The sequence below is a fragment of the Drosophila tropicalis genome, unplaced genomic scaffold (assembly GCF_018151085.1).
Source record: "Drosophila tropicalis isolate 14030-0801.00 unplaced genomic scaffold, ASM1815108v1 contig_830, whole genome shotgun sequence".
In the NCBI taxonomy this organism is placed as follows: Eukaryota; Metazoa; Arthropoda; class Insecta; order Diptera; family Drosophilidae; genus Drosophila; species Drosophila tropicalis.
The window spans coordinates 1,081,513-1,200,621 of NW_027173322.1; the positions used below are offsets into that span (position 1 = coordinate 1,081,513).

Below are 119,109 nucleotides of genomic sequence, written 5' to 3' on the forward strand. Positions count from 1 at the left end.
GAGATTCAAAAAGGTTGGTTTTGAAAACAGTGCAAATGCTGATCAAGCCGGAAAATGCTTTGAAAACGAGTTAGCGACCTTATGTAAGAGTGGCAACACTGTGGACTCGGAACCCATCCAAACAACTCAGGACTCATTTTTCGACTTTTTGGATCATCAAGCTAGTGGTAGGCGTGGAAACGCGCGATCATTATTGTACAGAGACGCGACGCCATTATTGTAAAGAGGCAGTATTTGGAAAGAGCCATAGTGCCGCAAGAAATGGATCCGTTGTTATGGATACAGGTAAAAAATTAGTTAATTAAATTAACTATGGATAGAAAAAATTCATCTGTTTTACATAAAATTTTCTTCAGACATTAATGATGAAATATTTTTGCGTTCCTGCAACATCTGTGGAGTCGGAACGTATTTTTAGCAAGGCAGGGCAAATTGTCTCTGACCGCAGAACATGGTTGAAGGAGGAAAACGTCAATATTTTATTATTCTTAAACCAAAATCTATGGATAAACTCTTCCAAAAAATTATAGTAATAGGTAATACAATTTTGGACATTTCTTATATCTTACAACATCGAATTAAACCATTTTTTAAATACTTTATTATAGTTAGCTTTGCCTTGTGCACTATCGAGGCACTATCGATGGTACTATCGTCCACTATCGATGGTGATGAAAAAACTATCGTCGACTATCGATGGTGCCGACTATCGATGGTTTCCTACCTCTATTGCCTGTTGGGCATAAACAACATGAGAGTCAGATGGGGATAACAAGGCAGTTACAAACGTTATCTGATGTCATGGAATACTTGGAGGAAAGATATTGTTCGCTAAGTACCATGAAAAAGGAGGAGTAAATACCGATACATACTGTTTAAAATTTTACGGTGTACGAAGATAACTGTCAGATTTGCAAAATTTCCGGGCGTAAAGTCCATAAATGCTATAAGTTTAAAGCTTTGACAACTATGAAAAGTTATACAACGGCCAATAAAGTAAAACTTTGCACAAGATGCTTAAAGCATTCAAGCGATAAAGCATGCGCGGATATGGTCTGTTCCTTGTGCAGTAAGTTACTGCATTAACAGGAGAGAGTTAATACTTGTGTAACAGCTCAACCAATGTTTTTGGCCACAGCTCTAATACAAAAAATTTAAATGGGGGATATAAAACTCTAAGAGCACTTATTCAATAGTGATTCACAGAGCACTATTTTGAGGCCGCTCAAGTATTAAAATAACATAAAATTAAGCAATATACAGAAACAAGTGGCGTATCCTGAGTAAAATACAAATAGTCAAGGTATAAGGAAAAAGTTGAAATAAAGAAGCGAAAACCTGGAAAACAGATCTTAAGGTTGAGGTGATCTTGTTGCCACACTTAATGAAAACTCTTCCAATAGAAACGGTTTGCGTGAAAATATCGAAATGGTAATCCTACGTACTAGCTGATCCTACCTTTTTTAAACCTGGTAAGGTAAATATAATAACGGGGGTAAACGTATATACCCAAATCTTAAAAGAGGGAATTACAAGGATTAAAGGCCTACTAGGCCAAAATACTAATTTGGGTGGGTCGTCTCAGGATGCACCAAATCAAAAGGAAATAAGTCTATAGTGGCAACAACAATAGGTTGTAAATAGTTTCGGGAGATAAAAAAGGTTACAAAACAAAAAAAAAAAAAAACAGAGGGACGGGGCTAACTTCGACCTCGCCGAATTTTCTATAACCTTGCTAGATTTTTTTGTAAATTTTTTTTCGCCTATAGCCGTCAAAACGGAAAAATGTTTTATCTAAAAAATCTAATTTTTGCGATAGGACAGCATACAATGTTAGCATGCCAAATAATAAAGTTATTAACAAAAGTCACCGTTACCACTATCGAGGTATCGAATATTTACGTTTCTGCGCCACCATCAATATTTTTTATCCACTATCGATAGTAAACTGAAAATATATCGCAATGCGTTTTTTTACATCACATGTTCTTGTTTACTAAAATTTGGGTAAGTGGAATTTGTTAAAATAAATAGTAATCCTTTGTTATTGAGTGAATCTTTCATTGCTATTGGAATGGACAACTTTCTGATTGACAGTAATTTTATTTCATTTTATTGTTAGAACCGAAATTTAATATAGACATGCATATGTATAGATGGCGGCATCTGCAATGTGGAAGATAAAAATATGGTATTTTCTGCATTCCTGCAACATCATTTGATTTAAAAGGGTGTTTAGAAAAGCTGTACAGAAAGTTAGCGATCGCTGAATTTCCTTAATATTAAAAAGTGTTGATATGCTTGCGTTTTTACAACATAATAAATGGATCTTCCAGTAACTTTTTAGTAAACCATGTATGTTATTTTTACCAAAGTATTATAATTTTTGTTACTTTTGAAAAAACTCTTTTCAATGAACAATATAGTATGGTATTTTTACTAAAGTACTATAATTTTTGTTACTCTTCATATATATGTACATTTGAATTCAAATGATAGTATATATATATTGAATTTTTTATTCTAAACACCGAAAATATCGAATGGGCCCACTATCGATAGTTTGCCAGCTCTATTCTGAGGTAAGTAAGAGGTACGTAATGAAATACATGTTAATTACTTTTATATTAAATAATTGTTTACTTTGGCAATTCGGCCACAGAACAGAAAACTCATGAAAGAAATGTATGAAACATTTGAAAAAATGTTACATCATACATACATATGTACATAGGCATGTGCGTATATGTTAGAAAAAGATTCTGGTATCCTCAATTGAACAGTATTTTAAAAATTGAGTACAGCAGGGTACAGGGTACCTCACCGCAATCGATGAAACCAACGCTAAAGCAAACATCGTTTCACAGAAATGTCATTTGACAAACTGAAAATCTCTCTTATCTTCCTCCAACATTTGAATAATATTGCGAAGCTAATAAAATAAGTATGGAGTAAAGTAAGTACTGTTAAAATAAACTTCGATTATTTTATAAAAACGCCTTTGAAAAATTAAGCAGTGGTCGTTTTTTTCTCAAAACGCCACTACCAAACTGCTGTAAAGTTTTCAGAAGGAGAAGAATAAACAGTTGCAAACATTTTTTTTTACGGGTTAATGACACAGAGAAGTTACGATTTGCGCGCTATATAAGTTGAAAATTATTATTTTAGGTGCGGCGTCGGCCACTTGACATCCTGCCCTTGTTGTCCTTTGGGTTGTTTGTGTGGCTGATCGTAATTCTAGTCATACGCTTGGTTAGTTGTTTATTGTACAGTTGTAATATATTTTGTTTGATGCATCTGAGTTGATGAGGCCTCTTCAGATGAACATGATGTTAAATCTTAAACATTCTGCAATGAGCCGGCAAATGCGACGTTTTGGACTTGTTGGAGGAGAACTCCTGAATTTAAACTCATTAATTTAATTATTCTGAAATATAATTCATTGCGTTAAATAGCTAAACTAGCGATATATCGCAAGCTCAACGAGAATTTAATCTTGCATCACTGTTGGCTCTCTTCTTGCGTGTCCCTTTACTTGTTAACTTAGATTTACTCTCTCTCGTAGCACATAGCTTTAAAAATTTACTGTACCATGAAAACTCGAATGCGACGAACGCAAATAAATGTACAAACGGAATAACGTCGACTTATTTTTTTCATTCATTCCTTCATTTATTCACTAATTTTAATATATACATTTGATATGTGTGAGTATAATTCTAAGGGTTAAGAGTTCATGCTACATTGGCATTTTTTAAATTAAATATATAATAGTTTGCTTAACGATAATACATATATTATGAGATAAGTTGGGGAGAAAATTTAATTAAAAAACCCCTTGAATATACATTTAGATAAAACTTACGACTAAAACTAGAAATTATGCTAGGATATTTATATGAGGATACATTGAATACAAACATCTATGTATTTTCAAAATTATTGAGGAGACGTTCGAGTCTCACCGCCACTAGTTCAACGGTTGATCTATGGTGCAGTTCGCTTGTGGAAAAATGCCAGGGCAGATCATGAATCATTTTAAGTAATTTGTTTTGAGTGACTTGAAGCTTTTTAACATGACAGTTCGCGATTTCATTTTGTGCCTGACTTGACGGACATGTTCATTAAAGGCTAATTTCTTGTCTAAGATAACTCCAAGGTACTTAACATGTTGTTCCCACTTTACATCCACTTGGTTTAAACTTATACATATAAGTTCCTGTTAGGTAGATTGCTTTGCGTTTTCTTGTGAAGAATATTGCCCGAGTTTTTTCGCTATTTACTTGTATTTTCCATTTGTGAAAATATGAGACAAGTGTATCAAATGCTTGACTAAGGTTTGTTGTAATTTCGGAACCCAGGCTACCAGCAGATAACATAGCAGTGTCATCTGCAAAGATTGATGCAGTGCAGCCGATTGGAATCGGAATGTCTGAAGTGAATAAGTTATATAGGATCGGTGAGAGGCAAGAGCCTTGTGGACATCCAGCACCTATATAGATTTCCTGAGACATAGACTTGCCTATATGCACTTTAAATAAACGATCTCTTAAAAAGCTTTGAATTAGCTTAATTAACTCTGGAGGAGTTGACATCGCATTTAGCTTGAACAACGGACCATCGTGCCAGACTAAATCAAAAGCTGCCTTTATGTCCAGCAGAATCATGTCAGAGGACTTGGCTCTTTAAAAGTTTGATCTGACAATATTATTGATTTTAACAAGGGGCTGAATCGTGTTGTGATCCTGACGGAAACCAAATTGCACTGGAGGTAATATTTTATTGTCCTCAATAAATAAATTCAATTTGCTCTTGATAACTTTTTCTACGACTTTACTAGTTGACGACAACAGACTAATTGGACGATAGGAAGAAAGGTTATTTGTCAGCGTATGGTTGACCTAAAAAGTTTCTGCTAATACATTTTTTTCAGCTGGGGTAGCGTACATCATTGTATTGTTTTTAAGAATGGGAATATCGACCCGCTTTTTCTTCAGCACTTTTGAAAGATTCCACCAGGGTCTAACGAGAAGAGGAGATTATTCCAAGATTCGTTTCTGAATTTGGCAATCTCTTTATTTATTTCCTTACTTAGCCATTCGTAGAGGGCAAAATCGTCTATGCTTCTATTCACCAGCCACTTGCGGCGATGGCTATTTCTGCGTTTAATGAGCTGTTGGATACTGCGAGGTAAGGCTTTTGTTGTATTCCCTATTTGTTTTTGCGGAATGCTGGCGATCTTAGCCGTGTGAATGGCATTATTAAAAAAAGCTACAGAGTTATCTAAGTCCTCAGTGTTATTTATAGCTATCCTTTTTGTGCTAGTCAGTAGTAATGAAACGATTTTGGCAAATTTGCTCCAGTTTGCTTTTTTCATGTCGAAAACAAACGGCTGAGAATTGCGGACATTACTGGAAAATGGGGTTTTGACAGGTAGATGATCAGAACCAAGATCGTTCATGACAATTGTTTTGTTAATACTTGCGGGACAATTTGTAAGAAAAAAATCTAGGGTTGATGCCTGACTTCTTCTACTGGCAGGAATGTGTGTATGCTCAGCCGGGAAAGAGATACTGACGTTGTATGTGGTTAAAATGTCTTGAAGTAAATTTCCCCAAGCATGTGCCCTACAATCGCCACCTAATAGAAAATCCCCGTTTCTGTTTATTAAGAATCTCAAGTCGGTCGAAAAATGTTGCTTGTTCACTGAGTTTAACCTCCCACCTGGAAAATAGCAGCAATATACTGCAGTATGACGTCTTGTGTTATCCTGAATGCTAATTCCAATTGTCTCTATACATTTAGTATTTGGAACTGGGAGTAGACTATCGTGAATACTTTTCTGAACTTTATAGTTAATTGCTACGCCTCCACCTTTGGAATTTTCTCTATCATATCTGTAAACATAAAAGTTTCTACGCTTAATTGTAATGTTGCTGTTTAGCCAGGTTTCGGTAACTAGGCAGATATCGATACTGTTTCGGATTAAGAAGTTAAAGAGAGTACAATTTCTAAGGTTTTTAATAAGATCAAGTGTTAGTTCCTCTAACGTAAAGAGATCCTGGTTACTCGTTGCCAAAGGGTCTACGGGTTTTACCCATGTGGGATTTGAGGGTTTTTCCGAGTGCAGTGGTGGATACTGCTCCAAGTTTGAGGTCATCTGTAGGGTGGGTGCTTTAATGGGATTTGCGACGGAACGTAATGGTCTCTGGCCTCTGTAGCCGATGTAATTTATCCGCGCTGGACAGTTTGGGAAGTTAGATTTGTGTGCACCGCTGCAGTTAGCACACTTAACGAAAGATGTCTCCTTGCAATCGGCGGTATTATGATTGCCAGCGCACGTCAAACAGTAGGATTTAACGTTGCAATTCATTGAACCGTGACCAAACATCTGGCACTTGTAGCATTGTGTTATTTTATTTGAGCGGCGTTTTTGATATTCCCACCTTACTCGTATGTGGTTTATGATTGATGGTTTTTTTGACAAAGAAAACCACATACATTGTCATGTTGCTGTTGTCTATTCTTTTCCTTTGTACCAGTTTCACATCAGTACATTGCAAACCTAGATTAACCAGGTCATTTTTGACTACTGCAGGGTCTAATCTATCCAGTCCAAACAGAAGAGCTTTGTAGGGCTTTTCATCTTTGTTGGCGTAGGAAAAAAATTCATGCTTTCCCTTTAGCAAGGTGCAAGCTGCTTCGTAGTCTTTTAAGTCAGCACAATGAAGTTTAACACCAATTGATATTTTGTTAATCGAATATTTTGTACAGTTTATTGACTTGCAAATGTTATGAATTTCATCAACCGGGCACTTTAGCACCGTTAACGGAGGAACGTATTTTTTTTTTTTTTTTGTCACAATTTCTTCTATGCCATCGTCACTTTCATCAGCAAGGGCTGAATTATCTAGCGTTTGCAGTGGCGAAAAGTAATTGGAAAAAGGTTCGTTGACCTAGGTCGGTCTTCAATTTCTTTTGCACTCGCGACATCGCGGTGCCGTTTACAGTTGCAATTGTTCTTTTAATTTGGCTTTTGTTTCGGGTCGCTGTTTGTTTTGACTTTTGATGCTGCGAATTGGAATGCGTACACCTCAAGCCCACTATCGCGACTGATAACGTCGACTTATCTTTTCGGGAAAATTGTGAAACTATAGGCAAGGGAAGTTATGAGGCATCGAATCTCCTAACGAGAAGCATTTTAGTAACTAGCCGAGAAACAACATTTTGGTGACCGTGACAGGACAAAAACTTGCTGTTAAATGCAACTAAGTTGGACTCATCGTTTCATAATTTCTTAAGCCACCACAAGTCTCCAAAAAGAGATTGCAAGAGGCAATCAATCATCAAATACCCGTTTAGACATCTAGGAAGAAAAGTCGACATCATAAACCACGTTTAAACTCTCCACATACTGCAGTAAAGTCATTGGAATGAAACCACAAGTATTCAATCAAACAATTACTGTACTCGCACATGTACAATAATATAAAACCAAACAGTTATATTTTCGTCGTTTGTCACTCTTCACACAAGATGCCGATTCACTAGATTGCAGATTTCAAATACTTGAATCTCATTATGGGCAAATTACTCATATTCAGACACAAATTGAAAATTTGCACGTAATTGATAAAGAGCGCAGTAATTTGGATGAAATGTACATAAAGGTCAAGCAACCAGAAGAACTATTTTTGCAGAAGCCCATCGATAATGCGTCCGCTATACGCGGATCACTTCTTACACTAGGATCAACTGAGGAAATAATGAATAACATCATGTTTCACATACTTCTTGCGAAGTTTGATTCTCAGACCAAAGGCGTCTACTACGAAAAGTAAAGCTTCGACAAGCTTTCAACGTGGGAGGAATTCTGGCAGTTCCTAGAAAGTCATCAGACAGGTCAACTCGGCCAGCGCAATAGTTCACTAGAAGGAACCTCTCCTATGCCGATCAGCTCATCACACGTTATTGCATCAATTCGCCTCCACCCCGATGAAAAACCTATCATCATCGGTTCAATCTGTCAATCCAATAGCTAATTCACAAAGCACTTCGTTATTAACAAACACTGATAAAAAAAAAATGCTTCCTACAGCATGGATTCACATAATGGATAAGGCTGTCCAATTACATACTGTACGGGCACTTTTAGATTCATGTTCTGAACTTAATTTTATTACAGAAGAAACTGCCAAGCGGCTAAAACTGGATAGGACTCGCGTGTCAAGTGGCCGACGCCGCACCTAAAATAATAATTTTCAACTTATATAGCGCGCAAATCGTAACTTCTCTGTGTCATAAACCCGTAAAAAAAATATTTGCAACTGTTTATTCTTCTCCTTCTGGAAACTTTCCAGCAGTTTGGTAGTGGCGTTTTGAGAAAAAACGACCACTGCTTAATTTTTCAAAGGCGTTTTTATAAAATAATCGAAGTTTATTTTAACAGTACTTACTTTACTCCATACTTATTTTATTAGCTTCGCAATATTATTCAAATGTTGGAGGAAGATAAGAGAGATTTTCAGTTTGTCAAATGACATTTCTGTGAAACGATGTTTGCTTTAGCGTTGGTTTCATCGATTGCGGTGAGGTACCCTGTACCCTGCTGTACTCAATTTTTAAAATACTGTTCGATTGAGGATACCAGAATCTTTTTTCTAACATACATATATGTACGCACATGCCTATGTACATATGTATGTATGATGTAACATTTTTTCAAATGTTTCATACATTTCTTTCATGAGTTTTCTGTTCTGTGGCCGAATTGCCAAAGTAAACAATTATTTAATATAAAAGTAATTAACATGTATTTCATTACGTACCTCTTACTTACCTCAGAATAGAGCTGGCAAGCTATCGATAGTGGGCCCATTCGATATTTTCGGTGTTTAGAATAAAAAATTCGATATATTGATACTATCATTTGAATTCAAATGTATATATGAAGAGTAACAAAAATTATAGTACTTTAGTAAAAATACCATACTATATTGTTCATTGAAAAGAGTTTTTTCAAAAGTAACAAAAATTATAATACTTTGGTAAAAATAACATACATGGTTTACTAAAAAGTTACTGGAAGATCCATTTATTATGTTGTAAAAACGCAAGCATATCAACACTTTTTAATATTAAGGAAATTCAGCGATCGCTAACTTTCTGTACAGCTTTTCTAAACACCCTTTTAAATCAAATGATGTTGCAGGAATGCAGAAAATACCATATTTTTATCTTCCACATTGCAGATGCCGCCATCTATACATATGCATGTCTATATTAAATTTCGGTTCTAACAATAAAATGAAATAAAATTACTGTCAATCAGAAAGTTGTCCATTCCAATAGCAATGAAAGATTCACTCAATAACAAAGGATTACTATTTATTTTAACAAATTCCACTTACCCAAATTTTAGTAAACAAGAACATGTGATGTAAAAAAACGCATTGCGATATATTTTCAGTTTACTATCGATAGTGGATAAAAAATATTGATGGTGGCGCAGAAACGTAAATATTCGATACCTCGAACGTGCTATCAATAGTTTGCCAGCTCTACCTCAAAAAGTATTTTTAATAATAAAAAAGATGATTTTGTCTCGACAATTTTTGAGTGGTTTAAAATGTAATGTCAGAGCAATATTAAAGTTACAATCTTGGAGGTCGTGTCGGTCTCATTTTACATATTTCAGAACTCGTGGTGAGTTTGCATTGAACCGACAGTTTAAGAAATATAACTACACATACATATGTACATACTTATACAAAATACATTTGTATACACGTACATATTTAAATCTTTATGTACCTACATACATATGTACATACATAAGTACATTTAAACATCCATACAAATGGTAAATTTTACTTTTTAATTGCCTTCATTGCATGTTAATCCTAATGCGTTGATATTTACATACATCTGTATGTACCTAAGTATGTATGTATGTATAAACAATGTTATTTATAATAAAGATAGTTTCGTTAACATTCATATTTCAGAACCCGGAAATGGCAATTTAAAAAAAATGAACATGTTCAACGCTATCAATAATGCAATGGATTTGGCTCTTCAAGAAGATAAGACGGCACTTTTATTTGGTGAAGATGTGGGATTTGGTGGAGTCTTTCGGTAAATTATTTACTTACATTATTGCCTCTTACAGCCATCCAAGAAATTTTATTTTATTTGTTCAGTTGATTACGTAACCCAACATCGCGCTTATCACAAACACTTTTCATAGAACATATGTATATGTACATGCACATGTGTAAAATCTCCCAAGTGAGCCACCTGAAAACCTAATTATAAAAAGTCTTTTATACCAATCTTTGATTCATAACGCATCGAACACAATTAAAAGATCGTATTAAGTTTCAACAACCCTTTACAACTGAAGTTCTTTTTACTTGTCCGTCCTATCGTAGAGTATGGATCTTGCATTTGGTCACCTCAATATGAGTCGCACCGGACTAGACTTGAATCTGTTCAGAAGCTGTTCTAGCTATTTGCTCTTCGTGGCTTAAGCTGGGATCGCAATGTCAATGTGTCTTCTAGTAGTCTTCTTTTGATTAACCTTCCTTCCTTAACTAACCGTAGAATTATTGACTCGCCCGAGTTGTTAGTTTAGGTAAATCTGTCGGTACCATGTAGACGGAGTAGACATCATATTATTTTCATCATATTTTATTTAACCCTTAGTCGTTATTCTTCTAACTATGCCATGCATGAACCGTTATTATTATTATTATTAAGTATAGGATATACGATGTATGTAGTTGTAAATTATCAACCGAATATACAAGCCCTGGCAACTAAGGCCTTCGGCTTAGACGAAAACTACATCCATACACTATCCTAGGATTCGAACCCGGATCCTTGTTGTTCAGTTGCCCAAATGACCGGGCCATTTAGACAACTCATCTACCGAGGACTGCAAACGTTAAAAAATATAGTAGTTTCTTCAATTTAAATTTTTTAACGTTAGATTAGATTAGATTGATTGTCTGTTATTGTTTCATACGTTTATGTTATCTTCAATTTGCATTTTTCCTATGTTTTCCTTATTAATTCAAATTTTTGTCTTCCTCTCAACAGTTGTTCTGTTAATTTGCGTGACAAGTATGGAAATGATCGAGTATTTAATACGCCTCTGTGTGAGCAAGGAATTGCTGGGTTTGTATACAACCTTACAAATTAAAATTTTAAATAAATAACACTGCACTATATTTATTACAAAACAAAAACAATTTTTTCCTCGCTAAAATAATTAGGTGCTTCCAATCGTACAATGAGTGCAATTTAGTCGCTAAGTTGAATTTTAAGGGAATATCAAAAATATTATTTTGTTTTTCTCAGTATTTTTATTTCAGATGTTTTCAGTTTTGTGTACTGCCAAACGTTGTTCTAAAATATAATAACTTGAACAGGCTTAAGTTTTGCTAAAAAATAAATAAAACGATAGTCCTAAAAAGTGTCTGCTGAAGATAAAAACGAGACAGCCAATGTTTGTGCCAATTGGGTTACGAAAGATTGCCAATCATTTTCTGCACTAAAATGTACTTTTCATACCCTTGCAGAGGGTATTATAAAATTGGTCAGATGTTTGTAACGCACAGAAGGAGGCGTTTCCGACCCAATAAAGTATATATATTCTTGATCAGCATGAGAAGCTGAGTCGATATAGCCATGTCCGTCTGTGCAAATCAACTTCACGTCGCCATCTTAAGAGCTATCGAGATGAAACTTGTTATTTGAGCTCCTTATAGCTCGGAGCAGATAAAGTATGAAAATTGTCAGGATCGGACATCATATCATACAGCCGTAGATGAAACATTTTCATAAAAATTGGAGTATCCCCATGAAATTGACTACGATGATAGTATTGGATATGAAAACTCAGATTCGAAAATTTCAATCCGATCGGATAAAAAGAGCACAAGTTACAATCAATATAAATCGGTTCAATCGCTGCCGGCAGCGCTGCTTGCTGCCTACTACGTCATCATCAAAACAAAAGAGTACATGCATACACACACACAGACGCAACGCTACATGAACTGTATGTGTATGCGTGCGTTGCTTAGGGAAAGATGTAAAAGGAAGAAAAAATTGTAGTAAAAAGAGTAATAATGTTTTGTTTGTGTGTTAATGAATTGAGTTGCAAAAAAATAAATCTCAAAAAGTAAAAATATTATTGCTAACGACCGCAAGGGTATAAAAACTTCGGCATAGCCGAGGTTAGCTTCTTTGATATTTTCTATTCAATTAAATTACTTTTATGAACTAATGGTTTAATTTAATTAAAAGGTGCCGAACTAATGAAAATGGTAAAATTTTTTGTAAAGATTGGAGCGTGTTACGGTAGATGACCTTCTTTCGGATCCTATAACTGTTTCGAGAAGCGAAGTCAGCAAACGATAAAAAAAGAGTTGCGTGAGGTGATTTCTTAAATTTTTCGCAGCGGAGGAGCATCAGCTACAATTGATATGTGAACTGACAATTATATATTTACTACATGGGATGAAATCAATGGATTTCGAAAATTCACAATATTTTTAAGAAACTGAATAGCGTCTTTAAAGTTTGTTACCAATAGAGGCTCAAATAGCCACTATTTATCAAACGTGATGGCAAAATCACTTTCGGCAACCGCAGAGCTAGCATTATAGGATATTATTAGAATGTTGGCAGAAAAAGAAGAAAGCCGCCGACTTCTCAATATTAATTAAAGTAAAGTTAAAACTTTAGTTGAATTTGTGCTAAGTGGTTAGCGGGGGGACAGAACTCCCGCAAAATGATGGACACGCACAATGTCACTTGGTTTTTTTATTACACTTCAGTGGGAAACTAAACTAGCCTAAATCTAAGAGCGAGAACTAAGCCCCGCTTGGAAAGTAGTTTGTGTAGTTCTCTCTGTGAGGATAGCATTTTCGGGAAAGCTCGCCTCCCTTAGTCCTTAACCTTTGTGTTGCCTGTTGAGCATACACATGCTCACCCTTCCAGGAGTGCTAATGGCGCGCTCCGGACAAGGTTCAGCTAAAGACTATGCCACCCACAATCCTCTCATATGTGGTGCCCAGGGGCGAATGAAATGCCAGGACAGATTCTGATGGCTATAGTTTGATAAGATTTTCTGCTGGACAGACCTTAAGAAATCTTTTTTGAGAACTCTAGACGCGCCTTCGAAGGTTTTGCCATTGTCGGACTGCTAAGGACACCCTCGCTTTTATAAAAACCGAACGAATGATGCCAAGAAAATCTCAGTACTTAAGCCCGAAATTGCTTCATAGTGAGTGGCTTTCAAAGGGACCTGCGAAATCTATCGCGGTGGTCGTAAAGGACGTGAGAAACTTGTCGACGAAACCCTTGCGGTTCCCGTAGCCATGCCATCACAAATCATTGTGTACCAGTTCTTGCGCACTCAGGCCCCGACTAAAAAGGTCTGCCAGGTTGTCCTCTGAACGGACATGATTCCATCGTGCGCTACTTTTAGCGCAAAATATTTTGGTTACTCGATTAGAGACAAACGTCGTCCATGACCAGACGACGCACAGTAGGAAATTGCAAAAATCATAGCTTTTAAACCCATTCAAGGTCAAACGTTTATATAACGTTTTTTAATTTTTTAATCAGATTTTAAACATAATTTAAGTTACTTTTGCTAATTATGGCTGATTAAGTCGATATTTTCCAAATCCTTTTATAATAGCAAGTGTCTTAGCGAAGTAATAAGTTGATCAGAAGAGGCTGCCGGCATTATAAAAGGTTTTTATTGTATTGGTGCATCCATTGCCATTTGTAGTACATGTTTTTATATTCCTGTGCTATTTCTATATATTACAATATATTATAATATTTCCTCTAAAATTTGAATGAAAACTGTTTCTTTTTAATTAGATTTTAAACACACTTTTAGGTTAATTTTTAAAAATATACCAGTTTTCCTTGAAATTTATAACATTCAAGATAACAGCCAACCTTTTTATAATGGGCCTAGTTGTACACGAGTTTGCGCCCAAAAGGCGCTCCCGTCCGTTGCCTGTCCACCTTCCTAATTTATCTTCTGCTTCAAAAAACTAAAAACGTCTAGTCTTTGCATTCATTATCAAAATGTAAGAGGACTTCTTTACCAAGCTCTCGAACCTGTTCTGTGATAGCCAAACCTTTTCGGCTGACATATTAGCTTTCTCTGAAACTTTGCTTAACTCCTCTGTTTTGGATAATTAAATTCTTTCTAATAACTTTATTTCTTATAGGCTTGATCGTCTTGGCCGTCGTGGCGGTGGAGTACTAATTGCTGTCAACTCGAATGAGTTTATTTGCGTCGAAGTTACATGTTCTAACTTTAGCCTATATATCTCTTGTTCATATATTCTTCCAGCTTCTGGTATCATGATCTACGTGCACCTTGCTGATGCTTTACGAACTATTTTTAGTTTAAAGATCGTGATTTTCTTATAGTTTTAGGTGATTTTAACTTGCCTAATATTTCTTGGCTTGTTGATGATAATCTATCTTTCTTAATTCCTTCATCTCAACATGTTTTTCTTGATAGCCTACTTGAATGTCCACTATGTCAGTTGAATTCTTTCCTTAACTCTTCTAAAAGAATCCTTGATCTTGTTTTTGTCTCTGTTCCCACTGTTAGTGCTGTATCACAAACACAGCCACTAGTGAAACCTGAAGATCCTTAACACCCTACCATTGAAGTTACTATTTCTTACAAATCCCTTACTAATTCATTTAATAACATCTCAAATTCTCGTCGTAGATGTTTTCGTGAAACAAATTTCAATCTTCTTAACAGCCTTATTTTCTCTTTTGATTGGTCATTTCTATTTGAGTGCTGCGATATAGATTGTGCAGTGAAGTTTTTCTGCTCTGCTCTTAATTCTCTAATTGATAAATGCGTTCCTTATGTGAATGTCTCTACCGTCTCCATCGCGCCGGTCGGGTCACACGTAGGCTCTCTAATCTCCGTAACACTAAATCGAGATATTTTAAAAGATTAAAAAAAACTGGTTCGCGACTTGACTATGCAAATTATTGTATAGCTAAATCTCAATTTTGTCTTTTAAATACTCAATGCTACAAAAATTATCTCATTCGCTGTAAGGTTGAATTTTATAAGAACCCCAAAAGATTTTACAACTTTGTCAATTCTAAAAGACGCTCTAATGTACTATCTTCCACCTTCAGACTTAATGACCAGACTGCTAATAATGATTCGGATATTGCAGATCTGTTTGCTAAATTCTTTCAGTCGACTTATTCTACTACTGTTTCGAATCCCACTCCCAATCCCTTCTCAATTCCACATTTAAATTGTATGTTTTTTCCTAGTATTACTGAAGACTGTATTATCTCTAGCTTGTCATCTATGACGTCTTCCTTCGTTCCCGGACCTGATAATATACATAGTTGCATCCTTAAAATGTGTTCGATTCCCCTATCTAAACCTTTATCTGGGTTATTCTTTATATCGAGTGAGACTTGTAGCTTTCCTGATATTTGGAAGGAAATTAAATTATTATTCCGCTTTTTAAAAAGGGTAGCGAATCGGATGTTTCTAACTACCGTGGCATTGCCAAACTTTTGGCAATCAAAACCTTCAACACCTATCCAGATCCACTATTTCTCTTTGTCAGCATGGCTTCATGAAAGGTCGTTCGTCGCTTACCAACCTTTTAGAATTGACTACCCTTGTACACCATGGCTTCCGTAAAAAGTGTCAAAGTGATGTTATTTATATTGACTTTAGTAAGGCTTTCGATACGGCTTTCTATGCTTCTCGCGAAACATCATGGGGTTTTTCCCAAAACTATTGGCTTGGTTAAAGTCGTATCTTATTGGCAGAACCCAAAAGGTGTCTTTTCGTTTCTCGATATCTAAAACTGTTCGAGTTACGTCAGGTGTACCCCAAGGCAGTCATCTGGGCCCACTATTATTTACATTGTTTATAAATGATTTGCCTTTGGCCTTGGCTCATTCACGCGTGCTCATGTTTGCGGATGACGCCAAGATTTGTTATTCCTATAATGATCCTTCTTTCCAACAGTACTTGCAATTTTGAAAATTTGCTATAGATAGTTGATTTTCTTCAAAATAATTTTCAATGGTTACATCAATATCTAATAAACTCGACATTTCGGGACTATAGTTGCTATTTTCCAAATCCTTTCGTGATCGCACGTGTCTCAGTGATGCAATAAGTGGGTCCGAAGAAGCTGCTAGCATGTTAAAAAGATCTTCATTTTGTCTAACACGAGAAGTTTTTAATGTATTAGTATATCTGAACCCTTTGTAGTCCTTGTTTTTACATTCATGTGCTTCTTCGGATAACTCTCCAATTGGTAAACACTGAAGTTCTATTAAATCCTTTCCGGGAGCCAAAATCCTATGTACCGTTGGGGTAAGTTTTTTTTGCGGATACAATTAAGTCAAAAGTTGAGCAGTCCTTGAAGTATATTCGGAAAATTTTTCACCATTTACCATTTCCTTGCAATTTATAACATTCAAGATAACAGCCTTAATGATCTCTTGACTAACACCTGTTATAAAAGATGTCATTTCATTTTCATTTTCAAAAAATCTCCTTGAAGTATTTCCATCATTCGTGTTTCCGTATCCGTACTTTGGGCAGTCAACTTTCAGTCCCAGCTTCCGAGAGAATTCAGCTTGTATAATCTCCTTCCTGCTCTGAATATCCTCACGAGATGTTTTATCCGTTTTTGTTTCTCCTGGCCGAGGAAGTGTGTAAGCTAGCTTCAAAATAAAATCCATACACTTTATTCTGCAATGCAACGAAGAAATTCCATATTCGTAGCAGTTCTCCTCACTCGTTGAATCGTCTAAGTCCTGAAAAACTTTTTGAGTTTTTTTGCCAATTGGACACCTTAACGTTGAGGAAGTGTTTGTAATTTCTTTTAACACTTTTCCATCAATCATTGTCAGGAAAAAATCAAACTTAACCGTAAATGCTTTCCACTCTTGGTTTGGAAAACAGCAGGTTTCAGTTGGTTTATTTGATTTTTTATGTCGCCAACAGTTGATTAGATTAATTCCGAGGACTCCTTTGCATATTTGAATAACAAAGGCCGACAATAGTGGGTCGATGACGGTCGAAGATTTCTCCAATGTTCAGAACTTTCACTTCTCAGGCGCAAAGGAACTACAGAAGCCATGAACTGGTACTGCTTCCTTCTTGGCAAATCCAATGTTTTTGTATCCGGGAAGAACATCGACGTAATGACTTTTTAAGGAACTCCTTAAAATTAGGTACTTCTCCTTCGTCAATCCCAGGTATCCCAGCAAAAATCGGTATTACCCTTCTTGTATTAATTAGGTAAAAAACGTACTTAACTTAATATTTACATCCAATTAGGTAAACGGAAATAAAAACGACCAACCAAGTAGGACAAATTTTTCATCAACTTAAATAACATTTACCTGCCTTGTCAGTTTTTCCAAATCAGGTAATTAGCAATCTAACGTTGTAGAAAGTCATATATGTATATATTAAAGTGTACCTATTATTTTCATCAAGCACGAAATTCTGAAATTTCATATTTTTTGTTGTAACTTTTGAAATTCTTTTCCAAATTATGGTAAACAATACACAAATGTTCAATAAACAAATGTGCATTTAAATTTTGGTGATTAAGGTAAAAGAAAAAAGTTGTGCTAATTTAAAGTCAAAATAAATTAATTTTAAGGGGTACCTATTATTTGGGCGCCTCTAGCACACACGAATCTCACCCGATTTCCAAAATTTGCATATATCATATATCATTTTTGCCAAACGCGATCATGAAAGAACTGAATTTTGCAACGCTATCCGAGCAGAGGCCCAAATGTGCGACGGTAGACGGAGCATGGTTCCGCATAACTCAAGGCGGGCAATGAAACCGTTGTGAAATTTTATGGAATATAAATTTATTTACGGATATGTGTAGATATGTTATGAGTGGCCTTTTTTATATGAAAGGGTGGTTCACTTGCCTTTTCTTAAATTTTTAATTAATTTGTGTTAAAAATTATTCTTTTTTTTAGAATCACATTTTACTTAGCGCACACACTTTTATTTCTATGGACATATGAAGCTTGATTTGCACTGGATTTATTTCTTTGTAAAATAAATTATTCTCACATTCATACACTCTGACTGCATTACTTAGATTTTTTCGAGACTTATTTGGAAATTGCGAGGATAAAAATCTTGAAGTAGGCTTACAAATATGGCGCCTGATATAATGGAGACATATATGTGTATGAATAGTTGGCCAAAATTTCTCCCTTTTTGAAGAGGAAATAAAGAGAGAATAAATACATGAATTATGCGCGAAAGTCGTTTCTTGATTTTGAAAATCAAGGAAAGCAAATTATATGTATGTGCGAATTTAATCTCCTTCTTTCATTCATTTCATTGGGGAACTAACTCTAGCTTAAACATAAGAGCGAAAACTAAGCCCCGCTTGAAAGTAGTGTTTTTATACCCTTGCAGAGGGTATTATAAAATTGGTCAGATGTTTGTAACGCACAGAAGGAGACGTTTCCGACCCCATAAAGTATATATATTCTTGATCAGCATGAGAAGCTAAGTCGATATAGCCATGTCCGTCTGTCCGTCTGTCCGTCGGTGCGTACGCGTTTTACTCAGCCATCTTAAGAGCTATCGGGATGAAATTTTTTTTGGGAGCTTTTTTTTACCCGGGTGAGATAAAGTATGAAAATCTTTGGGATCGGACTACTATATCATATAGCTCTGGAACAAAAATTTTTGCAAAAATTGGAGTATCCCCATGAAATTTACCAATATAATAGAATTTGATATAAAATCTCAGATCCCAAAATTTGACCCTGATCGGATAAATAGAACACAAGTTACAGTCTATATAAATCGGCTCAATCGCTGCCGGCAGCTCTGCTTGCTGCCTACTACGTCATCATCAAATCAACAGAGCACATGCATACTCACACAGACGCAACGCTACATAAACTGTATGTGTATGCGTGCGTTGCTTTGCTTAGGGAATGAGGGAAGAAGAAGAACAAATTGTACATAGTATGAAGAGTAAAATTGTTTTGTTTGTATATTAATGAATTGAGTTGCAGAAAACAAATTTTGAACATGTGAAATTATTATTGTCAAGGACTGCAAGGGTATATAAACTTCGGCATAGCCGAATTTAACTTCTTTGATATTTTTTTTATTGTATAGGCGTAAAAGCATTGAAAGCCGAAAAGCGTGGGACTTGGTATTGACCTTGGTTAGGGGTCACCTCATTGCACTGAAACCTACCTTAGATCCGTATCCCATCGCGGAACCAACGCTGAAGTTATTACTTTACGAGGGGGAGATGGCATGAAAGCCTCATCTAGATACTCATCTAGAGTTTGAATTCTGGTTGCGCGGAAGTTCAGCGCGACGCAAGGACTGTATGATTACTGCAGCTAGGTGGCTAACTGCGAGTCAATTGTTTTGCGAGCTAAGTAATATATCCTTCAAGTCATGGACTATTAATGGCCTCCCAATGCCTTGACTCACCCATTCCCGCACATTAGGTATAAGGCGGTTTGTCTAGCGTCCGCTGGGAAAATGGCGCCGGCGGTCCTGCCATGTGTGAAAGAACACCTCTCTTTTTTTGAGCTGCTGTAGTGTTGCTTCAGGCCTCTAAAGCAACGATATCGAGTGGCGCCATTCCCGATAAAGCTAAGGCAGTATCTTCGGATACGGTTCGAAACGCACGTAATGCACAGGCTCTATATTGCGATATGCAGGAGCGGCTGTATGATTGGTTCGACATCGCTAGGAGGACGGATCGTACCACAGTGGTGATGAGCCATCTGCTGTTTTGTCGGGGGCCACCGTGGTTGCACATTAACCTTGCTATGGCTGAGGTTGCCCTTGCTACTTTGTCGGCTACATGCAGAGGATGGTGCTTATATGTTAGCCCATGGTTGACCATTACCCCGAGATGTTTAATTTCCGGCTTGGAGTGGATGACGCAACCTGCAACATTAATGCAGCCTCAACACGATTCCTACTGCTAATTAGTAGGGCCTCTGTTTTGTGTGCGGCCAGAGTCAGAGAATTCCTTTGCATCCAGGAAACAATTGAGAGCACGGCGTCGTTGGTCCTGGCCTCTGCTTCTCCCAGCTCTTTTGCCACTGTGACCACTGCTATGTCGTCGAATTCGATGATTTGAGTCCTTGGTGGCATGTCCAGACGAAGCACTGCGTCATAGATGACGTTCCATGACGTTATATTCCTGTTGCCCTCTGTCGGTTTCGTACATAAGTATCCGGTCTTCGAAATATTTACGAATCATTGCACCCAGGTATTCTGGTTCAGCCAAGCGCTGCAGTGACTCGATTATGCAAATCCAGCTCGCTGAGTTGAATGCGTTTCGGACATCAAGAGTGGTGATAAGGCAGTATTCTTTGTCTCCTCCTTTGGTATTTCGGTGGCATTGAGTATTGCGTCGACCGTACTACACTTCTTTCGGAAGCCAATTTGGTGCTCCGAAAATCCATTCCGAGTGTCGATGAAGGCTTCTAGTCTGTTGCAAATAATCGATTAGAAAACCTTTCCCAGCACATCTATCATGCAGAGTGGCCTTTACGCTGAAGGGTCGTCCGTTTTTCCTCCTTTTAGTACCAGCCTCTGTCTTTTCCATCTTGCTGGAAAGACTCCTTGGCACAAGCAGGAGTTGAACACATCGGCCAGATTCGAGGGCTGCTTCAGTGCGATAAGCTTAATGGCACCAGCAGGAAATCCATCCGGGCGAGGCGCTCCGTTGCCTTTAAAGCGTTTGGCAGCCAGCACGATTTCTTCATCGGTAATATAGCCGGGAATAGAAATCTGTTGTTGGGCTCTTACAACTGAAGGCTGCAATATTGGCCGCTCTGGGAATAGCGTTTTTACTTTATTTGTGAGTAGCGCTCCGTCTGTGGGGGATGGGCGTTTGGCAAGTTTGCCATTGCCAACTTGTAAGCCGTTCCGAAGGGTTGGTCATCGGCATCCGCGCAGAGCTTCTTCCAACAGTCAGCCTGGCTCTCCTTTATGGCTCTTTTTAACAATGCACGCCGCTAGTTTAGAATAGTAAGGTATATCCCTGATTTCAAATGTGACCTTTTCAGTGATGAGCTTGACCCGTCTTTCGTCTGCAAGCGCTTGCTGTAACGCCTTGTTTCGGGATAGCGTTCCGCCGTCATCATGTTTCTTCAATTCCAGGAGAAGTTCTCCTGCTGCTGTTCGACGCACTCCGCATACTCCTTCCTTGTGTGTGAGCATGGCAGGGTCAGTCTGGTGAGATAAAACCTCTATTCATCTTGGAAAGTAGAGTGGGGAGTTGTTTCTGTTAGGAGAGCAGTTGGCATGTTTGGACAGCGGTGCGAGGAGAAAGTTTTTTTTTTTTAAATTTTCATCCAAAAATATTGAAAATTGAGTGAAATATAGGCAATCTCCTCGAAAAAATAGTGGTTTGCGGTGAACAACATAAATGGTCACAGAATCATCGGAAATGAAAAAATCAAATTGCGTTAGTTAAAGAATAAAATTCCCCAGATAACGCTGTAGAGTTTTTCGCACAAAAAAAAACGAGTTATTTGTTGTTGTAAAAATAATAAACATTTAACAAAAAAAGTTTAATTTTTTATACCCTCCAGTATGCAAGCGAATGAGCGAGATTTAGTGAAAGAATTTTGTGCATCCTTAATTATGTCTAACTCGTATACAAATCACCCATCAACACCTTAAACGCCATCATCAACTTCTATATTTTCTTTTAACACAAAAATTTGTACGGATTTAATCTCAGGCCAAGCAAGGTTATTCTCATTAGCTGGAAATATTATAACAGAGAGGAGTAAAGAACTTGCAACTGGCTAAACTAAACTGTCGACGGTTTATTTTTTATGCATTCAATTGATTGGCTATAACCTCTAATGTTAATATATATATAAATGATTTCTATATATAACTATGTATATAATAAATCGGATATCATATACCCATACAGAGACAGACGAGACAAAAAATTGCCATACTGACAGAACACATATACACTCTCTCACACACACACACACACAAATTTGTAATAAATGTTTGGTTATTTACAACAAACAACAACAGCAACAAAAAAAAAAAAATTAAAGTGTAATATTATGTTTATTATTTAGTTTATTTTTAAATTTAAATACAAATTTACTTATATTTTTTTATTATTATTATGATTATTATTATGTATGTATGTACTATTTTCTTGTTTTACTTAATTAAATTTGTAAAATGCCTAAACAAAAAAAAAAAAAAAAAAAAAAAAATTATAAAAACAAAAAGGAAAATTTTTAAAATTTGTATTTACTTATATAAAATGTGATGAAAACACAAAGTTCTTATAGAATTTAAACATGAAATTATAGTATTTTGAGTTCTGTTTAAATCTGTTATAATATTCTGCCACAAATATCTTAATGAGATGTTCACGGCGAGAGCTTCACATATCGAGCTTTACTTACATACGCTATATAGCGTATATACAAAAATAACTTGTTTTAAATCAATTCGTTATTTCTCAAGTACAATTTTCTTGACTGTACTTTTCCCGAAGGCGTACAGTTGAATTCTGCTAGTGATGTAAATTTTATATGGAACATCGATGTCAATGTCCATCGATGTTTTCAAAATCAAACATCGATGTCGGATTTAAACTTTCCCATGTGATTATAAAATAAATATTTAATGGTATTTTAGGTCGTTTACTTATGCTTTCATATCGTTATTATGGAAAACAAACACATAATATCTACATATGTATGTATTCTGAAGTTGGGCCAGATGATGATGTTGGTCTTTATTATTGTCGTTTGGTTTGAATAATGATTTAATTTTTATAAGAACCTTATTACTTGCTCAAGGATCTTTAAAATATAATTTCTTAAACCTTGTATCGAGCAACGTGGCCCTCACCAGAATCGATACCTAAAACAATGAATATAAAATATATATTTAAAGAATAATATATAATATATATATAGTATATATAATATTAAAAAATACCTGTTCTATTGAATCCATGTGCCTTTTTATTTCGAGAAGCAAGAACTCCTTCATGTTTTTTTATATCGAGAAGCAAGAACTCCTTCATGTTTTTTGCCTCGACTAAGTTATCATTTAATTTTTGCAATTTTACTTTAAAAATGTTGATTATTGGAATCACCCTACTGGTAGTGCAATATGTGTCCCCGCTTAGTATTTTTGTAGCTTCATCAAAGGATCTCATTATTGTAAGCACAATTGTAGAAAATGTTCAGGTCGTGACGTGGGACAACTCCAAAAAAGTTCGCGAGTCGAACATATACCCCGAGCCCTCTAACCAAACAATTAAACGCCGGTTTTGTGTTGTATTGCGCTATATTCAGTTGCACAATTTGTGGGCATATCGATCGGTTAGATCGGTTGGCTGAAATCTTTATTTCAATGTTAATTCAAATTTCTCACATGTTTCTATTTTATCTTACATTTGTGTTTTTCTCTCCTTTTCACGTCTTTCCTGCTTGCCTAATTTTCTGTGACTGGCGCGCCGTCATAGCGGGCCGCCGCTCTGTCATAAGTGCAAGCAAAGACAAAATAAATTCTAACTGTTCTTCTTCGAATGAGAGAAAATAAAAACCAGGGGCGCGTTGGGTAAGCCTTTCTACTGGCGCGGGGCGGCAATTAAGCCTGCACCGCAACATTCCCCACCCCGTAATTCACCAGCGTCTTCGTGCGGTGGATTACTCTCCAAATTCAGTACGGCCAGCTTCACTGTTGGTCGCGTCACAAGTCCATCTGCGCTTCGCACCTGTCCGTCTTTCCCACGATGAACGTCGATCACTCTTCCCTTTGGCCACGTATTACGTTTAGCGGCATCGTCTACAATTATCACCACGTCACCTACTGCTACCGGCTCGAGCTGTGGTTGGAACCATTTCGTGCGCCTTGTGATTGTACGTAGATATTCTCTTAGCCACCTCTTCCAGAAACGGTCGGCAATTTGGCTGGCAACACGATACCCTTTTGCGAGTTGCGGCCCAGACTGTTGCAGTGAACCGCTCTCACGTAGGCCACTAGAACTGCCTTTTAGAAAATGGTTCGGCGTTAATGCTTCCGATTCGGCGCTTTCTAAAGGCACATACCTCAGAGGCCTTGAATTCAAAATTTGCTCTACGTCAGCAAACGCTCCTCTTAACACTCTTCAATACGCAAAGAAATGAGTCGGTTGACAGTGATGTAGCAATTTCTAGGTGTACCGCTCGGGTCGTAAGGCATGTGAATAACACACCCCATCTCTTCTCGTGCCTGCGGCCCACTGCGACTTCAAATGGGCCGAAGCAGTCCACTCCAGTAAAAGTGAATGGTTGTGTGTGCGGCGATAACCTCTCCTTTGGTAAATCGCCCATCTTTGGTGGCACTGGTCGGGCCACTCGTATACGGCACGCTACACAGGCGTTCGCGACTTTTCTCACTAAAGCGCGTAAGCCGGTTATCCAGTACCGCTGTCGTACCTCGTTAACGATAATTTCATTGTGCAAATGGTAATTCTTCCTGTGATAGTACTCCACAATCAGAAACGTTACTCTATGCTTTTGCGGTAGTATAATGGGTCGCTTAGTGTCCATATCTACTCCTTCAATTCTGTCGATTCGTCCTTTGATACGTAGCACTCCTAACTCGTCCAGGTAAGGAGTGCACTTAAACAGCTTACTTTTCCTATTTGTTATGCCATGTCCTTGGTTTAGGCATCTGATCTCTTCTGGAAACTCCTCTTCTTGGCATGCACGAATAAAAACTGCATCGGTTTCCACATCGCGGTTTATAGCCAAAATGTTCATCAGTTGTTCTCCGCAAGGCCTCTTACATATGCCTTGCAAAAAGTTTAGAACTCGCTTTTGTACCGCCCGTAGCTTTTCCAACGTTCCGAATCGTTCCGGATCAGGTGTGATGCAAGCCAAACTAGAGTTCCCTTTAACTTTCTCCTCGTGGTGCAAGATACTTTCACTCGTCTTGCTCGGGCTCTGCTCCATGCTAGGCCATTGTGTCTCTTGTTCATACAAGAATCTCGGGCCAACAAACCACCTTGAATTCCCGGTCATGTCTGGCATCTTTGTCCATTTCGTGCCATCGTCTGCAACGTTATGCTGGGTGGGCACCCATCGCCAAGATAGCACGTCAGAGTCTTCCAGAATGTCTCCAACTCGCAATGCCACAAATTGATTGTATTTGCGGGCATCTGATCTAATCCAGCATAAAACGTCCTTAGAATCCGTCCAGAAAATACGCTGACATACTGTTACTGAGAGTTCAGGTTCGATGAATTTCGTCAGCCGTAAACCTAAAACAGCAGCCATCAGTTCCATCCGTGGTATTGAGACTGGCTTCAAGGGGGCCACTCGTGTCTTAGACGCTACCAGGGAACAGTGGACTATTCCATCCACTTCTGCTCGCAGGTACACAAGCGCTGCATAAGCGTTGATGATGGCGTCCACAAACGTGTGAAGTTGTACTCGTCTTGCACAACAAACCTTCGGCATGCACCTTGAACTCCTCACTTCGTTGATTTTGGGTAACAGCTTCACCCAAATTTTCCAGTCTGCTTGGTCCTCTTCCTGAAGAGACTCATCCCAATCCGTTCCTGCTCGCCAGATATTCTGCAAAATAATTTTAGCACGAACAGTGAAAAAGCCAAGCAATCCAAGTGGGTCAAAAATTGACATAACCACACTTAACACAGTTCTTTTGGTCGGATAGTCTTTCGATGCTCTTTCAAGCAAATCCGGCTTGACTACATACGTAAGTTGATCTGTCACGGGCAGCCACCACATGCCTAAAACCTTATCTTGCGTTTTTTCAAGGAATCCCACCTCCCTAGGCACGTCTCCTTCTTGGTTCTTGAGCGCTCTCACTACGCTCGCAGAATTCGAGGTCCAGCGCCTCATGTTGAATCCACCCTCCAAGTGAATTCTCTGCACTTCCATGGCCAACTCCGTCATCTCGTCTTCGGTGTTTGTCGACTCGAGCCAGTCGTCGACAAACGTGTTTCTACAAATGGCCGCAACAGCTCTTGGAGATTCTTTTCTGAACCACACTGCGTTGCGATTCTTTATGTAATTAGCTAAGGCCGGCGAGCAGGAAGCACCGAATGTCATAACCTGCATCACGTACGTTTCTGCCGCTTTAGCCGAATTTCCACTGCGCCATAGAAACTTCTGAGCCGTCTGGTCCTCTGGGCGCACTCTTACTTGGTGAAACATCTCACTTATGTCACCAGCCACTGCTACTGGTCGCTCCCGAAAACGTATTAACACGCCAACTAGAGATGCCAGTATATCCGGACCCTTTAGCAAGACGTCGTTCAATGACGTGCCGTTGACTTTCGCAGCTGCATCCCAGACCAGCCTCGTCTTGTTCTTGTTTGGGTTAGTGACTGTAAATATAGGAAGAAACCATGAACTTTTACCCTTATTTAGCTCACTTTCTGTTAATCTCCGGATGTATCCCTTTTCTTCATAGCTTTGCATAATGTCCAACATAAAGCTTTTAAGATCGATGTCCTTGGCCATTTTCGCTTCTAAACACTGAAGACGCCTCATGGCCATCGAGTATGAATCCGGTAGATCTACTCTGTCGAACCTCCATAACAGTCCAGTTTGCCAACGTTTGTCAATCGGGCAATAACTTGTGGTCGCCTCCATAATCTGCAACGCGCGCTCGTCGTCTTTCGATCTTAATGGCTTACTTGGCACACGTGTTCCCAAGGACTCCATAGCAAAGTATTCTTTCATTGACGCATCCAAAGCCCGCATGCTGCTCGCTTCATTGCACTCACATATGTGCAATATGTGTGAGGACGCTGGAGCGGCGTCGCTGTGCCGGCCATACACAGACCAGCCCAATCTACAGCGCGCCGCGACCACGTCGTCTCCTTCGGACTCCCGTATCTCCAAAGGCACACAAACTTTCAAATTATCCAGACCAATAATTAAGCTTGCTTTTACGTTACAGTAACTTAAATTTGGTAAATACTGTAGATGCTTTATCGATGTTACCAGTTCGTCGGTAACTGTTTGCGTAGGCAAGTCTAGCTTACGTACCGTGCGCAAACTCTTGAGTTCAAATTGCGTCGCACCTTGACACATCGACGACACTCCGACACTCACATACTTGGACGCGCTTTCCGTTTGAGTGACTTGACTGGTCCACTTTAAGCACAGTTCTTCGGCCGGGCCATCTAGTCCTAACTCGTCTGCCAGAGTTTCTTCAATCAAAGAGCAAGCGGCTCCCTCGTCCAGTAAGGCATATGTCGCTAAATTTCGCTTCCTTCCGTATAACATGATTGGCATATATCTGAATAAAGCCTTGCTTGTTATATCTCCATGGAATAAGATTGGTGGATGAACTGGTTTATCATCCTCATTCGTCTGCCACTGCGATTTGCTTTCCTTGTAGTCCGCTGTCTCGTGGATCAACGAGTGGTGTATCTGCCTGCACCCATCGACACCACAACTTCTTTTACTTTTGCAATTCCGTATCACGTGCTGATCAAAACAACAATAGCAGAGCCTCTTTTGCCGCACGAACTCCTTTCTCTGCTTTATGCTCATTTCTCGAAAGAGGCGACAGTCTGCTACGTTATGACTCCCTGCACATTTGGGGCACAACCGGATGCGTACTTCTTGTGTTTTCGATTCCTGACTAGATCCACTTTGCAATTCGTTGTGCAGAAAAATTCGCCCTTTGGTTCTCTTTGCTCCATCCTTAGCTGGAACTGTATACGGCGTAACCATTGAGGCACACATTGCAATGCCAAACAGCCAATTGTCAAAGATAGACAAGTTAGCCACACATCCAATTAGAGTCATTCGGTGTCTTCCCCAATCGAGTTTCAAGTCTCCCGGCAACTTCTCGACGAGCTCGCCTAGTAAAGCTGGATCGTGCAGATACTCTTTAAGCCCAATTGCGACCAGTGTCGCTCAATAGTTCTGCACTGCCAAGGCTAGCTGAATAACCGAATCCAAATTATTTGAGCGTGCCGCTGGTTCTTCTCTTAGTTTCGATTGCATACGGCACCGTCTCTGGACACATTAGCTTTCTCCGAACGGCATCCCAAGCCGCTCCTTTTAAGCACTTTTGGAGCCGAATAAGATTCTCTTCGTTACTAATTCCACATCTTTCAGTAGATTGTTCGTAGTGGCTTATAAACAACAACCACTCTTCTGGCTTACCGGAAAACACGGGTAAGTCTTTGTTCAGTACTTGGCGGGCCGCTATCTGTTCCGATGACAATAGAGTTTTCTTGTGTCCTAAATCCGTAGAGTGCACTCCAGGGCTTAACGTCAAGTGTCCGGTAGCCGGCAGTTGGATTCCAGGTCCATGCTGCATTCCACCCGCGTTACTTTGTCCTTGGGTCCACAATCCGTTATGAAGATTAGCTGTATTGGCCAGAAAAGGTAGACTCACTCCATGAATAGTCGATTGCGCCAACGCAGGTACGGACCACGGAGCTAGATCAATTTTACTGGGCCGTTTAATTGCCGTACCGTTTCCTGCGTGACTCTCGAACATTCCATTAAGAATCGTTTGTTGCACTGACAAACCGTCGCCTCTGGATGGCGTTGACATCGTTGGTGTATCAGTTTCTCTGTCGCTTGAGACCGCTCCATTCTCAGTCGCCTCAGCGCCGTCTTCCTGACTCTCAGCGCTAGGTTGAACTGGTACTCTATCACTGTTGCTCATTGCATATGTTGCGTAACAATGAGGTTATGTTTGCCTGTTTGCACGTGGTTCACTATCTCCGTCTCTTTTCCTCTCTCAGCGAGCCGGCATGTAATCGTCTGCCGCGGTCGCTCTCACGAAGGAAGCTTCTGGAAGATTCCACATTCACTATCTCCCTCTCTCTTCCTCTCTCAGCGAGCCGGCATGTAATCGTCTGCCGCGGTCGCTCTCACGAAGGAAGCTTCTGGAAGATTCCACGTTCACTATCTCCCTCTCTCTTCCTCTCTCAGCGAGCCGGCATGTAATCGTCTGCCGCGGTCGCTCTCACGAAGGAAGCTTCTGGAAGATTCCACTCCAATCCACGTGGTTCAGAGATATTCAGACTCTGCTAATATCTCTGGAGCCAAAGAAATAAATATTTCAGGATGTAGAAAATGTTCAGGTCGTGACGTGGGACAGCTCCAAAAAAAAGTTCGCGAGTCGAACATATACCCCGAGCCCTCTAACCAAACAATTAAACGCCGGTTTTGTGTTGTATTGCGCTATATTCAGTTGCACAATTTGTGGGCATATCGATCGGTTAGATCGGTTGGCTGAAATCTTTATTTCAATGTTAATTCAAATTTCTCACATGTTTCTATTTTATCTTACATTTGTGTTTTTCTCTCCTTTTCACGTCTTTCCTGCTTGCTAAATTTTCTGTGACTGGCGCGCCGTCATAGCGGGCCGCCGCTCTGTCATAAGTGCAAGCAAAGACAAAATAAATTCTAACTGTTCTTCTTCGAATGAGAGAGAATAAAAACCAGGGGCTCGTTGGGTAAGCCTTTCTACTGGCGCGGGGCGGCAATTAAGCCTGCACCGCAACAACAATGAAGGGGAATCTTATACCACAACTAAAAACCCGATCTTCATTCGTTGAATTGAAAATGAACTGATTTTATTTAAAAACGGGTTGTGCATATAAATGAACTCTTAGACTCTAGGAGGCGACAATTGTTCTTAAAATATCTTATTCTAATGACCCACGTTTTTCGAGGGTTGCAAAATTGTTTATATTTTATGCTCAGCGTCGGCTAGCCGATGCGCGCCGTTGTTATAATCTTAAGTGTTTTCCACAGAGTGTGGATGGATGTTTTATTTATTTATTTATTTTATTTACGTCAACTAACACAGCAGTCGACGAAAAAGCTTAAGCTAAAGACAGATAGTAATTAAATGAAGAAGGTAGCTTAGCTTTATACACAATTGAACATCCCCGACCTGTTTTATTTGCACAAGGTGCCAGCTATGCCCCTATTCACAGCCAATGTGGTCAGGGATGAGTTGCAGCCAATCCAAGTGCAAAATATTTTCATTGGTTTCGCTGTAGATGATTAAAAAGTATAGTGCGAAGAGAAGTGACAGAAAGATGAGGAGAGATAAGGTGAGAAAGGTTGTTAAAAGATTGGCAAAGAACACGAAAAGGTTCGTGAAGAGAGTAGTTAGTCAGACATCTACTAAGGTGAATAGGAAAAAAGTTTCTGGTCCGACGTGAGGGAACACAAAAATATAGCGTATCTAGTAAATTGGTAGAAATGACTTGGCCGTTGACTAGTTTATGGAGAAAGAGAATGCCAAAAACAAGCCTACGGTTATAAAGTGAAGGAAGATTAATAAGAAGAAGTCTGTCAGAATAAGAAGGTAGGCGAAGACCCGGGTCCCAATTTAGACCGCGTAGTGCAAACTTAAGGAATTGCTTCTGTACCGATTCAATACTACGCTGGTGAACATCATATTGCGGGTTCCACACTGGCGAGCAATATTCTAGAGTAGGGCGAACTAACGAAGTGTATAAAACCTTTGTTACATAGGGCCATGCTGACAAGGAGAAATAGTGGTATTGGATAGATGTCTAAGGGAAGACGTAGAGTTAGAAACATCCGATTTGCTACCCTTTTTAAAAAGCGGAATAATAAAAGACTCCTTCCAAATATCAGGAAAGCTACAAGTCTCACTCGATATAAAGAATAACCGAGATAAAGGCTTAGATAGGAAATCGAACACATTTTAAGGATGCAACTAGGTATATTATCAGGCCCGGGAACGAAGGAAGATTTCATAGATGACAAGCTAGAGATAATACAGTCTTCAGTAATACTGGAAAAAAACATACAATTTTACATGTGGGTTTGAAAAGGGATAGGGTCTGGGATCCGAAACAGTAGTAGAATATGTCGACTGAAAAAATTTAGCAAACAGATCTGCAATATCTGAATCATTATTAGCAGTCTGGTCGTTAAGTCTGAAGGTGGAAGGTAGTACATTAGAGCGTCTTTTGGAATTGACAAAGTTGTGAAATCTTTTGGGGTTCTTATGAAATTCAACCTTACAGCGAACGAGATAATTGTTGTAGCATTGAGTATTTAAAAGACAAAATTGAGATTTGGCTATACAATAATTTGCATAGTCAAGTCGCGAACCAGTTTTTTTAAATCTTTTAAAATATCTCGATTTAATGTTACGAAGATTAGAAAGCCTACGTATGAACCAGACTGGCAAGCTGGAGACGGTAGAGAAATTCACATAAGGAACGCATTTATCAATTAGAGAATTAAGAGCAGAGTAGAAAAACTTCACTGCACAATCTATATCACAGCACTCAAATAGAAACGACCAATCAAAAGAGAAAATAAGGCTGTTAAGAAGATTGATATTTGTTGTACGAAAACATCTACGACGAGAATTTGAGATGTTATTCAATAAATTAGTGACGGAATTGTAAGAAATAGTAACTTCAATGGTAGGGTGATAAGGTTCTTCAGGTTTCACTAGTGGCTGTGTTTGCGATACAGCACTAACAGTGGGATCAGAGACAAAAACAAGATCAAGGATTTTTTTAGAAGAGTTAAGGAAAGAATTCAACTGATATAGTGGACATTCAAGTAGGCTATCAAGAAAAACATGTTGAGATGAAGGAATTAAGAAAGATAGATTATCATCAACAAGCCAAGAAATATTAGGCAAGTTAAAATCACCTAAAACTATAAGAAAATCATGATCTTTAAGACGACCAAAAATAGTTCGTAAAGCATCAGCATGGTGCACGTAGATCATGATATTAAAAGCTGGAGGAATATATGAACAAGAGATATATAGGCTAAAGTTAGAACATGTAACTTCGACGCAAATAAACTCAACACCTAAGGGGAGATCAATCGGCACCACACTTGAAGACAGATTCGAGTTGACAGCAATGAGTTCTCCACCGCCACGACGACCAACACGATCAAGTCTTTAAGAAATAAAGTTATTAGAAAGAATTTGATCATCCAAAACAGTTAAGCCAAGTTTCAGAAAAAGCTAATATGTCAGCCGAAAAGGTTTGGCTATCACAGAACAGGTTCGAGAGCTTGGTAAGAAGTCCTCTTACATTTTGATAATGAATGCAAAGACTAGACGTTATTAGTTTTTTGAAGCAGAAGATAAATTAGGAAGGTGAACAGGCAACGGACGAGAGCGCTTATTGGGCGCAAACTCGTGTACAACTAGGCCCTCTAGCCAAAAATTAGGGTCAACCATAGCTGACAAGTACTCATTTGGTACTGTAATTTTAAAAGACGAGATTTCGCGAGGCCTAGAAAACTTAAACTTTTGAATTAAAACCTTAGCAGGTCAAATATTACCAACGTAAGCTGCCACAGACGACTCAGAAGTATCTGGAGCAAACCTAGAGATAAATAATTGTTTGCGATGAGGCACTACCGTTAGTGGAGGCGGAGGAGCATTGGGATCCGCAAGTGATTGAGAGCCGGCATGATCCTGTGATTGATCAGTGTTTCCGTGAGGGATACCAGGGCTTGTAATGGGTACTACTTGAAAAGAAGAGCATAAAGAGGGACAAAAAGATGTTGTAGGCGAAAGTTAAATGGGAGAGGAAGTAATAGAGAGAGCTGGCGACTGCTTACGAGGCAACTCAATGGTACATTTCTTGTGCAATTTCTCAGAAGGTGGAACAAACTTGAATTGCGACAATAATTGAACGCTAGATTCACACTCGTTTGACAGCTGTTTGGCCAGTTTGTTTAAAAAAAGAAACTTTAAACGAAGATTCCTATACATACGGCTAAAATCAAGCTGCTGGCTGGCACAAGATGGGCAAGTCCAGCGCATTAAGCCAAGCTCAGGCTTAGACACAGACAAACCAGAAAATTTGTCGTAGTCGCGGCCATTGAGGCCAGCACATTTTAAGTGAATAAGATTATCGCAGAGCCAACAAGATATTGCTCTATACTGATCATCAAAACGATCAGAATATTTGCAATTAGGTAGACAACAAGCCATTGAAAAGCCGAAAGAAAGCCAAAAAAAAATTATATATATATAAGAATACTAGAAAACCCGGCAAACGTTGTTTTGCCATATACATAATTTTCTAGTAATTTCTAGAATATAAAAATAACAAAAGGCAAACATTATTTTTAAATTATTATAATTTATCCCTTAATACAATATCAATCTCTTAATGCTACAGCGTGAACAATATTTTTTGTTATTCCATCTTTAGCTAACACAAACAAACTGGATGGTTTACCCACTCGAGGGCATGCCACGTATAATTGTCCGTGTGAAAAACATGTTCTCAAATCTAATCCACAAACAGACATCGTGTGACCTTGGGATTTGTTGATAGTCATTGCAAATGCCAATCTAATCGGAAACTGAATACGTTTGAATTAAATTGACATGTCACGATGTCATTTGAAAGCATGAATTGAATCTTCAAATTGACTTCAGGAACACGTTAGAATCTGGATCCGTGCCGATAAGTATGCCGTTCAATGGTTCCGATGGTGTTTCAATTTCAGGTAGATGCACTTTTCCTGACGCGCAACACATCCCAGTTGGCTCATTTTTGAATTTCAGAGCATGACAATGCGGACATTCCTTTTCCATAGCACCAATTACTACTTTTGAATGAGCATGGAAAAGTTGGAAAACTGATTGGTGTATAACGTGTATTATTTTCTTGATCAATAATTAGCGCAGCGAGTTCGGTCGCACTCGAGTTGTAACAACGACTGAACTCGAGACGCACAATTCTTGTGCGCGCCTTCCACCAAACCACACTCGGCGACAGCGACAGAACGCTGGCGCCCCGCTAAAACGGTTCTTCTTAAACCACAATTGCGCCGCCATAATGATGAAATTACTATTATTGTGAAATACCCGAAAACACAAACACACACTCTCACACTCACGCACCGACATACATATATGTATTTTGCTCATAACATGAGAACACTGAAGTTGTAGTTGCACTTTTCCTGACGCGCAACACATCCCAGTTGGCTCATTTTTGAATTTCAGAGCATGACAATGCAAACATTCCTTTTCCATAGCACCAATTACTACTTTTGAATGAGCATAATATTCAATATCGGGCTCATACTGAAATGCTAGTCGAAGAAATGAATGTGATGTAAATGCTCGAAGTACATGTTGATGTTGGTCAATCCCTCTACGTCTGTTGGCTACGAATCTGCGCGCTTCTCTTCGTTCCAATGGTCTTTGTTGGTTTCGCTCATCTCGTACCTCTTGTAATTGTGATGCACATAACTGCGCCATTCTTACACGGACATCTGCATTACTTTGTTGCCTTTCTGCATCTGATCTTATTGCTCTTCTATATTGCATGCCTCTAGATCTGTTTGTTTGACGACTCAAATTAGCCCCCCTGCGTGTTCGTGGCATTGTTGTAATAAATCAAGTTGGAAAACTGATTGGTGTATAACGTGTATTATTTTCTTGATCAATAATTAGCGCAGCGAGTTCGGTCGCACTCGAGTTGTAACAACGACTGAACTCGAGACGCACAATTCTTGTGCGCGCCTTCCACCGAACCACACTCGGCAACAGCGACAGAACGCTGGCGCCCCGCTAAAACGGTTCTTCTTAAACCACTAATGCGCCGCCATAATGATGAAATTACTATTATTGTGAAATACCCGAAAACACAAACACACACTCTCACACTCACGCACCGACATACATATATATATTTTGCTCATAACATGAGAACACTGAAAGCTGAGTGAAAAATTGTGAGAGGACAACGCATGCGACAGAAGCCGATTTTTGCATTCTTCTTTCTGTCGCATCCGCAAACGTTTCTTGCTTGTATGCAAGTATTAGTGTGTTAAACAAATAAACACTTATTAAAATTATTTAATTATTTATTATTTGGGTAAAAAAAAATATATATATATATATGTTGGCCGATTCTCAGTCCTACAGGATCTGCATAAAAAATTTCGTGAGAATCGGTCGAGCCGTTTCGGAGTAGTTTGGTAACAAACACCACACTCGAGAATTTTATATACATATATAGAAGATATAGAAAAATTAAATTCACAGCACAAAGATAATTATTGATAAAAAATCAATAATTACAAATAAAACAAAGAGACAGCTAGAGTGCACAGCACAACAGAGAGTGCAAGAACAGTTATAAGCCGAGCTTTGAAAGGCGGCCTTACAAAAGTGATTACGCGGGAGAGAAGCTGAGCACACGCACAAAGCAGAGTGAACAACAAAGCCACTAGCACTGATGGTATAATGGGGGCGATGAGGGGAGCAACTGCAGAAGCAATGATGAAAGAAAAAAAATAAAAAGAATATGTAAATGCACCAAACACTAATCACGAAAAACAAAAAACTGTTTAAACTGATTAATTTGGCGAATTATGGAAATAAAACACAAGGGAGTCAAGCGAACAACACCAGCGAAAGCGTAAACAAACTAAGCACAATTAAAAATTGAGAAAAAACAATAAATATTAATAAAAACTCAGGAGCTCTGCAAAAACACGACCGTCACGTCAGAGAGCAGAAAGCTTTTTTTTTGATGTTTGGGTTAAAGCAATAATTGTCATATGAATCTTTATGACTTATTTTTGTTTTATGTTTTTGTTTCGTTTTGTATTTTTTTTTTGATGAACACGATGTTTATTCTTAAAAAACAATGTTCACCATAATATTTTAGTTGTGTAGTGCATATTAACATAAGTAAATAAACATTAAACTATCAATGTTATGTATAACATCGATGCGTCGGTCAGCATCGATATTAGCAAATACATCGGCACTGCAGAAGCAATGACGAAAGAAAAAAATAAAAAAAATATGTAAATGCACCAAACACTAATCCCGAAAAAGAAAAAACTGTTTAAACTGATTAATTTGGCGACTTATGGAAATAAAACACTAAGGAGTCAAGCGAACAACACCAGCGAAAGCGTAAACAAACTAAGCACAATTAAAAATTTGAAAAAACAATAAATATTAAAAAAAAACTCAGGAGCTATGCAAAAACACGACCGTCACGTCAGAGAGCAGAAAGCTTTTTTTTGATGTTTGGTTTAAATAATAATTGTCATATGAATCTTTATGACTTATTTTTGCATATTAACATATGTAAATAAACATTAAACTATCAATGTTGTGTATTACATCGATGCGTCGGTCAGCATCGATATTAGCAAATACATCGGCACAAAAATCATCGATGCTCGATGTATGTATGTATGTAATTCAAAGCAACTAATACTGTTTACTCGAGTCAGATCGCCGAACTTTAAACGGAACTTGTTTAATCAAGCTACTTGACACTAGACAACACATAATATCGAGCATGTTCCATCTGATGATTTGAATTGGTTTGGTTATATCTTCAGCAAGAGTGTTTGATCATGCTTAATCATACTTGTTACAGTCCTCAGCTGTATAGTTTTTCAAAAACCACCAAGTTCTATCTTTAGCAGCCTTTGCTAAAGATCTCTAGAATTGTAATATCCATACCATGTCTTCAACTTCAAAACTAAAAAAGTGAAAAAATATTAACGAAGCCTTCTTTTAAAAATTAGTGTAAGAGTTTCGTCCTTAACAAACTAAGTTCATTACAATTTATACATTGTATATTATGCCATATAGACGAAGCTGTATTTTTTGCAACGCAAGGATTACCTGACGAAATAGTGACGGACAGTACCAAATTTGGTTGGTTGGTAAATACACTTTGGACTTTGTTATCTGAAATTGCGAAGCTTTATAATCAACTTGGCATGTATGGGCATGTACAGTTCTGCTCAAAATTCTCTTTCAAGCAAGTTGGATAACTTCGTTGCCATGGGATAAACGTCTACCAGATAAATTATGTATGTGCACGCTGGCACGTAGTACGAGACGAGCATTTCCTACCTGAGACCTGTCGCATTCCTCATTATATTTCAATACCAAATACGGATATCGAATCGCATGGGTTTGCGGATGCTTCGGACAATCTTATGGGGCGTGGTGTACAGCCGTGTGAAACTCGGTGACAGTGACCAGGCGACGCTTATTGCCTCCCAAACACGAATAGCAACACTGAAACCAATATCGATCCCGTGACTAGAACTGAACTAGAACTGTTGGCAACATGTGCGGTCAGAAGAAAATCCTGCATCTTTAGAAGAATGCTACCATCAAAACTTGTGGCTCCACATCATCTATGGTGGAGAGAAGCTTGTGGCTGTCAAATCTCAATTCAACAAGGTCAGCAGTCGAACACCAATGTTGGCAGTCAATGGACAACAACGTTACACTGGAGAAACAAATTTCGGATTGAAGTCGATTTGTTAATTATTTATGTCGCATTCCAGATGCCATACCTCAAGATCAGTCAAGAACTAGACACATCAAAGCAATAGAAATTCCACATGCCCATAGTCAACTAGTTCAATATATTCAACGTATGTTCTTTGACAAAGAATATGAAGCTCTCACCAAAGGATGTCTTCTTTCGCTTGAATCAAAGCTTATTCGATTAACACCGTTTTTGGATGAAATTGAAGTTACGCGAGTTGAAGAACACATTTACATATCTTTCATCGATTATTATAATGCAAAAGTTACTACTGTTATAAAGCCATCCAGAGAAGCTTGTGGCTGTCAAATCTCAATTCAACAAGGTCAGCAGTCGAACACCAATGTTGGCAGTCAATTGACAACAACGTTACACTGGAGAAACAAATTTCGGATTGAAGTCGATTTGTTAATTATTTATGTCGCATTCCAGATGCCATACCTCAAGATCAGTCAAGAACTAGACACATCAAAGCAATAGAAATTCCACATGCCCATAGTCAACTAGTTCAATATATTCAACGTATGTTCTTTGACAAAGAATATGAAGCTCTCACCAAAGGATGTCTTCTTTCGCTTGAATCAAAGCTTATTCGATTAACACCGTTTTTGGATGAAATTGAAGTTACGCGAGTTGAAGAACACATTTACATATCTTTCATCGATTATTATAATGCAAAAGTTACTACTGTTATAAAGCCATCCAGAGAAGATAGCGAATTTTGTCGCACAACACGGCATAAACTGACATTTCGTACCTCCTTATTAGCCGCATTTTGGCGGACTTTGGGAATCTTGCGTAAGATTAATCAACTTACACCCTCGACAAGTCGTCGGTGCTCATGTACTAACTCAATTCTAGACAATTGAGTACTTTGTACTCTGTACTCTGGGTCCCGACTCATCAACACACAAATCCATGTTCTTGTAAACATATTTGCATCTATTCGTTATAAAAACAAACTAACATATATGTAAACGTAAATTTAAAAATATGAAAGAATAAAAAGAAATCTGACTGTTTTGTGATTGTATTGATCAGACGTTTCATCTGTTGCGGTAGAATATACACCCACACCCACACCATTCAGCTCCCGATGGTAACTGACGCAGCTGGTTGAGAAATAAATCTACTTATGTTTACGCTAAGTATATACAAATTTATAAACAAACACATATTAGCATATTTGCTAAATGAAACGGAATCAATTGGTAATTCGTTAACAAAGCAAACAAAAAAAAATTAAAAAAAAAAAAATCAAAGAAGCTAACTTTGGCAATAATATTTTTACTTTTTGAAATTTCTTTCTTTGCAATTCAATTCATCAATACACAAACAAAACATTATTACTCTTTTACTACAATTTTTTCTTCTCCTTCCATCTTTCCCTAAGCAACGCACGCCACGCATACACATACAGTTCATGTAGCGTTGCGTCTGTGTGTGCGTGGCGTGTGTATTGATGAATTGAGTACATACACATACAGTTCATGTAGCGTTGCGTCTGTGTGTGTGTATGCATGTACTCTTTTGTTTTGATGATGACGTAGTAGGCAGCGGTTGAACCCATTTATATTGACTGTAACTTGTTTTCTATTTATCCGATCAGATTAAAATTTTGGATTCTGAGTTTTTATATCCAATACTATCATCGTAGTAAATTTCATGGGGATACACAAATTTTCATGAAAATGTTTCTTCTAGAGCTATATGATATAGTGGCCCGATCCTGACAATTTTCATACTGTATCTGCTCCGGGATATAAGTAGCTGAAATACCAAGTTTCATCTCGATAGCTCTTAAGATAGCGGCGTGAAGTTGATTTGCACAGACGGACGGACGGACGGACAGACGGACATGGCTAATTAGTGTGTTGCGATTGGGTTCGATAATCCTTTTCTTTCTAGATTATGAAGACGAATCTGCACGCAACAAAAAAAAAAATACATATTTATAGAAAAATATTCCAAATTCATCCAAAAGGCGAACACCAAATTAGAATGTAGCTACAAGGAACAGCAACGTACGTGCCTCATAGCAGTTGCAAGCCCAGTGTCATTGGGAGCTGTTCTAGTACAGATTTATGACAATCAGCATCGCCTTTCGGAATATGATTAGTATCTTAGGATAGCCCTCAGAGGCTAGGTTCGACACAACAATATTTATTTTGTGCCTCCGTGAAAAAATAACTTGTAATATTTGTAATTTAATTCTGCACTCGTGTTTTATTTGGTTGTTATTTGGACTTGGACTTAATTAGCTTTTCTTTTGGAGTCTTGGCCTTCGGCCACCCTTTGTTTGTGTTGCTGGTCACTCGATGAACGTATTGTCTGCTGTCTTGCCCTTGGTATGTTTATACTTCTTTGCTCAATTACGAGGAGTACTCCTGCAATTGCTTCTGAGTTTCTTCAAGGACAAATCCTGAACGGCGATTGCGTTTAAATACACATTCTGAATTGATCAGATAACCGCGCTCACCGGTCACAGGGATACCTCCTGTAACCGTTAATGTGTATTAATAGATCCACCTTAGTGTTTGGTGTCCTTCAGGATATATTTATCCTGAAATTGTGGCAGTACGATATCTCCTTTTGCCTCTTAAATGTCTAAGGATTAGACCTTGAGCAGCGTTGATCCTCTTTTGGTGCGATTGTAAGATACGGCACTGCAAGTCTAAGGTTACTAGCAAAGTTCGAAGTTCCTGTTCGAAGGACTTGTTGTACTTGATTAATATCTCAGGGGACTCATAAGGCCTCTAAAAACTTGTTGGTGCAATACGGCTATACAGGGGGTAATATTCCATCGGCCTGTTGCTATACGTGGTGAAAGTCCCGTGAAATCGTTGGCTCAGCTGCATCCACTTTTTATACCCTTGCAAATAGGGTATATTTATTTTGGTCAGAAATGTGCAACGCATAGAAGGAAGCATTTCCGACCATATAAAGTAAATATATTCTTGATCAGCACGACGAAAAAAGTTCAAAAATAGCCATGTCCATCCATCCGTCTAGATCAGCGCAAAACTCCTCCAAGACCGTAAGAGCTATAGGGCATACATTTTGTGACAGTGACTTTTTTCAATAACTTCGTTATTTTTTGAGCTATTGCCGAGAAATAATACTGGTTAGTTTATTACACCGATAACCGACTTTGCCAAATTTGATCAAGATCGGATGACCATATCATATAGCTCCCATAAGAACGACTGGCGGAAGACAGTTACTTTGAGTAATGAGTAATGAGTGTGTGTCACAGATGCACATCCTTCGGTGCTTGCCCGAATAATCGTGCCATTTGGTTCAACCGATGAAACATTCATATGTACACGAACTCGCTGTTGAGTTTATTTATTGTCAATGTGCAAACCGATCTTTTGGGCGGATGTTTATTCGGCTCAACTTTGACTTGAATCATGTACTAAAGATTATATATCTTCAAATTGAATGACAACGGCTATAAGAAACTTAACAAATTAATGAAATAAAATAAAAAAATATTCTCGCCTTATGTCGGGATTTTCTCTAGAATAGCCCGCTCAATAGTGACGAGATGACAAAATTAATCTAATTATGCTCATTTCAACCTACAATCGGAAGCATTCTAAAAAACAAAACAGTGAAAACAAAAACATAACGGTAATGCATTTGAACGAGTTGGGTGGCTTCGACAGCATGATCCGATTTTCATTTAACGCTGATTTTCGTTCAGTGAGTGAAATCATGCAAAAAATCAATGTTGATTATGATGATGTAATTATGAATGTTTGATCGGTTGAGCCGAAAGACACGATTATTCAGCTAATTTTGTTTTATTTTTTTTTAAATCATGCCAAGTCGATCTCTGGTCCACATTTCTCTGGGAGTATGCTTGTACGCATACATTTGACGAATTCGCTTGTGGTTGCGTGCGGTTCGATCGAACATGTTATGCCAGATCGTAAGTTGCGTGTTTTAATTGCAGCAATAATGTTGCCAACGGTCAGGTACCGCAACATGTTTCCGTCGGTTTTTTATGACTTCGTTTATTGCCACATTAATTGGTAGGTTCCTCACATCATAAGTAAGTGCGGTGGAGGAATTCTACTACTACCTATCAGGACTGGAACATTAAACATCTTCTGAAATCCAATTTCAAACCAACTTCGAAAAACATCATCAGTCCTACCGATTTCAAGTTAGTTACATAGCAGAAAACAAAAGCGAAAGCTTTCGACTTACTAAGACCTTTGCCAAGCAACGACTATGTACTCGAGTTTATCAACTACTTACACATGGAATTTAAATTTATTAAAACCATCTCGTCAAAGTTGCTGATCGAACAAAAGGAGGACATGCTTTTGGGAATACCACGAATGCTGAGAACCGATGACGGTCGGCAATTCGTAACTCTCGAACTTCAAAATTTTTGTCGGAATAACGGTATACCCAGATAACGAAACCACCATATTGGCCACAGGCGAATGGCGAAGCAATGGTAAAACGCTTTTAAATCGCTAACCCCAGGAGCAGCTCCTTCGTAATTGATGTTTAGGCATGTTAAGGTTTTATTATATTATATTATAAAGTTAAGTATATATATTCTTGAACCGCATGAGAAGCTGAGTCGATAAAGCCATGTCCGCCTGGGCCTCCGTCTGTCCGTCTGTGCAAAGCAACTTCACGCAGTCAATATAAAACTGCTTAAATGCTGCCAACAGAGCTGCCAGGAGCGTACTACGTTGTAGTAGGTTCGAAGATATATATTAAGAGACACCAATAGTTCCTTTTGGTTTGAGCTCAGTTTATTGAATAATTCTTAATTCTATTACAATTGTTCTCTATAGCTAAAACCGCGTAGCTGCGCTTATGTATAAACATATTTATATATAAATGTATGAATGTATAAATGTATAAATGTATAATGTTTACATAAGAGCATGTATGTACATATATATGTCGCCGCAGCGAGAGAGTGAGGATGTATCATATTGCATATTGGGCCTGAGTGGCCGCGCGTGTTATACCTATTTTCCGACGCAGCAATTGTCCAGCACCATGCACTCATGGGTGGTTATGTTGCTTAAGAGGCCAATGTACTTGAATGTTGCGCACATAAATATTGTTACTAATTGATACAATATATTTGTATACATTGCAATGTTGTTATTCTAGAACATGCTACAACCCCCCTCTTTTATGTATTATTGGTAAAAAATTTTTTTTTTTTTTTTTTTTTTTTTCAGTTTCAATTTGAATGTTTGATTTTCTGTTTGATGATATATATTTTGTATATGTGTATAGTGTCATTAAATGCAGATAAAAATTTTGTTTTGTTTTATTATTATTTTGTTCATATATATTAATTGATAAACATTTTTAACCTATCTCTATGCACTAATTGTTTCTTATTCTTTGTATCCTTAATTAAAATGTTATCCCTATCTCTTATTTCTTCTATAATGTATGGGCCTAAATACTTAGGTTCTAACTTATGACCCATATCATTACGTAATAAAACTTTACCTCCTATTTCTAATTCGATATCTTTTACCTTTCTATCATATATTTCCTTATTCTTTGCCCTTTGCTGTTCTAACATAATTCTGGCTCTTTTATAAGCCTGTTCTAATCTAAATTTTAATTCCTTAGCAGAATCTTCTATGTTATATAGTGGATTTATATTATCAACACTATTAAAATGTTTGGGTAAGTTCGCAGTTTTACTAAATACCAACTCATGGACAATAATTATGTGCCATAGAGGGTGTTGTATTAAAACAATATGCGAAGTACCGTATCCATACATCCCAGTCAGTTTTGTCAACTGAAATGTATGATCGTAAATATTCATTGAGTGTTCGGTGGCTTCGCTCCACAGTGCCTACAGTTTGGTGATGATGTGCAGTTGAAGTTATCTTTTTAATTTGCAAGTTTTTGCATAAATCTTCAATTATTGAATTTCTATATTCTGTTCCCATGTCCGAAATGAACGTCTTCATTGGACCGTACTGCAGAATGAAATCTTCAAAGATAGCTTTCGCTACTGTTTTTGCACTTTTGTCTTTTATTGGTATTATTACAAGGTATTTAGTTAGATCGCAGATTAAGGTTACTGCGTATTCATTTCCTTGTTCTGATTTTGGGAGTGGACCGATCGTATCCACAATTACCCTGTCGAAAGCCAGTTGCGGCGTTTCAGTTATGATTAATGGAGTTTTTGTGTGCTTTGTTATTTTTGCTTGTTGACACTTATTACATTTTTTTATATATTGAGATATATCTCGTGTCATATTCCTCCAATAGTAATGCCTTTTTATTTTGGCCATAGTTCTTAATATTCCAGTATGACCTCCCAGACCCAGTATGATGACCTTGGGGTCATCGTGGAACGTCAACAGTATTGCTTCTTTTTCTTTATCTTTATTTGATAATAGGGTCACCGGCTTGAGTAGCGCTACTCTTAATGATTGTAAAATTTTATTGCCCATATTTTTAAAAAATTCTATTGAGATAGTTTCAAAGATCTTTTCGCTCGGTGCCACTTTGACTTGACTTATGTTGAGTATACCGGCTTCCTTTTCGAGCCTTTGAAAAAATTGACCTAAGTCGAGAATTCCATTGGTATACATATCGCAAATGTCAATTCTTGCTATAACTTTCTTGCCATGTTTGAACGTGGTTAAAGAATCGGTTATTCGCAAGGTCACTACTTTTTGTACTTCGTCGTTTACAATGACGTCATACACATTGGGCTTAGAAGCATTAAGAGATAGCTTTTGCAACCCTTTTATATTATTTTCTTTTTCTTTTCCTCCGCAGGAATTTGACTGTTTACTTTGATATCTGGTAGTGACTCTCAGAATTTTGTGACTGGTTAGTATATTTTGTAAGTCCTGTATAGTTATTCTCGATAGCGCGTCGGCTACGAAATTATCTTTTCCCTTTTGATATTCTACTGTAAAATTATATTCCTCTAATTCAAGTCGCAATCTGGTTAGCTTGGAACTTGGGTTTGTCATTGAAAACAAATAAGTTAATGCTCTGTGATCTGCTTTAACAGTAAAATGTCTACCATAGATGTATGGTCTGAAATGCGTGATTGCCCAGTGAATTGCAGCTAACTCTTGTTCAGTTGTACTCTTATTACTCTCACCTTTGGTGAAAGATCTAGAAGCGTATGCTACTGGAAGCTGTAGTCCATTTTTGTTTTGCGTGAGGACTGCTCCACATGCATATTTACTTGCGTCTGTGATTATGCAAAATTCTTTGCTAAAATCTGGGTACTGTAACAGAGTTGGGTTCATTAATGCTGATTTTAAATGCTCGAACGCATTTTGACAATCACTACTCCATTCGAATTTAATATTTTTCTTACATAATCTTGTTATGTGACGAGAATATTCGGCGAAATTTTGTATAAATCTTCGATAATAATTGCAAAATGCAATAAATCTTCTAGCACTGTCCGCATCATGTGGGACTGGATAATTTTGAATGACATCATACTTTGTGTCATCAGGCAAGATTCCTTCATCTGTGCATTTATGTCCCAAAAAAGTGACTTCATGCATGTTGCGGTGCAGGCTTAATTGCCGCCCCGCGCCAGTAGAAAGGCTTACCCAACGCGCCCCTGGGTTTTATTCTCTCTCATTCGAAGAAGAACAGTTAGAATTTACTTTGTCTTTGCTTGCACTTATGACAGAGCGGCTGCCCGCTATGACGGCGCGCCAGTCACAGAAAATTAGGCAAGCAGGAAAGACGTGAAAAGGAGAGAAAAACACAAATGTAAGATAAAATAGAAACATGTGAGAAATTTGAATTAACATTGAAATAAAGATTTCAGCCAACCGATCTAAACGATCGATATGCCCACAAATTGTGCAACTGAATATAGCGCAATACAACACAAAACCGGCGTTTAATTGTTTGGTTAGAGGGCCCGGGGTATATGTTCGACTCGCGAACTTTTTTTGGAGCTGTCCCACGTCACGACCTGAACATTTTCTACATCCTGAAATATTTATTTCTTTGGCTCCAGAGATATTAGCAGAGTCTGAATATCTCTGAACCACGTGGATTGGAGTGGAATCTTCCAGAAGCTTCCTTCGTGAGAGCGACCGCGGCAGACGATTACATGCCGGCTCGCTGAGAGAGGAAGAGAGAGGGAGATAGTGAACGTGGAATCTTCCAGAAGCTTCCTTCGTGAGAGCGACCGCGGCAGACGATTACATGCCGGCTCGCTGAGAGAGGAAGAGAGAGGGAGATAGTGAACGTGGAATCTTCCAGAAGCTTCCTTCGTGAGAGCGACCGCGGCAGACGATTACATGCCGGCTCGCTGAGAGAGGAAAAGAGACGGAGATAGTGAACCACGTGCAAACAGGCAAACATAACCTCATTGTTACGCAACATATGCAATGAGCAACAGTGATAGAGTACCAGTTCAACCTAGCGCTGAGAGTCAGGAAGACGGCGCTGAGGCGACTGAGAATGGAGCGGTCTCAAGCGACAGAGAAACTGATACACCAACGATGTCAACGCCATCCAGAGGCGACGGTTTGTCAGTGCAACAAACGATTCTTAATGGAATGTTCGAGAGTCACGCAGGAAACGGTACGGCAATTAAACGGCCCAGTAAAATTGATCTAGCTCCGTGGTCCGTACCTGCGTTGGCGCAATCGACTATTCAAGGAGTGAGTCTACCTTTTCTGGCCAATACAGCTAATCTTCATAACGGATTGTGGACCCAAGGACAAAGTAACGCGGGTGGAATGCAGCATGGACCTGGAATCCAACTGCCGGCTACCGGACACTGGACGTTAAGCCCTGGAGTGCACTCTACGGATTTAGGACACAAGAAAACTCTATTGTCATCGGAACAGATAGCGGCCCGCCAAGTACTGAACAAAGACTTACCCGTGTTTTCCGGTAAGCCAGAAGAGTGGTTGTTGTTTATAAGCCACTACGAACAATCTACTGAAAGATGTGGAATTAGTAACGAAGAGAATCTTATTCGGCTCCAAAAGTGCTTAAAAGGAGCGGCTTGGAGTAAAGAGTATCTGCAAAATCCAGCTTTACTAGGCGAGCTCGTCGAGAAGTTGCCGGGAGACTTGAAACTCGATTGGGGAAGACACCGAATGACTCTAATTGGATGTGTGGCTAACTTGTCTATCTTTGACAATTGGCTGTTTGGCATTGCAATGTGTGCCTCAATGGTTACGCCGTATACAGTTCCAGCTAAGGATGGAGCAAAGAGAACCAAAGGGCGAATTTTTCTGCACAACGAATTGCAAAGTGGATCTAGTCAGGAATCGAAAACACAAGAAGTACGCATCCGGTTGTGCCCCAAATGTGCAGGGAGTCATAACGTAGCAGACTGTCGCCTCTTTCGAGAAATGAGCATAAAGCAGAGAAAGGAGTTCGTGCGGCAAAAGAGGCTCTGCTATTGTTGTTTTGATCAGCACGTGATTCGGAATTGCAAAAGTAAAAGAAGTTGTGGTGTCGATGGGTGCAGGCAGATACACCACTCGTTGATCCACGAGACAGCGGACTACAAGGAAAGCAAATCGCAGTGGCAGACGAATGAGGATGATAAACCAGTTCATCCACCAATCTTATTCCATGGAGATATAACAAGCAAGGCTTTATTCAGATATATGCCAATCATGTTATACGGAAGGAAGCGAAATTTAGCGACATATGCCTTACTGGACGAGGGAGCCGCTTGCTCTTTGATTGAAGAAACTCTGGCAGACGAGTTAGGACTAGATGGCCCGGCCGAAGAACTGTGCTAAAAGTGGACCAGTCAAGTCACTCAAACGGAAAGCGCGTCCAAGTATGTGAGTGTCGGAGTGTCGTCGATGTGTCAAGGTGAGACGCAATTTGAACTCAAGAGTTTGCGCACGGTACGTAAGCTAGACTTGCCTACGCAAACAGTTACCGACGAACTGGTAACATCGAGAAAGCATCTACAGTATTTACCAAATTTAAGTTACTGTAACGTAAAAGCAAGCTTAATTATTGGTCTGGATAATTTGAAAGTCTGTGTGCCTTTGGAGATACGAGAGTCCGAAGGAGACGACGTGGTCGCGGCGCGCTGTAGACTGGGCTGGTCTGTGTATGGCCGGCACAGCGACGCCGCTCCAGCGTCCTCACACATATTGCACATATGTGAGTGCAATGAAGCGAGCAGCATGCGCGCTTTGGATGCGTCAATGAAAGAATACTTTGCTATGGAGTCCTCGGGAACACGTGTGCCAAGTAAGCCATTAAGATCGAAAGACGACGAGCGCGCGATGCAGATTATGGCGGCGACCACAAGTTATTGCCCGATTGACAAACGTTGGCAAACTGGACTGTTATGGAGGTTCGACATAGTAGATCTACCGGATTCATACTCAATGGCCATGAGGCGTCTTCAGTGTTTAGAAGCGAAAATGGCAAAGGACATCGATCTTAGAAGCTTTATGTTGGATACTATGCAAAGCTATGAAGAAAAGGGATACATCCAGAGATTAACGGAAAGTGAGCTAAATAAGGGTAAAAGTTCATGGTTTCTTCCTATATTTACAGTCACTAACCTCAACAAGAACAAGACGAGGCTGGTCTGGGATGCAGCTGCGAAAGTCAACGGCACGTCATTAAACGACGTCTTGCTAAAGGGCCCGGATATACTGGCATCTCTAGTTGGCGTGTTAATACGTTTTCGGGAGCGACCAGTAGCAGTGGCTGGTGACATAAGTGAGATGTTTCACCAAGTAAGAGTGCGCCCAGAGGACCAGACGGCTCAGAAGTTTCTATGGCGCAGTGGAAATTCGGCTAAAGCGGCAGAAACGTACGTGATGCAGGTTATGACATTCGGTGCTTCCTGCTCGCCGGCCTTAGCTAATTACATAAAGAATCGCAACGCAGTGTGGTTCAGAAAAGAATCTCCAAGAGCTGTTGCGGCCATTTGTAGAAACACGTTTGTCGACGACTGGCTCGAGTCGACAAACACCGAAGACGAGATGACGGAGTTGGCCATGGAAGTGCAGAGAATTCACTTGGAGGGTGGATTCAACATGAGGCGCTGGACCTCGAATTCTGCGAGCGTAGTGAGAGCGCTCAAGAACCAAGAAGGAGACGTGCCTAGGGAGGTGGGATTCCTTGAAAAAACGCAAGATAAGGTTTTAGGCATGTGGTGGCTGCCCGTGACAGATCAACTTACGTATGTAGTCAAGCCGGATTTGCTTGAAAGAGCATCGAAAGACTATCCGACCAAAAGAACTGTGTTAAGTGTGGTTATGTCAATTTTTGACCCACTTGGATTGCTTGGCTTTTTCACTGTTCGTGCTAACATTATTTTGCAGAATATCTGGCGAGCAGGAACGGATTGGGATGAGTCTCTTCAGGAAGAGGACCAAGCAGACTGGAAAATTTGGGTGAAGCTGTTACCCAAAATCAACGAAGTGAGGAGTTCAAGGTGCATGCCGAAGGTTTGTTGTGCAAGACGAGTACAACTTCACACGTTTGTGGACGCCATCATCAACGCTTATGCAGCGCTTGTGTACCTGCGAGCAGAAGTGGATGGAATAGTCCACTGTTCCCTGGTAGCGTCTAAGACACGAGTGGCCCCCTTGAAGCCAGTCTCAATACCACGGATGGAACTGATGGCTGCTGTTTTAGGTTTACGGCTGACGAAATTCATCGAACCTGAACTCTCAGTAACAGTATGTCAGCGTATTTTCTGGACGGATTCTAAGGACGTTTTATGCTGGATTAGATCAGATGCCCGCAAATACAATCAATTTGTGGCATTGCGAGTTGGAGACATTCTGGAAGACTCTGACGTGCTATCTTGGCGATGGGTGCCCACCCAGCATAACGTTGCAGACGATGGCACGAAATGGACAAAGATGCCAGACATGACCGGGAATTCAAGGTGGTTTGTTGGCCCGAGATTCTTGTATGAACAAGAGACACAATGGCCTAGCATGGAGCAGAGCCCGAGCAAGACGAGTGAAAGTATCTTGCACCACGAGGAGAAAGTTAAAGGGAACTCTAGTTTGGCTTGCATCACACCTGATCCGGAACGATTCGGAACGTTGGAAAAGCTACGGGCGGTACAAAAGCGAGTTCTAAACTTTTTGCAAGGCATATGTAAGAGGCCTTGCGGAGAACAACTGATGAACATTTTGGCTATAAGCCGCGATGTGGAAACCGATACAGTTTTTATTCGTGCATGCCAAGAAGATGAGTTTGCAAAAGAGATCAGATGCTTAAACCAAGGACATATCATAACAAATAGGAAAAGTAAGCTATATAAGTGCACTCCTTACCTGGACGAGTTAGGAGTGCTACGTATCAAAGGACGAATCGACAGAATTGAAGGCGTAGATATGGACACTAAACGACCCATTATACTACCGCAAAAGCATAGAGTAACGTTTCTGATTGTGGAGTACTATCACAGGAAGAATTACTATTTGCACAATAAAATTGTCGTTAACGAGGTACGACAGCGGTACTGGATAACCGGCTTACGCGCTTTAGTGAGAAAAGTCGCGAACGCCTGTGTAGCGTGCCGTAGACGAGTGGCCCGACCAGTGCCACCAAAGATGGGCGATTTACCAAAGGAGAGGTTATCGCCGCACACACAACCATTCACCTTTACTGGAGTGGACTGCTTCGGCCCATTTGAAGTCGCAGTGGGCCGCAGGCACGAGAAGAGATGGTGCGTGTTATTCACATGCCTTACGACCCGAGCGGTACACCTAGAAATCGCTACATCACTGTCAACCGACTCATTTCTCTGCGTATTGAAGGCGTTTGTAGCCAGAAGAGGGGTGCCGCGTACCATACTATCGGACAATGGTACAAATTTTAGAGGAGCCAGCCGCGTATTGAAGGAGCACATAGAACGGATATCAACTTCAGCTGTGGAACAGCAGTATCCAACGTTGGAGTTCAAGTTTAACCCTCCCAGTTCACCGCACATGGGCGGCGTTTGGGAGCTACTGGTACGTTCTACTAAATCTATACTTTCAGAAATACTGCCAAAGGCCGGCCTGAAGGAAGAGGTGTTAAGAGGAGCGTTTGCTGACGTAGAGCAAATTTTGAATTCAAGGCCTCTGACGTATGTGCCTTTAGAAAGCGCCGAATCGGAAGCATTAACGCCGAACCATTTTCTAAAAGGCAGTTCTAGTGGCTTACGTGAGAGCGGTTCACTAGAACAGTCTGGGCCGCAACTCGCAAAAGGGTATCGTGTTGCCAGCCAAATTGCCGACCGTTTCTGGAAGAGGTGGCTAAGAGAATATCTACGTACAATCACAAGGCGCACGAAATGGTTCCAACCACAGCTCAATCCGGTAGCAGTAGGTGACGTGGTGATAATTGTAGACGATGCCGCTAAACGTAATACGTGGCCAAAGGGAAGAGTGATCGACGTTCATCGTGGGAAAGACGGACAGGTGCGAAGCGCAGATGGACTTGTGACGCGACCAACAGTGAAGCTGGCCGTACTGAATTTGGAGAGTAATCCACCGCACGAAAACGCTGGTGAATTACGGGGTGGGGAATGTTGCGGTGCAGGCCTTATTGCCGCCCCGCGCCAGTAGAAAGGCTTACCCAACGCGCCCCTGGGTTTTATTCTCTCTCATTCGAAGAAGAACAGTTAGAATTTACTTTGTCTTTGCTTGCACTTATGACAGAGCGGCGGCCCGCTATGACGGCGCGCCAGTCACAGAAAATTAGGCAAGCAGGAAAGACGTGAAAAGGAGAGAAAAACACAAATGTAAGATAAAATAGAAACATGTGAGAAATTTGAATTAACATTGAAATAAAGATTTCAGCCAACCGATCTAAACGATCGATATGCCCACAAATTGTGCAACTGAATATAGCGCAATACAACACAAAACCGGCGTTTAATTGTTTGGTTAGAGGGCTCGGGGTATATGTTCGACTCGCGAACTTTTTTTGGAGCTGTCCCACGTCACGACCTGAACATTTTCTACAATGCATAAAGAATGAACATTTTCAGGATGTAACTTTAGGTTGTGTTGCCTACACTTCTCAAAGACATCTGTTAGATTATTGAGCATATGTTTTTCGGAACAACCTATGACTATTAAGTCATCCATGTGAAGCGTGAAGCGATATGAGCCATTACATGTGGAAAAGGATGTTATGTCTTTGACTTTTCTGACTTTTCTGAATTTTCTTCGAGTTCAATTTGATGAAAACCTGACATTAGGCATGAAAAATCCTTTGCTCTACCTAGTTGATCTAAAATGTCATCAATTCTAGGTAACGGAAATTTATCGGACAACAATTTTTTATTAATTTGACGATAGTCAATTACTAATCGCCATTTTTTATTTTCGGAATTTGGTAATGATTTTTTCGGTACTAATAAAAGTGGGCTATTGTAAGGTGATACAGAGGGCTCGACTATTTCGTCTTTTATAAGTTTTTGGACTTGTTTTTGGATTTCGTCTTTCTGACTATGAGGATTTCTATAATTTTTGGTATATATTGGTTCATCGTCCACCAGTCTTAATTTTTGTTTATAAAAGTTATTTGTTGTTATTGGTTCGGTTTCTAGTCCGAATACATCACTATATTTCTTGCACAACTTCGTAAGTTGGCTGTGAAACTGTGGGGGAAAATTTTTTGATAACGTAGTTAGTACTGCGTTTTCACGCTGTTCTTTATTTGTTTCTATTATTTCGTAGCCGGAAAGCGGTTCATGTTTCAAACTTGATATGTTTACTATTTGGTCTATGTTTGTAGTGTTTAGTAATCGTATGACTGCGTTTTGGGGGTTAGTTATGGTATTTGCTAAATAAATACACTGTCTTCTTGTGAACTTATTTCGATTTTTCGGACAACTTGGGATCTTGCTGGTAATACTATTGAATCGTTACCAGAACTGTACGATATTGGTACATATATTGGATATTTTAGGTTGTTTGGTCTAATTATTAACCAGTCTTCGGACGGATTGAAATCTAATTGACAGTTGTATTTCCTTATGAAATCGATTCCTAGTATTCCATCACATGGAATAGCGAATTGGTTATTTACGACGTGAAAGTCGTGTGGGATTATATATTTTGAAAATTGGATTTTAACAGAAGTAAACCCTATGGATTTAGTTACTTCTTGACTGATTCAATGTATGTTTATAATTTTATTGGTTTGAATATTTTGAAGATTATCGGAATTTCCTTTTACAATAGATATTTCCGCTCCTGTGTCTATTAAGAATACTAACTTTTTTCCCGTTGCCACATTCGTGAAGGTAACAAACGTATTTTGATTTAGACTGATGGCGTGAATCTTATTACTCTTTACTGCTGAGTATCTAAAGGTGCCTGGGAGTTTCCCGAAGCATTCTGTGCTATCATAACATTATTATTGGTATAACCGTTTTGTCGGTTATTTCCTCGGTTACCTCTATTATTCTTGTTGTAACCTCTGTTGTTATTATTCCTGTTTTGCTGGGAATTTTGGCCGTTATTGTTATTATTATAGTTATTATAATAACCACGACCATTGCCTCTACCGCGATAATTATATTTGTTATTATAATTACCACGGTTTCTTTGAGCATAATAGATGGCCTTATTTTGGAAGCTATCTGTGGATCCCGACTCTACTGAAAGAGTGGTAAATCTAGTGATTGCTTCTTTAGCTGATTGAAAGTGTCCTGATTCCATTAATAATTGGACTCTTGGACTTTTGGTGTGACCTACCATGGCATTTACTGCCACTTTGGTAGTATATTTTACTGCTTCCTCACTTGGAAGACCATCGGACATATATGCGCTTTTAAGGGCGTCAGTCAACTCAGTAATTTCGTTTGTGTATGAAACACAGTTATTGGGATTTCTCTGCAGATTTTTAATTTTTGCAGTTAAAAGGTCTACTGAGTCACCCTTGAAGATTGTTGATAGTCTCTGTATTACTTCATCAATCGTTTTTTCTGAGCTTAGGCTGCTAGCCGCTTGACCTTTTAATTTTGATTTTATTAGTTGGATGGCTACCGCTTCATGCGGTTCTTTTATGGTGTAAAGAACGCGAAGCGCTCCGATGAAACCTGGTAGATTTTTAACATCACCATCGAAGTATGGTATCAGCTTGGTGGCTGTATTTATGAATTCTACCCTCGTTTGTGTCATTGTGCTCTCTTTTGGAATGGCTCGTTTTTTATGACTTATTATTGATTGATCAGAGCTCACTGATAGTTCCTCTTGACCTGTTTCTTCATCAGCCATTGGTTTTGTTACTTCTTCCAGCGATATTGAACTTTCCAAATCAATTGTTTGTTTATATTCAATATTGAATCTTTTCAATACGGACTTTGCCTTTTGTTTGCATTCATCATAGTATGCATCTGCGGCTGTATTTCGTCCCGCACTTAGTTTACTGTAGTGTTCTTTTAACACTGCTCTGATTTTTTTAAACTCTCTATTATTATTTTCGAGTGTTTTTCTATTGTACTTTGGGATGTTTCCCTATTCTGCGAGAGGCATTTACAAAATTTATTTAATTCTTGTGCATGTATTCTAGCTTCTCTTATTATATCATCCCAAGTTATCATATTTTGTTAATAGAAAAAATTTACACTCTCTTTTTTTTTTTTTTTAACTCCGTGAGAGATCGATTGTCTCTATGGGTTCTTCAAAGAGTTTATGTACCCAGGTGGGTAAAATTCTATTTTTTTGCTTTAGGCGATTATATGCTTCTACTATGGATCTTGCAATCAAGTGGGCTATCCTTGATTTGAATTTTCTGTTATTTACAATCCAGTCCTTAATTTCCTTATATTTTGGATTTGTTTCACCTCTGTTGAAGAGGAAATCTAAGAATGGAACATATTTGTTCAAATATTTAAGTTCTACTCGATCCATTTGTATATTATATCTAGGCCATTTGCTCTACTCTTATGTTTTTCTTGATTTTTGCTTTATTCTTGCAACAACTTATTATTGTTGAGCTTCATCCATCAGGTAGAAGCAAAATGTGCTTGTGGCATTTGTGTAACAGCACACATATGGTACTGTGAGGATGAAACTCATCTGTACCCAAGTGCAACCTCTTACTGGGAATTCTTCTCCTGTTATATCTAGGTAAGCTGACCTAATCTGTATTAAACAAATCGAGCGTTGGGGAGAACTACTTTGCTCGCTTCTAAAAACCTCAATTAAGTGGGAAACTATTCTGGGATGCCTATCTACTATCTTCCTAAAATAATCCTCTATTTTACTCATCTTAATCAATTGATATATATTTTATTCAGCTTAAATATTTTTTTTTTTGAAATTGATATATATATTTGTAATTGATAATAATTTTTTTTTTTTAATGCAGATCTTATCTTATCTTAGATCTTATCAAGATCATTAGCATGGCTTAAGGCTCTTTTTGTTACACATTTATTGTGTAATTTATATGCTTTGTATAACACATATGCGCTCATTATTACCACAATTATTAATAAAAGTGCATTTGTTGGTTTCAAATCTACATTTGATGACTCTATTTTGTTAATTACATTTGCAGTGAAGTCCACTGTTTTAGTATCTATTAACCCATATTGGGTGTATCAAATGTATCATCAAACTTGCTTATTTTGTTATCAAACATTCCATTTAAAGAAAAGGTTTGGAATAAATATTTATTTCATTTGTTTTTAATAATTTTTTTTTTTTGGATGTAGTTTAGTAGAGTAGTAATTTAATAAAAAATTTTTTTTTTAGCTGAATGCTCTTCCTTTTTTTTTTTTACATATATCCCTGCCTATTTTTCGTATGGTTTTCAGGCCACACTCTAATTGGACAGCTTTTAATGCCGCACAATTGTACATTGATTATTTTAATTCTATTAAAAAAAAATGTGCATCGCAGTACACTCAAAAAAAAATGTTCGACGCAGCGCATAATTTGTTCATTTATATTTTTGTTGTTTTCGGCTAGCCTCCCAGCAAGCATTTTTGAAGTTAACAGAGCATAATTGAGTCTTTTATGAGTCGCGCGACGATTGAAAATAGTCATATATGCGCTCATTTTCTGATCATAAATGACCCATTCGTCGGGAGAAAATGGTACCCTAGCCGCGACTCATCTTGATGAGTCGCTTATGACTCTTCATTTAATCATAAAAGAGTCTTCCACGAGTCATCTTTTAATCATAAAAGAGTCTTCCACGAGTCATAATTTAATCATTTCTGACTCATATTCGAATACAATTTTCAATAATTTGCAACAAAAATAATTTTCTGTTTAATATAATTTTTATTTACTTAACATATGTTATCTTAAAAAATAACAACAAAAAAAGTAAATAGATATTCAAAACAAAACATAGATATTCAAAAAAAAAAAAAAAAAAGTAATATAAATTCACTACTCTAAACGCCTACGCTTCGCCAGCCTGTCATTGGCATGGACAAAATGCTTTTGTAGCACCGTATTCAACTCTTTGTCCGTGCATTTATATTTTTCATTAGTAATATCTAAAAGAAAAAATATTAATTAGTAAAAAATATTTTAAATATTTTCCAAAATAATACATACTTTTTATTACGGATACAATGTAGCACCTTTCTGCTGAGGGTTTAACTTTCGTCCCCTTCCAGCTGTATTCGGAAGCTACCTTGTCCGAAAAAACTTTTCTGATCGCAGATCTAATAAATTGTGTGGGCCCATCTCCTCCAACTTTCGATATTAGATGTTTCTAAACATATTATTTAAAAAGAATAGAAAAAAATTAAAATAAAATAAAATTTTAATATCTGTTTCTGTAGTACTTACGAACTGTCTAAGTTGACTCTCATTTTTTTGCACTTCCTCGTCAAATGCTGCTACTTCACTAATAGCACTGAGGGGAAGTTTTGGGATGTCCGAAAATAGGACATCAGAATCAAAATCTGAGTTGTTTTTTCTGTTTTCCATTTTAACAGAGACAACCTCCTCCGTCAACTTTAAGAGTCCCCGTTTATTTGACTCTTTCAAAGCAGTTATTTCTGCTTTCAAATCGTAATTTAAGAGTTTTATCTCAGAAACCTCAGACCTCAACTGTTTAATTTCTTTTACCAAGTCTTGTAAAAGATTTTGGAGGTTTCCGGTCTCTGGTATCCTCAAGTTTGTCACTAAAAATGATGTGTTTATTAGAAATAATATTGGCAATTTTTTAATAAAAATATATTACTTACATGTTGTTAAATTATTACTTGGAATATAATTCAATTCCGATGAAGTTATGTCATTGAAGGACATGGTGAAGTTGCGGTATGAAAAAATAGCTTCCGTCTAAGGAATCTCGCAAACATATTATTTTATTATTTATTTGACTTAAGCAAAATTCAATTGTATTATTGAAGGTTCGTAAGTCAGTTGCACAATATATATTAAAATCGCTTGATATTATTGGTTCCACGAAAAGTGGTGTCAATCCATGTATTTCAGCCCCGACAAAAACTGGAAGATTCTCATTTTTCTTTATTTCTATTATTTTAAATATTTTATTATTTACCAAACAAAAGTTGTTGGGCTCTTCCAAAGATATGAAGACACCTCTCAAAGAAATACTTGATATTTTATCATTTATTTAATTCTTGCCCTAATTCCTTTCCCAAATGGTAACTCTTCTCAATGTGCCTTTTATAGATTTGAACTGCAACACTTCCTCCTTTTCGGACTTTCCTCTTGATTTGCTGCAGATAGTTTTCAAATTTAAATGCACTTATCCCATCTAAGGCTCCAAAAAGTTTGGCATCTTCGTTGATGTGCAACAAGGCATGAAAATTGCATGTTAAAAAATACAAGTCATACAACTCTGGTGTGTCAACAACAAATGATCCTAATAATTGAGCAGCAACAGAATTGTTTGACTTGCAGTCATGTATGTCCAAAAGTATCCTCATGGCCAACGATAATTTTAAAAAATGGCAATATCTGTTCCGACTCAAATTCTTTTTCAACACGACAGGCCCAGTGTATAATAAAAATTGCCTCAGCTCTGTTGCCTTCCATCTGTCTATGTCTTTTAAGCTTCGAGGTTTCCTTTTAAATTCTCTCGGTATATTATTTTTATTAAAAGCTAATTCCTCGGAAATTGTTGTTATTTTCGTTGACACTAAGGAAAACTCGAATCCTTTTTTGTGAACCCAGCTTTTCAATAAAGTCCGCATTACCCCTAAGCAAACAACGTGCATGTAATCTAGGCAGCACTGGGACACTATATCAATGTTCAGCATTTCTATTGGTGAAGATTGCTTGACATGGTGTTCCGGCTGCGCACGATTTCTAAAGGATTCATTGCTTCTCAACTCTGTAGTATCACTACCTGGTGGAAAAACTAGGCGATGTTTGACCATTTGTCCCTTCTGAGTGCACCGCCCACAAGAAAAGTAGCCACTATGTCCCTTAGTGCCCAACACAAATGACTTCGCAGGCGTATCCATAGCAATACAGCGAATAATGATTTGAAAGCACCTGTTGCCAAAAAGAAAACCTTCGCGTAGAAGAATTTGAAGTTCAGCGATGAACTCTTCAAGAAAGTTAACGGCGCAATGTGGCTTTGAGTTCCCTTCATAAACGCCAACAAGCCCAACATAAGTTGTGCAACTTACACTTGTCAAAATTGGCCAAACTTGCGTGTTGCTGCTTTTAAATAATGGAAGTCCATCAATGCCAAAGTCTAAAATCAAATTTGGCAACTTCCAATCATTAGCGGTTAAGAAGTCCGACAAACATCTTTTAAGTCCATAATGGACATAGGTGCCGTCTCCAACTTTTCTTTCCACCACAGAGGAAGGCGTCTGCAAAACTGTTCTCGCATCTTTCGGAACTGAAATATCCCAGTTTCGCAATAATGACAACAGCGCATTGACTGCAATGAAACTTATGTTGAACTCAGTGGCCCATTTAGCTAGTCCCTCACAAAGATCAACTTCACTTTTCTTACTACTGGCAAAAGACCGACTGTCACTGTCGCAAGACCCACTGTCATTGTCGCTTGAACTTTCAGCACTCTTATGATTATAATCAAAACTTTCGTTTGCCAAAAGATCATTTAATTTATTTTTCTCTATTATTTTCTTTTCAGGAAATAATAGTTTATAAGCCTCTCTTTTGGCCACGCGACGCAATTGTTTCACTGACATAATCACCTTTTTATTTGTTATAATTGATATATTGTTTGCACTTTGTACTTCCACTTCAACTGCACTTTCACGATCGAATGACAAATTTTTCACATTTCGGCATGTGCTGAAGAAAAAGTGCCGTTTAACTTAGATCTAAGCTTAGAAAAGAATCGCTTTTGGATCAGCCAAGCAAGCAGAATATGAGTGCATAGTAAGAAAGCAAAACCAAGCAATGATCATATTTTAATCACCTGCATGCTCATTTGGCGATTGCTTTGCATTTCGTTTTAAAACAAATTTGTATTTGAAACCAATCATACTTTGGGCATTTGGAAGGGTCATTTATGAGTCTTCTTTCGATCGCCAAGGAGATTAGTCGTCTTTTAATCGTCAAGGGGACTCAAAAAAGACTCATCAAGACGATTTCTGTTAAAACAGTCTTCCAAATGCTTGTAGGGCTCTAGCATCAGCTGGTCGTCGCCGGTTGGCACGCTGATGCTCCATCGATGGCGTAAAAAGCGGCCTGCTTTTCACGCTTGTAGTCTCAGCTGCTGATGTCCGGGGCCTCTGAGCTCAGGCGGTTCCGGTGCCGGTCATCGCACCAGATTTGTTGATTCTTTGTTTTATTTTTCTTTTCACTTCCTTCGCTTGGGGACTGGCTTTTCCTTTGGAGTCCCGTAGCAATGTCTGCATGTATACTCGCAGTATGCTGAGTATAATGGGCCCTCGCAGTCGTTTGGGCAGACCTTCTTTAATTTCGGTAGTTCCTTCACAGTTTGTGGACTTATTTTTACTTTTGCTTTTGCCACGTTTTGAATCGTAGAGTATGGGATTCTGTTGTTGTGGTTTTATTTTCTCATTCTTCTAATTGGGTTTTTATAAACTCTACCTCGGCGTGTAATTCCACCGAGGTATTCCAATTAGTCTGTGGGCTATTTAGTAGCCTCAATATCTGCGCCTTTCTGGCTTTTAACTTTTTGACCACACCAGATTTTTTTCCCATCACTCTACTTACTGTGATTGTAGTATGTTATTTTCCTTCCTTTATTCCTCCATTGTAGTTGAATTTTCCTTTTGTAATTTGGTCTGCTCACTCCTTTTGGTCACGCCTATTGTTTGGTGACCACTGTCACGGTCGCCATGTAGTAGGTTCGAAGATATATATTAAGAGACACCAATAGTTCCTTTTGGTTTGAGCTCAGTTTATTGAATAATTCTTAATTCTATTACAATTGTTCTCTATAGCTAAAACCGATTAGCTGCGCTTATGTATAAACATCTATATATATAAAATTCTCGAGTGTGGTGTTTGTTACCAAACTACTCCGAAACGGCTCGACCGATTCTCACGAAATTTTTTATGCAGATCGTGTAGGACTGAGAATCGGCCAACATCTATTTTTTATACCCAAATAATAAATAATTTAATAATTTTAATAAATGTTTATTTGTTTAACACACTAATACTTGCATACAAGCAAGAAACGTTTGCGGATGCGACAGAAAAAAGAATGCAAAAGTCGGCTTCTGTCGCATGCGTTGTCCTCTCACAATTTTTCACTCAGCTTTCAGGGTTCTCATGTTATGAGCAAAATACATATATGTATGTCGGTGCGTGAGTGTGAGAGTGTGTGTTTGTGTTTTCGGGTATTTCACAATAATAGTAATTTCATCATTATGGCGGCGCATTAGTGGTTTAAGAAGAACCGTTTTAGCGGGGCGCCAGCGTTCTGTCGCTGTCGCCGAGTATGGTTCGGTGAAAGGCGCGCACAAGAATTGTGCGTCTCGAGTTCAGTCGTTGTTACAACTCGAGTGCGACCGAACTCGCTGCGCTAATTATTGATCAAGAAAATAATACACGTTATACACCAATCAGTTTTCCAACTTGATTAATTACAACAATGCCACGAACACGCAGGGGGGGCTAATTTGAGTCGTCAAACAAACAGATCTAGAGGCATGCAAGATAGAAGAGCAATAAGATCAGATGCAGAAAGGCAACAAAGTAATGCAGATGTCCGTGTAAGAATGGCGCAGTTATGTGCATCACAATTACAAGAGGTACGAGATGAGCGAAACCAACAAAGACCATTGGAACGAAGAGAAGCGCGCAGATTCGTAGCCAACAGACGTAGAGGGATTGACCAACATCAACAAGTACTTCGAGCATTTACATCACATTCATTTCTTCGACTAGCATTTCAGTATGAGCCCGATATTGAATATTATGCTCATTCAAAAGTAGTAATTGGTGCTATGGAAAAGGAATGTCCGCATTTACATGCTCTGAAATTCAAAAATGAGCCAACTGGGATGTGTTGCGCGTCAGGAAAAGTGCAACTACCTGAAATTGAAACACCATCGGAACCATTGAACGGCATACTTATCGGCACGGATCCAGATTCTAACGTGTTCCTGAAGTCAATTAGAAGATTCAATTCATGCTTTCAAATGACAACGTGACATGTCAATTTAATTCAAACGTATTCAGTTTCCGATTAGATTGGCATTTGCAATGACTATCAACAAATCCCAAGGTCACACGATGTCTGTTTGTGGATTAGATTTGAGAACATGTTTTTCACACGGACAATTATACGTGGCATGCCCTCGAGTGGGTAAACCATCCAGTTTGTTTGTGTTAGCTAAAGATGGAATAACAAAAAATATTGTTCACGCTGTAGCATTAAGAGATTGATATTGTACTAAGGGATAAATTATAATAATTTAAAAATAATGTTTGCCTTTTGTTATTTTTATATTCTAGAAATTACTAGAAAATTATTTATATGGCAAAACAACGTTTGCCGGGTTTTCTAGTATTTATATATAAATGTATGAATGTATAAATGTATAATGTGAGGATGTATCATATTGCATATTGGGCCTGAGTGGCCGCGCGTGTTATATTTGCCGACGCAGCAATTGTCCAGCACCATGCACTCATGGGTGGTTATGTTGCTTAAGAGGCCAATGTACTTGAATGTTGCGCACATAAATATTGTTACTAATCGATACAATATATTTGTATACATTGCAATGTTGTTATTCTAGAACATGCTACAACGTATCAACAGAACACACGCATTCACACACAGTCGTAACGCTACATAAACTGCAGCATGCACCATAGGGAAGAAGAACAACAAGAAATGGAAATGATATTTGGTAGATTTTGTCTGTGCTTTTATGAATTGAGTTATAGAAAAAGTGTTCGGAGCATTTGAAAATATTATGGACAAGGGTATGTAAACTGTGATACAGCCGAAGTTAGCTTCTTTGATATTTTATTTCTTAAATTTAGTAACAAGTCGGCCCAGTCATAAAATGAAACATCAGTTTTTTTAATAATTATTATGTTTATGTAAACATTGACTAGTTTGTATCGATGCTTTTTCGTCCTTCGGAATATTCTCAATCTTTTTAGGCGAGGTTCGGCACAACAACATTTATCTTGTGCCTCGGTGAAATCAGAACTCGATTGTTATAATGTTTAAATGTGTATTAATGTTTTTTGCGGGTACTTTTCGGTTTGGTTGAATATATACATATGTATGTACATATATGTTTTCTCAAATGGTTCGATTGTTGATTACACTGGGTGCGTGACTATTTGTTTTATTTTTAAGACTTGCTGATGCTTGCGGAGTTCATACGGTTACTCGTAAGCCCTTATAACTCGATATCTTGCGTCTGTGTCTTGTGCTAGTAACTTGCTAGGCCACAAATGTTCTTAAGATTACTCGTAAGGAATTAGGAAACTTGTTGCTTCACTTGTTGTTCACCGCTTCTGGTCTGATGCTGTCCTTATATAGGCATCCTGGGGACTCTAGAACAAGGGCCCGGCACAAAGAGAGCGCTAGAAAAATGTAGTTGTATGTGTGCACTTGCTTGTGTGCGTGTGTTGCTTTACACTGCGCAAAATGAAAGTTGACAAAATTTTCCTCAAATCAAGAAAACGAGTACAGCATATAATCTGATGCAAGAGAAAGATAGAAAAAACAAAGCAGCGATCAATTTTTTCGTGTGTGTTCTCTCAACAAAGCGACATAGATCTGCTTGCGTCGAAATGCTGAGGGAAACTAAATCCACCCTCATGCTCTTGATTTTTTTGTGTGAGGACTTCGGCAGCCGTTCGGTTACACGCAAATGAGGTGCCGAACGTGTTCGTCCCCCGGGGGATATGAGTGCCGGGCTCTGCTATAGAATCACTTAGTGTATTACCGATATACAGCCGGTAACACTCTCACCCACGCATTAAAGCCCTTGGCACAGCCGCATCCACTTACTCGTCTGCCGTGCGCCCATTGTACCGCCTCTGGCCTTGACCGCAAAATGTGCCCTTTTTTCGACATTTCGCATCACTTTGCCCAATGTTTCTGCCGATACATATATATATTTTTTTTTTTTAACGTTTAAGTATATTTGTTGAATCTACTTTTAAATTAGAGCCTAACAACAAGTTTGAGATATTTTTCTTAATCTAGTACTTAAGATAAATCCTGGGGATATTGCTAATCACTTATTATTGGGTTGGTCTGTCATTTCTTTTAAGACGAGTTCTATTATTAGTTCGCGTAAGGAAATTGGCAAGAACATTAGGTGTGCATCCAGTTTCGCAGAATACTTCAGTTGTTGACTACATATTTCTGATTTTACGCTAGGTATATTAAGATCATTTTGAATGTTGTCGTTCCGTATGTACCACGGAGCCCCCGTGATTGATCTTAAAATCTTCGACTGCGCCCTTTGTATAATGTCGACATTGCTGGTACTTGCATTTCTCCATAGTACGGCACCGTAAGTCCAGATGGGTTTCAGTACGGAGTTGTATAGGTGGACTTTGTACTCCAGACGTAGAGGAACCCGAGCATTGATGATCCAATGTAAGCTACTCGCGTTCAGTTTAAGCTGTGACTTTTTTGCTTCGATGTGCTTGCGCCAAGTTATTCTTCTGTCTAGGTGGATGCCAAGTTAAGTGAGGAATTGGTACGCTGTTTAGCATTAGAGCTGGACAGTTTCTTTTGTTAAGCGTAAAGGTAACATGTTTGCATTTCTGCTCGTTGACCTGGATACGCCAGGTTGCTAGCCATTCCTCTACCACCTTGAGGTGTTCCTCTAATTTTGCAGAGGCTTGTATTGGGCATTTGGATCTGCTGAGGATTGTCGTGTCAACGGCAAAAGTGGACGTTGTAAGTCCTAAACTCGTTGGTAAGTCTGCAGTGTACAGCAGGTAGAGCAATGGGCCGAGTACACTGCCATGCGGTACACCAGCTTTGATTTCAAAGTCAGCCGAGACGGAGCCATTACATCTTACAGCCAATTTCCTATTGTAAATGTAAGATTCCATTAGTTTGTGGGTGTACTGTGGGAGCTTTTGCCGGATTTTGAACATCAGACCCTCCAGCCAAACTCTATCGAAAGCCTGGGCAACGTCGAGAAATACAGCCGAACGGTATTCTTTTAGTTCAAATGCTGTATTTCGGATGTTATGCGATTGACTTGTTCAATTGTCCCATGTTTTTTGCGGAAGCCAAACTGGTGTGAAGATATTGTTTTCTCCGATGCCAAAAATGAGTTTAGTCGCTGTGTTTTGTCCTTTCCCACTTTAGGAATCATGATGATAGTGGACCTTTTCCATGCTCTTGGGAAGTAGCCAATTCTTATTATAGCGTTGAACAGTTTGCGGATGTATTGTATGGCGATGATAGGGAGCTGTAGGATCATTTTCGGTGTGATTAGGTCATGGCCAGGGACTTTGTTCGGCTTTATGTGGTTTTTAATAGCTGCAGTCATCTCATCCGATTGGAGTTCCGAGTACTCACTATCCGTTAATGTGCTCGAAGGGGGAAGTCGAAATGACTTTGATGTTGGATTTGGCTGGAAAACCATTTTAAGAAGTGTGGCAAATACGGATGCTCTGTAGGAGCGCTTAAAGTTGGATGGGCTTTCCACAGAGGATGTTTAGTGCTGGTTGGACTGAGCTTTTCTATGTATTTCCTTTGAGCCCAGCTTTCCTCTTGTCTTAACTCCTTGGAGAGGTTGCAATTGGCATGCCTTAGGCGAAGTTTTGCTGCTGGTGATCGAGTATTCTGTCATTCTCTTCTTAGACGTCGTGTTTCAGTTACTAATTGTTCAATCCACCAATTCGTAGGCCTGTCAACGGGTTTAGTGTAAGTAGAGACATGTGGAGTAGACACTCTTGCTGCAGCTCCCATCATCGACTCAAGTGCAGAGACGCACATGTCAATGTCCTCTGCAGCATCCAGTTTCGGCGAACAGTCAATGTGGGCACTCATGTACATTTTAAATTTAAGCCGATTTGTTTTGTTGTTTGTAAGCCTATATGGGCGATCAAGTACTTGATTTTGCGGAATCCTCTTGGTTATTATGAAATCAGTCAGGTCAGGCCCTTTCTTTGTGGGCCAATAAGTAGGCCTACCCGGTAAGACGCAATCCACCTTATTGAGTGGGTTGAGTATTGTGTTGTACAACTGCTTGCCTTTAGGATTCAGGCGACACCCCCGAGTGCGTATGTTTGGCGCTATAGTCCCCTTCTGCAATGAAGCAATCTCCGAGTGTGTTAAAGAAATCGGTAAATTCCTTTTCAGAGATTGAGAAGCGTGGTGGACAGTACAGGGCAACCAATGTAGTGTTGGACGGTTATAGCAGTTGCTTGTAGGTGCTGCGTTTTAAATCTGTTGAGGAACGAGTGTTTACGGTTTTTGATTAGGATACCACTCCCGATATGAGGTATATTTTGGAATTTGAAAATGTTTTGATTCAGTGAGATCATTAGGGACACTAAACCATTTGGAGTTTGCTGGCCAAGTTTTATATGGTGGAGTGACGGGGTCTCTTTCGCGGGCTCCAGGGCATCCTCTGTAGTTGGCCGTGTGGTTCCCTCCAAAGTTATTGCATAGTCTTAGTGCTACTTTGTTATTGTCCTTGGTGCAAATGCCATCTTTGTGATGTTCGCCGCAGCCAACACATACTGAACTAAGATTGCAATTGTTAGACGTGTGGTTGTATTCCTGGCAGTTTTTACACTGCGGTGGTTGGTATCTCTTATGGGGCTGCTCTACGGTGATTCTTCTGTGCAATAGGAGCTGAAGATTGTAGATTGGGTGCACTCCATTTGGCTTCGACCGCTTTGCATCTGGTTGGAGCTCGGTTTTAAAAAGCGGCTGTGCGACCTTGTTCCTGTTGATGATGTTGACAACAGACTTAACCGCAAAGTTTTTTTCGGCCAATGCATCTGCTATTTCTTGAGTTGGGACCGATGGCTCAATCCCCTTCAACACAACCTGGAGCCCTTTACTGCTTTTTAGTTGGTAGGTATAGAAGTTGATGTTAGCATTACGGGTGTACTTTTCGATGATGCGGAAATTGTCCTCTGTTTGGGTTTGACATTTAATTTCTTTAATGTTACTCCTATTGAGAGGGCTTACAACAAAGTTATTTGCCCCTACTGTTTCTACTAGCTTCGAAATCAGTGTGCTGCAGTTGGCTCCAGGGATGTATAAAGGGGGTGGTTTAGCCTAACTTTATCTACAGCGCCAGCTTGATCGTCTTGCTGATCGGCAAGAATTTTAAAACGATTCCCGCTTAGGAGTGCTACTCGTTCATTTGGTTTTGTTATTTTCGGCGTATTGCCACTTTTTTTCTTTTGCGGGCTTAGCTTGCGCTTATTTATTTTAATATATTTATCTATTCCAGTTCGGACAGAAGGCGTTGGGTTTATTCTTGTGGCTGACTCTGGGCGACTTGTCGTTGATGGCTTAAGGCAGGTCAATACTTCGGTAGACGTTGGAGTAGTTGCTGTCAACGAGCTGACGGTGCTGGTCGGTGATATCGATATTGATGGAGAAGCACACTGCTGTCTCCACGGTAAATTGCTGTTGATTGCTGAGTGGCTTGCACTTTCTGAGTTATTGCTTACGGTAGCATTCAGTGGGGTCGGTGACACCACCGAAAAGTACGCATTGTTGCGTTGGACCGAGAGTCGACGCTCACGTTGTTGTTGTACAATTAGTTCTTGTAGCTGTTGCTGGTGGGAATCGAGAGAGCTTGGGCGCGAATTGGTGGACATGGCTTCTCCAAAACTTACGCACTTTGTTGTTGCAACTTAGTATTTATTGCTATTAGAACAAACTAATAGCAATATGATTGTAGATAGGCGTCTCTGAGGCGTCTGAGAGCGCCACAAACGCGATCTTTTTTATTTTTACACTAAATTTTGCCGAGTGCATTAAAAAACACGTCTGCACACGACGGCGGTTGAATTGACTTCGGCCGATATGGCAGCAATTTCTTGTCGGATATTTTTTTTCAGTACAGCCAGGGTCCTTGGTTCACCAGTGTATACCTTGGATTTTAAATATCCCCATAAAAAAAGTTAGGGGGCATCAAATCAGGTGATCTCGGTGGCCTGTCATAATCGCCGTTTTTCGATATTAATCTTCCGGGGAACATTTTGCGCAACAAATTGGTCGTGGCATGCGCTGTATGGCATGTAGCGCCGTCCTGTCGGAAACATTTTTCAATCAACAAGAATTATGCGTCGGAGAGTGGTACGAGCGATGGCTATTTCTTGCGAACAATGGCGACCTGATGTCGATGGAGTCTCTGCAACACTGGCTCCAATGGCATCAATATTCTCGTCGGAACGTATTGGTCGTTGTATGGAGAGATGACTGGCATTACCAACACTACCAGACGATATAAATTTGGCATATAATCGACGTACAGTGTTGTCTCCAGGCGATGTTTTAACTTTAATTTTATTTTTCCACGCACGTTTAGTTAAAACAATTGAGAAGTTATTTTGAATGTACAGCTGAACAATGTCAGCACCTTGTTAAGGTGTGTATTGCTCCATGGTTAAAATTGTACTGAAATAACGCTTCCAACGCGGTATGACATTTGTTAATCTGACATCTCTGTCAAAAGTTATGGGGTTGCCAGATGCTTCCACTGTAAAAGGCCCACCCTGTATATATTTATATACTGCTTTATTTCTCTAGTTAGGGCCAAATTAGTTAACTTCATTTTCCATATAATACGTCATCAACATATTCGCCTCATAGTCAACAATTATCATTTGTTTCGCTCATATGTAGGGCTTCCCCAATGCTTAGCCCCCCTTCCTTCGATATTCGACATTATTATTGAATATTATGTCAGTGAGGGACAAACGCAGACTGAATGAATGTCAATGATATTTCACTGTGAATCGTGCTTTCGCCGTCCTCAGCCGCATTTGATTTCGGTATCCAATACAAGACTGTTGCAAGACCGCACCTAACCCAGATGAGACCATCTGGTGATAAGATCGAAGAGTTTTCAAAGTCAAAGTCGTAACAATACTTCCTAAGAAGCTTATATTACTGTTAATTTTTAGAATGCTTTTAACTGGTATTCGTTTCTCGACTGATAAGCGTTACTTTACCGTTTTCACCCTTTAAGAAACTTGTTAGAGTTTTGCTATGGTAGCAAAATCCCAAAAAGAAAGCATCTATATTAGCTTGCCAATCAAAAAAGGTCTCTGGGGCTTTATAATTTATAATTGTTTTTATTATGTCATATAAAGAGGCAAACTGTAAGCCCAAGATATTCCACACTACTTTTCAAAAATGTGTGAGACAGATTATGATGATACTATCTAATGAGCCAGTGCACTTAATTAAAATTAAATCAAAGAACAAGCTAACAAAAGCAGATAACAATTAATTAAAGAAAAGCTTTGCCTTATACGCAACTGAACTTCCCCTACCCGGTGAAGGTGTTTTATTTGGACAAATTGCCAGCTATGCCACGATTCACAGCCAATGTGGTCAGGGATGAGTTGCAGCCAATCCAAGTCCAGAATATTTTCATTGGTTTCGCTGTAGATGATTAAAAAGTATAGCGCGAAGAAAAGTAACAGAAAGATGAGGAGAGATAAGGTGAGAAAGGTTGTTAAAAGATTGGCAAAGAACATGAAAAGTTTCGTGAAGAGAGTAGTTAGTCAGACATCTACTAAGGTGAATAGGTGAGGGTCCGACGTGAGGGAACACAAAAACATAGCGTATCTAGTAAATTGGTAGAAATGACTTCACCGTTGACTAGTTTATGGAGAAAGAGAATGCCAAAATCGAGCCTACGGTGGTAAAGTGAAGGAAGAATAATAAGAAGAAGTCTGTCAGGATAAGAAGGTAGGCGAAGACCGGGGTCCCAATTTAGACCGCGTAGCGCAAACTTAAGGAATTGTTTCTGAGCCGGTTCAATACTACGCTGGTGAACATCATATCGAGGGTTTCACACTGGCGAGAATATTCTAGAGTAGGGCGAACTAACGAAGTGTATAAAACCTTTGTTACATAGGGATCATCAAATTCTTTGGCCCAACGTTTAATGAAGCCGAGAAGGCTGCTTGCTTTATTGACAATTGAAGAAATGTGAAAATTAAATGAAAGCTTTGGGTCAAACCTAACTCCTAAATCTTTGAATGATGGTACACAATCTAACAGAACAGACTTGATAGAGTAATGTGCTAGGAGACAAACGATAGAATGTCATTGTTGAGTTTGGCGCTAAGGTTCGATGTTTTAGCGGGCCCACAAGAAACACTTCACTTTTCACGTGATACTTCATTTATTTCTTCCACGTGTTTTCTTATGCTAATGGTAGGCTAAGTGGGTGTGTGTATGGTGAGCGAGCGAGTCGGTAGTTGAGCCGCTATAAATTAATCGCCCTTACTCGCGGTTGTAACCAAACTGTTCTGTCCGCCGCTTAGTAACAAGCATAGAACCTAACATGTAAGCTTAAAGCGCAAGATGCAACGGTTAATTTCCCAGCACGTAGGCTGGCGCTTAAGTATAAGTATGAAAATGAAAGAGAATGAGTGATATGGGTTAACCCATTGGTGGCTGCGTCGGGTCTGCTGGGCAGTCAGTGGATTTCGGCGGCAACATTCCCCCCCCAGTAAAGCTGCTCTATTCATGGGGTTGCTTTGCTCCATTACAGCCGACGTCTAATACAGCTACTTTAGCCACGGGCCGTTGAAGAGTCCCATTGGCGGTTCTGATGATCACTCGACGCACCTGGTTGTCTTTGGCCAAGATTGTTTGCTCGACTATACCTTTGGGCCATCTATTTCGGGGCAGAGTCTCGTCCAATATTACAACGACGTCTCCAGCTGCTATTGGTGGTCTCTTCGTAAACCATTTTCCTCGCCTGGCTAAATCTGGAACGTATTCGTGTACCCATCGTCGCCAGAATTGATCGGCGAATTCTTGAACAGCTTGCCACATGTGCTGTACGGTGTGTGTGGTTTTGAAGACTGGTTTATAGCCGCTTGCTGATCCTAGTAGTAGATGGTTAGGGGTGATAGCCTCGTCGTCTTTGCTGTCCAGAGAGACAAAAGTAAGGGGTCTGGAGTTTAGGATAAATTCCACTTCCCATAGTGCACTTTGTAGGCCCTCACTGGTGAATTTTCTCGCTGGGCAGATTGCGTAGAGTACAGTCTTGACGGAACGAACAAGTCGCTCCCATGCTCCCCCCATATGAGGAGCGGCTGGTGGATTAAATTTCCATTTGATGTCATCGAACGCCGGTTGCACGGCGTTGAAGTTGATCGTCTGCGCTTTGTCACAGATAATCTTTTCGGCAGCTTTGAAGTTAGTGCCATTGTCGCTGTAAATTTCTCTTGGGGTCCCGCGCCGATTGATGAAGTTTCGGATGCACATTATGCACGATGCAGTGTCCAGAGAGCACGCCAGTTCTATATGCACCGCCCGTATGGTTAGGCAGGTGAAAATAACTCCCCATCTTTTTTCGCTTCGCCGTCCTAAAGCGACCAAGAAGGGCCCGAAGTAGTCGATACCGACGTAAGTGAAGGGACGTTGGTAGGCAGCCAGCCTGGCAATGGGCAAGGGAGCCATTTGCGGTGGATCAGGCATGGCGCTCTCATTTTTACAGCGTTGGCAAGACTTCCGCATGCCTTTGTATAAGACTCGTAGGCGTGGTATGTAAAACATGCCGCGAATCCTGTTAATACACGTCTCATGGGATGTGTGGTGCATTTCCTGATGATACCAGTTCACTATGAGCCGAGTAATGTGGTGCCCATATGGGAGCAGTATTTGGTTTTGTCCGTTTAGGTTTTCTGCTCGCCCTCGGGTACGTAGGAGCTGGTTTTTGTCTAGGAAGATATTCAAACATATGAGTTTAGAATTTGTTTTTAAAGGTTTACCTCTCGTTAAGTTGCGAATTTCTGGGTTGAATTCAGATGACTGCGCATGCCGCAGTAGGAGTGTGCGTGCCTGCTGAATCATCTCGTAAGACACCTCTGTAGGTGGCGATGCCTTTGTTTGTTTTGCTTTCAGTTTCTCAATATAGAGAATAAAACGCGCTAAAGCTCGATATAGCCTGCGCCAGTCGGAAAAATATTCCGCGTTAAGTATTAGCTCCATCGGCGCATTGTCGATGAAGAGTATGTTGTGCCTGACTTCAGCATTGTTTGGTGGCCCCAAATCATCGCATTTTGGCCACTCGTGTTGATCCTGCAGCAAATAGTCTGGACCGTGTAGCCAAGTTTCATGTTTATTGGCGTTGTGTGTTTTAGTAGCAAGATCTGCAGGGTTAAGGTTGGTTGGAACCCAGTTCCATTGGCTAACGTTTGTGAATTCCAGTATTTCGCCAACGCGGTGCATGACGAATTGCTGAAACTTTCGTGGATCCATACGAAGCCATTTGAGAACAGTCTTTGAGTCGGACCAATAACAACTCGAATTAATTGACAAACTTGGATTGCGTTGGATTCGGTTACTCAGCTTTGCTCCGATCACTGCGGCCTGCAGTTCCATCCTTGGTATAGATAGTGGACTCAACGGTGCCACTTTCGCCTTGGAGGCCACGTAGCTGAGTTAGGTTCTTTTCCCCTGGCGTATCCGAAGGTAGCAGACTGCTGCGTATGCCAATTCGCTGGCGTCAACGAACGTGTGTAACTGGACATCATGGACTTGATCGCTGCTGTCGAAGTAACATCTCGGGATGGTCAATCCGGCGATTGTTGTAAGGATCCGTTTCCATCGTATCCATTTGGGTAACAATGCGTCGGGCAAACCAGTGTCCCAGCCAATGCCGCTTCTCCAGACTTCTTGCAGTAGGATTTTGAGCTCTATTGTAAAGCATGAGATGAAGCCGAGTGGGTCGTACATTGACATAAGTACTTGCAAGAGCTCGCGTTTGGTTGGTGTTTTGTCGCTGTCCAAAACGTTGCGCTTCAACCTGGCGAACTTGCAGATGAATGTGAATACGTCGGAGTTCGGCACCCAGTATAAGCCGAGTACCTTTTCCGTGGCGGTAATTTCGACAGCTTCGGGGAGCAGCGAATCGCTCTTTAGTATTCGAAGGACCTCCTTTGAGTTCGAAGACCAGTTGCGTATGTGGAAACCACCTGCTGCATGGATATCTCTGACTTGAGTTGCGATGTTTCCGACTTCCACGTAGTCGTCGCCACTGTATATAAAATCATCCACGTAGTGGTAGTCCTTCACGGCTTGTGCTGCTTGAGGGTACTGTTGGCAGAATCGATCTGCATTTTTGTCGCGAATAAATTGTGCAATGCAGGGTGCGCAATTGATTCCGAAAGTAAGCGCTTCCATAACATAGACGTTAGGCTCTTGCCTCTCGGATTTGCTGTCGAACCACAGAAACCTTTGCGCCTGGGTGTCTTCTGGTTTCACTCGGATCTGGTGGAACATCTCGGCAATATCGCCACATATCGCCACTCGTCCTACTCGGAATGAGAGCAAGAGGTCAAACAGGGAGTTGAGGAGATCTGGGCCACTCCAGATGTAGTCATTCAGGGCCTTGCCGCCAGATTGGGCGGCTGCGTCCCACACAAGCCGGACCTTCTCTGGTTTATTTGGATTTTTAGTTATGAAGGTTGGTAGATACCATGTCCGTCTGTTTGGTGCAGCTATTTCCTCCGGCGTCAGCATGCGAGCATAGCCCTTTTCGACGAGGTTCTCGATTTGTTTGGTGATTTGCTCCTTCAACTGTGGTTGTCGGGAAAATTGCTTTTGTAGGCATTTAAGCCGTTTTACGTGCGTTTGCATAGCTATCAGGTAATGAAACTTCAGGGTCTTTCCACATTAGGCCGACCTCGTACCTGCCATTCTTAAGGGAGGTAGTAGATTCAAGTCTGGTTAAAGCTTGAGTTTCTTCTGGTGATGATAGCGGTTTTGCTGTGGTAGCGTCTAATGAGAACGCTTGTTTGATGATCTCATGTAGCTTAGCGTCTGCGTCCCTGCATCCACACATGTGAACGCTCACATTAGCTCTAGTAGCCCTTGATCGCGTGGAGCTTTGTAGTGCCCATCCCAGTCGCGTCTTTGACGCTATTGGTTGGTGCCATGCCCCCTCTTTGATTTTAAGGGGTACGGCGAGGTTCCAGTTATTTGTGCCGATTAGGACGCTTGGGCGTGCGTTGGTGTATGATGCTATCGGTAGTCCCGCTAGGTGGGGGGAATTCTTTGGCGAGAGCCCTTATGTCGATAGACTGTACAGGTAGATCCAGGGTATCTACATTGTGAACCTCTTCCAAGTAGAATTGATTGCCATTATGTGGATTGGCAACCGTAAGCGTGACACGTTCCGATGCATTTTCTTCGCGTGTTGTATCGTTGGTCCATTTTAGGCACAGTGGATCTGGAACGCCTTTTAAGCCGAGCTGCTTAAAGACCTTGTTGTCGATGAGCGTTAGTGCCGATCCCTCATCTAGAAATGCAAAAGTGTTAGTGACTTTCGTTTTATTGATGATTTGTATTGGAATGACACGGAAATATGTTGAGCCAGACTCTCTGGATCGCTGGGTGTGCTTGCCCTCCGGCGTATGCACGTTGGTGACCATAGCTGGCCTGTTTGGGCTGCTGGATTTCGCAGCCTCTGGTATTGGCTGCATCTCGTGGATCAATGGGTGATGTTTGCTTCGGCAGCCTCGTATGCCGCAAACCTTCTCACGTTGGCACTTTTGGTGATGACGGTTTAGGCATTGTTGGCAGAGCTTGTGATTTTTCAGAAAAGAAATCTTTTGTTGATGTGGCGTGGCTTTGAACGATGGGCAGCTGTGTATTTTGTGCCCAGGTTCGTTACATACGACGCACGTAATTTCCTTGACCTGCTCTTCAGGTGCCTCTGTGTGATGATTTAGGCTTCCGCTCTTCTTATGGTAAAGCGGTGATGTTACCTGGCTTGCTGCTTCAGCTATGTCGTAGATCCATTTGCTAAAAGATTCCATTGATGGTATCTTAGTGTCTTTGGGAAACATTGCCCACTGCAGCTTCAGTTGTGTGGGGAGTTTCTCTAGTAGCTCTTGTACGAGCATTGGGTTCTGCATGTAACCTGTGAGTCCACATGCTTCCATCGTTGAGTAGATGTTTCGTACACACAGTGCGTATTCGATAAGTGGTTCAAGCTTATCTTTTATTGCGGGTAGTTGCCGCGTTTTTTCCAGTAAGTTGTGCAAAATATGCTCTGGCCGACCGAAACACATACGTAATGTTTGTATGATTTCAGGGACCATTGCGGGTAAAAGGAATTTGGATTGAACTAACTCACGTGCTTTTCCCTTTAGGCTAGCTTGCAGCCGCATAAGATTTTCTGCATTCGTATACCCAGCGATTTCCGTACTTGTCTGAAAACTACTGTAGAATAGAGGCCAGTTCTGAGGATTGCCATCAAATGTTGGAAGCTCTTTCGGTATCGCTTGACGGGCTGCAAGTTGTGCCGCGCTTGGCATTGCTGTGTTTAGGTCTACGTCCATTCGCACTTTATTTTCTGGATAGTACGATGCAGCCCTGTTTTGAGTATTCGTAAAATTCCAGGGTGCCATCGGCGTAGCACTTAGGTGCGGTTGTTCGCGTGTCGTAGCACGCGTGTTGTTTGAGGTTAGGAACGGCAGCTGCGGTGCCTCGTGATCGTAATGCCACGTGTCACGCACAGCTGAGTGTGTGACCATCGCTTTTTGTTTGGCAGAAGTAAAAATAGGAACAGCTGTCCTAGCTGTGTCCTGGAATATTTTTGGAGGGCATAGTCCAAAGTCCCGATCCAGTTCTTGTAGCGGCCCCGTTGGTTTTGCTGGTGACGAAGTAGCCTGAGGTTCGCCTGCTCGTGTGGTATTTCCGAGGTTCTGCAATGCGTTGCTCAATATGGTTGTGATGACTTCCGTTGACACGTTGACGCAGTCGCAGTTCCAGCTGTTCTCAGATTTCTCGTCTATTACTCCAGCGCAGTCGAAATGATACCAGGAACAGCATCGATTGCATTGCACCATGCGGTCACTGTCTTCCTGCATGCATTTCTTGCAATGATATATCCCACTTGATAAGTCTTTTGTTGCCATGGTTTACCAATGAGTTTATACTTTTAAGCGACGTTGATTAGTTACGTGACCTATGTAGGTCGTAAACGGTTGACCGTTGAGGTTATGTATGTATCACAATTTAGTGATTGGTTATGCAATCATCGAGGTTAACCTCTATATGATTTACTTGTAGAACCGTGGGTTGACCCGTCGAGTTGAGTTAAATAATTAACTTTTTCGGTTCCTTTAGTGGTTTACCACTGTTAGATTAATATATAGAATTAATCTGTAGAATTAACTTATGGAATTAATTCATGGCCTATAGTTTATAGAATTAATTCCTGGCATAATTTATAGAATTACTTATAGAATTAATTCCTGGCGTAATTTATAGAATTGTTGAGTTTGGCGCTAAGGTTCGATGTTTTAGCGGGCCCACAAGAAACACTTCACTTTTCACGTGATACTTTATTTATTTCTTCCACGTGTTTTCTTATGCTAATGGTAGGCTAAGTGGGTGTGTGTATGGTGAGCGAGCGAGTCGGTAGTTGAGCCGCTATAAATTAATCGCCCTTACTCGCGGTTGTAACCAAACTGTTCTGTCCGCCGCTTAGTAACAAGCATAGAACCTAACATGTAAGCTTAAAGCGCAAGATGCAACGGTTAATTTCCCAGCACGTAGGCTGGCGCTTAAGTATAAGTATGAAAATGAAAGAGAATGAGTGATATGGGTTAACCCATTGGTGGCTGCGTCGGGTCTGCTGGGCAGTCAGTGGATTTCGGCGGCAACAGTCATAAAAGAACACTTTGAGGCATTAAGATGTAATTTATTAACGTGGCACCAATCACAGAACGCATCGAGATCTGATTGCAGGTATTGTTTGAAAGAAGGATCATTATAGGAATTACAAATCTTGACGTCATCCGCAAACATGAACACGCATGAATGATCCAAGACCAAGGGCAAATCATTAATAAACAGGGTAAATAACAGTGGGCCCAGATGACTGCCTTGGGGTACACCTGACGTAACTCGAACAGTTTTAGATATCGAGGAACGAAAAGACACCTTTTGGGTTCTGCCAATAAGATACGACTTTAACCAAGCAATAGTTTTGGGGAAAAACCCATGATGTTAAGTTTCGTAAGACAATTGAATGATCAACCGTATCGAAAGCCTTACTAAAGTCGGTATAAATAACATCTGTATTGCGGAAAGTTTTTCAATGCCACGGTAGTTAGAAATATCCTATTTATTGCCCTTTTTATAAAGCAAAATAATAATAAACCCCCCTAGTAATACTAGGAAAAAACACTATTTAAATGTGCGATTGAGATGGGATATAATGTGGGTTGTGAAGCAGTAGTAGAATAAGTCAACTGAAAGAATTTAGCGAACAGATCTGTAATACCTTTAAGACAGAAGGTGGAACGTACTATGTTAGAGCGTCGCTTAGAATTAACAAAGTTGTAAAATCTTTTAGGGTCCTTATAAAATTCATAAAATAAAAATTACCAATCAAAAGAGAAAATAAGGCTGTTAAGAAGATTGAAATTTGTTTTACGAAAACATCTAAGACGAGAATTTGAGATATTATTAATTGAATTAGAAACGGAATTGTAAGAAATAATAACTTCAATGGTTGGGTGATAAGGAACTTCAGGCTTTACTAGGGGCTTTGGGATCCGAGACAAAAACAAGATCAACGATTCTTTGAGAACAGTTAAGTAAAGAATTCAACTGGTATAGCGGACATTCAAGTAGCCTAACAAGAAAAACATGTTGAGACGAAGGAATTAAGAAAAAGAGTATAATCAACCAGCCATGAAATATATTTAAAAATAGTTTGCAGAGCATCAGCATGGTGCATGTAGGTCATGATATCAGAATCCGGAGGAAAATATGAACAAGAAATATATAAGCTAAAGTTAAAAAATCCAACTTCGACGCAAATAAACGGACCTAAGGCAAGTCAGTCGGCACAACATTTGAACACAGATTCCAATTGACAGCAATGATTACTCCACCGCCACGGCGACCAACGCGATCAAGCTTAAATAATTATTAGAAAGCCTATAAGAAATAAAGTTATTGGAAAGAATTTCGATTTTCTGATCAGGTAAATTTTTTGAAGTAAATAATGAAAAAAAAAACTTTCACTCGTTGCAGAGGAAGGACGTGTTTTTTTTGCGCTTATCAATTTTTATTTTTTTTCTCGCGATTAAATACTTTTACAAATTTCTTAAATTCATTATCGGTTTAATTAATAATAATTTCAACATCTGAATTTTATTTTCATTTCGCGAATTCTTGCTGTCGCTTTTGTTTAAATTTAAATAAAATCAAAACTTACAACAATACTTGCATTAGCGGTGTTGTTGTTTTGCTTATCTCTTTTGCGTTTGTGTCTTTACCGTTTTAACTAACTCTCGCGCTCTTGCGTACAAATTGTTGTTGCATGTGTTCAATTTGACGCGCTCTCCCGCTCTTTCCTATTCTTGATTGATTTGCGCTCTCGTCTTTTGCCTACCTGCGACTCTGTGATACGTGTTTTTGTTTTTGTGCTTTCATCTCTTTTTATTCTTTAGTTGTGAAGGCTTACTCTGCACATTAACCCTTGTGTCAGAACTGGTCAGTATATTGTTATACACAGAATTTTTACCCTTAGAATTTTTATTTTTTATTTTTTGTATTTCCTTTTTTAATTAAATTAAACTTTTTAATAAAATGGTTGTCTGCTCAAAAAATAATTGCATAGTTGCCACTAATGCGGTTGACTCCCATGATTATATTCTGTGTTGGTTGTGTGACAATGCGGTTCACGTTAAGTGTGCAGGTTACACAGGCAGAATCAAGGAGTCTATTGCTAAAGGTGATGGCTTAAAATATGGATGTGATGCTTGCCGAGAGGTCGAGAATGAGATGCGCTCTTTCATGAGGCGGACTAGAGATAGTTTTGACACTTTAAGAGCAGGTTTTAATAAACTCCAAGCGGAGTTTACTGCGGTGGAGACTCAGTTCAGAAGTTTATCGCTTATGAATGAGTCTCCGAAACGTAAAAGGACCAGTCCTTGGGGTGTTTCTGTATCTGTAGATCCGCCAGCGTCTCTTATCGTCCCCGACCGGTCTCATGCACCGTCCACTCCTAATGTTCAGCAATTGATTTCGTTTAAGAGCCCGGTTGTGAATGCTATTAGTAAGGAATTACCGGTATCACCTGGGAATGATCTCTTAAAAACGATGCCTATTGTAGTGTCTGATGTGTCCGGGCAATTACCCATTCCAATGGAAATTGCCGATAGTTCTAAAAGTATCGAGGGCCCCGTAAACAAGTTGACTGCTGCAGTGGGTGACTTGTCCAACGTTACTGCTGCGGCTGACGCTTCGGGACCGCGGCCTCTCGTTGGCATACCACCAAAGAAACATATATTTGTTTCTAGGCTAGACCCTGTTGTCACATCTGATGATGTAATAGCCTTGTTAACGTCAAGAATGTCTCGACCACGCGTTACTTTAACGCCCGAAAGTTTTACCGATACAAAAATAGAACATTCAGCACGAATTGATTTTAAACTTATTTATTACAAACTGAGTATAGAATAATTATGATGGTGTTTCTTAGATACAACAAATTATAAAGTTTATCCATATATATTAAGCCCTAAGGCTCCTAGCCTCGAGCTTCGTTTCGTGCCAATTATCGGATGTTTATTTTAACGTATCGTTCCTGTGCAATTTTCTTCTATACTGACGCCTCGTCTCACTTCTTAGAGCTGGTTTCTGCCTCGATAAGTCAGGGTTGCATTCAGGTCGATACATACTAAGTCTAAAGGGAAAACGATCAGGGCTACCTAAATCCAGGGCATTGGCAGTAACGTACCGCCTCCACAACATCCCGCCTACCGTAAAACTACTCGGGAGTTTTACCCAAAACGTCTAATACAGCAAGCTTAGACACTGGTCGTTTTAAAATTCCGGCATTTGTTTGTACTTCAGCAACTCGTATTAGCCCATCTCTTGCTGGAATAACTTTCACGATGATTCCCCTTTTCCAGCTTGCCCTTGGTTGGTTTTCGTCACATATTATGACTAAGTCTCCCATCTTGATGGGTCGAATCGGTGCGAACCACTTTGTTCGCTTTGTCAGAGTTGGTAGATATTCCCTTATCCATCGTTTCCAAAACGTATTTTTTAATTGTTGTCAAATCCTATATTGTTTTTGATGACAAAAGTTGTCTTCCTCTCCAGGGGTTTGTGTCGAATTGGTTGTGCCAAGCAAGAAATGATTAGGTGTTAATGGACCTGGATCGTCTTTATCCACTGGAATGTGTGTAAGTGGTCTGCTATTTATGATATTTTCCGCTTCGATAAGCAAACTTCTAAGTGTTTCAACCTGGGGCGCCTTGTCTTGCAATGTTATTACCAAAACCTTTTTAACTGACTGAACTAGGCGTTCCCAACATCCTTCTGAACTTGGGTTTGCTGGACAATTGAACTTCCATTCTATGCCTTTATTTGCCATCTCTTCAGCGATGTAGTTCCAGTCAAATAGGTCTTTGACTTCCCTTATTAGACGATCAGCTCCAACAAAATTTGTTCCCATATCCGACCGTATTCTGATTGGTATACCACGCCTGTTTACGAAGTTTCGAATACATAAAATACATGCGTCTGTAGACAAATCCGCTGCTAATTCCAAGTGTATAGCTCGTATGGTAAGGCACGTAAATAGAGCCACCCATCGTTTTTCATGTCGACGGCCGATCGTTACAGTAACTGGCCCAAAATAGTCAAGTCCTACATAGGAAAACGGTCTTTGGTAAGGAGTGACACGATCGGTCGGTAACTGACCCATCAGAGTCGCTTGCGGTTGAATTTTTCTATTTTTACAAAACTGGCAAACTGTTTTTGCCCTTTTTACAGCAGCTCGCAAGCATATTATCCAAAATTTTTGACGAATCTCAGTGATAATGAGTTCATCGTTTTGATGGTGGAATCTCTCGTGATACGATGTTACTATTAAATTAGTTAGTTTGTGTTTTTTGGGTAATATGATAGGTTGACGAGCACTTTGCGATAGTGCTGTTGCATAGTCAAGCCTACCATTGACCACTAAGATCCCGTCGGCATTCATCGTAGGAGTTAAAGAGAAGATGCTACTTTCATTTGATACGCATGAATTTGCTTGTAAATCAGCTAGTTCCTTATGATAGATTTCCTTTTGCATGATTTTTACTAATGTATTTTCTGCATCTTGCAATTCCCGCGAAGAAAGTGCTGTTACATCATTATCACATTGACGTTTCAATATCCATTGTTTAAATCTCAATATCCATCCCATTGTTCGCTTCAGTTTCAAATACTTAGAAAATCTGTTTAGGTCAATAATATTTTCAACAGAAGTTGTTAAATATACCCGTTTTACTTCAGGGGAATCGTTTTCAACGTAGATCTTTTCCTGTACTGGCCAGCTAGATTCATCCTTCAATAAAAATTCGGGGCCTCTTGTCCAAATATTACCTGGCTCGTACTTAATTTTTACCTTTGTTCTCGTGGCTTTATCGGCAGCATTTAAATGTGTTGGAACCCATCGCCAATCATTTTCGTTTGTTGTTTCCAGTATTTCATTTATACGGTGAGCCACAAATTGTTTATATTTCCGATGATCTGATTGAATCCAAGCTATGACAGTCTTTGAATCCGACCATAATGTATATTTCTGTACGTTAACAGAATGACTTTCCAGTATCAGAGTCTTAAGTCGGGTACCTAAAACCGCTGCCTGAAGCTCTAATCGGGGAACAGATAAAGTCTTTATTGGTGCGCGTCTAGTTTTTCCCGCGACGAAAATTGTTTCGATAAGTCCATCAAGTATTATTCTCCAATAACCAACGGCAGCAAAGGCTTGTTCACTAGCATCTACAAAAATATGCAATTCTATGTTAGCTTGAGATGACATAAAATTTCGAGAGTAACATCTGTTTAATCTAAAACTCTTTACATTTTCGATTTGTAAGACCCAATTTTTGAAACGAATAAATAATTCTTCTGGGATCAAATCATTCCAGTGAATGCCTGACCTCGAGACATCCTGAATCAATATTTTTTCATGAATCGTCAGGTCGGCTAACATCCCTAATGGATCATAGATAGACATGACCAAGCTTAGAAGCTGCCTCTTTGTTGGACAATTTTCAGCTTTAAGTATGCTTTGTTCCACGCGATTCATTTTTAAGTCAAAAGTAAATTGGTCTATGTCGTTGTACCAATACATGCCCAATACCTTATCGACAGCCTTCTTATCCATACTTACTGGTAACTTATAAGTTTTATTTTTCTCTTCTTTATTCAATTTGTTTTGTACCCACTTCGAGTTTGAAACAAAGCCTCTTAGTTCAAAGTGAGCTAATTCATGCACCCTTTTTACTTCAGAGCTTATGTCGTATGCCTTTTGCTCAGATACAAAGCTTGCTACAAAGTCATCAACGTAATGATTATTTTGTATTGCATCAATTACTTCCTTTGAACTCGTACTGTTTTGCGCGTTTATATTTTTTACATATTGAGCACAACACGGAGAACAAGTGGCTCCGAATATCATGACCGTCATCTTATAAGTATCGACTTCTCTTGTTGTGTCACCGTGTCTCCATAAAAACCGTAAGCAATCCTGATCTTCCTGTCGAACTCGCACCTGCAAGAACATTTCCTTGATATCTGCACAAACTGCCACTGCTCCTTGTCGAAATTGGAATAAAATTTGAGTCAATGGCGGATTTTCATCGGGTCCTTTTAATAATCTTGAATTCAATGAAACTTCTTCGATTGAGGCTGCTGCGTCGAATACTAGACGTAGCTTTCCTGGTTTGTTCACGTTGTAAACGGCGAAATGAGGTAGATACCATGTCTTAGAACTGGTTACACAAGTTTGAAGTTTTGTCATTTTGACGGCATATCCTTTCTTCACAAAGTCCATAATGGCTTCATCGTAGGTCTTTACGCTATTTGAGCGAATAATTTTATGCTCTATTAATTGGAGTCTTTTCAAAGCCATACTGTAACTGTCGGGAAGATTTAATGTTTCTTTTGACCATAACAATCCGGTTTCATATTCTCCTTCTAATTTTACAGTTGTGTTTTGAAGTATCTCTTTAGCTCGAATTATGTCAGCGGACTCTACAGACTTAAAATACGGCCGTACTCCAAAATTCTCAGTTGTGAAATAATCTGCCATCAAATCGTGCATTTCCCTGTTCATTTGGTCCTCCAAAGAATTCGCATGAAATACTGATGTCACTAACGGGCTTGTATTAGAAAGGTCTGCTCTTGATCCAAAAATCACCCATCCCAAAGGTGTTTTTGATGCCACTAGTCTTGGACCGATATCAACGCTTCGGGTAGTCTTGACCAGGTGGGTATTATCTATGCCGATCAGTATTGTTGGTTTGGCATCTGTGTAACTTGCTATTGGGAGGTTCGCAACTCGAATATACTCTTCCGCTAATGTTTGATGATCCATTGATTGTAGAGGTAATTCCAGATCAGGGATTGTAGTGCCTTTTAACTGTAACCAATTTTTATTTCCATTAATACCTCTTATTTTTAGATGACATACTGTCGTATTCAAGTTAATGGCATGATTCTTAATCCAATTTAATGTTAACCGATCCATGTTTTCTTTTACCCCTAGCTTTTTAGCTAAATTCTCATTAATTAACGTTACGTTGGAACCCTCGTCCAAAAACGCGAACGTTTTAACTAATGTATTCTGCGGGCCCATTAATTCGACTGGCAGGACTTTAACTAACAACCTTTTCATGCTAGATTTGACTGTATGTGTCGCTGCTTCTGCTTTATCTTCTTCTACCGTCTGTCTATTAGGGTTGTGCAACGATTTGTGATGTGAACTCCTGCAGCCACTGATGTTACATCTTCGTTTGAACTTACAGGATATCATATTGTGGTTGCGTTTTAGACAGCTGAAACAAACCCCTAATTTCTTGACCATGTTCCACTTTTACATATACATCGCATTCAGACAAAGAGTGGTCACCATTACATTCGGTGCAAACTTTTGTATATTTCTTATCCTTCTTTTGATATTCGCCAGTATTTGTTTGCATTACCAGTTTTGGATTGTGACGACAATCACCTTTTGAAGTGGGCCTGTTCGAAGTTGTCATTAATGTTACCTTCGCAATCGTTCTTGCTATACTATTTAACCAATTACTAAAATCCATCAAATTGGCGTATGGATATATTTGAGATGAAAACTCTTGCCACTGCATGCGTTTTGACATTGGCATTTTTAAAAATAAATGATTGAACTGAGTATAGAATAATTATGATGGTGTTTCTTAGATACAACAAATTATAAAGTTTATCCATATATATTAAGCCCTAAGGCTCCTAGCCTCGAGCCTCGTTTCGTGCCAATTATCGGATGTTTATTTTAACGTATCGTTCCTGTGCAATTTTCTTCTATACTGACGCCTCGTCTCACTTCTTAGAGCTGGTTTCTGCCTCGATAAGTCAGGGTTGCATTCAGGTCGATACATACTAAGTCTAAAGGGAAAACGATCAGGGCTACCTAAATTCAGGGCATTGGCAGTAACGTACCGCCTCCACAACAAGCCTATATTCGGAAGAAAGTTAACGTCTCGAATATTGCGGTGGAGAAGTTAAAATTTTTTTATTCTCGGGACATTTCGTCCTTTAAAATTAGTGTTTCTACCAATATCTTCGACACTATATGTCGAGAAGATTTTTGGCCAAAACATATAATAGTTAAGGAATATACTGTAAAAAGAAAAATCGGAAACCGATTCGTTTGCCAACAACAACTAACACTATTCCTGCCACATCAGCATCTGCTGGTGTGTCAAAAAACTAGCTTCGTCCCTTAACCTGGGTTACCAGAACGTTAGAGGACTGAAATCTAAACTTTCTAATCTCTATGTAGATAGTCTTTCTTTTGAACATAACATTCTAGCTTTTACAGAGACGTGGCTAAAACCTGATATTGCATCGGTTTTTTCCTCAAACTTTTCTATATTCAGACGTGACCGGATTTCTCGCATAGGTGGTGGCGTTCTGATAGCTGTTGATGCTGCTTTATCATCTGAAATGATTCAATTTTCTAGTACCCAGGAGATTGAGTTTGTCGGTGTTAAAGTAAATTTTAAATCTTTTAATGCTTTCATTACTTGTTCCTATATTCCACCATTGTCAGACATGGTGGTATATTTAAATCATTTAGAGCCAATTCAGTTTGTCTCCTCCTTAGTTTCCAGTCAAGACTTGCTCATAGTTGTAGGTGATTTTAATTTACCCGCTTTAGCATGGTCAGATGAATCTACCACGTTGCTGCCCTCTTTGTCACATGACTTCATTGATGGCCTTCTAGGCTTATCTTTATTCCAAGTCAATCCTGTCTTAAATTCTAATGGAAAATCGTTAGATCTTATTTTTGTATTGGATTCTTCTTATTGTGAGGTTTCTAGGATCGAACCATTTGTTCTTCCAGAAGACAAATTTCATCCTACACTAAATTTAAAAATTGATTTGTCCTTGCTTTCACCATTACTTGGTTCAAATGAGTTACCTCTAACTAGGTGCTTTCGTAAGACTGACTTTGCCAGCCTTAATGAAAACATTGCTACTCCGATTGGTCTTATCTGTACAATTGTAGAGATATGAACTCAGCTGTTCGCTTTTTCTATGATACTCTGAATTCACTCTTTGATATTTGTGTGCCTCTTGGTAGGCTGGAGCCGCTAACAAACCTCCCTGGTTCTCTCGTGAGTTATCCAATTTGAAAAATGTGAAGACACGATATTATAAGAAGTTTCAAAAAACACTTCGTTCATCAGATTATGCTCTGTATACAGTTGCTCGTTCAAAGTTCATGATGCTTAATACACAATGCTATAAGAATTATCTTCAGCGGTGTAAGCTTCAGTTTTCTTCTGACCCTAAACAATTTTATAATTTTGTTAATTCTAAACGTAACACCTCTGTGCACCCATGTTTTTTGTCATTTCAAAATAAAAAAGCGAGCACTGATCAGGCAATTGCCGATATGTTTGCGAGTTTTTTCAAAACAACCTATTCCTCAGCGGAATATCGAGCAAGTCCGTATCCTTATCATTTAGAGAAGGCTAATTGCATTTTCAATCCAGTGATTGATGAAAGTTCTCTTCTTAGCGAAATTAAACTAGTTAAACCTAATTATTCTCCGGGGCCAGATGGTCTTCCTGGATGCGTACTCAGGTTCTGTGCAAACGCATTATGTAAATCCATTTTAAAATTGTTTCTATTGTCTGTCGAATCTTCTTCTTTTCCATCTATTTGGAAGGAGTCGTATATCATTCATCTGCATAAAAATGGCAATAAGTCCGAAGCCTCTAACTATAGGGGTATCTCAAAATTGTCCGCTATTCCGAAAGCTTTTGAGAAAATTATAACTTCTCAAATGCAACATTTTTGCAGTTCTATTATTTCGCCATCCCAACATGGGTTTGTTAAAAGATCTCAACCACTAACCTTTTAGAATTTACATCAATAATTATCAAGGGGTTCAAAAATGGTAAGCAAACTGATGTAATATATACTGACTTTAGCAAAGCCTTTGATTCCGTTAATCATACCCTATTACTTTCTAAGCTGAGCGACATTGGGTTTCCACCGCTTTTCCTTTCTTGGGTTCGAGAATATTTAACAAATAGAAAACAGAAGGTACTTTTTAAGTCTTCTTTTTCCGCTTCCATTCCTGTGACTTCTGGTGTACCTCAAGGTAGTCATCTTGGCCCTCTGCTCTTCACACTATTTATTAACGATCTTCCATCAGTCATTGTTCATTCGCGCGTGCTTATGTATGCTGACGATGTCAAACTTTGTCTTACTCATAAAGATACAGATTCATTTAGTCGGCTACAAGCTGATCTTAAAAACTTTCAATACTGGTGCCAGTTTAATCTACTAAATCTTAACACTACCAAATGTAAGATAACGACTTTTTTCCGTAACTCTCCTCAACTGGTCACTTATTTTCTAAACAATAGCCCTTTAGAACGTCTAAATAATATGAATGATTTGGGCGTACTTATGGACCATAAGTTAAATTTTAACACCCATATTTCCACCACGGTCGCAAAGGCCATGAGTGTCCTGGGTTTCATTAAAAGATTTTCAAAAGAATTTGATGACCCCTATACAACTAAAGTTCTTTTTACTTCGCTTGTCCGTCCTATTTTAGAGTATGGATCTTGCATTTGGTCACCTCAATATGAGTCGCACCAGATTAGACTTGAATCCGTTCAAAAGCAGTTCTTGCTATTTGCTCTTCGTGGCTTAAGCTGGGATCGCAATGTCAATTTGCCTTTGTATTCTAGTAGACTTCTCTTGATTAACCTTCCATCCCTAACTAACCGTAGAATTATGCTTGGTGTCATTTTTATGCACAAGCTCCTAATTGGTGATATCGACTCGCCTGAGTTATTAGCTCAGGTGAATCTGTCGGTACCATGTAGACGGAGTAGACATCCTTTGATACCTTTATCCCTTAGTCGTTGTTCTTCTAACTATGCTATGCATGAACCTTTTAGGGTCCTCTGCTCTGATTACAACCTTCTATTCCCTGTAATCGGCTCAGAGTTTTCTATTAATATGCTTAAAACATCTATCCTATCCCATTTAGTTAATAGATAGCTGTAGTATTATTTGTTTGTCTGTTTTTTCTATTGTGTATTTGTCCACGCGATTCTTGCCGTGCGTTATACGGGTGCACCCCTCGGTCGGTCGGATAGGAGGTGGGCAGTTATCTGCTTGGGCTCGCGCGTAACAGGCTATGTCCTGGTGTCGTAGGGGCCACTTGAACGTACTGCGCATAGTATCGTCAACGTTCGCTAAAGAAGAATAATTACTAGTTTTTAACAGAAAAATTTTGTTTTTCTCTATTTTCTGTAAATCTTGGTGTAGCCTCTCTTCTTGCTCGTCGTTGGTTTCGCCGAAGTTGTTAGGGAGATTCAGGTGGGAATGTGGGAATCCACGAAAATGGATTTTTAGCGACATTTGAACTCCCATTTTTCGGTAATTCTTCAAAAGTCCTCCCATGATGTGCCTGTATGCAGCTGATTCTGTAGCCGATAAACGTTTTGTGAAATTTTTGTCGTCGATCAATTTTCTTATATCTGGTCCAACAAAAACAATCAATCCCTTGATCTTCGCATATTAAGTTTTGGGAAGCAGCTTAATGAAATACTGGAGAGCTGGCTCATCTCGCTTGAGCGCCTTAACAAAGTTTTTGATGATTTGGGTTGACTAGAGGTGGGGCAGACGTGGAGTAAACTGATGACGAGCGGGCCAAACTTTTTGGTAAAAAAATTTTTTTCATTATATAAATATCAAATGATTCTCGTCAATCAAAAATTTACTGTCACTGCTTTTTATTATTATAGAATCTGAACTTTCTAGAGTGCATTTTGATAACCTAATTTTCGATAACAAACCAAAGCAACAATTTTGTTCGTTCCTTGTTCTGATTTATTTCATTTGTTTTTGTTTCAAATCCCATTTCGGAATTGATAATTTATCGGTAGGCACTAATTAAGAATTTTTGTTATGTATTTATATATTTTATTAATCGCAAACCACAGTTTAGTTGTTTGGCTGACATTGTCGGCCAGCCTAGTTTTCCCTATGGCCAAAAGTGCTGATTTTGTATGATCATGTTCAATGCTTAATATAATTGTCCTACGCTCTTATTTATAATAACAAATGCGTTTATGTATTATTAAAAAATTTTGTTCACAATCTTTTTCCAATCATATTTCAGTATCTCGCTTAACGAAGCACCCTAGCGCCACCACCAGCCAACGGCCAACTCCGTCCTTATGTAAAAACGTTTATGTTCATAACTTGGCTATTTCAGTCCGATTTTGATCAAATTTGGTATTTTTCTGAATATTAGTAATTAGTAGTATTAGAAATAGTCGGTTAAGTTATGCCAATAAACGTTTGTTGAAAGGGCGTCATAAGGGCGAAGATGGTCAATGTCTGGTGGCGGCGCTAGGGTGCTTCTGGGCTTGTAAGAGTAAATTTTAAACATACACTGAAGAGGATTTCAGCACCGCAAACTAAAACACGATCTTCATCTCTTGGATTTAAAATATGAACTGATTTTATTAACAAACGTCTTGTGTATATAAATGAATTCTTAGACTCTAAGAGGCGACAATTGTTCTTAAAAATGTGTATTCTAATGTTTATATTCATGCACAGCGTTGGCGACTTGATATTGCGCCGTTGTTATAATCTTAAGTGCTTTTCCACAGAGTGTGGAAGCATGTTTTGTTTGGTTTTTGAGCCATACTTGATATATGAATCTGTATGACCAATTTTTGTTTTATGTTTTGTATATTTCGTTGGTCCATCTGGTTTGGTGAAGCCATTTCAGATGAACACGATGTTTATTCTTAAACATACACACATAAATCCTCTTTAAATTCTCTTTAAGTTTTCATTTTCTAAGACCATCCAAATGACCTCTGGAGTACCTCAGGGTAGTCATTTGGGTTCATTGCTATTCACTCTTTTTATAAATGATCTTCCATTGGTAGTGAAACATTCTCGTGTGCTTATGTACACGGATTATGTTAATCTTTACCTCAGTTTTAAAGACATATCGTCTTCTTGTCTGCTTCAATCGGATCTTAATGATCTTCAGAGTTGGTGTGAAACCAACCTATAAAACCTTAACGGCTCTAAGTGTAAAGTTATGTCTTTTTATAGATGCACTCCATACTTAGCAACTTATTATCTTATCGACACTCCCTTAGAGCGGTAAGATATTATTAACGACTTAGGTGTTCTTATGGACCATAAATTAACTTTTAATCCTCATATTTCTGCTACTCTCTCGTAATTTAACTGCCGCCGTGTACAGACGTGTTTTTTAATGCACTCCGCAAAAATTGAGTGTAAAAAAAAGACCGCGTTTGCAAAAATTTGTGTAAGGCTCTCAGTCGCCCCAGAGACGCCTAGTTACAATCATATTGCTATTAGATTGCTCTAATAGCAATAAATACTAAGTTGCAACAACAAAGTGCGTAATTTTTACATAAGCCATGTCCACCAATTCGGGCCCAAGCTCTCTCGATCCCCAACTTTGTTGTTGTAACAGCTACAAGAACTAATTGTACAACAACAACGTGAGCGTCGACTCTCGGTCCAACGCAACAACGCGTACTTTTCGGTGGTGTCGCCGACCCCACTGAATGCTAACGTAAGCAATAACACCGAAAGTGCCAGCCACTCAGCAATCAAAAGCAACTTACCGTGGAGAGAGCAGTGTGCTTCTCCATCAATAACGATAACTGGGTCACCGATTGCACCGACCAGCACCGTCAGCTCGTTGACAGCAACTACTGCAGCGTCTGCCGAAGTATTGACCTGCCTCAAGCCGTCAACGACAAGTCGCCCTGAGTCAGCCACAATAGTAAACCCAACGACTTCTGTCCAAACTGGAATGGATAGATATATTAAAATAACTAAGCGGAAGCTAAGCCCGCAAAAGAAAAAAAGTGGCAACACGCCGAAAATAACCAAACCAAATGAACGAGTAGCACCCCTTAGCGGGAATCGTTTTAAAATTCTTGCCGATCAGCAAGATGATCAAGCCGGCGCTGTAGATAAAGTTAAATCGGCTAGACCACCCCCCTTATACATCCGTGGAGCCAACTGCAGCGCCCTGATTTCGAAGCTAGTAGAAACAGTAGGGGCAAATAACTTTGTTGTAACCCCTCTCAATAGGGGTAACATTAAAGAAATTAAATGTCAAACCCAAACTGAGGACAATTTCCGCATCATTGAAAAGTACCTCCGTAATGCTAACATCAACTTCTATACCTACCAACTAAAAAGCAGTAAAGGGCTCCAGGTTGTGTTGAAGGGGATTGAGCCATCGGTCCCTACTCAAGAAATAGCAGACGCGTTGGTCGAAAAAGGGTTTGCGGTCAAATCCGTTGTCAACATCATCAACAGGAACAAAGTCGCACAGCCGCTCTTTAAAATCGAGCTCCAACCAGATGCAAAGCGGTCGAAGCCAAATGAAGTGCACCCAATCTACAACCTACAGCTCCTATTGCACAGAAGAATCACCGTAGAGGAGCCCCATAAGAGACACCAACCACCGCACTTGACTTGATTGATTTCGCAGTAACCAAGAGGATTCCACGTAATCGGATCACTGCGGATACACTGCTAGATTTAAATTCCGATCACTCTCCAGTATTATTCACACTATTAACAAGACCTCAAGTACTTGATCGCCCATATAGGCTTACAAACAACAAAACAAATTGGCTTAAATTTAAAATGTACATGAGTGCCCACATTGACTGTTCGCCGAAACTGGATGCTGCAGAGGACATTGATATGTGCGTCTCTGCACTTGAGTCTATGATGGCAGCTGCAGCAAAAGTATCTACTCCACCTGCCTCTTCTTACACTAAACCTGTTGACAGGCCTACGAACCGGCGGATAGAACAATTAGTAACGGAAAAACGACGTCTAAGAAGAGAATGGCAGATTACTCGCTCACCAGCAGCAAAACTTCGCCTAAGGCATGCTAATCGCAACCTCTCCAAGGCGTTAAGGCTCAAAGAAAATACATAGAAAAGCTCAGCCCAACCAGCACTAAACATCCTCTGTGGAAAGCCCACCCAACTTTAAGCGCTCCTGCAGAGACAATTTCACCGATAAGGAGTCCAACCGGTGGATGGGCCCGCAGTGACGAAGAGAGGACATCCGTATTTGCCACACATCTTAAAATGGTTTTCCAGCCAAATCCAACATCAAACTCATCTGTACTTCCCCCCTTCGAGCACACTAACGGATAGTGAGTACTCGGAACTCCAATCGGACGAGATCACTGCAGTTATTAAAAACCACATAAAGCCAAAAAAAGCCCCTGGCCATGACCTAATCACACCGAAAATGATCCTGGAACTCCCTATCATTGCCATACAATACATCTGCAAACTGTTCAACGCTATAATAAGAATTGGCTACTTCCCAAGAACATGGAAAAGGTCCACTATCATCATGATTCCTAAAGTGGGAAAGGACAAAACCCAGCCATCATCCTATAGGCCAATTAGTTTGCTGCCATGTCTTTCGAAGCTTTTTGAAAAGGTCCTGCAGATCCGACTAAACTCATTTCTGGCATCGGAGAACACAATCCCTTCACACCAGTTCGGCTTCCGCGAAAAACATGGTACAATTGAACAAGTCAATCGCATAACATCCGAAATACGAACAGCATTCGAACTAAAAGAATACTGTGCGGCTGTCTTTCTCGACGTTGCCCAGGCTTTCGATAGAGTTTGGCTGGAGGGTCTGATGTTCAAAATCCGGCAAAAACTGCCACAGTACACCCACAAACTCATGGAATCTTACCTTTACAATAGGCAATTCGCTGTAAGATGTAATGGCTCCGTCTCTGCTGATTTTGAAATCAAAGCTGGTGTACCGCAAGGCAGTGTACTCGGCCCATTGCTCTACCTACTGTACACTGCAGACTTACCAACGAGTTTAGGACTTACAACGTCCACTTTTGCCGATGACACGGCAATCCTCAGCAGATCCAAATGCCCAATACAAGCCTCTGCAAAATTAGAGGAACACCTCAAGGTGGTAGAGGAATGGCTAGCAACCTGGCGTATCCGGGTCAACGAGCAGAAATGCAAACATGTTACATTTACGCTTAACAGAAGAAACTGTCCAGCTCTAATGCTAAACAACGTACCAGTTCCTCAAGCCGAGGATGTCACTTACCTTGGCATCCACCTAGACAGAAGACTAACTTGGCGCAAGCACATCGAGGCAAAAAAGTCACAGCTTAAACTGAAAGCAAGTAGCCTACATTGGATCATCAATGCTCGGTCCCCTCTACGTCTGGAATATAAAGTCCTCCTATACAACTCCGTACTGAAACCCATCTGGACTTACGGAGCCGTACTATGGGGGAAGGCAAGTACCAGCAATGTCGATATTATACAAAGAGCGCAGTCAAAAATTTTAAGATCAATCACGGGGGCCCCGTGGTACATACGGAACGACAACATTCAAAATGATTTAAATATACCTAGCGTAAAATCTGAAATAGGTAGTCAGCAACTAAAGTATTCTGCGAAACTGGATGCACACCCAAATGTTCTTGCCAATTCCCTTACGCGAACTAATAATAGAACTCGTCTTAAAAGAAATGACAGACCAACCCAATAACAAGTGATTCGGGCCGCCTGCAATATCCCCAGGATTTATATTAAGTACTAGATTAAGAAAAATATCTCAAACTTGTTGTTAGGCTCTAATTTAAGAGTAGATTCAACAAATATATATTAAACGTTAAAAAAAAAAAAAAAAAATATTTCTGCTACAGTTAGTAAAGCTATGAATGTTCTTGGGTTTGTGAAACGATAGTCAAAAGAGTTTGACGATCCGTACACAACCAAAATTCCGTATACTTCTTTAATCCGTCCTATCTTAGAGTACGGATCTTGCATATGGTCACCTCAGTATGAGACGCACCAAAGTACAATTGAATCTGTTCAAAAGCAATTTCTGCTTTTTGTTCTTCGCGGTCTAATTTGGGATCGCAATGTCAATTTGCCATTATACTCCAGTAGGCTTCTTTTAATCAATATATCTTCTTTAATTAATCGTAGAGTAATGCTTGGTGCTATCTTTATTCATAAACTTTTAATAGGTGAAATAGACTCTCGTGAGCTATTGAACCAGTTAAACCTATCTGTACCCCGTAGACCTACTAGAAATTTTATTCCTCTATCCTTAAAACACTGTAGTTCTAACTATTCTTTGCATGAACCTTTTCGAGTCCTATGTTCTGATTACAATCTTCTGTTTCCCGTAATCAGATGAGATGTCTCTCTTTCCTTGTGAAAACTTCTATTTTAGCACATTTAGCTCGTAATTAGCTGTAGTTAATCATATTTTTAATTGTTTGTCCGTTTTATTTCTATTTGTCCACGCGATCGTGCCGTCCGATATGCGGCTGCGCCCCAGGGTCGGTCTGGCGGGAGGTGGTCAGCGCTCTGCTTGGGCTCGCACTAAACAGGCCATGTCCTGGTGTCGTTGAACTGGCCACTTGAACGTACTTCGTATTGTACGCGAGTTATGCCATTAGCAACACTTCCCATAACAGCCGACCCAAGAGGTCTACACTCCACATTAATGTAAACATAAACAATACCATTCCATTAAACATAGAGTGTCACAAGATAAGTGACAGTTTCCCTAAACATAGAGTGTCACAAGATAAGTGACAGTTTCCCTAAACATAGAGTGTCACAAGAAAAGTGACCAGAAGAAAACATTATAAACACTTAGATGTAAGCCAAACCAGAATATGATTTGATTCAATAAAGCAGTCTTGATTTAACACTCAACCAGAACAGACTCAATCTTGATTGGCGCAGTCGGTACTCGAGTTCACAGCTAAAATATTGTGGAAACTTTGAACGCAATCAAAGATAACGAAACAATATAATACTGTGGAAAACAAAACATTTAGTGACAAAATAAAATATATATATTGTGGAAACTTTGGAGAAAATCTAAGCCAACGAAACAATATAATATTATAAAAACATTTTGTGACAAATAACGAAACAATATAATATTGTAAAAACACTTTGTGCAAACAAACAGAATTATTGTGGAAACTTAAAAAAAAAAAAAAAAAAAAAAAGTTAACGAAACAATAAAACATACACCATTAAAATGGCACAAATTAACGAAATACAACAATGCATTCAAATGCTAACATCAATAATAATATCCAATCAAGAGATGCATTCTAATCCAACAACAAGGGAGAGAAACAGCATCGAGAAGGAAACAAGGTACTTGCCGGTGTTCACTGGACAGGAGGGAACGTTACATGGTTTCATTTCGGCAGTCAACCAAATCATGGAGGAGTATGATGATAACGACTAGGTCTTCACTGTTATATTCAACACCAAAATTCAAGGTCAGGCTAGAACTATGCTTAATATTAACCCCCCTACATCTTGGGCTGATTGCAAAACTCGTCTTCGACGTCATTATCGCCCAAGAACGGATCAAATGGGTCTAACCAGAAAATCTTGTGGTCCAATGCCCATTGCCTTAATGAATAAAACAACATTAACAGATATAAGAATTGAACTTGCAAATTATATTGGTCTGAATTATGGAAATTTAAATAAAAAACTATTATTAGCCAAAAATGACAATGACCATAGTACATATAACAAACAGACAACTAATAAAAATACAAACCAAAATACTGAACAGAGTCAAAAGGTAAAACAGTCTCAAAATCCCAATAGACAACAGAGTCAAAATACGAGACAGTATTAAAATGACAACAGAGTCAGAACATAAGACAAAATCAAAATTATCAGCAACCACCAGCAGAAGCAATGAGTGTAGATAATACAAATGAGGAAGTAGTAAACAGCACAGATAATCAAGAGTTTTTTACCAACTAGCCTTGGATGAAAAAAAATTTTTATAAAAGGAACAATAGAGGAAGATACTTATATTATTTTAGTAGATACAGGATCAACCATAAGCATTTTAAACACAATTAATGTACATAATTCCAAATACAAAATAATTGAAAAATATTCAAAAACCATACATACGATAAAGGGAAAAATAGAAAGTGACAGTTACTTAGTGAAAACAAAAGTGCCAAGGGAGTTTAAATATATAAATTATGCAAGAACAAAATGGGTGGCTATGCCCCTGGAAAAATCATATGATTTTCTATTGGGCATGGACTTCATTCAAAGGAATTTTGCAAATATTGATTTTCAAAACAAAATTATTAAACTTAACAATGGGGTCGAAATTCCATTCCTTTCCAAACAATCAGGAAATCTTTGCGTAATGGAAGTAAGTGAAATTGATGATCTTAAGTTAAAAGAACTCAATACTGAGGAAGAACAAATAATAAGAAATCTTTCAAAAAGTACGAAAAGTTATGTTTCAAAGAAGGGGATCACTTAACCAATACTAACACTATAGTTCATAGCATAAAAACTACTACAGACCAACCTATTAATTCAAAACTCTATCGGGTCTCCCCAAAATATGAAGAAGAAATAAAGAAACAAATAATTTATATGGAAAACAATGGAATTATAAGAAAAATCAAAAGCAAATATAGTTCTCCAATATGTGTCACACCTAAAAAAAGAGATAGCTCTGGAATTCAAAAGTATCGTATTTGTGTAGACTATATGCGTTTAAACCAAGTAACCGTTCCAGATAAGTACCCAATACCTATCATGGACGCTGTATTAGACAAACTCGGTAAAGCCCAATATTTTACTACATTAGATTTAGCAAAAGGCTATCACCAAATTTTAATGGCAGAAGAAGATATAGAGAAAACAGCATTCATTTCACCAATGGGTTTATATGAATATGTTAGAATGCCTTTTGGGTTAAAAAATGCCCCAGCCACATTTCAACGTTTAATGAATGAAATACTGAGGGATTATATAAACAAAAGTTGTGTTGTATACATGGACGATATTTTGATATTTTCAACAACACTTGAGGAACATAAGATTGCTTTAGAAAACATTTTCAAAATACTTAGAAATCATAACTTAAAAATTCAACCAGACAAATGTTCCTTCATGAAACAATATACTGAATATTTAGGACACATTCTCACAAAGCAAGGGATTAAACCCAATCCACATAAAATAGAAGCAATAAAAGCAATGCAGCTACCTAAAACAGAAAAGCAATTGAAAGGATTTCTTGGTATGACAGGATTTTACAGAAAATTTATTAAGGACTATTCCAAAATAGCTTACCCAATGATCAGATATTTACAAAAAGGCACACAAATTAATACAAATGACCCACAGTTTATAGATGCCTTTGAAAACCTTAAAACACTTATAAGCTCACATCCAATCTTAAAATATCCAGAGTTTGATAAACCATTTACCATTACAACAGATGCCAGTGACTTCGCAATAGGTGCAGTATTGTCTCAACAAGGGCAACCAGTTGCATTCGTTTCAAGAACTCTAAATAAACAAAAAAAACTACAGTACAATTGATAAAGAATTTTTATCCATTATATGTACATGCAGTAAACTATTTTAGACACTATTTGATAGGTAATAAATTCCAAATTATAACAGATCATGCTCCGATAAAATATCTAAACTCTAAATACAAAGGGAAAGAAATGAACAGCTGAACTAATAAACAAGGACAAATGAGTCAAACTTTAAACTATCAGATACACAGCATTCAGCAGAGGAAGGAGGATTTACAAATTTCTATATAAAAGACGATATTGTAAACAAATATAAAACTCAGATAATAGTAACACTTATACAACAACGGACAATATTAATATTTAGCATGGTAGAAAAATAATAGAAGTAAGCCCAGCAGAAACAGAAATTGAAATCGAAATCAAAATGCAAAATAATATAAATAAAGGAACAGTAGGAATTTTTTCAGAAGTTCCAGACTCAGAATATTATAAGATACAATGTATCTTAACGAACATTTTTTCACACTGTAATAATATAAAATTTTTTAAATGTACTAAGAGAGCTGAGGAAATTTCAAGCGAGGAAGAGTTACACAAACAAATAGCTATTTACCACACCAAAGATTCATTACATAGCGGAATAAATGAAGCTTTTAATTCGTTAAAGAACAAAATATATTTTCCAAAGCTAAGAGACCATATTCAGTTGATAATTTCAAATTGTAAAAAATGTAAGGAAATTAAATATGACAGAAAACCAATCAAACCTAAGTTTCAATTCACAGAAACACCGGATGTTAAAAATCAAATTATACATTTAGACATATTTCATATAAAACACAAATCGTTTGTTAATATAACAGATAGAAACTGGAAAACTAAAATGGAAATTATGATTGAAATAAAATAATAATGGATAATGAATTTCGATCAGAACAGATAAAACAATACTTAAACCAAGAACAAATAGAAATCCATTATACAAAGCCAAATTCACATACAGGAAATGCAGACATAGAAAGCCTACATTCTACTCTCATTGAAATAATAGCAGGAATAGATGATGATTTATCAATTTCATCCAAAATGCAATTAGCAATAACAGCTTATAATAACCGTTATCACTCTACAATAAAATGTACACCAAATTATGCAAAAAACATAGAAGATGAGGAAAAACTAAAAAACACTATTATCAAGCACAAAGAAAAAATTTTAAGCAAACAAAATAATACAAGAGAAGATTATGAGGAGGAAAGACACGAAGGACCAATTAAAAACTATAAACGAGTTAGGCATAAGGATGAACCTTATTTTAGAATTACAACATTAAATAATATTCATCCATGTAATATAAAAAAGACCGTCAAAGCAGGAAAAATTAATTTCTAACAAAATACAGATTGACATCCTTGAAACAAAAATTTTTTTTTCTCTTATCCTCAGATTTTCATAATTTTTTACGTTATAATGTGTGTTCAAGGCAGATTACAAATTGAACCAATTCAATCAAATGCAGGATATGCACCTATACAAACTTATTCCACGGAAATAGTTAATGAAACAGTAATTATACTACACATTATTAATATCGACCCTTTAAGTAATATAATAAATCAAATGGAGACAAACATTAAAAATTTTAACATCACAGGAAAAAAGGAGCTATTAGCCGAAATAAATCTAATTAGAGTTAAAATAAAATCCATAGCCCCAAAGAACAGAATAAAAAGAGGAATGTTAAATAGTGTAGGAACAACATACAAATGGCTTTTTGGAATTATGGACGATGAAGATAGAATAGATATTTTAGATCACCTTAACAATATTGACCAAAACAACCATAATATTATACAAGACATGAACCAACCAATTGTTATAAATACACATTTTAATAAAACAATACACAACTTAGCAGAAACAATTAAACAAGACAGAACAATAATCAAGGACATACTTACAAGCATGGACAATCAAAATCAAGAAATAGAAATGAAAATACTTCATAATGACCAAATGGGGAAATTAAAAAATATAGAATTCAAAATAAATTATATTCAGGAAAACATAGCATCAGAAAAAATAATATAATCGTACCAGAAATTTTATCAGAAGAGGAAATAAATAAATTAATCCGTACTAATCCGTATGGGCATTTTAAAATATAAGAATAATTGCATCATAATCGCAATTAAAATCCCAAAATCATTTATAACCATAGATGTTAAGTTAATTATTCCTATACCAAATATAGATTATATACAAATAGACCAAGAAAATCAGTTAATTGTAGAAATAAATAATAAAACATTTACATATGAACCCAACAAAATTTTGAAAGAATTAAAATTAAGTAAAAGTTGTACCATTAATAACAATTGCAAATTTATATTCAACAATATAACGAGTATCGAAGAAATTGACGATGATACAATTATAATCAAAAATGCCAAGAATACAAAAATATATCAAAATTGCGATAAAAGAAATATTATACTTAAGGGAAGTAAATTAATTCAATTCGGTAACTGTAAAATTCAAATTCTAAATGAAATATTTTTTAACGAAAAAACAGAATTTCACGAAAATTTTTTTTATCCAACAGAACTATTGAATCAAACCTATAAAAACACAATTAACTTTGATCATGTAACAATAGATAATTTTGACAATTTAAAAGAAATCACAGAACTTAAATACGAAAAGAAAATGACAAATTGAATATTTTTAACACTTTTTATTATTATTATTATTATATGTTTATCCATTTATATATGTACATATATACTGTAAAAAGAAAAATATAAACATTAATGTAAACAGAATTCAGGAGAATTCATACTCTCAGAGGGGAGGAGTTATGCCATTAGCAACACTTCCCATAACAGCCGCACATTAATGTAAACATAAACAATACCATTCCATTAAACATAGAGTGTCACAAGATAAGTGACAGTTTCCCTAAACATAGAGTGTCACAAGATAAGTGACAGTTTCCCTAAACATAGAGTGTCACAAGAAAAGTGACCAGAAGAAAACATTATAAACACTTAGATGTAAGCCAAACCAGAATATGATTTGATTCAATAAAGCAGTCTTGATTTAACACTCAACCAGAACAGACTCAATCTTAATTCGCGTCAACGTCCAGACAACCATAATATTTATAAATTTAAAATATTTAAGAAGACCTACTTCGTTTAAATTTTAATTAAAAATGAGTTGTTCTTATTTTGATTTCAGTTTTGCCATTGGCGTTGCGAATACTGGTGCTACAGCAATAGCGGAAATTCAATTTGCTGACTATATATTTCCCAGCTTTGATCAAATTATTAATGAAGCCGCTAAATATAGATACAGAAGCGGTGGCCTGTTTGACTGCGGATCTCTAACATTTCGAGTACCGTGTGGTGCGGTTGGACATGGGGCGTTGTATCATTCTCAAAGCCCTGAAGCATATTTTGCCCACACTCCTGGTCTTCGTGTAGTCGTATGTTGTATTTCTAGTTATTGTGATATGTGTATTTACGTATATTTGATGTTGTTTTTTTACCCTTGCAGAGGGTACTATAAAATTAGTCAGATGTTTGTAACGCATAGAAGACGTTTTCGACCCCATAAAGTATATACAAATATTCTTGATCAGCATGAGAAGCTGACTCGATATATCCATATCCGTCTGTCCGTCCGTCCGTCGATGCGTATGCGTTTTACTCAGCCATCTTAAGAGCTATTGGGGTGATATTAGAGCTACTTATAACCCGGGTAAGATAAAGTAGCAGCAGCCTACTACGTCATTGCCCGAATCAACAGAACACACGCATACACATACAGACGCAACGCTGTGTTTGTTTGAGTTACTGAAGTTACAGACCTACAGGTTTGGAACGTGTGTGGTCAATGACTCCAAGGGTATATAAACTTCGGCATAGCCGAAGTTATCTTCTTTGATATTTTTTCACTTAAATGAATTTTCTCTTCTAGATTCCACGGGGACCGATAAAGGCAAAGGGACTTTTACTTGCATGTATAAAAGATCATAATCCGTGCATTGTGTTCGAACCAAAAACTTTATACCGTGCTGCGGTGGAAGAAGTACCAACTGACTTTTATATTTCAGAGCTAGGAAAAGCAGACATTTTGCGGAAAGGAAACGACTTGACTTTGGTCGGATGGGGTACCCAAGTTCACGTTTTATTGGAAGTAGGTTTTTTTTTTTTTTTTGGGAATACAGATATTTGTAAAGGACTTATTTAATATATTGTTTGCAGGTTGCTGATTTATCGAAAAAACATCTTGGTGTTGATTGTGAGGTTATCGACTTGGTATCAATTTTACCATGGGATAAAAATACAATATGCAATGTAAGTGACATAATATTACAGTCCGTTGCCATATTATTACACTCATGCTGCAAATCTACTTTTACTTTACATTTCTTGTTGTTATTATGAACTTTTTGTAGATATGTTGGTAGAACATGTGTTTTTGTGAATATCGCGGGAACTTTTATCGTTTTGGGAAAACTTATCATGCTGGTCACGAAAAAAAATGTAATCTAAAAAACATAGTTTCAGTTTCACAGTACAATTCATCAATTTAACGTGTTTCAATGGCGATTTAATAGAATTAATTTTCATGTAAATTTCCAATTTTCTATGTGACTTTATAATAAATTTTGATGTTTCATCATTGCTTTGTTAATGTCAACTGACGTCTTATAAGCCATGAAAAATTAATTTTTAAGCATGAATCTAAGAATATGTCGAGGGACTGTATGTGTACATCGTGAACTTTTAAAAGTTTTTTCTGTTGTTTTTTTTAGTCCGTTAAGAAAACAGGACGTGTGATTGTTGCACATGAGGCTCCATATACTCAAGGGTTTGGTTCAGAACTAGCAGCCTGCATTCAGGAAAGATGTTTTCTACAACTTGAAGCACCTGTCAAAAGAGTCACTGGATGGGATACACCATTTCCCCACGTGTTTGAACCGTTTTATTTGCCCGATAAGCACCGTTGCTTAGCAGCCGTGAGAGAAATTTTAAACTACTGATGAACCATATAAAAACTTAAAGGAAACGGATGCATTTATTAATATATATTATAATGTATTTATTTACCCTACGTATTTATATTTACGCATTTGTGTTTACATTGTTGCTTAGATAAATTGTAAATGATTACCACAAAAAAATAATTCGAATTATTATTAATTTTTTTTATCTGCCAACTGCATCCTTGCGTCATAGAATTCTGGCTGCCATCGAATTTAGTAACATAGGTACCTCTCGTTGATCATTTACACCTTGTATATTAATGTTTATGTTTGTAGCCGTGTATTATTTGTACATCATCGATTTTGTATGACGTTCTTATCGGCATTAAACTATCGAGCATAAAAGTTTTTGCTGTGAACAATGCCAAGAAAATGCAAAGCGGCTAATTTAAGCGGTAATACAAGTGCATATGTCTAAAAGATCGGTAAATTAAAGACATAGAAGAACTTATGAACAAATCCAGCAACAAAATACTAATTTACATGTAAGAATGGCGCAATTGCATCAACGAAGAGTCAGAAGATAGATGAGCTGAACGCAAAAAAGATATAAGATTACAACGACGACAGTCGAACAGTTTCACAGTCAAAAAACGCTGAACAAATAATCAAGAACCAAGAAAATGAGTTATTCCTGCCTCTAGTATTCCAGCATGGTATATGGCATTTGCGATGTCTATCAACAAATCCAATGGCCAACCGATGTATGTTTATTTGTGGCTTAGATTTAACAACACCATGTTTTTCACACTAACAATTATACGTCCCATGCTCTCGAGTAGGTTCGGTTTATTTGTGTTAGATAAAAATGAGCTAAAAAAATTATTGTTCACAATATACCATTAAAATATTGATATTGCTTATTCTCTTTACACACTTACAACAAGTTACTTACTTTTTGCCTACACTAGAAATTAATTAGAAATAGTTTATATCAAATTAAACTTTTGACAGTTTTATGTATCTATGTATTATTGACTATGCCAAATTTGATCAAGGTCGGGCGATCGGGCGAATGACTGAGTTACGCACCCAAGGAGGAGCTTCGACAATTCATGCTCAGGTTTTCCAGGTTTCGGTGCCTTTTGGTCCTCGGATCGTTTTCTCACGGTCAGCGTCTTAAGGTTTTTGGTGGCTTGCCGAAGATTGTGATAATGCTGACTGGGCTTAAGGTTTCGTAAGTATTCTGCAGTGGCTTCGTTGCAAAGTTCGAAGCCCTTTTACCTTTTTGCCATACCATCTCAGACGTTTTGTTTTTCTCGTAACTTCTCCACGCCGATGTCCTCTCCACTGCACTATGGTCAGAAAGTCGGATTTTTTGGCATAAAGTCCAATTTTAAAGTTAGAGCCTTGAAATTTGGTACATATGTATGTTTGCTAAATTTTTATAGAATTTCGGATTTTGTTTTTTAATTGGCCCATGTCTTCACCCACCTGTCCACCTTTTTTCTTGCATGTGATTTTCTGTCACTTTTGTAATATTTGTTTCGAGCTTCTGAAGCATTTCCGCCTAAGCATCCAACCGGAACTAAGGATGAGTTCATAATTTGCCAGCCGTGAACTAATATTTTGTGGACAGTATGAGACATTGGGTACCAAGGATATATACTTAAGTACATTGAAAATGTGCTTTTACAAAATTTCTTAAATTTGTCAACATCTACAGAATAGTGAGACGAAATGGTAATCAAAATCACGAAGAAATTGTGTAGAAGGGCTTGATCAAAGTTTGTTACTGATGAAAACAAACGGGTATTAGAGAAGGCAAGAGCCAGAAGACTGGCTGTGTTTCCGTCATTACTATTGCCACTACCGTTTTCCTTGGGCATGTTTATATGGAGACCCATTTGTTTCCATTTCATGTCTTGAATATTCTTTTTTCGAGACATTACTTCCATTTTGTCAGCCTGCTTAATATGCCACTTTCGAATTTCGAGCCTATATGACACATTTAGGACGAATTCAAAAAACGAATCCAGGCATGCAATGGACTCGCGCCGTATTAAAGACTTTTAGGTCTTGGTGCAAAGTTTCCTGAATAAAAATCTGTGGTTTCCAGAAGCTCTGTTGGTTTTACACCACATATTGGGCAGCACTGAGTGGATGTCGTTCCAGTTAAGGTGCTAAGCACCTTGCCATCAATAAGTGTCATTTGCTAGCATATTTAATGACAACTTCTTTGTCCCCCTTTTTATATAAATAATCCTTTAAGGTGGCGATTTAAACATCCAAACTTTTTTTTCGAGTAATATTTTAGCCTGGCTTTCCTTTGCATACTCAATTTTTAAAGGCCGGCAGAACCTAACAGACTGTGGAGCTCTGTTTTTCCAGATGATACGTTGATTTTCATCTTTTAATTCCAATGGTATTTTTGTGGTGACAAAAAGTGAAAGATCAAAGGAAGCAGGTTCATCCGAATGAAACTGTTGCTTATAAATGCTTTGACCCGTTGATCCATTAAAGCCCTAGCTTGTTAGTAATGTGCAATGTGAAATATCATCAATTTCAGCTAAAACCTCCTTTTGCAATTCCATAATTCTTTTGGCTGTATGGTCTAGGATATTTTGCATTGAAACCTGTGCATAACTTTCCGAAATGTGTATTTGGGGTGGTCTGCAAACCGTTTTCATTTCCAGGAGGGTTGAGTACGGTGGAAAAATATCGCATCCACGAGATTTGTTAAGTTGTTGGATGTTAATGTACTGCTGTTTTGTCAATCCATTTTCCAATAAAAAAGCCAGTGCTTTTTCCGAAGTAAGAGGTGTGACTTCATTTGGAAACAAGGTTTTTTTTAGTTCAGAGCAGTCTTCATGCCTGACGACTTTTAAAACGGTCGCTAATTCATCCTGTTTGGCTTTCTTTGCAGAAACTGAAGCCGCGTGAAGCAAATGAGGCGTGGAAAAATTATTATCCGATGCTAGGTCGCATGCTAACTTTCTTTTTAGGCGCTTTTCAGCATATGAATAGTGTAGCTTCGGTCTACCCATTGCAGATGAAGATGCCAGATCCGTCACATTTTCTTCTAACGTCAAAGTAATTGACTGCGAAAGCCACCTTGCGTGTCGAGCCTTAAATCTTTGCAACATTCGATTCCACTGCGGCAAATTTTTTTTGACGTGATTCAGAAAAAATCCTGATTTTTTCAGTAAATATATCCACCTGAGCAGCACTGAGATCAGATTTGTTTACTTTTTCCAATACCCATATGATAAGTGCGCCATCATCGCGCTTGTTGTTGTTTCACCTGTAAAAAGACACCAACAACAATTGCACATACACAGCTAAACATTCACAATCTTGACAAACTAACACTGAACATTAATTTTAAATACCTGTGCTTTTACATTCTATGATTACAATATTCTTTTTCTTTAAACAATCACGCTCAAAAGAATGACAAAGCTTAATAAATTTTAAGGTTGCATACCGATAATTTAAGCTTGCCTTGAAACAGCTGACTTTAGTTGCGCGCCAAATTTAAATGACTAATTTGAAAAATTTTTAATAAACGTTTTTTTCTTATTTAATGTGTCTATAATCAAAAAATAAGTTAAATTTTCAGTTATCAATACTTAAAAAGAGTTTATGCCAAAATATCAGACTTTTTGACCATAGTGCACTGCACTGTGGACGGAAAGCCCGATTTTTTTGCATAAAGCCCAAAAAATCATGGAACGATATGATCCCTTTTGCTATTTCTTTAGAAACTAGACACTCTAAGCACAATATATCGATGAACTATCCATTACATTTGCAATGTTTAAAAATTTGCTCAAGTTTAAGGTGACTTATTTAAGAGGAAGTAAACATTAATTAAATTATTAACTATGGAAAATACAGAGCCCGGAATGCTTTATATAAATTCCGGTTTAGGATTGTGTAGGATGTGTCCAATGTTGTACATGTGGTTGATGTTGTAGTATATTTTTTTCTTGAAAACTAGACCCGAGTCCAAGTGAATTATGAAGTAGAACTAATATGGACCAATCCCGTCCACAAAATAAATATGTGAAGTTATAAATAAAAGTACATAATTGTTCGAGGTAATAATAATACAAACAAAAAAAAGCAATGTATGATTGGATTGTTGATCATATCCACAGCAAAAAAAAATATGGAAGATCAACAGAAAGATTTGATAATAAAAAAGCTGCTACTATTCACGAGTGTATACAAAAGAGACTTCGTTCAGAGATTGGGCTACTTATAGATAAGCCAAACTAAAATGGATTTGGAAATAGGACCGACGGTAATACTCTGAGAACAGCACTTTCAAATTCAAACTTCAACGAATTACCAATTAATTTACAAAAATTAAAAGACTTGCGAAGAAACGTTTTCGTTATATATTAATAAGTATCCATGGTTTCCAATGTCTCCTAGACTACATAAAATTTTAGAGCTGGGATTTCAAAAAATGGATTCCTCTATTCTGCCAGTAGGATGCCTGGGTGGAAAAACCATAAAAAGCGCGAAATAAATATTATAAGCGCGATAGGCTCTGCCATGCTCGGCAGAATACTCGAAAAAACAATTTGATGGATGTTTTTAACAGAGCAATCGATACATCGGATCCTCTGCTGTCGAGCATATATTTGAACAAAAGATCGTAATAGAACAAAACAAAAATATTACCTACAGCAGTTATTAATCTGTTAGAAAAAGCCTCATTTAATTGTAGTGAAACCATTGATGGTTCAAAATATGATGCTAGCGATGACGAGTCAGACCATAATACACATATTTAAATGCTTAAGATTTAAATAATGAATATATTTAAATAACACTGTTTATGTTTTTTATTATTAGTATTTTTTTTTAAATAAATGTTTTGTATACTAAGAGAAGCACATAATTAAAAGTGAAAAATAGCTCGTTCGCTAGATTACTTATAAAGGCGGTCTGAGTGGGCGTGGTCGGATCCGTTACAAATTTTAAAGGTTTACCATATATAATATTTGTGTCACTTGTACCAAGTTTCAACTCTTTCCTCAAAATTGGACTTTATGCAAAAAATCGGGCTCTCCGTCCACAGTAAGTTTATATTCGAGTTGTTTTGTGATTAGCCTAGTTATGCGTATTATCTTTTCCACTGGGATGTTTACCCAGATCTTCACCGCTCTGTCATCTGAGTGTAAATAAAAGTCGGCTTTTGTGTAGACGCAGGTACCATTAATCCCTCTGGTGATTGTGTCCAGCACATCCGTGTTTCTCTGATCGGTTGGCCAGACGAGTGTAAAGGGCGAGTACCCCACCAGGTATGCTTGGCATTAAAGTCAGACTTTTCATGCTTTGCTAAAACATCTGTGAGTCGTGTATATGTCTAGAAGGGATATAACAGGAGACGATGTTAATGTTGCCGATGGAGGTGGCAATGTGTACTGATGACGTTTGCAGCCACAGATGCTGGAGAGGTGTGTTTTCTGTGAAGCCTGGACTTGATCAAAATTCCAACACAGCCTCTTGCATTACCGCTTGGGTGATTGGCTCGAAGATCGTATTCAATGATTTTTAAAAATTACTGGTCTTTAAGATGAGTTTCCGATATTAACATAATGTCAACAATGTTCCTCTTGAGGTACAAGTACACCTCCGATCCACTTTTGCATAGACCGTTAGCATTTCAGATTATTATATTAAGATCTATTGATACATTATTATTGTCATTTGTTTCATTTGGGCCTGGAGGAGTTTTTTGATTTGCCCAAGGTAACAACGTAAGCGACCTCAAATATGTATCTCCTTGTTTTTTATACTTTCTGAATAGAAGTGTTTCTCTCTTTCGTGGTGTTAAATTCATTTTAAATTAATCTGAAAATTTTTAATTCAATCTACACTCATCGGTAAGTTTAAAAAATAATTCAAATTATAATTATAACTAAAATTAAATATTAATTTAAATAAAGGCAAAACAATAAGCCAAAAACATTGTGCCGGAAAAACACGGCGACTTAAGTGTAGACTTTATGTGGAGAGTTTTGTTTTTGACTGTCATTTTCTTGCCCTTACTTAATCTTGGCTGAATGTTGATATTCCTGATGCTTCAGTTTTCCTCATACATAAAGACATGATCGGACTACCAGTATACACCGCCACGATGGTGTATTTCAAATCTCTCTGAAAGACTGGCTCATTGTTCTGGGAGATTTTTAAGGCCCGAGTTTGCCTGGACCCTCTCATACGATTCTTCCTTAATGTTGCCTCCCTTCTCACATTGGATGTAACCCTTGACCTTCCTCTTCAAGTTATGTCTAGGAATACTAAATCATACGATACCTCGATGCCTATGTTTTCGCAAGACAAACTGTACTTAACTTTTTTTTAATCAATGATTGGTCAATGTATTTCTGTCTTTTGTACTCGCTCGATCAAATTTAATAGTGCTGAATTCAAAATGCCAAGAGCATTATCATCACCGATGTAAAGTCAGGTTTTCTCGCGATCCTAATCAATTTTTTTACATCGTCAAAACAACACGTAAAAGTTTTGAAAACAATAAAGCTTATACTAATCAGGCTATTGCCGAATTGTTCGCTGATTTTTTCAAAATATTTCCGTATCCGTATTACTTCAAATTGTCCAATTGCATTCTTAGCCCAGTGTTTGATGAAAGTTTCGTTTTCAGAGTGCTTTGTTCCGTCTAGTACATGCACCAGGCCCTGATGGGATTACCCAGTTGCATTGTGAGCTTTTGTGTAGAGGCTCTTTGTAAGTCAATACTTAAGTTGCTTACACTGTCCGTCTCGTCTTTGGCTTACGCATCTAATTGAAGGGAATCATATATTATTCCTCTTCATAAAAAACACAAAAGGTTCTCTTCATTTTCTAAGGCCATTCAAGTGACCTTTGGAGTACCTCAGTGTAGTCATTTGGATCCATAGCTATTTACTCTTTTTATAAATGATCTTCCATTGGTAGTGAAACATTCTCGTGTGCTTATGTACACGGATTATGTTAATCTTTACCTCAGTTTTAAAGACATATCGTCTTCTTGTCTGCTTCAATCCGATCTAAGTGACCTTTAAAGTTGATGTGAAACCAACCTATTACAACCCAACGACTCTAAATGTAAAGTTATGCTTTTTTATAGATGCACTCCATACGCAGCAATTTATTGCCTTATCGAAACTCCCTTAGAGCACTACGGTTACAATTGTCAAAAGAAATTGACGATCCGTACTCAATCAAAATTCCGTTTACATTATTAGTTCGAGATATCTTAGAGAACGGATATTGCATATGGGTTTATCAGATGCACCAAAATAAAATTAAATTAGTTCAAAAGCAGTTTCTTCTTTTTGCTTTTCGCGGTCTAAGGTTGTTGGAGTGTGGTGTGTAACGGACCATCAGAGAAGGATGCTTTACTATCACACATATACATCGCCAAATCCAAATCAGCGAAAGACGCTTGGAATGCTTTGGCGCAGGCGTTTGAGGACAGCTGATTGACTCGGAAAGTAGAGCTGCTAAAAAAATTGGTACAGTTAAACCTGGAGCAGTTTGATTCGACACAGGAGTATGTCAACAAAATGATTATGACTGCCATTAAGGTAAACAATGCTGGGCTTTGCATAAGTAACGAGGTAACGGCATCACTGATGCTTGCTGGATTACCTAGTGAGTATCAGGCATTGGTCACGCCAGTAGAAAACTCTAAATCAACATCAACTGTCGACAATGTAAAAGGTGTGTTGCTACAAGACGTGAAGTTTGAAAATACAGCTGGAATCAATTCGAATGCCATGTACTCAAGAGCGTCAAAGCAAGATAAGGACATATGCGAAAAGTATACCAAAGCGTAGTGGAAGAAGAGAGAAGCGATGAAGAGAAAGCAGCTCTTGCATCGAATACTTCGTTCATAGTAAATGCAAATCCACATGTAGCCAAGAGCGAAACAGTGTGGTACATTGATTCTGGTGCTTCAACTCACATGACAAATGATCCTTAGCAACAAGAGCGTAATAATAGCGAACAAAGAGAAACTGCATGTAAAAGGCAGAGGCGATGTAGGAATTTTCTTCCATGTAAAAGACAAATCAGTTAAAGGTAATATTCATGGTGTGGAGTATGTTCCAAATTTGTGCAAAAATATGTTATCTGTAAGCCAAATGGCAAAAAAGGGAAATGGCTTGTTTTCAAAAGGAACCATTTCTACATCTTTGAGAAAAATATTTTGATAGCCACTGGCTATTTGCAAAATGATCTGTATCAAATGAATTGTGAATTGCCAAAGGTAAAGAAAGCCTTGGCCGCAATAAATGGATTGAAACTATGGCATCGTAGGATGGGCCACATTTTTGACACAAAATTACAGCTGGTAAAGGAAGCCACCGATGGTGTTGAATACACTGTTAATGAATCGTACCGGTATAAATGCATTGTGTGCTTTAAGAAAATAAACTCGTATGATAAGCAAGCAACCTGGAATCCGTGCCGGAGGTCTTTAAGATTTTGTCCACTTAGTTGTGCGTGGACTATTCAGAGTCAAGTCCTTTGCTGTTGCAAGATTTATGCTTGTCCTCGTTGATGAAGGTGTTTGTGTACCCAATTAAGTAGAAGGCAGATGTAGTCTGTTTGCTGCAGCGGCTAAGAATGGGTTGACAATTTATTAATTGGATGCTGTGACAGCTTTTCTTTATGGCGAGTTACAAGAGGAAATCTACATGCGTTAGCTTGAAGGCTTCGACGATCAATCGGAAAAGGTTTGTCGACTCAATAAATCTACGGGCTTAGGCAGGCAAGCAGAGTCTGGAATAAAATGCTGAACAAAGTTCTACTAGGCTTTGGTCTTCAACTTGGCGAAGTGGATCAATGTGTATACCATTACGTAACTGGATCCACCAATGCATATGTGGCAGTATATGTCGACGATATATTCATTTTCAGCAACGACAAACAAATGGTAGCTAAAATCAAGGACGAGCTATGGGCGAAGTTTCTTCGATTTTGGGCATGCGTGTTCGATGTGATGAGACTAACGGCACGAGTCTTCAAGCTGACATGGTACCCAAATCTGAAGCCGACATTAAGGATATGAAGAAGGTTCCATACTTGGAGTCTATTAGATGCCTACTATAAGCTGCACAGAACACTCGTCCTGACATAAGTTTTGCTGTCAACATGTTGAGTCGCTTCTCCTACAATCCAGGAATGGTTCATGGGACCGGCGTTGAATGTGTGATGAGATATCTGAAAGGAACTTTCAACAGATGCATCACATATCATGCTGCTGTAGATGGTTTAAAGGGTTTTTGTGATGCTGATTAGGGCGGATACCTAGATGGAAGGAGATCGACAACAGGATACGTTTATGTACAACAAGGCGGAGAAAAATCGTGGTGTTCCCAACGGCAGACGACCGTTGCACTGTCCTCTACAGAAGCGGAATATATGGCAGCAGTATCTGCCATCCAAGAAGCCTTTTGGTTTTTGCGCCTGCAGAAGGAACTTCGTCTCATTGATACCAATAAGATCGTGCTATGTTTTCTCCAAAAAAGAAACATAAATATATAAGACAAGTTTATTAGAGAATGGTTGAGATAGATGATTGGTATAGAGTACATTCGTACGGAGTACATGCTGGCAGATGCACTAACAAAACCAGTACCAGCTTCTAAAATAGCGTTGTTGGGATCTAGGTTAGCATAACTTCTTAATTAAACAAAAAAATTGTCATTAACAATATTGTCATAATATTGTATCTGCCAGATATTCAATTAACGGGGTATATTGAAAAGTACTTTCTATCTGGCAACTCTTACATCTTACATTTGTACTGCTACTCATTACTGCTCAATGTCTGTCTTCTATCATCTTGCAAACACACACACTCTTTTAACACTCTCATATTTAGCTGCTTATTAGCTGTAGCTAATTATAATTTACCTGTTTGCCTGTTTTAATTTGGATTTGTCCACGCGATTCGTGCCGTGCCCCCCGACCGGTCAGGCGGGAGTGTGTTTCCCAGATGGAGTGTGTTTCTCAGATAAATTTTACGCTTGTCCTGTTCCAAGGTCGTGTTTTACTTGATGAATTTCAAGAATCTTCGTTGACTTCACTTGTTAGTTGCTTGATCACGAATTAATGATCCTCTTAGCATGTTGTTGTTTTTATAAAGGCGGTTACAAGAATTGCTGTATTTCACCCGCTTTACTTTTATTTTTCCATCGGCCCATAGCTTTCACCCACGCAATCTCTTGGTGCTATGCGTGGTGAAAATCCCTAAATTCCTTGGCGCAATCGCTTACACTTTCTCAACGGCTGCACGCCCATTTATTTTCATTTTTGTTCATATGCGGGCATCAATCACTTTCTTTCCTCTCGTACTTTCCCGTTGGTCGCAAAGCCTCTCCTGTTGCGATGCGACGCGCTCTTCTCCTTGTTTACGCCGCCAACACCCATTATAGTCTTATTGTTCTTAATTTTAATACCTTTTTTACAATTTAACTTATTTTAAAACTTAGCTTATTTTACAGCTTAACCATAACCCATTCATCAGCACCCGTTTTTTGAGCTTCGCGAATCGAACATGCTGATTCGCGATTTATCTGCGCAATAAAATCGGCTTACATTGCTCTTCTGGTACTTGTGTTAATATCTTTTCAGCGGGCTGCTGCTGGGTTATAAACTGTGCACACTTTCGCCACACCCTTTTTTTCAGTAGTCGAATAGCTCTTCTTTCTTCACCAACCTCCGTGTTTTGTATCAGGATTGCTTCCAGTCTAATGTAACCTGCATTTGTCTGTAACACGAACATCTTTGTGAAGTCTGGGCATGCCAATTTATTAATTTATCTTTTACTGCGTCAAAGGCTGCTTGATGTCCTTGATTTCAGTGCCTCCGTGTCTTCTTCTTAAGTAAAGCATTTAATGGGCGTGTCAATTTTGCAAATCCTGGAAAGAAGCTTCTGTACCACGATGCTACTCCCCGATATTGGCGTACTTCTTTTGTACATGTTGGTGGTTTTTACTTTGCTATTGCTACAATGGTGGATCCGAGCCGATCCTGTCACCAGATGGCCCAGAATGTTAAGCTCCTTTCTTAAGAATTGGCACTTCTCTGTATCCTGTAGCATCCTTCTTACCAGTTTAAAAGTTGTGGCCCTAGTCTAGAGTTTATGGATCTTCTTTCATCGTGTTGTTGGCAGAAGAAGACTACATGTTTAGAGGTTTCGAAGATGCCACTTCCACACCAGCTATACTCATCTGTGATTTCGTGCCCGAACCGTTTTAGCGGACCAAGAACGGATCACTGTGGAACTTCAGCTGTCGCTTTCTTCTCCATAACACCGTTACCACTTTTACTCTTCGCTGAGGACAGACGTGTTAATTACGCTCATAAAATTTAATTTTTTTCTCGCGATTAAAAACATTTCTGTAATTTTTAAACTCTATATCGGTTTAATTAAAATTTTATCATACGAATTTTATTTTCATTTCGCAACTGCTTACACTCGCATTTGTGCATTTGCGAAATAAAATCTTGAACAATTTCAACATAAATTAAAACTTTTAACAAAAGTTGCATTAGGGATGTTGTCGTTTTGCTTATCTCTTTTGCTTTTGTGTATTACATTTTACTGTTGTAACTTACTCACGCGCTGCTGCGTACAAATTGTTGTTGCATGTGTTCAATTTGACGCACTCTCAGCATGATACAATAATATAAGGTAGTATCGGCGTCAGCAGAGGCTCGTCGTTTCTATGTCTTTAAACGGGTTTTTTCAGAATTTTCCTGAATAGTGCAATAGTATTTCACACAGCTTCAAATGACGGGGTATTCTACAACATATCCAAAATACATCCAAATCGGTGATTCGCATACCTGAAGTTCCCCTTCCTTAGCTTCAGTGCGTTCGTGCTTGTCATAGCAAAAGGATGTCTGCAGACAAATTTTTTAAAAGTTGTTAACCCTTGTGTGAGCACAAAAAAAAAAAACAATGAGGTATTGCCATTTTTGCAAAAGTGTGCCGGGCATGAAAACTCCAGAATTTGCGACAAAATTTTTATGTTTCTTACTTTACGTTTGCATCTAAAAACGGACAAATTTATAAAAGGAGGCGCTTCAAGCAAGATGCCGTTCCAAAACGAGAAGAGCGCCAATCAAACATTATTAAAGAAGGCGTGTAAAAAAATATATATATGATATATGATAACAATAATGTAACTGCATTGTAGAGACAAAGTGATACATAAAACACTGTATACGGAAAATGGTACATCGAAGCAAAAATTAATGTCATGGAAAAAGAGATGCAGAGCTTATAGCTACAGCTTGAGGAGTTTCGCCAACTGGAAGAGTCTCTGGGCAAAATATTCACAAAAACCCAATTAAAAATATTGAAAAATGGTGTCAAACTTACATTCAATCCAGATGATGTGTCTGCAGCTATTTGCCTCCATACCGCAGGCTCTCAGGCGTATAATCATCCATACAAAAAAGGCTTGTCTTTACCGAGTCATGCCACCTTATACAGATGGTTATTAGATGTCGATATAAAGACTGGTACCCTGGATGTGGTCATTGACCTAATGGCCAATGAGGAAGTGGACAAGGCTGATGAGCTTTGCGTATCGGCCTTCTACGAGATGAAGGTAACAGCTGCTTACGAATATGATAGCTCAGCGGACGTCATGTACAAGCCAAGCAAGTGCTAGTGGCAATTGAGCGCGGCTTAAAAAAATCATGGAAGCAGGCAGTTTATTTTGTTTACAACACTCGAATGGACATGTAGTAGGCAATTCAAAATTATTACAAATAATCATCTATTAAAAAATACTTCATCTATTTGTTTACTTGTATTTTTGGCCATCTCAAATCCCAAGGCCCAGCGGAGGGTTAATCAACACACTGTTTACTGTTTCACTCACACTTATTGCAAGCATAGCTAAGACAATTCTGCTGCCAACGTGACTATCTTATGTTATTGTCTCATGACTCTCTCGCTCTTCCTATTCCTTTGCCTACTCACGAGTCAGTAAAACGTTTTTGTTTTTGTGTCTACAAATGCGGTTGACTCCCATGATTATATTCTGTGTTGGCTGTGTGACCAGTCTCATGCACCGTCTCCTCACAACTTACAACAGTTGATATCGTTTAAGAGCCCGTTGGTGAATGCGGTAAGTGAGGTATTACCGGTATCACCTGGGCATCATCTCTCAAAAACGGTGCCAATTGTTTGTCCGGGCAATTATGGAATTCGTAGATAGTTTCAAAAGTATCGAGGGCGCCGTGAACAAGTTGATTGCTGCTGTGAGTGAATTGTTCAACGTTGCTGCTGCACCTCTTGTTGGCATACCACCAAATAAACATATATTTGTTTCTAGGCTAGGCCCTGTTGTCACATCTGATGATGTAATAGCATATATTCGGAAGAAAGTTAACGTCTCGAAGATTGCGGTGGAGAAGTTTAAATTTTCTTATTCTCGGGAAATTTCTTCCTTTAAAATTACTGTTTCTGCGAATGTCTGATATTATGTGTCGAGAACATTTTTGGCCGAAGCATATTTTTTTTTTTTTTTTTTTTTTAACGTTTAATATATATTTGTTGAATCTACTCTTAAATTAGAGCCTAACAACAAGTTTGAGATATTTTTCTTAATCTAGTACTTAAGATAAATCCTGGGGATATTGCAGGCGGCCCGAATCACTTGTTATTGGGTTGGTCTGTCATTTCTTTTAAGACGAGTTCTATTATTAGTTCGCGTAAGGGAATTGGCAAGAACATTTGGGTGTGCATCCAGTTTCGCAGAATACTTTAGTTGTTGACTACCTATTTCAGATTTTACGCTAGGTATATTTAGATCATTTTGAATGTTGTCGTTCCGTATGTACCACGGGGCCCCCGTGATTGATCTTAAAATTTTCGACTGCGCTCTTTGTATAATATCGACATTGCTAGTACTTGCCTTCCCCCATAGTACGGCTCCGTAAGTCCAGATGGGTTTCAGTACGGTGTTGTATAGGAGGACTTTATATTCCAGACGTAGAGGGGACCGAGCATTGATGATCCAATGTAGGCTACTTGCTTTCAGTTTAAGCTGTGACTTTTTTGCTTCGATGTGCTTGCGCCAAGTTAGTCTTCTGTCTAGGTGGATGCCAAGGTAAGTGACATCCTCGGCTTGGGGAACTGGTACGTTGTTTAGCATTAGAGCTGGACAGATTCTTTTGTTAAGCGTAAATGTAACATGTTTGCATTTCTGCTCGTTGACCCGGATACGCCAGGTTGCTAGCCATTCCTCTACCACCTTGAGGTGTTCCTCTAATTTTGCAGAGGCTTGTATTGGGCATTTGGATCTGCTGAGGATTGCCGTGTCATCGGCAAAAGTGGACGTTGTAAGTCCTAAACTCGTTGGTAAGTCTGCAGTGTACAGTAGGTAGAGCAATGGGCCGAGTACACTGCCTTGCGGTACACCAGCTTTGATTTCAAAATCAGCCGAGACGGAGCCATTACATCTTACAGCGAATTGCCTATTGTAAAGGTAAGATTCCATTAGTTTGTGGGTGTACTGTGGCAGTTTTTGCCGGATTTTGAACATCAGACCCTCCAGCCAAACTCTATCGAAAGCCTGGGCAACGTCGAGAAAGACAGCCGCACAGTATTCTTTTAGTTCGAATGCTGTTCGTATTTCGGATGTTATGCGATTGACTTGTTCAATTGTACCATGTTTTTCGCGGAAGCCGAACTGGTGTGAAGGGATTGTGTTCTCCGATGCCAGAAATGAGTTTAGTCGGATCTGCAGGACCTTTTCAAAAAGCTTCGAAAGACATGGCAGCAAACTAATTGGCCTATAGGATGATGGCTGGGTTTTGTCCTTTCCCACTTTAGGAATCATGATGATAGTGGACCTTTTCCATGTTCTTGGGAAGTAGCCAATTCTTATTATAGCGTTGAACAGTTTGCAGATGTATTGTATGGCAATGATAGGGAGTTCCAGGATCATTTTCGGTGTGATTAGGTCATGGCCAGGGGCTTTTTTTGGCTTTATGTGGTTTTTAATAACTACAGTGATCTCGTCCGATTGGAGTTCCGAGTACTCACTATCCGTTAGTGTGCTCGAAGGGGGAAGTACAGATGAGTTTGATGTTGGATTTGGCTGGAAAACCATTTTAAGATGTGTGGCAAATACGGATGCCCTCTCTTCGTCGCTGCGGGCCCATCCACCGGTTGGACTCCTTATCGGTGAAATTGTCTCTGCAGGAGCGCTTAAAGTTGGGTGGGCTTTCCACAGAGGATGTTTAGTGCTGGTTGGGCTGAGCTTTTCTATGTATTTTCTTTGAGCCCAGCTTTCCTCTTGTCTTAACGCCTTGGAGAGGTTGCGATTAGCATGCCTTAGGCGAAGTTTTGCTGCTGGTGAGCGAGTAATCTGCCATTCTCTTCTTAGACGTCGTTTTTCCGTTACTAATTGTTCTATCCGCCGGTTCGTAGGCCTGTCAACAGGTTTAGTGTAAGAAGAGGCAGGTGGAGTAGATACTTTTGCTGCAGCTGCCATCATAGACTCAAGTGCAGAGACGCACATATCAATGTCCTCTGCAGCATTCAGTTTCGGCGAACAGTCAATGTGGGCACTCATGTACATTTTAAATTTAAGCCAATTTGTTTTGTTGTTTGTAAGCCTATATGGGCGATCAAGTACTTGAGGTCTTGTTAATAGTGTGAATAATACTGGAGAGTGATCGGAAGTTAGATCTAGCAGTGTATCCGCAGTGATCCGATTACGTGGAATCCTCTTGGTTACTGCGAAATCAATCAAGTCAGGCACTTTCTGTGGATCTGTGGGCCAATAAGTAGGCCTACCCGGTGAGACGCAATCCATCTTATTGAGAGGGTTGACTATTGTGTTGTACAACTGCTTGCCTTTAGGATTTACCAGGCGAGATCCCCAGTGCGTATGTTTGGCGTTATAGTGCCCTGCTGCAATGAAGCGATCTCCGAGTGTGTTAAAGAAATCGGTAAATTCCTTTTCAGAGATTGAGAAGCGTGGTGGGCAGTACAGGGCAACCAATGTAGTGTTGCCGCAGCTGGTTTGGACGGTTATAGCAGTTGCTTGTAGGTGCTGTGTTTCAAATCTGTTGAGGAGCGAGTGTTTTATACGGTTTTTGATTAGGATACCAGCCCCGCCATGAGCTTTTCCGTCTGGATGGTTTGTTGCATAGAAGGTATATTTTGGTATTTGAAAATTATTTTTTGATGTTAAATGTGTTTCCGAAATCAGCAAAACGTCGATTTCACTTGAGTCTAGGAATAGTTGCAGTTCATTTTTGTGCTTGGAGATGCCGTTAGCATTCCAAAGACATAGACGTAGGGAAGCCATTATTAATTCTCGATAAGCTTCTGGATAAGCAGGTTTTGATTCCGCATCAGTTCTTGCATACAGTTTTGCATGAACGTCATAAAAGTGGTCATGTTTTGATTGAGTGAGATCAATAGGGCTTCTAAGCCACTTGGAATTTGCTGGCCAAGCTCTGGTGCGCTAGGTTGCGGATTCTGTAGATGGTGGAGTGACGGGGTCTCTTTTGCGGGCTCCGTCTGTCCAGTTCGGAGCACACTAGCGAAGGATACACTAGGACTGTATGTAGCAGGCAAGTTAGATGATCTAACAGCCTTGGCAAAGAATACCTCCGGTGTAGTTTTAGAGGCGTTGACGGTGATTTTTGGTCCAGCTGGGGGTTTGCGCCCGTTTAGGTGAGATTTAAGATCCTTGAAGACAGGACATCCTCTGTAGTTGGCCGTGTGGTTCCCTCCACAGTTACTGCATAATCTTAGTGCGACATTGTTTCTGTCCTTGGTGCAAATGCCATCTTTATGATGTTCGCCACAGCCAACACACACTGACCTGAGATTGCAGTTGTTAGAGGTGTGGTTGTATTCCTGGCAGTTTTTACACTGCGGTGGTTGGTGTCTCTTATGGGGCTCCTCTACGGTGATTCTTCTGTGCAATAGGAGCTGTAGGTTGTAGATTGGGTGCACTTCATTTGGCTTCGACCGCTTTGCATCTGGTTGGAGCTCGATTTTAAAGAGCGGCTGTGCGACTTTGTTCCTGTTGATGATGTTGACAACGGATTTGACCGCAAACCCTTTTTCGACCAACGCGTCTGCTATTTCTTGAGTAGGGACCGATGGCTCAATCCCCTTCAACACAACCTGGAGCCCTTTACTGCTTTTTAGTTGGTAGGTATAGAAGTTGATGTTAGCATTACGGAGGTACTTTTCGATGATGCGGAAATTGTCCTCAGTTTGGGTTTGGCATTTAATTTCTTTAATGTTACCCCTATTGAGAGGGGTTACAACAAAGTTATTTGCCCCTACTATTTCTACTAGCTTCGAAATCAGGGCGCTGCAGTTGGCTCCACGGATGTATAAGGGGGGTGGTCTAGCCGATTTAACTTTATCTACAGCGCCGGCTTGATCATCTTGCTGATCGGCAAGAATTTTAAAACGATTCCCGCTAAGGGGTGCTACTCGTTCATTTGGTTTGGTTATTTTCGGCGTGTTGCCACTTTTTTTCTTTTGCGGGCTTAGCTTCCGCTTAGTTATTTTAATATATCTATCCATTCCAGTTTGGACAGAAGTCGTTGGGTTTACTATTGTGGCTGACTCAGGGCGACTTGTCGTTGACGGCTTGAGGCAGGTCAATACTTCGGCAGACGCTGCAGTAGTTGCTGTCAACGAGCTGACGGTGCTGGTCGGTGCAATCGGTGACCCAGTTATCGTTATTGATGGAGAAGCACACTGCTCTCTCCACGGTAAGTTGCTTTTGATTGCTGAGTGGCTGGCACTTTCGGTGTTATTGCTTACGCTAGCATTCAGTGGGGTCGGCGACACCACCGAAAAGTACGCGTTGTTGCGTTGGACCGAGAGTCGACGCTCACGTTGTTGTTGTACAATTAGTTCTTGTAGCTGTTGCTGTTGGGGATCGAGAGAGCTTGGGCCCGAATTGGTGGACATGTCTTTTGTAAAGATTACGCACTTTGTTGTTGCAACTTAGTATTTATTGCTATTAGCAATTGCTATTTTAGCAATCTAATAGCAATATGATTGTAAATAGGCGTCTCTGGGGCGACTGAGA

General features: G+C 38.9%; 1 protein-coding gene and 1 long non-coding RNA gene across 3 annotated transcripts; one reads left to right on the forward strand and one right to left on the reverse strand.

Annotated features, from left to right (window-relative positions):
* Window positions 1-9,532: 9,532 nt before the first annotated feature.
* On the forward strand, window positions 9,533-101,176 carry BckdhB (Branched chain keto acid dehydrogenase E1 subunit beta). Of its 2 annotated transcripts, none has more exons than XM_068294118.1 (7): window positions 9,533-9,705; window positions 10,008-10,137; window positions 11,104-11,181; window positions 99,229-99,475; window positions 99,970-100,188; window positions 100,257-100,349; window positions 100,811-101,176. In XM_068294118.1, exons 1-7 carry the CDS (start codon window positions 9,594-9,596, stop codon window positions 101,036-101,038), a joined length of 1,107 nt encoding a protein of 368 aa, XP_068150219.1. In that variant the 5' UTR covers window positions 9,533-9,593; the 3' UTR covers window positions 101,039-101,176. The 2 variants fall into 2 exon arrangements, with proteins under 2 accessions (XP_068150219.1, XP_068150220.1); XM_068294119.1 differs by having other exon boundaries at window positions 9,585-9,705; window positions 9,985-10,137.
* Window positions 55,803-56,453, reverse strand: LOC137580208 (uncharacterized). Its single transcript, XR_011032970.1, has 3 exons — window positions 56,201-56,453; window positions 55,964-56,123; window positions 55,803-55,902 (listed from the first exon to the last, which is right to left on the reverse strand). It is a non-coding gene; the product is annotated as an uncharacterized lncRNA (long non-coding RNA).
* Window positions 101,177-119,109: the final 17,933 nt, after the last annotated feature.

What these genes read in the sequence shown, in the direction of transcription:
- BckdhB (XM_068294118.1), top strand. Translation starts at nt 9,594, where the DNA reads ATGATTTTGTCTCGACAATTTTTGAGTGGTTTAAAATGTAATGTCAGA. An exon ending in GGATTTGGTGGAGTCTTTCG is followed by an intron (nt 10,138 to 11,103) that starts GTAAATTATTTA and finishes TCCTCTCAACAG; the next exon opens with TTGTTCTGTTAATTTGCGTG. An exon ending in TGTGAGCAAGGAATTGCTGG is followed by an intron (nt 11,182 to 99,228) that starts GTTTGTATACAA and finishes TTTTGATTTCAG; the next exon opens with TTTTGCCATTGGCGTTGCGA.